The 126189-nt window shown below is 35.9% G+C and overlaps 1 protein-coding gene across 1 annotated transcript; it reads right to left on the bottom strand.

Moving 5' to 3' along the window:
* Nucleotides 1-774: 774 nt before the first annotated feature.
* On the bottom strand, nt 775-91303 carry LOC140169782 (tyrosine-protein kinase JAK2-like). The gene is made up of 20 exons (XM_072193087.1): nt 91131-91303; nt 66922-67791; nt 59701-59814; nt 40664-40821; nt 35729-35877; nt 24455-24589; nt 21092-21336; nt 18319-18531; nt 17481-17632; nt 12725-12863; nt 11481-11634; nt 9941-10084; nt 9124-9239; nt 8263-8364; nt 6999-7191; nt 5884-6020; nt 4622-4800; nt 3425-3529; nt 1898-2531; nt 775-1427 (listed from the first exon to the last, which is right to left on the bottom strand). Exons 2-19 carry the CDS (start codon nt 67717-67719, stop codon nt 2402-2404), a joined length of 3363 nt encoding a protein of 1120 aa, XP_072049188.1. The 5' UTR covers nt 67720-67791; nt 91131-91303; the 3' UTR covers nt 775-1427; nt 1898-2401.
* Between the last annotated feature and the right edge of the window lie 34886 nt (nt 91304-126189).

The following is a 126189-nucleotide window of genomic DNA, read 5'->3' on the forward strand; positions in this document are numbered from 1 at the left end:
ACTGCTTATTAGATTTCAACTGGATTCGTCCATAGCTGTTCAAATCCATATGTTTGTTTCTAATACAAATATATTATATCATTATGTTTTGATGGATCCAAGTGTGTGAAAATATTCCGAAAACATAATAATGATAACATTGGATGCTTTACGCTCAATATTTATTGGTCTTGCTATGAGTTGGACTTGACTACGTCTCGACCAATATTTTTAAACTCATAGCTCGACCAATAAATATGGGCTCAATCGGTCCAATTTTATATCGATGTAGTGGTAAAGCACCATGCAGAAGGTTCACTATTTCGGTCCCTGTGTGTGACAATCCAACATGAAAGCCCCTTCCCACATTATTACCTACACATGAGCAGTGTTGCCAAAACTTTTCAGCGCCAAGGCGCGGCACATTGACTCGCCAGGCCGCGGTAAAGGATTCTCAAGTAGCCCAATTTTAACCTTCCAAAAATAGCGCCTAATACCGGATATTTGGGCGGATTTACCCGAATTTAGAACGCAAAACACCCAATTGGGCGGAAAAGCACTTGACTTTAAAACTTCCGGTACTTACTGGGTAGTCACCGACCAATCAATAAATGGTCACAAAACCCATTGTGACTGCAATTTGGAGCTTCAGAGACTCAAAACCTTTATTAATCGCCGAAAATCGGCTAAATTGAAAGAAAAATACATCAAATTACTGCCACTGCCTGAGACTGGCAAAAGTAGCCCAATTTTAGGCAAGTAGCTGCATGCTTTTTTGAGTAGCGGCAAGTGATCGTCAAGTAGCCCAATTGTATGCCTAATGCGCGGCGTTGGCATCACTACACATGAGTCTACATACAGTTCTTCCATTGACATTCTTTGGTGACTGCCTAATCACACAATTTGATTGATAGCACCTTTGTTTAAAGTCTAATTTCTTTCTTCATAAGAGAAATCATTCCTCCTTTGTTATTTGGTCTCCGTACTACTATCATCTAAACAATTCACTGGTACCCTATACCTTGGCAGTTACTACAGGTTCACCTCAACCAATGATGCAGGTATGGACTTTTTCAAATTTGTCAATATATTCGTAGAAGCTGTGCATTAGCAATAACAATACCATCCAACTTCAGGCATAAAAGCAAGTGATGTAAGCTGTTTATATTCACCAAAAGTTTATGAATTACCTGTGGTGATTTCAGGCAATTTTACAATTTTTTTAATCATTTTTCTAAATAGCCTAGCCAACTGTGCGTTCAGGATTTAACCACTAGGCAAGGTGTGAAATACTAGGCAGTGTGTGAAATTCAGCAAAAAGCCTACAACCCTCTTGAGTTAACCAAGAGGGCCCTTCTTTGTTAATTGCCTGCTTGCTGACTTGCTACGCCTTGTGTTGGACATCCTATTGGAGATTACAGTAGCTAACAGATGCAGATACATTCTATCTTGGCCACACGGTTGTTTGATGGGATCATTTATTAGTTTTTCAAACAAAACATCATGTACAACCAAATTTTAGGCCTGAACAGCTAAATGTGATATCATGCTAATGTATACAGATGCTTTTGAGTCATTCTCAACTTTAATTTTCCCTCTTTTACAACATTATTCATTTTTATAGCATTTTTATAGCTTTTTCGGATATAAAATGTATCTATTAATGACAAAATTGGTGGCGCTATTTAGTTACTGGAAATTACTCTTTTAAGCTTTTAATACAAACAACTCCTTTTATTGTTTGCTAAAATGTGTTTATAAAATTTCCTTGTTGCTTGTTTCACCTATTCCAGCTGTTTTAATGGCAATATTAATCACCTGCCCCTTGCAAATAAAGAAATATGATTTAGGATAAATAGCGCCATCTATAGTTTGCATTTAGTTAATAATGAAGCGAATTCTATATACATCAAACAACCGTGGCCAAGGATAATGTTACAGATGTTCTCTCCAGATTATTACCAAAATGATTTGGATTTCAAAGCAATTGACATCATCATTATCAGACAGTGGCAATTCCTAATGGGTTATAATTTAAAAATCCACACTACCCCTGTGGAAGATTTTGGAAATATCTTCCACAGGGGTAGTATGTTTTTATGGTTGTACCCATATCCTCTACAACTGTAGTGAGTATTTCAAATAAAAGTTACCCAATTGTTTATTCTATTTGAAACTCATACTCCCTCTGTGGAAGACTTTAGCTAAATCTTCCACAGGGGTAGTGTGGACATTAAATGGAATAGACCATATGCCATTTGTCAGACCATACCTGTCACTGATTGGGGGAACCAATGGTAAGAGACAAAATGTACAGAGGAATCCAGCTAGTTATATGCAAGAGAGCTTTCATGATGACGGCTGCCCCATCAGTTCCCCTAGCCGTTTCTCAAGCGTCCTGAATGGTGGTCGTCCATCTTTGTCAAAACTCCAGGAGTCTTTCATGATGCCATAGATAGCAGGGGGACAGGATGTGGGCTGTTCCAGGCGGAGTCCTCCGCTGAGACGACTGTACAAAGACATCAGGGTTGATTGTGACATCTTGACCGTAGCTGTATACAGAAAAAAATTGCGACAAAGATTGTGAGATCACACATTAGTTTTTCACTAATTTGGCAAAAGTATGATATATGTGACATAATCAAGGGGAATGAGTCATATGTCGGCAATTTTCAATTAAAAATTTTTTACATCATTATCTGGCGGTTTACAAATGCTACATTTTGATGCAAACCCCATCAAAATCGGACATCTGGTTACTGAGTTATGAGCAATTTATCAATGGCCGAAAACAATATAAAACAAAAGAATTTGAACACTGTTTTCGCCAATATCTCAAAATCAATATTAGCGACATCCGACTCATTCCTCTTGATCATGTCACATATCAAGATTTTAACCCTGAACCTCAAAGACTTTCTTGGCCAGTACCTTGCAAAAAAGCAACAGCACTCCTAGATAGTATGAACCAATCAGAGCAAGCGTTAGTAAATTACTAGCCGTGCATAAATATTGTACAATTGCACGGGTGCGCACTCCGCGTAGTACGCGCGGTGCCTTCAGATGCGTTCATTTTTCTTGCGGGAGGAGGCATTTATATTTGTTTGTATTTTCCAACATTTTTAGTGACAATTTTGTTATAAAGATTACAAAAATCACAGGATTTTTTAGTCGTTTATGAAATGGATTAATAAATGCGTATCACTTGTTGCTCGAGAAATTGTACAAAATAATGCACTTGTACTGAGATGCGTCTAATTTCAACAATTGCGTACAATTTCACTCGCAACAAGTGATACGCGTTTATTAACCTATAAGTAAAGCTTTTCTTGAGAGGAATTTGTCTGTCTAATATCCTAAAAAGTGAGAACACCTGCATTACAGCGCATTTGTGGTGAATGGTCACAAATGTATAAATGAAATTGCAATCTGTTAATATACTTACTTTGGTGATTCTCCATGTGAGAACATCTCCCATAGGACCACCCCAAAGCTCCATACATCTCCTTGTACACTGAACTTTCTCTCCTTGATTGACTCAGGTGAATGCCTGTTGGCAAATACAAAAACACATTTTTATACACTCATAGATAGTAAGAACCAATCACAGCATAGGTTAGAAAAATGGTGAATGCCTGTTGGCAAATACAAAAACACATTTTTATACACTCATAGAGAACCAATCACAGCATAGGTTAGAAAAATGATAGGAGTGTATTGATTGTGTATGATTACACCGATGCACATATTCTGGAATACATGCAGTGTATAGGATGTGTTCATGTTGCATACGATCAATTTACTTTCCTTGCAGGTCGATGCATTTATATTTGCTCATACTTGTTCGTATCTCCCAGCATTAACATTTTTAGTGACAAATTTTTAATACAAATAGCAAAATTACAGGATTTGATACATCTAATGCACCCCTCCCAAATGGTGCTGCATTTGTCTGAAATCAGGAGTAGGAATTAACCTCTAAATTGGGTTATTCCATTTAAAATCTATACTACCCCTGTGCAAGATTTGGGAAATATCTTCCACAAGCGTGGGGGGGTACAAATTCAAATGGAATGAACACATAATCTTTCAGAGGGAGTTGAGTTTCAATTACAGGGGTCGCATTTAAGGAGTTTGCGCGTCCAGGGACTCCTTATTTTTTTATTTTGGCCATTTTGGTCTCCTTAAATCACAAGTTGAAAGTGACCAAAGGGTCTGATAAAAACTGTATGGACTCCTTAGTTTTACGATGCATGGAGGTGTAAATCAGTATAAGAATCGTCGATCAAAAGTAAAAAAATAAAAAGATCAGTACATCTTCCAAATCACCATAGGCCAACAACACTAATAATTTCACTGGAATATTTGACAAGCTCCAAAGTTTAGAATTTCGGACAGGTAGACTCCTTAAATTCTCATTGGACCCCTTAAATGTTGGTTTTGCAGGTACCAAAGGGTCCAAAAAAATTAAATTGGACCCGTCAATTTTTTTGTGCTCGCGCTACCCCTTTCAAATGGAGCTGCCTAATATATTAATTCCATTTGAAATTCATACCCCCCTGTGGAAGACATTTCCCAAATCTTCCACAGGGGTAGTGTAGATTTCAAATGGAATAGCCTAATTTATTTCTTGTACACTCACCATTTGATTGGTAGAATATTGTGTCTTCCCGTCATCCTGTAATAAGCTTTCTCTGGAGTGAAATCACGCGCCAGACCAAAGTCTGTGATCTTCACTTCTGTTTCCGATGCCACAAGAATATTCCTGGCTGCAAGGTCCCGATGCACTAGATGGCAGGTCTCTCCCAGATATGCCATGCCCTGTCAGGGATAATATCACCATTCAGATGTTATTATCAACAGTTAAATTGTTGTCTACACAATTCATTTATAATCTATTCTAGAATGATTTGAAGTGACCTTTAATTTTGTGCAGACTAGCTGTACTGTGTGCATGTTGCATGTTGTTAGCGTAGTGCATAATATGCCACACAGTATGTGCAACTTTGTAAACAAGTGTTGTTCATTTTAGAATAAGGGCAGTTTTCATGAGGGTAACTTATTTTCTCCAAAATGAAATTAATTTTAGTTATTAGAATAATATCTAACTGACAATAGTTTGATCAGCTTGTAATTGGTGGGCCTTATAACAAAACAAATTAATATCAACATATTTTATTTTGAGAATTGTCTTGTGACATTTCGCAAGAAGCATCAAATTATTAATTAATGTCCTATATAGTTTTGTCTACTTTCTTAAACATGCAAAATGTAGACCAGACAGGTCATATCATTCTTAATGTGGGTCTACTTTTCATCAGAGTGGTAAAAGCCTAATAATTCCCACCGATTATGAGCTGATCAAACTATAATGAAAATAAACGATAACAATTTGTCAAAATGACTTTGAATTTATAATACCCTGCAACGACCATTGCTGGTAGTATATTCCAATTTTCTTTGCTTTACCTCGGTTGTTCGGCTCAAAATTAAAAGGGACAAATCTGACAGTAAAAGCTAACATTTTATGGAAAAGAAATACTGAATCCATTTTGTATGGAAATATTACAACATGGCTTTAAGCAATTGACAATGATATTATGAAAGCTCATAACTTTGCTAAAGCCTTTTCCACCCTGATGTGGCAGTGACATCATTTATGCGGCGTCTTTAAGCGTGTGAGTGTATACGCCAGTAACTTGAGCGAACACTAGCGATTTGTATGCTGCGCCCAATGAAATGCGCACTGCCACATCAGGGAGGAAAATGCTTTAGCCTTAGGCATATATGGCAAATTGATGATAATATTAATAACTCAATATTCAAATTTGCTACCTTTGGCCTGATTGGATCAAATAGTATTACATAAGTATTAGTAATTACTTTATTATAATCAGCACTTACCTGGCAAATCTGTTGGCCAAACAGGAAGAGTGTTTGGTCACTAACCGTCTCATTTCGATCCTTCTTTCGTCTTAAGTAGTTGTTGAGGGCGCCCTCTTTGACAAACTCCATCACCATCTGTAAGTTGTTCCTTTCAGCTGTCGTGACGAAACAAAACAACATGAAATTATGAAATCAGTCATGTTGAGACTTGCCCGTAAGCCCCCTTGTGTCTCACTGTTTCATTCTTTAATGTTTCCATGTCTTCCATGGAATGTTTTAAAGGGCAGGTCTATTGCAAAAACAAGTTTATCTCTATTAATTATTACATTACAAGATGACACTTGTTGCAATTTTTTTTGCGTATTTCTCCTGAAAAAGGAGAAATTGTGTGGGTAAATTTCAGCCTCGTACGTGTTCTTCCCCCGTTTGAAGCGTACGTGTTCTTTTCCCGAGTTGTACTATTATTTACCGTAACAAATGCTGCATAACAATATGCAGACTATTGTTCTCATTTGGGGAACAAAGTGTTACACAGTATTGTTACTATGAGTTTGCTTTGTAATATTTCATCCAACTGAATAACAACAGCATACGTTCTGTGCATTGAGAATGTTTATAGTCCCTTCTCGCAGAGCAGGCAGTTATTTCATGACGTCAATTTTTTTTCTAGGCCAAATCTGTCTCGTTCGAAGGAACTCATGATCGTGAAGTTGATTTTTGCGGAATATCAATTTTAAACGTCTTATTTTCTCAACAAAAAAAAAAAGAGTAATTTTCATTGTCCTCATATTATTACCTTGCCAATGATATGATGTTGTCCGAGCAATATACCTGACCTTTAAATCAAAGAGCTCATAAAATATAATTCTCTCCAACATTCCATAATACTTTATTTGATATTCAAAACTTCCTACGCCCTTGACCATGGACAGGCGATTTGCGCGGAAAAAAATAGCAAATTGCACAGAATTGCGCAGAACTTTTTTTTCAGTGCAAATCATGTATCCCTGCCCATAGGAAAAAAAATAGCCAATTGCACGGAATTGCGCAGGAAAAAAGTTCCGCGCAAATCGCCTGTCCCTGCCCATGACAAATCCCACTCCTTGCGCTGATATCACAATACCATGACTTACTTTCTACAACACCATAGACTGGCACAATGTTCTTATGTTGACACTTGGACATATGGCGGATCTCTTCTTCAAAAGACTTCCTGTCAACCCCTGTACTACTCAGGTCTTCACCTTTCAGTAGTTTGATGGCAACTGGTACGACCCATCCTTCAGCACGCTGCCATGTACCTTTCCTGACAACGCCAAAATTGCCCTACATGAAAAACAAGTAAATTATTAGTAAGTTGGGCTATTCCATTTGAAATCCACACTACCCTGTGGATGATTTAGTTAAAGTCTTCCACAGAGGGAGTATGAGTTTCAAATAGAATAGACATTGGGGCAAATTCCATTTGAAATACTCACTCCAGTTGTGGAAGATAAAGGTAACCCATAATACATGGGGGGGGTAATGGGTTTCAAATGATTAACCCTGACCAATTACATTTGAAAAACCTACTCCCTCTAAGGAAGATATTTGCAAAAACTTCCACAGGGGTAGTGTGGATTTCAATTGGAATAGACCTTTATGCAGCAAAGTTTAAAAAAATAATAATAAAAAATAACAAAATTAAAAACATTCAGGAGAATAAAAACACAAATACCCTTTTAAGAGGCTTTTGTAGTTCTTAAAAAATTAGATGTTTGGAAAATGACCTCAACTGCCCACTAGATGGACTTTGACCTCACACCTGTTGACATCATATTTGTGAATGTACCAAAGGGTCATTGTGTTTAAGTCCCATTGAAATCCATCAAAGCATTTGGGAGAAATCATAAGATGTAGGGTTGACATTTTTGTCATATGCACCCTCACCGATTCTGTACTATTTGTGACTTACAGAAAATAGAGGACAACACTGAGTGACATTAAGATGGTTTCAAAGGAGGTTTTATTGTTAGGTCAAACAGACGTGACCAGATAGCCTCCAACCTCCAAAACTAATACAATTTCCAGAAAAACACTTTTTTCCAGATATAAATTCTTCCCCAATTGGATATGTACAGGATATCCTCTAACCTCCCAAAACTAATCAAATTTCTCATTTTCATTCTAATATGCCTGCAATTTCTTTTCACATGCTGTTGAAGGCTATAATAGTTTGTCTCAAAGCTCTACCCAAATTGAAAACCTAATGCGCTTTTATAGAATACGAAACAAAATACGCACAAATAATTTCATTGTGTTTAAGATGAAGGATTTTATTGATATTTGGTAGATTTTGGAAAATGTTTGCTACCCAATCAAATTATTATAGGTAAAGACCGGTTTACATGTACTCACCTGGCCAAGTTGTCCGGCTCTGTCCAGGTCAATCTTGACGTCACCATGGTCCAGCTCCTGTGTTCCAAACTGCCACCTCATCATTGGACCTGATGAAAACTCCTAAAAAAGAAGAGAAATTAAACAACCAAAGCTTCAATAAAACACAAGTTCTTCCTATTGTGAGCTGGAATGGAATGCCATTAAACATGTAAGCTTTTCTTTTTATGTATTGATTATAAAGAAGAGTTACTTTTATATATCCAAGGCCAACTCATTGCAGTACAAAACGAATTGCTTGACTTCACCTTGATTTACACAACTAAGTTTGGAAACCATCCATCAATGTCACCTTGTATTAGTCTTTATGGATGTGTACTTTCCCTCTCCCACAAGATCTGATTGAAGCAGGCATTCAGTTAAGAAATAACAAGCAATTAATGCTGTATCGTTTACACCCAAATAATGTGTCTGGGGGCAGTAAGAAAGGCACAATTGAACCAATTAATAATGGTTTGACATCCGAGGACACATAATTTGGGTGGGTGTAAAGGATAAGGCAGCAAGGTTTATTTCTATTCTTTTACCCCATAAATAGCGCAATTTAAAGAGAAAATACCAGTTTTTTGACTAACTATATGTATTCGGCTTAGAATATGCATGCTTAGGCCACAAAAAAATTAATTATTTGCTTGCCCAAAGGTCCTTTGCAAGTGGAAGTGTCTGTATACAAATACAACATGTTTTGAGGGGAAGTAGTCAAAACTACCAGAAATGTTGTATGATTTGGTAGTAACCCGACACGTCAGGAAAGTTACCGGCCTGCCCAAAAAGCTACAGGCCAATGGCCGGCTGACCCGCCCTATTTCAAACGCTGCTTACCTTGGCATTGATATCTCTCTCAAAGTTGTCTCTATCTTCTGAACTGATGATATTACCACCAACTGCTCCTTCAGGTGTTGGAGTAGATGGCTCCATTTGATGATCAAGGCCATTTTCTAAAGGAAATGATAACAAACAAAAATCCCTCATATTTATGTTCCATTCTTGTTCAATGGGTGTGGTTTAGCGTGTCAAAGGATAATTTTGTTTTGACCTTCTATTTGTTATAACTCGGTAACCGTAATATGGAAATATACATGTGACCAGTGGTTTCTTGACTCAATTGCGATAAAATCAATGTAAATATACCATAATTTATAGTTATTACAATAATATTTAAATGACTAAGAATGAGAATAAACGACAGGAATATTAGGAAACGAGAGGCAGGTCCAAAATTTTATCGTATTGGATGCAGGCTGTGCCGGCATCTACTACTCGAAATATAGGGTCCAGAACATATAAGTTCCCCCAATACTTTTTTAAATAAGTAGAAAAATATTTTACGAAATGTAAAATTGTTAAATAGTATGTATAGCCTTATTTGTTTTACACATGTGGACCAATTTATAGCGTCACACATCATTGCGTTCATTCACAATGGGTTAATTGTGCAAGAAAAGAGGCCATTTTAAAAGTTGCACCCGAGTCCATTATAGCAGTCAGGTTTTCTTTAATTCAATAAACATATGAATAAATCTGGCCTACTGTTTTATTTTAAAGAGTATTTAGGGGGACCCTATATTGAACACAACTATTCTATATCGCAGGATAGAGGATAGTATAAAAACAAAAAAATCTGTTAATTCTGTCTTACCTGTAACTTGGTCACTAGATTCACTCGTAGGCATGTCATCATCATCTTCTTCTGCCGACATGTCATCTTCCGAGATAGGAGCGGGGTCATCGGGGTTCTCAGGCTCAAAATACATATGCTCTAAGCCATCATCCCTGTAGGATACTGAAACAAATACAACACTTGATTTTTAACAATCAATAAAGATAACTTCTGGGTATCATATTAAGTCCACTACAATAATAAACTTTCCGGAACTAATGACTCTTTACTGCGTCAGAGCATGTTGCACAGTCTCTGACCAGTAACACCCATCTTTCACCAATCCATCGATATCAACCGGATGAACAAGGAATTGTAATGAAAGACAGAGATGAGCTAATATATCCGCTTTGAGTAACAGTTAAATTTTATTCATCATTACAATAATATATGCTTTGCTGCTCAACATTGATAAAACTCCGTCCATAGTCTTCTCAACTCGTTTAATCCCTTTTAATCTACCTCACAAATCAATGTACTGAAGTTACATTTCGAAGACTTTCCTGTGCATTTTTGGTTCTCCTCAGTGATTTTTATTTTTCCTGCATGTTTCTTCTGCTTGGCTGCATTTTTTAAAATCAAATATTAAGCTTTGTTTGGTTCTTTGTTCTTCTTCTCAATGCCTGTCACTATATTCTGGCTATCAGGACATGAATTCCTCTGATGATATAATGGGTTTTCAAAGCATGCAAGCTATAAGTTTGTAAATATGTAGACACGTCTAAATTTGTTGACATTTTGGATTGTATCTTTGCTCTTGATCAAGAAACCAAGTTTAGAGGTTTCAAACAAGACAAATGTGAGTCTTTGGATGTTTCAGAAACTTTCTCTATTAGTTTTGTTGGTACTTTAGTTCTCGGCTATGACTGGCCGACATGCTCATCCTGAATAGGCTAAATGAAAGTTGATTCCAAGTTTCCCGTCACCCGCCCACATCACCTAATCAATTTGACCAAAACTTTCATTATTTTCATAAAAAAGTCGAATTATCTAAAAATTGAGATTGAACTAATCAAAATTGAAACATCCCCTGCTGATCATAATCAGCAGTTTTTCTTAGTTGTAGGGGTAGAGGATGTAGGGTAAATAATGGAAATTTAAGGATTTCCTCATTATGTTTCTAGTGATTACAAAAATTGCAAATTTCTTTTCATTTTAATAAAAACGAATTCAAATCTTTTCTCAATCTATTGCAAAATGTCTGTAATGATTATCTAAGCATTTATACCTGTTTTGAGATGACCTTTCATCAACAATATAGGTATAGCCATATAAATTAAAGTTTTGACAATAATGAAATTTGACAAAATAATGAATAATGAAATCATGACCTCATATTTCACTGAAAAAAATCTGACAGGAGCATAATCATTTCATTTCATTAGCATTATAACTGATATTTCATGTGATACATTTAGCCTATTCAGATCCCAATACTGTGCTTACACTATACCAGGCTGTTTATGTGTTAAAATTGGTAATAAATACAAAAAAATATGCTGGTAAATGGTATACTTACTAAGGAGTATAGTATTCATGTCTCTCAGAATACATTTACACGGCGGTCTGTTTTGTGCCAAATGGAACCAACAGTGTTCCATGATCTTGTACACAGCATCCGGGCAGTTTCTCGGCCTGCCCAAACGACGCCCTTCTTTGTAGTTTACCATGACCTGTAAATAAGACCAGTACACAACCATGAGAAGGTTTCCTGGAGTACTTGGGTACTAGGTAAGCCAATCGAATGCGCAAATAAATTGCCAATCTCGTCAACATCAGATGAACAGATAATACTAGACTACTCCCTATTCCAGCAAAATACATCATTTTTTGGAATTAATAATAAAATATTATGAAACATAGCTAAACCCTAAGGTCCATATGAACAAAAGAGTTAGACCGGGTCTAAAGTTAGATCTGGTCTAAGTGGAATTTTGTTTCATCAGGAATGGTCCTTTACTCTTATTTCCTTCCTAGAGTAGTTTGCAAATTTTAAAGATTTAAATGCAAAGTTCAAAAATAATACAAAATAACTTAAGAAAATGTAAAGGAAAATGTCCTTTCTCCTGGTATTAAATTCCACATAGACCAGGTCTAACTTTAGACCCGGTCTAACTTTAGACCCGGTCTAACTTTAGACCCGGTCTAACTTTAGACCCGGTCTAACTCTTTTGTGCATATGGACCTAATCCTTTAGTTAGTGCTAACTGGCAATAATAGTTAATGTTTTATATTTTTGCAATTTGAAGGAAAATGGTCCATACAATTGTAGTCACAAAATTTGAACACTTAGCACAAGTCTAAGCATTCAAAATCTTGAGTGTAAGAGTTAGCTCATAATGCCATTTCCAAATGTTAAAATGCACAGGTTTCTGGTCCTTATTCCCAAAAATTGACCAAACATTACAATTTCGACTGCCATTGCCAGTTAGAACTAACTAAAGGATTAAGATTTAGCTATGCTTCATTTGGCAAAACAGGATAATATTTTTAGTGCTGTATTTATCTGGAATGGGGAGTAGACTAGATCAAGAGTGTCTTATCAGTCTAAATCATTCGAATCTAGAAAAAAAAAAGTGGTTGTTCACTGGACAACCAGGTGAATATATACCTTCATTGAGGTGTTATCATGGTGGATTTAGAGAATGAAAGTATCGTTTTGAGACCCAGCCGTGTATTTATCGCCTGATATAACAAAGTAGATACCATCACCTCAAGTGGAACAACAAGGCAGATATCCGGCAGTACATTTTTTATACATACCTGCTTGTCTGTGAGCCCAGCACAAGGTAGCTCCCCAAAGGCCATGATCTCCCACAGTGTGATGCCATAACTCCATTTGTCACTGGCTAGTGTGGATTCAGCATTGGTACACAGCAACTCAGGAGCTGTCCATCTCACCCTGAATGAAACAAAAGAAGATAAAAAATCAATTATTCAACAATTCTTTTCCTTTGTACACGAGCCAACTGTTGTTAAACAGTGATGACACCAAACTTTTACAGTAGCGTATATGTGACCGTGTACAGCACAAATGAGCCGTAAATGTCCTAAATTGTATTCTGAGTTACAGTGTAAAATGTGCATGAAGGTCATATTCATCGGTACCTCAAGTTGGCACAACATCTATCTCATTTGATAGTCAAACACCAATCAAAATTGACCGTGGGAGGAATTTATGGCTCATTTGTCGTGTACAGTCACTTATGTGAACACAAGTTAACGGAAGTAGGTATACGCATTACATGTGAGCGCCTAAAATTTGGCATGCCTGAAACTTGGGTATATATGCGCTTACATATTGATTTAATTTAATACTTTGGAAGAAGATTATACACATTTTATTTTGTGGTTACAGATTCCAATCAGTACATGGTCAATGATAATCTGCTATATAGACATTCTCCTGAAAATGTTTACAACTGTCATTGGGAATGAAATTGGAAAATGTTTTTGCTACCAGTGTGTTCCACATGACAGGTTCTACAAGGATAACACACAAAACTTGGAATCAGTTTCCATATTTTGGACAAATTTTGGAAATGGGAGAATTATTAAAAATATACAAAATTAAATCAGAATCCTGATTAAAATCGGCAATTCGGCATCTTTTAGTGTATGCAATGAATCATCTGGCATATAAGCGTTCCATCTAGCCTTAGTTCGAGTCGTTAGGGCGCCTAGGATAGTGGTTTTTTTTCTTTTCTTTTTTTTTTCTCCAAAATTTATTTTTATTATGATCTCTGTAAATCTTGTCCACCTACTGCTGCTGTTAGTATATCAGATCGCTAGTGGCCCTGCCGGACATGGTTTAGAAAAACAGGGATAACATGGTTTAGAAAAACAGGGATAAACCAGAGAAAATTGCTGATCCCAATTTTCATTTAGTAACTGCTCTCAACAACTACAGGTGCTCAATCTATTATAAGCTCCCTTTAGTGTTTTTCTCCGTGTGGCAGGGAGAAAGATCACTAAAGGGAGCTTATAATAGAGCAGCAAAAAAAAAAAAAAAGAAAAAAAAAAGAGAAAAAAAAACACTATCCCAGGCGCCCTAACGCATCAAACCAAGGCTCCGTTCCATCCAGACCCTATTTCTTTTAGTCATTCTACAATATCCATTATTATGATTGTAAATGTGTCAGCAGTTTCAGTCTACTCCCTATTCCAGAAAAATACAGCACTAATTTTTTTGGATTAAAAAAATATCATGTTTTGCTAAATGAAACATAGCTAAATCCTCATCCTTTATTTAGGATAAATAAAAGGAAATTTTTATATTTTTTCAATTTGAGGAAAATGGGTCAAACATATCCAATGTTGCATGTTTTCTTACAATTGTAGTTATAAAATTCCAAAACTTGGCACAAGTCTAAACATTCAATACCTTGAGTATAGGCTAAGAGTTAGCTCATAATTTTAATATTTTGTGTTATTTTGGTAATGATTAGAAAATGTGTTTTCCAAAAATTAAAATGCATAACTTGACATTAGACTTGATACAAGTCTTTGGGCTTGATTCAAGTCTTTGGGCTTGATTGTCACAGCGTACAAAAAAACACACCTCAAAAACGCATGATTTTGGCACTTATTTCCAAAAATTGACAAATAATATTAAAATTAACTAAGACTGCCAGTTAGAACTAACTAAAGGATTAGGATTTAGCAAAAACAGGATAATATTTTTTTATTCCTAAAAATTAGTGCTGTATTTTTCTGGAATAGGCAGTAAGTAGTACATGTAACACATGCACCTTATTTATCATTTTGCTTCAAATTGCACACACACATAAATCTATATGTGACCGATCACGTAGGAACTAGGACAATTGCAGTCTATTTTCGTATTCTTGGATTGCCACAAAAACACTTAACCACTTAAGGCCCATTCAGTGATCCCAGCGCAAGTGTAAAAAAAATAAATTGTTTATAAATTGTTTAAAAGTGAAGGATAAGTCATTCAAATTGTCATTTGGTATTTTTGAAATAAAAAATTTGGCAAAAAACAAAAACAAAACAAAAAAACCCAGCAGTATTGATGAAGTTGAAGCCCCATTCAAATACATGTAGCTAATTTATATACTGTCAGTATATAAAATAAAAATTTGTGTAAATTAATGGTTATCTCCCAAACTTTTTAAAGAAGATTACATAAAGGTAAAGGAGGACCCATTTTGCTGGACATTCTTTCAGAACCAAAATTGAGCCTGTAACCAGGCTGATCCACAGGACACCAACAAATAGATGCAAAAAAAAACCCTCTATCATATGTGGATGTACAATGTACAGGATTTGGGAGAAGCCACATGCAGGACAAGATGGTATGGCACAGTGGCATAGATTTCTTTTTTTGTGGGGGATTGGAAATCATTTCTTGAAGTATAGAGAATCCAGCATCTTTTATTTTGCCATATTGAATCTAAACTGATAGTGAAATATGGTGCAAAAGTATAATAAATTTGTGTGAAGTGAGCAAAAATTGGCACTTTTGGGGCTAAAATGACCAAATATGAGGTTAATTTTGGTCAGAAACCCACATACAGCATCAACATTGGGGAGATGATTGTATGGACCATTCCCCCCTGGCAAAATATTGGGGATTTATCCCTCATCATCTATGCCTATGGTATGGCACACTGTTACGGTTTTAAAAGACTCACTATAAGCAAGTAAAATTAGATTACTCAGGTACCTAAGGTGCTCATTATGTCAAATAATGCTATCACAGTCTAAATTCTGATCTAAAACATGTGGGATAAGGCTGCTATATCCGAAACTGAATCTATCAAAGCCATCATTATCTTTTTCTTTCATCTTTCATCGGTAGTCATGGTTCACCCACACACTTCAAGGTTAATAATAGTTAAAACAAAAGTAAAACCAAAACTCTCAATTCACTTCTTACATTATTTTGTTATGCTACCTTAAAAATGTCTACCTAATACAAAAAACCAAACCAAGTTATGCTAACAGTTGTAACTGGAAAAGACATAAAACACAACATGCATGCATCCTTCTCGTAGACAAAAAGAATGCAATATATGTAATATGCAAAGTGTAATTAGACAAGAGGTGGCTGTAGAGTGATATGTGTAGATGACACACTTGTTGTTCACATGAGCTGCATATGACAAATGCACTCTGCACATAACCACTTAGAGCACTTTGCTTTCATCTTTCACCTAAACCTATGGTGTGTCGGAGCAGTGAATGAGCTAGCAGTGTTTGTGCTCACAAATTAAGAAAAATAAAGCCCACACTCACAGGGAAAGGTATGGGTTCAATATGTGAGATAGCAAGGCTCAATGTAATGGGTTGTATTTTTCCCCATGTGCATGATTTTTCCTAGGAGAGGGAAATAGCAAAAAATTTTTGTTTTGGCCAATGTGTCATAACTCAATAACTGCAACACATATGGAAATATAAATTTGACAAGTGGCTTCCTTGACATTTCCTGTCAGATACAAAAACTGGAAAAATACAGCCTGAAGGCTCTGACTCGCCTTTAATTGGAATTTTCTGCCTTTTAAAAGGAAATGAAAATATATATTTCTGGTGCTTATGAATGAGGTTACTGGCTTGATATGATTGATTGCAGTTCAATTGACAAATACAAATGCATGCACCATTTGTATTATTTGTACAGTACTATACACGACCACAACATTGAATAATGCTAATTTCATTGCATTTTATTCGCATTACATTGTTATGGAAAAAATATTAACTGCAAAAGCATTGCTATTTTCTTTCAATAGCTCTTCCTATATCTTTGTACAGAAGCTAGCCATTGTTAATCTGTGATGAATCCATGCACGCCCTATTGAAGACATGAAGTCACCCACTTAGGTAACCCATTTTGTAATTCACACTCCCTATGTGGAAGATCAAGGTCATGCCTTCCACACAGGGTATGAATTTCAACTGGAATACACCATGCACCCATAAACCAAATAACAAAGCATACTTGAGTAACACACCTTTGGGGGTAATGGAATACATGATACCATAGCATTGCATCTGCAAGCACATGCCTCTAAATGAGGGGCTTTTTCTGATGAAATTAAGAGATGAAAGGCAGACACTCTCCACAGAAACATTATTTGGGGTTTGAGCAATTACTGATACAGGCAGCTGTACAAACATGTAGTATTGTAAGACCAATCTGTAGCAATGTTTTTGTGGAGGGCGTCTAGGGGGGAAAGTGAATGGGGGGGGGCAAATCAACAAATTTTGCGCAAAATTACCACAAAAAGTGGACATTTTCGTAATTTTGGTTTTTTTCTGGGGGGCAACAGGGGCATCCCCCCCCCCGTGGCCCCGCCACTGTTTGTCAATAAAACTCATTTAGAGGCATACAAGCTTGTAGATGGAATAATAAGGTAATAAAGTAAAGCTTAAAATTCCTTTTCACAAGTTTGTGTACGACTAGGCATCCAGCGCATATTGTTTTGAATGAAGTCTGTGATAGTAATAATACGTGGTGACTATGCCTAAAAAGGAAGCTTGCTTTTCAGTTTACCTCTTCATTTTGACATCAGATTCTATTGGTAAGCTGTGGTAATAAACACTCAGCATGGGGTCACCTAGTTTCACAATGAGTTGAGAAGCCGCTGGCCGCGTCACAAGGACATTGCGCGCAGATATGTTGCCGTGAACGATGTTCCTTGATTCCTGAAAAAACAAACATATTAAAATAACAGGTTTACGAGCGGACTCTTGTCTCTTTTTATCTTGTTATAAAGAGGATCCAAGGATACCCGGTACTAAATCCAGGGCATTTGCATGTAGGAATATTGCCATGAATGATAATGCTTGAATATTCCCTGAATATTGCTGTAAAAGCACTTAATTTGGACTTTATTTCACAAATTGGCAAACTGATTTACGAGCGGATTCTTGTTGTTTTTTGTCTTGTTATGAACAGATTCCAAGCATATATAAATCCTGTAGTCCTGTGAAATCGAGGGCATTGCATGCATATATAGAAATATTGCCATGAATGATATTCCTTGAATATTCCCTGAAAAACAGAGGCAACTGTTGCTGTAAAATCACTTAATTTTGAATTTATTACAAATGCAAATCGGCAGTGCTCACCATTTTCACAGATACGGTACTTAGTGTCACGAATCAAGGTTTGTCACATATTACAGTAAAAACACTGGAAGGGGTAGCCAATGTTTACGCCAACCAGAAGTAAATGCTTGGTGGAACTAGTCGGCGAAGTGCCAGAAGTAGGCTAGGTGTGGACACACGGTAGGAGTTTGGAAAATATTTGTGGAATTTTTATCAATGTTATCGTAAGTTTACACCGGTTGTGACTCAAAATGTGAACATGATTAGAGAGACAAACTCACCAGGTAGTCTAAAGCATTAATTAACTGCACAGCTGCAGTGAGTTGATGACTTAATCTCAGACTTTCTTGGTTCTTCTTCAGGTACTTATCTAGTGTACTATACTGTGCGTACTCCATGATGAGGAGGGGTGTCCTCCCGCCTCCGATACCTTGGAAACGGATGATATATGGATGCTTCCATGAGGCTATGGCGTCAACAGACTGACTGAATTTCTGGGAAACAACAAGAAATTGACAAAATTAGAAGATCCACTCTGTGAAAAATGTTTTAATAACTGCTTGATTGGGCTATACATGTATATTCCAATTAAATTCCATACGCCCCCTGCAGGATCTTAATCTCCCACACAGGGCATGTAGATTTAAATGGAGTAACCCATTTAGGTAATTTGTAATTCTCACTCCCTGTGTGGGAGATAAAGGTCATGTGTCCCCAATGACGTAGAAAAACATAGATCGCTGAGCTCGAACTGGTACGTTGCCGTTTCATTGACAATCACACACTGAATATGAAATGAAGGGACCTAACAAAATCAGCATCAAATGCAACTAAAATGGGAACTGAATTTACTCTAGCATGTATGGATTAATAAAATTAAATAAATTACTTGTTTTAGCATATTCAACTTTACTGTGTACCATTTTTTTAATCAAAAAATTGCTGAATAACAAAGGCAAGCACGCTCCTAAATCTAGCTCATTCGCCCGTTGCCATGAGGGCTCTACAGGAACGGCGACTGAAGGCGAAATTTCGAAAAGTGGTAGAGTTGTTTAGCGTGGCAACACTGGTGATATACCAGATTCAGGTGTGCTTGCCTTTATAATTCAGCAATTTTTTGATAAAAACAATGGTATACTGGGAAATTTAATGCGTTTTAATACATGATTTGTTCAACTTTGTGTATTTATACAGCACTCAAACCGGGACCCAAACCGGCTTCACAGATTCGGCGAGCAGGGCACTCTATCCTTTCTACCTCATTGTGTGTCCCATAGTGGTGTACATATTTCAACTGGAACAGCCCATAATGATCAACAAGCATAACGTCACAGTTCTGTGAAAGCTTTGTATGTGATCTTTGACTACCCAGAATTAAAAAGACTAATTTGCATCTGACGTCGTCTGTCAATGAAACTCGGACAAGGTTTGTTTACAAGTGTTGTGATGATGAGTTGCTGAAGGCGGTGGTAAAAACAGGGCACCTTATGGTTAATTTTGCACCATCAAAATATACAAACCATCTCAAAAGTTAGGTCTTCATAGTAGGAAAATTTCTTTCCAGAAGGCACCATGTCAACAATGCCTACAAAAGTTGCTATTTGCCTTGAAAAAGTATGTATTTTTGCGCCATTTTCTGCGATTCCTTTTCTCAGATCAGCACAAGATGAATCCATCTTCCTTTTACGTGCTATTAACCAATCAACGGCCGTACAGAGTTTGATTGACAGTGACGCCAGATTAAACTATAGTCTTTTTAGTTCTGTCTTTAATTATACATCATCTGCTTTTCTCGTGATTAAATGGTCACACCATATAAAAGGTTTTGATTGTACCATTACCATATAGATGTCGCTATATACTTGTGTGACAAATAAGTTATTAGAATAAGAGGCAGTTTCCCGAGTTAATAGTCAAAATCACATACAAAGTATTGACAGAACATGAACATATAAATAGGCAGATTATCATGATACCTCATGCTTATTTTATTACATATTGCAAATAAATCCTTCTTTTAGACAAGTTAGTGTTATTGGTTATGCCTTGTGTAGACTGCTTGAAAAAAAAAAAAGAATACTATCAGTTATTATTAAGGTTTGGGGGTGATACCGACTCTGAGACTAGATGTAATCCGTATCACCCCTAAACCTCACCTAATAACAACTTTATCATACAGTACAAATAATCTCACATAACGAAAAAAATTCACAGGCATAATTCTTGGCTGGAACAATTTTCTTTAAACCCGTCTACACGATAATCCTCATAAAGTAGGCCTAATTCCCCAATCAAGCTTGAGAGCCCAACCAGCACGGTCATCTTCCACACCAACTCAACTCTGCTGAGACCACTGAAACCCGCTTTTCGATGCAAATTTTGTTCAGAAAAGCTCTCTGTATTATTTGGAGTGGCAAATCCCAGTGAAATCTGTGATTCAATACGGACACACCGGCTTTGTAGCCTATTATTGGAACGCCATGATTGTTATGAAACAATCGTTGCTGTGCGAGTTGTCATTCAGAGCCACGTATATCCTTACTAACATGATACGGTGCGTCGATACGCGCATGTGACGCGCTCAGCAGGTATGATACAAGATATATCATGTCAGTAAATTTGGGCGCTTATCCAATGAAAACACTGTAAACTACTTGATGGTATGATAAAACAACATCTTTCACATTCAACAGCCTCAGTTGCAAGAGAAAAAAAGTATATCCAAATGTGCTTTAAAGACAAATGAAATCTAATATGTAACACATAAATTTGGCCAGTAGATATTGAATTTATGCTTCTAAATAGTACTTGTACCCTTAAAGTTTATTTGAATGTATTTCAGCCGTAATCATTTCATTTCTTTTCATTGTTGTGTCAATGCGACATGAACATCATTTTTCATGAGTGGATCATTTCACATCATATATTTATACTTATTTCTAAAATTTTCAAAATCTGAAGTTTTATGGATTTAAGGTTAGGCAAAACACTTAGCTGATTGTCCCTAAAAGAATCCTCAAATCAAGCAATTGAGAACCATCCAAAAAAACTCACATCTTTCACAGACTGTGCCACCTGTTCTCTTGGAGATTTCAAAGCAACAGGGAACCAAGCTTGTCCTCGTTTACGAATCTCTCCCCTGTACACAACGGTGAAGGCGCCGCGACCAAGCTTCTTCCATTCACTACGCTTGGACATGTCTGATTCGGGCACCCATTCTATACGTGGTTCTTCTTCTGCGGTGGGTAACCGTGGGACTCCCTGTCGTATGCTGTGATCCAACAACTGAAGGCACGGCTCTGTGGGGAAAATATTGGATAAACGTTATAGTAATCTGAAACCTTTAAAAGATTTCTCCGGCAATCACAACATTATGCCTATATGTTTAAAAAATTTAAAATTATCAATCATGTAGTTTCATTTGAAACAAACTCATATTAACTATACAAACGAATTAATACAGAAGTCTCTCAACACACAATATTCAAAATTCCCGGGCGCCAAAATTGTCGAAAGTGCAATGACGTCCCAGTAATTCATTCATTCATTCAATTTATTCACACATGATTTCACATATATATAGATAACAATATTTCCAAAATCATATATATATAATATGTATATAAGCATCAATAACAAAACAAATTTAATTAAGTTGGTAACATAATGAAATACAATGAAATACAATGAAATACAATGAAGGCTGGCAAAAATTGAGCACAAATAACCATGACGTCATCACACAAAACAATTTCCGCATAGGCTAAATTTTACTGGAGGAATTTGAAGAAAACATTTTCAATTCCAATTGGTAACAAGCAGAACTCAGCTTTTCTAGATCATAATTAACTTACCGTATTTCGTCAAATAAACGCCCCCGGGGGCGTTACATTTTTCCAAAGGAGGACGTTTATTCAAGGTCAATTTTAGAATAATTCCCGTTAAAATCATTAGGTAAACTTAAAACTCACGCTAAAATGACGAACTATGAACTAGAAACACTGACTTCTGGTTCACTACCGGGTTTCCAATCCAGATTTTCACCAATTATTGACGCTATTATTGACCATGTGGGCAACGTGGTAAGCTTACTACCCCGGGGGGGGTCACTCCCATTGTGGTCTGTACACCATCCGCGATAATCAACTTTTGAAAAGCACCCTAAACAAGGATTTAACCCTTGGCTAAAACAATACCCTAAACAGGGATTTTATTCCTTGCATCAAATTTCATACCCTAAATTTCATTTCACAGATAGCAATATTGCAATTTTGCTACCCTTTTTCCCAATATTTCATGTTTTTGACACCCTAAACCCTTTTTACGCATTTTCATTATCGCGGATGGTGTACATGCCACAATGGGAGTGAACCCCCGGGCTTACTACACAAGATAGCATGGAAATATCGGCATTTTTTAAACATCTTGGTTGAAAAAAGTGGTGGGGGGTGTTTATTTGAGGGGTGACTATTTGACGAAATATAGTATTCTATCAAAATATTGATATGTTACAAGGCAACAAAAAGCAACAGATGCACAAAATCAACAAAATCAAGGAAGGAATAATGAAGAAGGGGCGGCCTATATGCTTCTCCCTAGCAGGGATTAAGACAATGCGAAACACAAATATATGCGAGGATCGGAAATAAACGATGCAAGCTCGAGAAATTATGATTAAAATGGCGTGATTGGGGCTCGAGCAAACTGGCATATGAAAATATTGAGAGAGAAAAAATCAGGACTCAACAGGGATTGAACCCCAGTAGCTGGATTACCGGTCCAGAGCTTTACCGCTGTACTACCTGAGTTCACAGTCGGTACTCGGGCCATCTCAACTTAAGTCCCCAAGATAACTCTCTCATTGTGCCTCAGCGGCCAATTATATAATGAAGAAGGGGCGGCCTATATGCTTCACCCTAGCAGGGCGTAAGGAAGATACGCAGAACAAATTCAGTAAAAAAGAAGATTGATGGTTTCATGTTTTGGTTGTCAAAATTAAATAACTATCCTTTTAACATACAGGAAATAATCTACATCAAATCAATCACAATCAAGCTCTTTAAATGGACAAAAGCAAGAAATGAAAGAACCATACAAGTTAACTAAATTGTTTTATTGTCGATCCACGGATTGCATCCTTTTTCTCGGTATACTGTCATTGATGAATTGATCATCAATCTTGATACACTAAAGTGTTACATGTTACAAGATCCACTGGAGACTACGGTGGTTTATATATTTTTTTACATTATTCCTGCTGGATTGAGTAAATATCATTTTTCCACTGTTTTTCCCCAAAAATCCACAAAGATCTCACTTATGATATCATCACTTAAAAATAGTCTACAGGTAATATTAAATCTCAATTAAATTCTTTATGCATACTTATTCCCGATGTACTCTTGCTCTTCCCCTAAGGAAAAAAAAAACCCACCTAAATCAAAAATGCATTCCACATTAGGTTTTCAACTTGGGAAAGGCTTAAAAAGTTCCAACTTACACTCGCAAAAATTCAAATAAGCATCCGCCATTCACATACACAAATCAAATTGCTTATTATGATAAAATGTTTAGATTTTCACAATGCTTCCTAACAACTGAGCAACTCCTAAGGCTTTTGGTTTTTCAAAATGCTCCCTTCCTTTTTATATTTTGCTGTTTGTTTTATCTTTTGACTAGTATTAGTATGGATGACCATAGATTTGTTTTGTTTTTCCCTTTTTGACCTGGCTGGCCTTTTATACTGCACTATCTGTCTTTCTCACAGGAATTGATTTTTTCCTTGTACGTTTTTATTATTATCCTAATTTCTTTTCATTCTATGCTTGTCACTTCCTTTTGCTGTATTTCTCATTTATCTCTTGCAGTGCTAGTTACTAGTGCTACTTGTTTTTACGTTGTAAAAGGGATGTTTTTATGCTCCCGAAACGTCGGTTGTTTTGTCCTTTTAGACCTAAATTTTGGATGTTGTCGTACATATTATTATTAAACAGTTTTTAACATTTATTTTCCTTGGTTATGTACACTACTTGAATCTTTTTTTTAGATCCATTCAAAATTTCCCTGGAGTTGGTACTGTTTTAGTTTGCTTTTTTGCTCAAACAATTTTAGTTGACAGAAAATATTACCGTCCCAGTACACCCCTCATGAACAAACAATTTTGATGAAAATAGTAAAAGAAAAGTTTTCCGGTCGGAATGTGTGGGACGGTCGGTCCGACAAGGACGACAAGCAAAGAACCTTTTCTTCCCTCAAGTGTTTGTACATTCCCAGGTGGTCATCGGAGGATTGTAAAAATAACCCTGAATGAAGACGCTGTGATGGTGTTGCTTCTAAATAAAATAGACTCTGAAAAGGTCACTTTTAAGTAAATATGTCAAAATGACAACAACATCAGTCTATATGCTAACAGCTTACCTTTGTTTTTGTATTGTACTGCCTTACGTAGGGGGGTGTTGTGTAAGCACCAGGAGTTGCTAGACTCACGATAATGCTCCATAAACTGTCGTATGCTATCAAATCGCCTCTGATTGGGTAAGCCAATTTTACCATCTGGAAAAATGAAAACAAAATAGGAGAAATTTTCAATTAAATATTAATTCAACCATTTCATTAGGCTGTGCAATGGCTACGTATGTAATTACATGTACTCCCAATTCCAGAAAAACACAGCACTATTTTTTTGGAACTTTTAAATTTTATCTTGTTTTGCTAAATGAAACATAAATCCTGATCCTATAGTTAGTTCTAACTGGCAATGAAAGTCAAATTTTGCAATTTGAGGAAAAATTGGTCGAAAAAATGCAATTTTGCATCTTTTCTTGTTATTTTTGATAATTGGTTATGAAAAAGATTAGAAAATGTGTTTCCAAAATTTAGAATGCGTAACTTGAAATTAGTCTTTGCATTAAGTCTTCGGGCTAGTTTGTTACTGAAACAAAAAACACCCTAAAACATGTTTTTGCATCCTTCTGCACTTTTTTAAATCTCACCATCAATTTGTCCATATCGTTGCTGGGTGACAAAACCTTGTATCTCAAAACAGCAAAATTGTCAGAAGAGCCAAAAAAACCCCACTGCTTTCTTGACATTTTAGCACTAATATCTGCCTTCCTTTGTCAAGAATAGCGAGCGAAGCGAGCACATTGTTTCAGCCGAGCTAGTTGATCAGCTAGAAAGGGTATCAGATGGCACTGAATAATCTTGAGTCGCTACTGTGTAAAGTGTGCTGAGGCTTGTGGGTTATAAATCACTGTGTTTGTACTCCTTGGGTCTAATATCTTTGGTAGGGATACAAACTGAGTGATAGGAGCACACAACTTTACATTCTTTCACTCTCACATCTTTAACTGTTGTTTTGCAATGAAAAACTGAAAGGAAAAGTGACATGATGTGATGTGATCTGTGTAAACCTTTAAGGGGGTACTACACCCCTGCCAAATTGTGTGCCTATTTTTGCATTTTTCTCAAAAATTATAGCGCATTGGGGAAAAGTAAGATATGTATATTATAGGGGCAAGGACTACAAATACTGCACTGGAAATTTTATTTCAGCACAGACAACAGTTGTGGAGTTACAGTCAAAAATGAGGGAAAACCAATATTTGATCAATAAATCAATAACTACTTGTTTAGAGTTGCTGAATTTTCAGTGCAGTAGTTGTAGTCCTTGCCCCTATAATATACATATCTTACTTGTCACCAATGTGCTATATTTTTGAGAAAATGCAAAAATAGGCATTAAATTGGCCAGGGGTGTAGTACCCCTTAAATGCTTGTTTATTTTTATTTTTTTGAGTTTTGTAGACAAAAACCATGGACATATAGAACTCTTTTTAGAACTGTTTTCATTTTGTACTTGTGACTTCAACATCAAAAGTTATGAACAAAGAAGAATTGAAAACATAAAGAAATAGTTAAAAGAGTTTTAGCTTTTATTATCTTTATATAATGCGACATATTCATAGGGTTTTGGAAGATTACATCATATAGCGATATCGAAAGTAACTACATTGTAATTTGATGATAAATCACAATGAAATTGAATATCCTTGGCTTCTAATGTATCAACTGTAATTTTATATTCTACTCTAGTACTATTGGTTTAAATGAGTTGACTAAAAAAAAGAGTTTCATAGATCGCTGGGGTGACAAAACCTTTTGCTGTGAAAATTAGATTGTGTGCTGATTTTGTAGAGCTCTGGCAAGCCAGACTTTATACTGGCAAAACTTAGAACCAGCTCATCAGTGCCCTCCTAAATATGTATACTTTGATAATGTTGCCCCTCTACATGTAGTTGATGTACTGTTATGATACACAGAATGACACATTACAAAATTTTCAGTCAAAATGATTGAAAAATACAAGAATACTGCTTGAACTGTTTAAGACTTAAGCTTGCCCCTACCTTGCACCAGCCTGCATCAAGGTCTACTCAACTTTTATATTTAAAATTGTAAAACATTACTTTTGTATCGCATGAAGGAGACCTTTCTGGGCTTTAAAGTGAATGCAAATTTGATAGAATTGAAACAGACTAAAGTTGTTTAGTTATTACAAATAAGTCATATTTTACTTCAAAATGAAACAACACCAAACTATTGTGTACCCCAGTTCATGACGCATGGTCAAATTCTCTAGATTGACTTTCTACACTGAGAGACTTTCATAGCTGATACAAATATCTGTAAAAACTGCTATTCGGAAAAAAAAAAAGGGAAAAAAATGCGACCCTGATATTTCGGGATTTGGGGTCACAAAAACAATATTTTTGCCTAGATCATATCAACCTTGTTAACTGGTTAGACTACTGATTGAATCTTTAGAAAATACACAGAAGTATTTCAAGAATAGCTTGGAGCATTTTTATGTTCAAGCAGCTAAGCAAAATAAACTTTTGTAAAAAACAAGAAGCAAACAATAAGTACTACCTACAATTACCAAAGGAGCATTCATGGCATCCATCACGTAGGGGTGAGTGTGGGGTGTGAGGGGGGGTGTATGGGGTGCGTGCATATGGTCATGTAGAGAAAAGAAAACAATGCTAATTAACAAATGAACCTTTATTGCAGCCTTCATAATGTATGAATGGGCATGTAGGTGGGTGGGTATAAATGTGTGTGCCGGCGTGCATGTGGGGTGGAAAGTTTATGTTACACAAAATTTAGAACCAATCCTCAGCTAAAAATAAAACCTGAATATACCATTCATCTATGAATCTTGTGAAAATACAACACCAGCTAAAATTCATTTGCAATACACAAAATCTAGGGTACCAAACCCCAGTTACATCCCAGCACCACATCAATCAGTCTTTGTCTATTACATGTGGATGTCTGCTGTGTGTGCATGCGTGTGCTTTTTGATAACTAAAATTACATGAAAAACACAAACTAGAAAAAAAAGATTTTGTGAAATTATATAATGCATTGGCCAATGCACTGTTTGCAATCATCCCGTTATAATTACATATAGTGAGACTCTGTAGTGAGACAGAGGGTTTACACTTTCTAAAATAAAAAAATGCACAGAATTGTGAAATTAAATACCATCGAAATTCATGTTGTAAACATGAAATCTAGGGTCTTAGAAACTAGGTACAAAGTACTATGTGAAATTATATAATGCATTGGCCAATGCACTGTTTGCAATCATCCCGTTATAATATGTTCAAAGTGAGACAGAGGGTTTACACTTTCTAAAATAAAAAAATGCACAGAATTGTGAAATTAAATACCATCGAAATTCATGTTGTAAACATGAAATCTAGGGGCTTAGAAACTAGGTACAAAGTGCTATGGCACGTGATCAATCATTATACAACATGAGCTATGTTCAAATGGAGGTTCAAAACTTTGAGGTTATTTCAGTACATTAGAGGTTTTCAATCGTCCGGGGCTACTTGGGGGAAGGGGCTTCAGACTGTTATTAGGGATGCACCATTAGATTCTTATGGGGGTAGGAAGTTGGGGTCAGGGGAAAAAAAATTGCCACCAAGGGCGGTAAAGTTTTTGGCGGCAAGTTTTTTTGTTTTTTTAGTGTTGGTGGGGAAAGTTTTTTTGGGTTTTTTTTGTGTTGGTGGGGAAAGTTTTTTTTGCTCATGTAGTGGGTGAAGTTTTTTTTTCAAAAACATCCTACCCCCCACCTGAGAATTTAATGGTGGGTCCCTTACTATAAAAAATGTCCAATATTCATTGAAATTACATTGTGCAGAAGCAAAAGGCAGTAAGGCTTGTACCAAACATATCAAGCTATGGAATTCCACTCTCCCAGATCATGATTTAAGCTTTGGCTTTTTGCTGCAACAGTTGAGTCGCTATTACTTCTCTACATTAATATATCAGGGAAAGAAGAACCAGATTTGAACATGTTGAAGGACACTTTTCCAGCAGTGAAGCCAGCATCCAAACAGAATTATATTTTAGAGATCTTTTAGCCAAAAGAAAATATCAGCCAGAGAACAACCAGATTTGCAGGATATTGTTCAAGATCCCTGATTGTTCCAAGAGTGAGGAGCAAGCATCCAAACTGGATTATACAAACTGTAACAATAAAAATTATACAATACGCTGGCGAAGTTAATTATTTAAATACTTTACTAGTTCAGGCTCAAACGCTATGCTCAATTAACTAGCCCTTGGGGAGATACAGGGTTTCAGTGCCCAAAACTGTTGTGGATACAGCTTGTGGAATATTGCTCTCCATTAAAACCTAGAGTTCTAAAAGTCTTGGGATTTTTCCCTGTCTGAACACACCATGAACATTAATACATGCAAGGCAATAGTGCCTGGAACCTCCTTGGTAGGTCACAATACAGACATGAATTGTTAAAGTAGCATATTAATGATCAAAGCAAACCTTTCTTACTCGGTTCAACTCCACCGAGTTCTAGATTTTTTGGTAACTAGTATGATCATTATAATGCATGTGCATAGGCCTACATTTACAGGGCACTGTATAGTTGTATTCAACTATTGCGGCTATAAGCAGTAGTTGCGACTATGACTGGTGGTACATGTAGTATACAATCTACAGTAAGCCAAAGAATTTAGGTACCAGTGTAAATGGTAGGCCTAAATACTAAATTCAACAACTCTTCCTACATTGTATACCTTTGTACAGGATCCAAGCGTTGTTAATCCGTGTTGAATCCACACTTTTCCAGTAGCATAAACGCGAATAATATGTTATTAAAGTAACAACTAAATATTACCGCTTTATTCTTTAGTTTTATTGCTGATATCAACAGAGAAATCATCAATCTTCTTGTAAGGTTGAGTGGAAATGACAAACAGTTATTCTGAATGAAAGAATCATGTGAATTAGATGATCTTTAGCTTGTTTTCATTGTTGAAAGGGATTCAACCATGTTTCACCGTTGTTCATCACCGATTAACAACTCGCGTCCAGCACTTCCAGCTGCCCTCGCAAAGAAAACCACACAGACGACGCGGACGCATTGTTGTTAATCGGTGGTGAACAATGATTGAATCCCTAAGTATAGTGGATCGGAATGAATGCGAGAACGAAGAAGGTGGTTCAGCGGCTTAGATGTTCGTGACAGTTTTGTTTATTTTAAACAACGGGGATGTCCTCAAGAAATTATTTTTTATGGGGAATAAAAGCAGTATTTCTTACAAATATTATACCTAAACTGAATATAACTGAGAATAAAATATTGGCCAGCCCACAATATAGGATAGGCAAAAGACAAAATCCTTTGAAAAGTCAAAAGACAAAACATTACCAAAAATATCAACTACAATTATAGAAAGTGAGGTCTTTATGGGGAGTCAACCCACACAAGAAAGTAAAAAAAAACTTGCCTCCGCCCTCTCAAATGTAGCTCCCAATCCTTCAAATGCAAGGAAATTTTCCGTTTTATACAGCCATGACGTGTCTTTTTTCTTACAGGTTCTTTTTTCTTCTTTCTGCCGACCACTACATTTGCTCTAGCACTCACATGCTTACACCGATTTTGATCTAACTTGTGGGGTCAAAGGTCACGCAGGGATCAAAAACGTGATTTCAACTCAAAATACTTCTTCTCCCACAGATTACGTAAGACAGTGGCGCCACTTGCACACATGCATTGTTATTACCCATTGTCTATAGTCCTCACAGATTTGGGGTAAAAGGTCATTAAGGGGTAACTTCCGGTATAAAACGAAGAACCTTCAAAAAAAAAAAATTATTTGCTAAGAAAATTGACAAGATCCACCTCACCCAATGATATATATTTATATACCGTATATCCTTGAATAGTCGCCCCTTCAATTAAACGCCCCCCCCCAACACCATTTTTTTCAACCAAGATGTTTCGAAAATGCTGATATGCTATCTGTAGTAATCTTACCAAGGTGCACACTGCACACACAACCGCTAATTTTGGTGAAAGTCTGATCATAAACCCGGAAGTTAACCCGGAAGTCATCCTTCAAGTTCATAGTTTTTTATTTCAGCGAGAGTTTTAAGCTTACCTAATGATTTTAGCAGGAATTAATGACCTCTAATAAACATCCCCCCTTTTGGAAAATGCAACCCCCCAGGGGGCTACTATTCCAGGATATACTGTAGATCACACCACACAATGTGAGCTGGCTTGCATGTATGTATGCATTCCCTGACAAAGTTTGCAAACATAGCAAATTACAACCCTATGATAATCCTTCAATAAATACACAAAATATCATTGGTGCGGCTTCCAAATTGTGAAAAATTACGCCCCATCTATACAATGTGCTCTCTCTATCTATGCTATGCCAAGCATCCCTACATCATTTATTTTTATCACTAACATCAGCTGCTGTTTTCAACTCTAATTTGTCCTTTTTTTTCAATATTGACTAACAATGTCATTGTTAACGAACATTCCTATTAAATGTCTAGACACAAATAGATCAAAATGCAGCGTTTCCCAAAAGTAGATTGACCTATAAGCCTATTTTTATAATGGTACTGGTAGGATTAGGCACAAAAAAAAAGGTTTGTCTCAAAGTTCAGGAGTTGTTTGAAAACGAATACGAAATGCGATTTTTTTTTTTTTAGTTGCCGACTTGGTATTTTTATGGTATTTTGAGGAAAAATCTGATTTTCGCCTAATTTTTCTGGAAAAAACTATAAAAAAATTTTATTAATAAAAAAAATTCCGCATTTCTTTTTTTTCAAATCATGCTTTTTTACAAACGTGCGCGCAAGCTTTGAAACCTTTTTTTTGGCCTTACTAGAATTAGATCTCACATTATTTCTTATTGTTTTCAGGACTCATACTATAAATATGTATGGTCATGGTGTTGGGGTTGGGGAAATTTCAGGTTCACAAAAATTTGTAAACAAGCTGATCCAATCAGCCCAAAGTTGGTAATAATGAAATATAAGGAGTAAAAAACAATAAAAAACATAAAATAATGTATAAAAAGTTACATGCACAATTGTAGGGATTTCCACATAATTAGTAAGCTTAGGTACAGAAGAAGCTAGTAATAGCCTGAGGGGCCTCAGAATCCACATTCCTGGGCCACAGAAAAAAATTTGGGAAAAAACAAGGTGATTTTTAATTTCTTTTTTTTTGTGCAGATTTAGAGAGTCCCTGAACCTAAAAAAGCCAAGTGCTGCGATCATTCATGGTTGATTTTTTTTTTATTTGGAAAAAGTTAATCAATAATTATTTATAATTTTGTATCCAAAAGGGGCAGATTTGTAACTTGTGTTCACTTCAGAATCTATTCACGATATAGAAATGTGTACAAAACCAATGCATTTTTAGACATCTAATAGATTTACTGCTTCGCGCCACAGTGTTAGCGATGAACGCTTCGCGTGCATTAATTTAGTCACAAACTTGACAGAAGATTTAAGACCTGTCCCAGGAAAATTTATTTCTAGGCCCTGACTGGTAATATCTAAACACAAATGACCATTTGGGTATGCTCCTCCGGAAAGACCCCCCTTTTTGGATTTCGCAGCTCCGAAAGACCCCTATTTCACCAAAATAGAGCTCCGAAAGACCCTTGATTTTGATAATTTCAGCTCTGACCATGACCATATGGGTATGCTCCCCCGGAAAGACGCCCCCTTTTTGGTTTTCGAAAGACCCCCTATAATTCACCAAAATAGAGCTCCGAAAGACCCTTGATTTTGATAATTTCAGCTCTGAAAGGTTATTTCAGGTGATTTTCAACCAGAAAGCCAAGAAAGGCCCTTGATTTGGACTGTTCGCAGCTCCAAAAGTCCCCATTTTACTTGTTACCAGTTCCCTTATACGCCTTTGGAATGGAATTCCCTCTGAATTGCATCTAGCCCGACACATCATGGCCTATTGGTTCCTCCCTCGCCATAGGGCCATGACTTCTGTAGTATTGCCATAAGCGGGGCACACGGAGGCAGCCGAACCGTGAACTCATGTCACAGTTTCAAAGGTTCACCCTGCATTCATATAAATACTCACGTGTACAGTTTTGTGCTATAATCCTTAAAAATAACACTATGAAGACTTCCTGCATCTCTTTTCTTCATTAAATCTGCATTTCACGCAAAAAAAATGAAATTTCTCTGCCACCTGCCCACCGTGTTATCTCTACGAGACACTTTTTTTGTTATGGTGACGATCGCTACGGTCACAAAATTTTTAATTTTGGGGTAAAGTATGACTATAGTGTTAAAATTAATGTACTATGAATTTCTTCAATTTGTGTGATTTATATCAAGGTAGATGTCCTCACAGTGTTGACATGAAGATGACATGAGATTTGTTTTCTCTTACACCTGCCCATTTCCTGGAATCAAGACAACCTGAACATCTCATGATTGATATGCTTAATGCGGACATCATTTCCGCATGTCTCTTAAATGATGTTTACAAAAGTATAAGTTTCAGAGCTTGGTATATAGTTACATGCATTGGGCATATTTTATGTATAGGAAAGTTTGAAGGAGAGTGTTTAAGAGAATGCAACAAAGAGATTGATTATGAGAGTGTGAGAGAGCACAGGTAATAAGTTAGAGAATATGATAGCAATAGAGATAGACAGTGAGGAGAGAGAGAGAGAGAGAGAGGGTGGGAGAAGAGAGAGTGAGGAGATGCAGGTTAAGATTGAAAGATACAAAAAAGACAAGGGTGACATTAAGATTAGTAACTATTTTAACTGTTGCGATTTGGTAGATTACTGCATCTTGCGAATGATAGTGAGCTTTGGCAAAATTTGCATTGATCATTTCATAGCGAGTGTACAGAAGAATTCAAATATCACATAAATGATTTTGTAGGTCCTGTGGTTCTTGAGTTATGTTGTAAAGAGGGCTGAAAAAACAACACTTTTGTAAAACGTACTAACTCATTAACAACAATTAATTTTTTTTTTGGCTGCTTCGACCAACAATACCTCGTATACCCTTAAGAGAATAGTTTCAGTATGAGAGAGCACAGGTAATAAGTTGGAGAATATGATAGAGATAGACAGAGAGGAGAGAGAGGGGAGAAGAGAGAGTGTGTGGATACAGATTAAGATTGAAACAGATAAACAAAAAGATAAGGGTGGCATTAACAGCTTTTCTAACAGGACCCAGTTTTGGACAAAAGTGCTGGGACTTTCAAATTTAAGCAAGCGTAAGTTGTGACTTTAATGATGTGTGGAGTAACAAGAACTGAATCATTTTGCCATTTATAAGTCGAACAAAGTATAGAGAGACGGAGATGATGTTCTGCAATATGTTAGATGTCCTTTTACAGTGCAAAATGTTTGGTGCAAATATTAAATGTTCCACAAAATATTAGATATTCACCGGGGATATTCATTCTAAAGCATAGAATTTGTCAACACCCAAATAATTTATCATTTTCATTTTTAAACATGTGATACAAATGCTACACGCATCTACAAACCGTTAGATGTTCATACTCCAGCACAACATTTTTCAACCAAATCCACCATATTTTTTTTCAACCATGCAATGCAAATGAACCCATACCGGCAAATCTTATGAATTTTTCAATACATTAAGACACTCTATAAGTAGAGAATGACATTTAGATTTGAAATGTCAGCTTGATATCATCTAGGCTAGAAATATCAAAATATTCAACATCTTATCTCGATGGTAAGAATCAATGGCTAATTGTGCACAGTGTATTGTTTTAAGTTAATCATAAATCAAGTGTATAGATATCATCTCTCAGGTAAAATCCTATATCTGTGTACTTACATTAAGATAGCAGATATTGGGCTTAGATATGGGAAGTACAATTTTTTATAATCATCTGCTCCCTGAAGCAAAATTGGGCTATTCCATTTAAAATCCACCCTACCCCTGTGGAAGATTTAGCTAAAGTCATGTACAGAGGGAGTATCAATTTTGAATAGAATAGACAATTGGGTAAATTCCATTTATAATACTCACTCCAGTTGTGGAAGATATAGGTAAAGCCATAATACAGGGGGAGTATGAGTTTCAAAATGATTACCTCTGATCAATTGCATTTGAAAAACATACTCCCCCTGTGGAAGATATGTCCAAAATCTTCCACAGGGGTAGTGTGGATTTTAACTGGAATGGCCCATTGTAGCATTTTTTTTTCTGTTAATTTTTCAAATGGGGCGTTTATTCAAGGCCAACTTATGATGAAAAAAATGTGATGTAAGCTTAACCATCTGTTAAAGCTTCACTTTCTGGTTCAGAATGGCAGCCTGTGTAAACACTGTGATTATCGGACCATAGTCACATGCGAAAATGTGATTTACTTAGGTTTTTAAGGAATCAATAGCAATGTTTTCACATAGGGAATAGCAATGTTTTCACACAGTTTTTGTGTGACCTCAGAGCACGTCAGACATATCGAATTGTATTCTGAATACGAGGAATGTGTTTATGATATCAAATAATTTTGATATTTTTTCCCCAAAATACCTACATTGTTTTGGGGAAAAAATCTTTATCTTCAATAAAGGTCAAAATTTTCATATGATGGACAGCTTTTCATCCCAGCTACATACAGACATATCATTAGATTTATACATCTTACTTGAGGACTGTAAAATTAAAAATATCAATTTTAATCATTTGCCATCAAATGCATATTATATCTTGAATTTCAAAAAATCAAAATTATTTGATATCAGAAGGGCATTCCTCATATTCAAAATGCAAATCTATGATTGTCTGATGTGCTCTCAGATGCCACAAAAATATGTGAAAACATCATTATCCGAGCACTTAAATGAAAATTCTATCACAATTTGTAGATGAGGTTTACAATACATTTTGTCCATGCATGGTTGGGCACTTACTGCAGCATGGGCATTTAATGGAATTAATACGGTAATAGAGGGTATGCAATATGACATCACTCATATCAGTGTCATCCTCATTTAAATATAATTCTTCCCTCCGTAAGGTACCACAGGGAAATTTGCATGATAATACAATAAAACAGGTGTAAGATTGGTTGTGGAATTGAACTAGAGACCTGTCCCTCTGTCATTTTAGAACTGTCTCCCAACATAGCTGCCACGGCTATTCCATCTTAAATCCATACACCCCCCTATGAACGACTGAAGATTTCAAATGGAGTCACCCATTTCAGGTAACCCCGTTTGAAACTCACATTTCCTGTGTGGAAGATTCAGGTCAAGTCTTCCATAGGGGGTGTAAGGATTTCAACTGGAATTGCCTATTGCTGTATACATTGGACTGACCTTCATAGACACATATCTTGTAGTTTCTCACTCCCTGGTTCATCTGGACAGTGAGGCAGTAGCTATCGTAATCCTCTGGATTCTGACGGATGATGAAGGTGCCTTCGGGTTGAGCAGCTTCCTGTAGTTTGGCCTTAGCAACAGATAATCTGCAATGAAGATGAAATATCAATACCAAGAAACCATTAAACCTAAGTCTCACTACAGTTCACTATTAAAACCACTGCACATGCATGCATTCTTCGTGATGCGACTGCATCATGACGCAATCATCCTAAGTCATATATAGTACTCAGGGAATCTCTGAGCCAGCTTAACCCCTGTGGCTACTGGCTGCAGATCCATGATCTTCTGCGTAGCATGCAAGGGGTCTGTGGTTCGAATCTCTGGGTACCAAGTGACTTCTTTGTTTATCTTTTCTCTTTTTTTGTTTCTTCTTTACCTTTACGAAAGCAAAAAAACATGGATTGGGTTAGGGTAAGGACAGGGAAAATGTGCGATGCGCAAAAAACTACAATAATTCACTTTCAAAGTGACATAATTAATCGGATTAACTACTATAGCAATGGATGAATACAATTTTGAATAGATCACCCTGCACTACATCGTTCACGCTGTACCTATGCATTGACCCATAGATGTCAAAGAAATGCTAATCACTCGCACCTGTAAGATTAGTATCTTTGAAAAGAGCGGTATTGTATTCAATCTATGTTTGGTGACATTAGTGCAATCTGCTTGTAGTGCAGGGCGATCTATTCAAAATTGTATTCATCCATTGCTATGGTAACTAATCCGATTATTACGTCACCTTGACAGCGAATTGACAGGTCATTATTTGATCCACATTATTCTACTAACATTATTTTACCACATTATTCCCTAACATTATTCTACCACATTATTCCCTAAAGATGAACAATGTATGTAAATTTGTTTAAGTGTAACTGGTTCATTATTTCCATGTTTTTCCAAACTCATGTTAAATCACCATTTATTTTTTTATCACAAATCAAATTTTTGTCCAAAAATGCAACGGCTTGATGCAGTGTGTTATTATACAGCTGATTTCTGTGCAGTCTGTCCATTTGTGTGTATTTAACAACTCACTGCAAATGTCAAATTTGCACCTAGTATAGTGATACAGCTTACAAGACAGTGGTCTTTACATAGATTCACACCAACCTGTCTGTTCTGTGCTCATCTTACATGTGTGTGCAAGATTTATCTTCATGTCTGAGTGTGTGCATAGCTAGAGATGATATCTTACACTTCCCATAATGCATTTCTCCCATTTCAATTTTATGTACTGATTTGCTATCTGGTGCGACATGGGTTAATAGTGATGAAACAGAGCACATCCAGATCTTGCAAAACATGTTTATTTCTGGACTATCGACCCATGTTTTGCCAGTCTATTCTCAAAATTAAAACAAAAAGGAACTTATACAAAGTAATGAGAGTGTCATTTGATGAAATGAGGTGATGCATCGTGTTGCAAAGGATTCTGGGAAAGGTATTAAGGTATCTTCTCTGGTACATAGCTGCCTCATGATTTCACTTCTCCAACATGCTTGTTCATTCATAAAATTTGACATTTGAATGTAATGTGTTAGGTACAAATCCTATACATGTACTGCACAACTTGAGATCACAATAATTTCCACCAAGTTTCATAAAAATCCACTGAATGCCCATTGCATGATAACCTTGTTAAAATTTAACTGTAATTGCTGATCATTATCACCAAGTTTCATGAAGATCCAATAAACTGTACTAATTTAACCTCAAAGGACCTGAAAATGACCTTCATAGATGTGTGTACATTGTATGTTACATCACTCACTGGCCTATTAGGGCTCATATTGAAATACCCTACCATGCTTTCACACAGAAAGAAGGCAGGATTCCCCTCGCTAAGCGCGCGCCTCAGGAAAGCTCGGTCATAAAACGGATTATAAAGATGGATTATATGCATCAGTGATACACCCTGCCTTTTGAAGTGGTCCATGACGAATGGGAAGAAAACAAACTGACTATGGCTCATCGCACAACCCAGGAAAGCGCGCCCTAATTTAAGTGGCTAATTGCAGTGTTATAATCACACAGGATTTTAACAAAAGAAGGCTAGCACAGGAAAGCTGCAGGATGGCGCACACCTTCCTGTGTAAGGGAATTTCAATATGAGCCCTTACAAATGCATCATATAAAACAGCCATATTCAAATAAAACTTACAGAAGGCAGGCAAGCTTTGAATATTACATCTCAAGTCCCTATCATGAATGTTTCAAGACATATTCACATAGCACGTGCATGGAAGTGTTTGAATCGCCAGACCCATTCAAAATATTATTTTGCTGCCTACATTTTAAAACTAGGCAAGGGCAAATTTATAACAATATTGTTCCTAGTGGTGACAGAACAATGATTTTGCCCCGCTACGTCCACCCTCCGTTTCTGTAGCCCAGATCAGTGGTAGCACTATGACATTTTTTTGGGAGCAACACAATCTAGGGGTGGAGCAACAATCTGAAAATTGCCCAAAATGATGCATTTTTTGCCGAAAATTTAAAGTGAAAATTTCCTTAATTTCTTAATATTACCTGGGGTCTGAAGTAGGGAGCAAGTGGGGGACCCACCATTGGGAGGGAGGATCCCCCTGGATTCTGGCACATGTTCTAGGAATAACCTTGAAGATAGATGCCTATAACAATGTTAGATTTGGGAAACTTTTTCTTTCATCAATTAATTTCCTGTACCCATTAAACTTCACAAGCGAGTTGTGTAAGTAGCTTTAAGGTTTACACTGGTTTTTGCATGAACTGTTTATTTATGCCCTGTAAGGGCTTTACCCATTCAATCCATTACTTTATAAATGCATTGAATTAGACAAGCGTTGCTGCTAGTTTCCAATAATGAAGCGTGAGGAGGATTTGGATGCACCAAGGTACACATGTGTCTCCGGTGGCCCAAAATGTTATTGCACTTGTGCACTCAGGGATAAAAAGCACCCAATTGCCAAATTTAGTAACAGTGAAAATGCACATAAGATTAATGCAAAGTAGACCAAATTTAGGCACATTTCTGAAGCTAAAGCATGATACTGGCAAGATTTGCTCCAAAGACGACCTAATATTTTGCTACTTATAGAACAGAGATGAAATTACCATGAATGCAATATCCCTTCTGACGCTGGTCTGAAGAGCTAGGGAAAGTCCCTAGCCTGACGGGTCGGGGCATCCGCTTTCTAGGTCATGGAACTTGCCTTCTAGGATCCCTTATTTTATACTATAAAATTTGTAATTTTGCCGATTATGAACTACATTGCTTGTTTTTAATTTCGCAGTTTTCAGTTTTCTTACACAGACGTATACATTAAAAGAACATATTCATGTGTTTTTATTTTTGTGGTAGCTGTGTTGCACGTGAAAAGCATGAAAATTAATGCACCGCGAATTTCTGGGCCACTGGGGGCTAGTGCGGTCATCTATGGCTCTCCAAGGGAAAGGGATGATCCCTGGATTTTCCTGGTTACTGCGAGGGCTCTTGCAACACTGATCAGACAACTACTATATAAGGCAAAATGTTTTCATTTTCATGCTTTTCACGTTTAGTTTCAGAACCACAAATTTAAAAGCCCACAAAAGTACTTCTGACAATTGTATAGGCTTTAACCCCTGAGCACAACATGCTGATCTAACATTGCCTATGATTGGTCAATTACATGATATCTTCATTTTAATCACCAATCAGAATGGAGCTTTGCAAATAATTCACACCAATTTTTTGCAGGGTGAAATTATTCTAACAATGTTGCTGATTGGGCCAATTGATAATGAAGACTTTTTTTTTGGCCAATCGGCAGATAGTTTTAATGGGGTTAGCTCTAGCACGGCTAGGTATCACAAAATAGATCAAGGATAGCCACTGTGCATGCATTAATACCAGGTGATGCAATGATGCAATCACCCTGTAAGTACTATATGCTCAAGGAATCGCTGGCCGGGCCAGCGCAACCCCTGTGGCTACCGGTTGGTGATCGTGCGCTTGGCATGCAAGGGGTCTAAGGTTCAAATCCTGGGGATACAAAGTGACTTCTTTATTCATCTTCTCTCCTTTTTTGTTTCTTCTTCAACTTCTGATAGCATAAAGCAGTGTCTAGTGTTAGGGTTATAATGTGCTAAAATAACCAAGAAAACAATAAAAAATGTGAAACTTCTCAAAACAGTTAAAACTGTGAAAAATGAATAGCGCTAAAATATCCCACTCGCTATACAGTATTTAACTGGACATGAAGACTTACCTGGATAACTAGTACAAGACTTACATTTGTAACTGTGCATTAAGTATGAATTATTTATACTTTTCTTTATACTTTATTGAATCACTAACTAAGCACAAACCGCAAATGATGAGTAAAACCCTCTGCATTTTAGTCTTGAGATGAATTTTATATCAAGTTTGAATTACATACAAATATTTTCTGGACAAAACCTTAAAGATTCTCTAGACAATGCACAAATCTTAAATATGTTCTAGACAAATCTTAAAGATTTTCTGGACAAATCTTAAAAATTTTCTGTACAAATCTTAAAGATTTTCTGTACAAATCTTAAAGATTTTCTGGACAAATCTTAAAGATTTTCTGGACAAATCTTAAAGATTTTCAGGACAAATCTGAAAGATTTTCTGGACAAATCTAAAAGATTTTCTGGACAAATCTAAAAGATTTTCTGGACAAATCTTAAAGATTTTCAGGACAAATCTGAAAGATTTTCTGGACAAATCTAAAAGATTTTCTGGACAAATCTAAAAGATTTTCTGGACAAATCTTAAAGATTTTCTGGACAAATCTTAAAGATTTTCTGGACAAATCTTAAAGATTTTCTGGACAAATATTCTAGTCTATACCTCATTTACACACATGTACTTACGGAATGGGTCCGTGACAACGAAATCTAAGCAATGCTATGAGAGAGGGCGGTGCACAATCTGTATTCAAGTAATGGTAGTAATCTACCAGGAGACGATAGTAGCCATCTAACAGCGTGGCGATGGACTCGGCTTTGTACTGGCTATCAACTTCAAAGGTCTGAAGAAAAAAACATGTAGAAAACTTGATGTCAACATAATTTTCATTATACTCATATAAACACAACAATCGTATGAAAAAGAAGTTACTGAAAAGACAAGTAACAATATGCAACAACCTCCTCTCTGTCAATCTGTGTATTGAAATCTTAAGTCTTCACAAAAGTAACAGAGCCTACAGCTTCAGAACTATTAATCATATTCAAAACATTTTAACATGAAAGGGTAGTTTATGTATGCATAACTTGATATTTTGTTTGCCCAATTCCGTTCAATATTAACAACAGCCATATTTTTAAAGATTTAAAAGTTACACTTATAGCGATTGATGGTTATTAAACGTAGGCATTGTCAAAACCGTCACTATCTTCGCGCTGAATACAAAATCATTGCAATTTACTGCAACTCTAATAAATTCAATTCTGTTAAAAAAAATACTGAGTGTGTTGTTCATAGGCCTATTGAATGAAATTGGGCAAATGGGTGTCAAAATTTGCATACATAACCCACCATTCCCTCTATGTTTACATAATATTGTGATTCATACAATTAATATTTATGAGCTATCTATAGATGATTTTGTAACGGCTGCATTACTTTTGACTGTTTTACTGTTGTTCACCACCGTTTAACAACTCCTGTCCGGCGCATTTACGTGGTTTACTTGGAAGAAAATAATTCAGACAACAGATTAGATAGTATAAAAATTCCTTTAATTTAAAAGAGGAATGGGGCACCCAAAGGGAGCTTTGATGTGACATGCTGCCCTCCATATAGAGGGTGCCCAAAAAAGTCAGGAGGGTCAGTTGGTTGGTTGATTTTTATTTTATTCAAAGGGGGTACTACACCCCTGTGGTAAATTTGTGACTATTTTTGCATTTTTCTCAAAAAATAATAATACACTGGTAACAAATGTTATGTAGATTATTGGGGCAAGGATCCCAATTACTACACTGAAATTTCAGTGACTCAAGACAAGCGGTTCAGTATATATGATGGGAAATGGGGTACATCCTAGCGGTACCTAATTTCTTATCATAAATAACAAACCGTTTGTCTTGGGTCACTGAAATTCCAGTGTAGTAATTGGATTCCTTGCTCCTATACATAACTTTTGTTACCACTTTGTTATTAGTTTTTGAGAAAAATACAAAAATAGATACAAATTTATCGAGGGTGTAGTACCCCGGGGCACATCAAAAAATTTGGTGGGTATGCTCCCCGAATTTTGAGGTGGTGGGTCTTTGGGAGCTGACGGCGCACGGTAAAAGGGGTCTTTCGAGCTGCGAACCCGGCTGTGAACAAGTAAAATGGGGTCTTTTGGAGCTGCGAAAAGTCAAAATCAAGGGTCTTTCTTGGCTTTTTGGTTGAAAATCGCCTGAAAAAATAAGAAATATGAGGAATGAGCAATTTTTGGGTCTTTTTGAGCTGAAATTATCAAAATCAAGGGTCTTTCGGAGCTTTATTTTGGTCAAATATAGGGGTCTTTCGAGCTGCGAAACCCAAAAGGGGTCTTTCGGGGAGCATACCCGTATGGTCATTTGTGTTGAGTGCCCCCCAGGTAGTACCCCTTAACATCAATGAAGTATGATAGAGACTAACTGCATAGATCTTCCATCAAATGTTATGAGGTTGACAATTGTCAAAGCTTTAATTACTACTGTGTACATGAGAGGGGGAGTGGGAAGGGGGTATATTTAATATGTGCTAGCCACCCCACCATGGATAGATGCACATACTGGGGTAATTGCAGAAGTGCCCACAAAGCGATCCCTGACAGAATTTGTTATCTGTACAATTCTGTAAACCCAGTACCACTGCACTTTGGTGTACATGTAGGTTGAATATGCAAGAAGTAGAATATACGGTAATAAGGGTTTTCAGATCCTATCCTAATAAAAATTCCTTTAAAAAGGAACAGGGCGAGCAAATGAGGAAGTGTCAAGATAAAGATGTAGTAATTTTATTGTTTGAACTGTTTCTATAATTCGCATCGATCATAATGATCTTGCAATGAGACTCTACAGTATATGGACAGTGTAGCCTATTTAGAATCATTTTGACTTTTAATTCTGACCATTGTGATTAAAACAGGCTTTCAGATTGGTGAGCTACTGTGTACCAAGTGATAAGGCCGCCACGTATAATGAATTCTTTGGTCTGCATTGTGTGTTTTCTCTTCAATCATTTTGTTGAATGCCATAATAATTATTTAATAATCAACATGATCAAATGAAAAAAGGTGGATTCACTTTAGTCATTTTAATTTACCTATTTATAATACACTAAGCCAAAAAAGAAACTTCTAATTTTTCACAAGGTCATATCTTAAAATCCTGTCCATCAAAATGAACTAAAATTACACACAGGATTGCCTCAATACTCTACTCTAAACACATGTCAGTAAGCAATCAGTTGGTCAACTGACACAACCGCAAAATGCACTGATATGGAACAACTTCCTGAACCACGTTCACAGCCCTATTGGCACCCAGCAAAAGAAATCTGTGAGACTGGCATTTTGAATCACAGGTCACAGCCAACAATTTTAACAACATTAAGTTAAAAACATTAAAGAGAGTCAAAACAAACTTACCAGGATCATCATGTCACATGTCCAAACAAATAATGAAGTCCTTTAGTGACAGGAAGCATGGGGCAATCTTCCCCAGGATATCATCAGAAACTTGGTTGGAAGCATGAAAAGCGCACGTGGACATACCCGTTACTAAAGGACTTCATTATTTGTTTGGACATGTGACATGATGATCCTGGTAAGTTTGTGATCTGTTTGTATCTGTTGGTAAGTTTGTGACCTGTGAGTCAAGATGCCGTTCTCACAGATTTTGTTTGCTTGGTACCAATAGGGCTGTGAATGTGGTCCAGGAAGCTGTTCCATATCAGTACATTTTGCTATTATGTCAGTTGGACAACTGCTTAGTTACTGACATGTGTTTAGAGTAGAGTATTGAGGCAATCCTGTGTAATTTTGGTTAATTTGGTGGACAGGATTTTAAGATACGACCTTGTGAAAAATTATAAGTTTCTTTTTGGCTTAGTGAAATGGGGTATATTGTTCATCAATAGGCCTACATGTATAAATTATGGCCATATCGTAGATAGGCCCTGAGGCCCTGAAATTGAATCGGATTTTTCCCGTTGAAAAACAAAACTGATGTTTAAGAAATCAATTATTTCATTAATGACATTTTGAGTCATTTTTATCCATAAAACGATACAGGATATAGGATATTGTTACTTTGACTTTTACGTCCATAAAGGTTCATAGACCCTGGAAATAGGGTCTATGTTTTAATCATGTATCAATACACTCGCATCTCATGCTGTGCTGGTCTCCAGCATGTCCAGGAGGTCTGCAAATGTAAGAACGCCTGATTATAACCATAGATTTTATTCGTTGATATGCTGTGGAAATAATTATAGGCCTGGCATTAGTCTGTGTTACAGACTGGGAAACTGGTAATCGCCGCTTCGCGGCGAGCTGTCGCGGCTTCGCCGCTCCCCCCCCCTCGGCAAGGATCGTGAGTCGTCTTTAACAAAGACAAGCCTGGCATATAACTTTTAATGTCATATTTCCTTCAAACCATAACTTTTGAAATTCTCACTCGTTTTCATTCGTTGAAACGGCCAAACATAGGGCCTACTCTCGTTTTCTTACAAATCGAATATCAGGTCTTGCATATATTTTCACCGTAAAAAGTTCCGCAAAGCAATTCAAACCAATGCTAGTACCCAGTATGGGAACAAACCAAAAGATCGATGACGTCCTATAAACGTAACTAGTTTCGTTTCTCAGCCGACCCCCTCCCTCCCTACCAGAAACTTAATAATGAAATGTTGAAAGTTTTGACATAATAATGATAATGACACATTTTTCAGACCGATGTTTTTGTACAAACGTAATCGAGTATTTTTACCCCTCCCCCCTAAACGAAACTAGTTTCGTTTATAGGACGTCATCGATCTTTTGGTTTGTTCCCTTAAATCTCTTTAGCAAACAAAGACGATCTCCGAATTAGACAGCTAGCTCTTAGCTGGCGAAAAAGGACCGCATGTTGACATAAATTAATTGACTGTGAGGTTGACAAATAAATTCGGTGTGTGAATAGTTAATTCGTTGACCGACTATCAGTTGGCACGGTAAATTAATCTGTTTACGCCCCAGTGGTACAAAATGTACCTTGCGCCTAACGTTACGTAAAAACTAGCAATCATGCTTGACAAACAAAGAAATGAAAATAATCTGTTGCAACTTTCGGATTTGCATACAAGTAATTCTAGTTCTACAACAACAGGTTTTATTATTTCTTTTAATACAAACACATTGCTGCCTAAAATGACATTATAGCACTGATTAGATATCAAAATGAAGTAATAATTACAAATTTTCATGAACACTATCGCCTCTGTAATTTCCCGAGTATATAGACAGCACGATTATTTTCTGCAACGCTGTGACCAATATGTATGTCAAAACCCAGCGCAAATCCGCATTTCTCGCCCAAAAACTTGTTCATCTTCAGCGAAAAACTGCAATTTTGACCATTTCTATTTTGAAAAAACATCAGCAGACTTTAGCAAGCTTCAGGATTGGTTGCTAACACAATTGTATTTCTTTTTTTGCCTAATAAATCACTGTTCAAATGTCTTCCTGTATTTTGCAGTTTCTAAGAAAGAAATGGCAATAGGGTTGTTCTATTTACAGTTCTAAGTCAACTACACTTTGTATTTAGTCTTGGAACCTTTAACTTTGGTCAGTGGCTGCACCAAGAAATTTGGCAATGAGAAAAAGAGGGGCAACAATTGCTTAAGGGATCTAGAATGAGCGTTTATTGCGTTTCGACATTTTTTTTGTGGGACATGAGAGCACCTCAGACCTATCGAATTGCATTCTGAATCTGAAGCATGTCTTTCTGATATCAAATAATTTTCATTTTTGAAAATCACAATATAATACAAATTTTATGACAAATTATAAAAATTTGATATTTTTCAAATTTTTGATATATAACAGTCCTCGAAGTAAATTATATAAATCTAATGATATATTCTTAAAGTGTATGTAGCAGGGAGGAAAAGCCGACGGTCAATTGAAAATTTTGACCTTTCGTATTAAAGATATGGATTTTTGTCCCAAAAGACCTTATTTTTTTTGGTGTTTTGGGAAAAAAATCCATATCTTCAATACGAAAGGTCAATATTTTCAATTGATCGTCGGCTTTTCATCCCACGTACATACACTTTAAGTATAAATCATCAGATTTACAAAGTTAACTTCAAGTACTGTTAAATATCAAAAATATCAATTTTTAATGATTTGCCATAAAATGTGTATTAAATTGCTAATTTCAAAAAATCAAAATTATTTGATATCAGAATGATATTCTTCGTATTCAGAATGCAATTCGATATGTCTGATGTGCTCTAATGTCCCAAAATAAATACTGTCCAAACGTTCATACCCCAGCCCTTAAACTGTGGAATTTTTTACCCAAATAGTGGGATTTTCAATGATTTGGAACAAGAGGAACAAGTATTAATACATCATCAGTAAATCAGGCCAAGTAATTATATTTATAAATACGCACATGACCACCTCCACGCTGCCATATTGCTTGCAGACAGGAAGTCTGGAAATGACTTTCGGCACTGCAGGGGTTACTATTTAACAATGTAAAAAATAAGTGCCCAGGGTTTGCAGGACCGCATTTTTAACTGCAGTTAAACAGCTTGGCAAGAACAGTTTTTGCCAGCAAAAATGGCAAAAACTAAAAGAGTGATTTATAGTTTTTTCATCTCAAAACAAATTAAGTTTGAAAATAATTTCCTGAGTGTATATACGAGTATTTGCCATTTTGTCAGTGAAAACCAGGCAAAAACTGGCAAAACAGGTTTTTGCCACTTCAAAATTGCTTTCTTTTAAGGGTGGTCTTAACCCTGGAATTATGGAAACTTTCGGGCTTCATAACTGCTAAATTATTAGTCTAAAGAATATAAAAGTATACATTTTTAGACTGGAAATGACTTGCTGAATTCATCTGTGAGGTCAATTTGGGCCAAAATGCTCATTTTTGAGAAAATCCCAAAAAGCGGGTTTTTGGCCCAAATTTTTCAAGCGTAACGTAACAAAAAAATTGTTTGGCCAGAAATTTTTTTTTTATTAATTTTAAAAACTAGATCAAAATATCTAGGGACCGCTTTTTTTGTTTTTTGAATTTTGACCAACTTTGAGAAATTTGCACCAAAAATGGTCAAAAATGCAAAAATTTCAAAAAATCATAAAAAGCCTGATTTTCACCCAAATTTCAAATATTTTTGGTGAAGTTGGTCAAAATTTAAAAAATGAAAAACGGTCCCTAGATATTTTTATCTAGTTTTTAAAAATTAGTAAAAAACAATTTTGGCCAAACCATTTTTTTTTTAGGTTGCTGCGAAAAATTTGGGCCAAAAAGCCCGCTTTTTTGGGATTTTCTCAAAATGAGCATTTTGGCCCAAATTGACCTCACAGATGAATTCATCAAGTCATTTCCATTCTAAAATGTATACTTTTATATTCTTTAGACTAATAATTTAGCAGTTATGAACCGAAAGTTTTCATAATTCCAGGGTTCAGACCAACCTTAAGCGTCATGATGGACAGTTAATGGAATGAATATGGTAATTGGTAAGTAGAAGTTTATTTGTGAGCAGAATTTAAAAGTCTTTTGAGCTTTGAGTGTAAATGTATTTATAGGTTTGTATATAATATTGCATTTCTCGCTGTGTATCTTGCTTTTTAGTGCTTTTCTCGCTTTTAAAGATTAATTTCTACCACGAAAATTGACAACCATTACAACTAAATTTGACCTGATTTACCAGCCCGACTTCGCAAAAATGGTTAATTTTCTGGCAGACATCCAAGCAACAACACAAGTCATATTCTTTACTTATTCTCAAACCATTTAATGCCGATTTATGAGGGAAATATTAGCGTACTTTTGGTTAATCTGTGCGGCAAGTCGGCTCATGCTATGTATAGTTATTGAGTCCATTGAGGGTGCTATTATTAATTATTTTCACAAATTTTGGGCAAAAATCTTTTTTTTGTTGCATATTTGCTCAAAATCAATATTCCCAACATCCGACCCATTTTTGCTTGATCACATCACAAACGTCTTAAATTTTATCATAAAATTTGGGCACTATATTCAGATTCAGACTTCAAAAGTTATCATCAGCATACTGATAAGATTTCAATCAACACCATCTGCCAAAACCTGGTTCTTTTTGTCAACATCGATATCTGTGGCCTGTGTCGGCACCATTTTTTTAATGTTGACATGTCAATATATTTCGTATAGCGACATTGATAGTCAGGAACTCGAAATAACCAACGCCCGATGGACTAGACATCGCCGGCTGGCCTGGGTTTATTGTTCAAATTGGTTAGGGCGCCATCATTTGGTGATATTGTAATTTTATCGTCAGCTTGAAAGGCAACAGCTTTTCTTTAAAATGGCGGACTTCGTATTGTAAATGCATACAGCCGCAGCGAAATCATGTTGCTGTTGGCATAAGAGTATTAAAATAAACACATTTATAAAAAAAATATGTATTTCAAATGAATCTCCACTATAAATTGGCATTGTATGGGCGATTTAGTGGATGTGTTTGGCATTTCCAGTGCTGTTTTTCATTAAGCTTATAATTAATTTTTGTCGGGATTGTGGTAAAGATGTCGCCATGTCGGGATACATGCCAATGTCGACATAAGGCATGTCGACGTCGGCCCTAAACATCTCAAACAAATTTTATGACACCCATCTGGCAAACACATAATAGATCTCAATATCAATTTTTATGACCTAGTTCATGCATAACCACTTTAAACATTTTTTTTATTTTTCTGCTTGTTTTGTTCAAATGATTTCTTGGTATCATTAATGTTGTTTTTAATTTTGTTCATGATTTCTTGGTATCATTAATGTTCTTTGTGCCCTGGAAACCTGCTTTCCTCTGATAAAAATCCTAAAAACATGTATGTTTCCTGAAGGTGGCCCCCGGGGATGGCTCCGCTGAAAAACAAAAATTTAAAATGCATTTTTTTTCTGGAAAATCACAAATAATGTGTCATCAAATCTGTGTAGAGAAGGAAAATTGGAAGATATATGAAAATCTATTTTCGAGATGATTTTCATATGATTTATTGATTCACAACATGTATTGAGCAAAAAAGATCTTATGAAAAATGTTGTCATTCAGTTTTTGCCTTAAACTACATTTTTTCCTTGATTTCTCAAAAGTAACAACCAAAAAATGGGGTAAAATTGCTAACAATAACTAAAATGCCTGGAGCTTACAGGAAACAAACTTCTTTTGTTTTGTAGCCTAACTTTTATCAAGCTGTTTTGTGAGGGATTTCCCTTCATACTCGTACATCTTCCGCTATTCTAATTAGGTCACAATGGTGACATCTATCATGAAGGATGATGCACCATTGTGACCCGATTTCAATCTGGGAGGATGGATAACAAGTCTCTTTCTTTCAAACAATAAGCATTAAGCAATTTATGTATGTGTTGGGTATTTTCTTTGTTTTTGTTCATCATGCAACCATCTGTTACAATTACAAAGTCAATTTGGATGGTGCTTATTTTGAATATTGTTTACATAATTGCATGTAAAAAATGATTCAAAATATGGATTTGCCGAAATTGACCTGCTGGTTGGATCAGACAGGATTTGCAATGTATGATGCAAAATACCATATTCTATCTAATTAATGCCCCTGTGGGGTGTAACATTTTTGAAAAGGGATTTATAAGAAGCAAATTTTCAATGAAAAAATTCCCAAAATACATGTATGACAACTTGACAACCCTAGTAATATAGTTCATCCTAACATAGTTCATCATTACATTGTACAGTCACATTTTGCAATAAGGCCTAAAAAAAACCTGTTTGATTGGCGTAACCTGACTGACCCCAAAAAATATTCCAGCCCCTAGACTTTTTTTCTCATATTTTTGCCAAAAACAAAAATTGAAAATAAAAAAATTAAATAAAAATAAAAAAGTTCCAAGGCCCTTTTAATATATGGTCATGTTTTTTATACTGGGACCCTAAAAAAGGTGGTGCTGTCACATTTTGCTAAATCATTTTGTCTACTTATTCCTATATTTTTGCTAAAATTCATCATGAACAAATGGTTTTGGTCTTATTTTGAAGATAAATTATTAATCTAATGAATTAATAACAAATACAATTAAACAAATGTATTAATTAATTACAACAGCTTAATTAAGTTAATTAGTCAGGGGTGGTGCGGAAGTGGAGGAGCCGGAAGCGGAGGAGCTCTGTGTAATTCCAATGGGAAGTTGATGTTCATTAATAAAATGTATGCACTTTGTTGCCTAGTAAAAGTAAAAATGCATTTTGCATAATGTTAATCTTATTTTTTAACTTTCTATAACTATAATTGCCTAGTTAATCTTAATGAACTTAGTAATTAAGGATTTAACAAGCTTTTAATTAATGCAGTGGAATGTGGGTCATACAATACAATGGGCTGTAATTTTGCATGCATGCATATGAAATAAATTTCAATATTGTTTTATCTTTGAAATATGAAATAAATCTTCTAAAAGGAGATTATTACAGTCAAAGGATTTAATCTGATGACATATTGATCTCTGGTTATTGTTAAATAGTTTATTGATGTAGGCTAATTGTACATGTATTGTACATGTACCTTTGTTACTAATTATTCACTGAATATTGATTTTTGGAACACCCTATATAGGAATTGGATATTTAAATTTGATATTATAGCAATTCTGTAAACTATTTTGAATATATCTTCCAAATTTAATGGCACTTAGGGAAATTTTACATAAATTTAAAAAAAAAATTTCACACCCTGTATAACACAATGGGCTTAACAAATATAGTGCAAACTATACATTTAATGAACGGACTAACTGTGTACATTCCAAATATCAAGTTCATTTTCCAATTTAATATACTATGTAGAAATATTGGGGCGGTAAAGAAATTTAATTTTTTCGGTATTTTTCAATGGAATCACCCTGTATATTTTTTGGTACACCCTGTATATCCATTCAAACTTTACAGATTTGCAATCATGACAATATATGCTTTCTAAAAATGTATACTTTTACTAGTTTGGGTGAAAACTTTTTGAAATATAATCAGAAATACAAAAAAGGAGTTGATTTTTGACAAATTGCACGATGTGACACAATTGGGTCCCACCTCAAAAAACATGACCATATACACAATTAACAGCTTCAAAGTATGTGTAAAAAAAGAAAGAAAATGCCTACCGACCTACCCAATTTTGTATGTTATACGCCAATCAAACAATTTTGTTAGGCCTAATCAATCTTCCTGCAGATTAGTTGAATTTTGCTTCTATGTTGATAAATAATCATTACAATAATATGAAACCAATAAACAAAGTACGGTAATGCAACAGAAGATTCACACAACCAACCAATCAACCCAATCTTAGTAAACAAACCAGATGGTAAACAATATCAACAACATATTGTATTGAATCAACAGTCTGTAATGACCAATGTTCAAGTGTAATCCTGCAAGACTGTTAAGTGGAAATTTTCGCGCTACCTTTATTTTCGCACTTTTGGCATTCCAAGCTGCTACCGTGAAAATAACAACGCACAAATACATTCCTTTTGTGTTGTAGAAAAATTAAGAATCGCAATTAAAAACAAGGGAAACAGTTCAAAATTGGCAAAAGCGTAAAAAAAAATTAAAACACGAAAATTTCCACTTTTACAGTACCCTAATTTTTCATCAATTTATATTTCACTTTTGGGAAATTTTCACAATTCAATTTGATGGGCTCTTACTGAGGGTATTATGAGGGTTTCAACAGGTTTACTGTTTAAATACTTGTCGGACGATAATCCCAGCCTGTTGGGAAACCCTCAATTTGCTTCACTTCTCTTATTTTATGCATGATGTGAATATATAAGACAAACAATCTTGTTTCTAGAACCTCCACAAACTGGGCTCTCTCCATACAAAACATTTGCCTCAAAACATGGCATTGGTGCACGCAAATGGGGAGGGGGATGGATGTCCCATTCACGGTCGCTCAGTGGATACGGCCTTGAACTCATAATCTGAGAGCTTGGTCGACGTGCGTGGGTTCCTAGTCTCACCACCGTGTTGTGCCCTTGGGCAAGGCGCTTTGCCTGGCTTGCCTCACCCCACCTAGGTGCAATGGGAAGCTGTTTAATACGGGCAGTCACAGTCGTTGTACTGATGAACCCTGCGCCATTTGTAGGCTGCAAATGTGGTTCCGAAATATTCTAATGACGGCGGAATAAATGTAAAGTGCTTTGAGGCTGTTTACGGCATAAAGCGCTATTGTTGACATTCATAGGGATGTCTCATGGTATAGGGTACTACGCTTTGGTGCATGAGGTCCCAGGTTCAACTCCCAGCGGTGACAACTTGCTGTATTGACTTGGAAAGAAAGGAAAGAAATTGTTCAGTTTGAACACTGAATCATATCATTATAGTAGTGGGAGCCTCTGCCACTATAATACTGGAGGTCTGCCACTACATACTATCATTTTCTATGATACTGCACAATTTACAAAATTTTGTGGATCCGCAAAAATCATTGCTTTTAATAATAATGGTTTTATTCTTAAGAACATGCAAAAATAAAGTAGGTGTGAAAATTAAGTATTTTTGAAGATGCACAAGAGCCAAGCAGTGACAAGAGAAGTGGATAGTCCAACCTTTAATGAATTTGTTAATAATTTTTAAAATTAGCAGCAGGTAATTAAGGAGCATGTTAAATATTAATTAAAAATCACATACATGTAGATAATGAACATTACTAATTAATGTTGTTTTTTGATCCATAGCAAGTGGATAGAAATAGGGAATAAGATGATCCGACATGTAGGACTATCCAGGGGCTGCACAGGCAGAGTTCTACATGCAAATGAAAGAGAAATACAGATCCCTTGGTTATTGATGCTTTGTACGACTCTCACTGAGGCGGGAAAAATCTAGCATTTACCCTAAAATATATCAACATTTATCTCTGGCATCTTTGAATCATTTATACTTGGGATTGTTTGTCCTCATTTTGCAATTATATTCCATAAAAACTTCGGGTGTTCTGTATGTGGGATTTCTTCAAATGATTTTGGGTGATGTTCAGAAATTTTCAGTATCTGTCGACTCCATTTGTTGTCAGCATCAAAAGGGTTTGTGATGTGCTATATGCAGAACACCATCGACCATGTTGTAAAGCTTTCTGCCGGCCGGCCGGCTTGACATTAAAATGTAAGGATGTTAATTTTCAGAGTTTTTTTGTAAAATATGTAGGTCTATTTTAGTATTTTTTTTGCTAACCCAAGTTGTACCAAATAGTACACATACAATGAGGATTTATAATGTGCATCATTTGACCATGCAAACTTAATATGTTTTCTTATAAATTTTGCATTTTGGTGCAAAATCAAGTGAAATTTGCAAATCAAAATGCTTTTGTTTGTATATAACCAATTCCAGTTAGAAGAATGCCTGCAAAACTTTGTTTGTAGAGTGGGGGTGAGTTGGGGTGGGTATGCGGGGTGGAGGGAGGTGTATCCCAGGGTGTGTATGTTTGTCTAGTCTGGGTTTATGATTTTACTGGGAACTTTTCCATCAACTTGTCTCATGATTCTGATTGAGGCTCAGTTAATCAAAATTAGAATTACCAAACTCTTCCATGTGAAAATCAGTATTGCATGACTCAATTGGATTCATATACACCAGGCACAAAAAGAAACTTCGTCAGTTATATTCATCCTTGCTGTTCAATAACTTAATCATTTTGGATTATTCTGAAATATACATGTTGTTAATTGAACTTTGGTGTCTCATGTTATACCCTGTTCGTCTTTGACTAAGATATGCGACTCCAAAGCCTCAAACCCCAAAACCAAAAGTTGCATTTTCAACGTTTTTCAATGGGAACGCATCGTTGTATTTCACACAAGCACCACGGGCCAATCAATATAAGCACACAGTATAGCAGGCACAATTGAATCGTTAAAATTGCAACTTTTCATTTTGGGGTTTGAGAGTTTGAAGCGCATATCTTGGTCAATTCTTGCTCAATGTTCACGAACAGGGTGTCAAATGAGAAAGAAAAGTCCAGTTAACAAAATGTATATTTCAGAATAATCCAAAATAATCAAATGATTGAACAGCAAGGATGAATATAACTGACGAGTTTCTTTTTGTGCCTGGTGTAGGTTGCATACATTGGTCTATTGCACTTGAAATACAGACACTATCCTATGGAAGACATAACCTTAATCTTCCCAGAAAGGGAGTGTGAATTTCAAATGGAATTACCTGAATGGGTAATTCCATTTGAAACCTGCACCCCCTGTGTGGCAGATTAAGGCCACATCTTCCATTTCTATACCCACCACGGGTTAAGACACGTCCCTAACCCTCCGAGGACCAGTCTGACATTTTATCGTCATACATTTTTGATGTGAAACCGACATGAAAGTACATCATTTTTACAAAGGGTGAGAACAAGAGAATATAAGCAGGCTCGGCGCTATTTTCCCACTAGTTACCATGATATTTAGCTCTTTCTTGCCCTGGTTAGTATGCAATGTTTAAAAGACTATTTAAATGTCTGATTTAATGTGCACTCCACTGTAACCCGCATCATCTTTTATGAGCAAAAGGGTGGAACAGTTTTAAGTAGGTTTTAAGTTTAGTGGGATCAAACTTTACCTACACCTACTTCTGTGCCTACATTTGTTGTTTGTTGTCCCCCCGCATTCTGCCTGTGCTTTACTTGTTTCTCCACAGCTGGTTTACTTTGCAGCTTTTTCAGATAGGATTAGGGCTACAGCTGAGTTCAGGGTTTGGGTAAGGATCAAGAAAAATTGGCAGATGTAAGACTTTGGAATAGAAATTTGTCAATGCATAAAATGGTTGTACAATGTATGATATTGTAGTACATGTAAGAACAATTATGCTAAATTTATCCCTACATTAATTGCATAACCTGAGCATAAATATATACACATGAATGATGTATACTGCGCCAATAAAGTATCCTTACAGTTGGAAAAATAATCACAATTTCAAAACTGAACAATATTTGGGTAAATTTGTTGTCTAATCAAATGCTTGTAACTTTGCTTCTTGAAGTCACATTGGATTCAATGTGGTGTCATAATGTGCAGGATTAAATAGTGCATCTATTAAAACAACAAATTTACCCAAATATTGTTCAGTTTTGAAATTGTGATTATTTTTCCAACTGTAAGGATACTTTATTGGCGCAGTATATGTGATCCAATCATATCTTATTACTAGTATTTGTGAACACCCTAATGCAAATATAGGTCATTAATATTTCACAATTGACTGCAAAGTGTGTAAAATTTAATTGATAATAGATGATAGAAATTACTGGTACATCGGGGATACGCAAATGGGGAAGATTGTTCTTATTTTTAAATTCAACTACTAGCCCCTCACCGGTTATAAGCCCACCCCCATTTTTGAAGTGAAATTGCCCATCTAGGGGGTGGGCTTATACCCGAGTGGTTACGGTATATAAAATGTGCATTAAAAACAGGGAAAGGCAGATAAATTTTCAAAAGTCATGAAATGTGTTATCTTTATGAAGCAAATTTGTAAAATGGCAGTAATGAATGACAATAATAACTTCCGTTTATGGTCATTGGGTTTGTGTTGCGCCTCAGAATTTTTCCTTGAGAGTACAAATTACCTCGGCAGTACTGAGCCCAAACAAACCCCTCTGAATTCATACAATGACCTCAAAACAGATAGAGCGTGGTTAATATTGTCTATGTATAACCCAACATTGGTAGTTGGAGTGTGGGTGCCATGTGTGTTAACCGCCCTCGCCCCATCCCAAGTGACACACCCAGGGTTGAGATTTTGTGATACTAGGTGGGAAAAGAGCAAACTCCTTGGATAGGGACCAAGGGGTAAATTGGGAAACTGTGACATTAAAATGGGCGACAAGGAAGTTATTACAGTTACCCAATGCAGCATGTATTTATAACGGCACACAAAAGATTATTAAGGTTCTAAATCTACGAGGTTTGTTCAGATCAGAAAAGATATAAACTTCCCACAACGCATTTCTTCCCTGTACTGATTTGCTAACAGACGAGTCTTCAGTAGATAACTTCCTATAGCAGCTTGTTGAGCTAAACAAGTGTCAATCTTCAGTAGATAGCTAACCAAGAGGCAAAGTAAGTCCCATGCTTTGTAGGCAGATCATTCAATCGTGCATGTTTAGGCAAAAAAAAGAAGAAGATTGTTTGCTTGTCCTCCACAACTTTTTCAGAATTGGGTCGGTCGGGATTTTTAAAAAAAATTTTTTTTTAAAGGTCATAGCCAAAACATGACTATATGCCTTTAATTAGCTTAATAAATAGCACAAATAGTCGTGAGTTGGGATGTTTCTCTACTTTATACCACTTCATTCATGCTTTTAAAAAAGTTTAGAAGTGTGTAGAAACTGTAAAAAAAACTTTTCAGGACGTCAAAAAAGTTGAAAGAAAGTCCAGTGCCGACTTTTCTGGAATTTCCAAAATTAAGGTCGGTATTCATTTGTACAGTAAAACAAACAAACTTTTTTCAAGATTTTCCAGATTAGGGTCGGTCGATGGAGGACAAGCAAACAATCTTTTTTTTGGGGGGGGGGGGGACCTTTTTTAAACAAAACAACTGCATGATTTCGCATTTATGCCTAAGACGGTAAAAATAGCAGTCTCATTGGCCCTCATAAAACGGGTGATGCTGTACCTGTTGGTAATACTATGTATTTGCTATTCAGTGCAACATGGGTTGATAGTGACAAGAAATACCTCAATTGCAAGATCTGGATAAGCTCTGTGGTATTTCTTGTCACTATCATCCCATGTTGCACTGAATAGCAAATCAGTACAGGGATGATATGCACTGTGGGAAGGGCAAGATATCTTCTGTGTGTTACGGTATGCATGTTGGTGATCTACAACACTACCTTAACATACTGCATTTGAAACAAAATGAAGTTGTAAATAAGTAATAAAGGCTAAACATGCCTGCCATAATAAATGTCCTATGAATATAAAAAGGTAAGCTTTTTGGCCAAGGTTGGCAACTGGAATACAGGGCAGTGACTACACCAGTCGGTGCCGGACGGCAGTACCTGCCACTGGCAGCTTAATTCAATAAGCTTCCTTTTGACCGGCACAAATATATTGCATGATTATGTACGGAATTTATCAAAATTCTAGGCCGAAAGCTGCTATTTTTCACGTCCAAATGCATATAAAACTGCAATTTGCAGCGATTTATGCTGGTTTCATACTTTCCTGCGGTACCGCTCTGACGTATGAGAACAAAATACGATTTTGGAGCGGTGCTGAGCAGCAATAGTGGCGTTTAGAGTCATGCCACTGCTGTCCATGATGAATCGTCATGCCGCTCAGCGGCAAGCGATATAAAGTATGAAACCAGCAATACACCGCCGCTGTAACATTCTCTTGATCGGTCATGGCGGACATTGTTGAACTGCAGTAAGCAAAAGGTGTTGCACTAGCACTTGTACCAGACATGTTCCTGAAGATATTTCACGAAACTTGCAAATATTGCGTAAGATGTGTTAAGGAATCCGGGGAGAACATGTTTTGTAGACATTCAATGGAGAACAAGAACATTGTATGTATGTGCAACTATAAGGCAGGAAAGGTGCAAAATGTACATAAACTTCATCACCCAACAATGATCTATTCCATAGAGATTAAATCATGCTTCACCATTGTTCATCACATTTTTTACACAATGTTGACTCCGCATCGTTGACGCAGTGGGTGCAAGTTGTTAAACATTGAATACAATGGTGAAACATGACTGAATCCCTTTCAACAAGGAAAACAAGCTATTAAAAGTCTAATTGACATGATTGATCATTTCATGAGGAATATCAGTTAGCCACTGTCAGTCAACCTTACAAGATCATTAAAACTACAGAATAAGAGCGATAAGGTTTAGCCGCTACCCTCCAACTGAATTCAACATGTAAACACACACGTTCAAGGCATTTATATAACAAATTAAATTTACGCGCTCTCATGTATGCGCACACTTCCATTATAACTTGTGTTTGTGTATACGCTACTGAAAAAATACTGAATGTTTGGCTCCTGTACAAAAATATAGGCAGAATTAAGGTTGATGAAAGAATATCAGCAACAGATGACATTTACAGGTACAAGTAGTTATTTCAGGCCACATTTTTTAATATCACAAGTCACGTTGACCTGGTTATGCTGAAATATATCTTTTATATATGTAACAGAAGTCACTATATGGAGTAATACATTTTCATAAACTCTCGCAAAGAAAGTATCATAAAAACTTACTGTATCAGGCAATTCTTGTAGAAATTAAAGAGCGCTTACTGTACAATGGTATGCCACTCCCGTTCGACACCAGTCTCTAGTGAAAATTCCATTTTTTTTTATAAATAATCGATTGGGTTTTTTCTTTTAGTACCCAATGGTTTGAAAATATTGTTTGTATTGATCACAAGTATCGCTCTTCTTCCTATTTTTAATATAATTTTGCTTGCCATTGTCCAGAAAATACACATGGATCTGGAACCTGTCTTAGCATGAAACCACCTATTGACAAAACTGTTTTAATTAGAAATTTTACTTCCTGAAATAACAACAATGGCCGCCACAAACGATATCAAAATGCATGTTGTTGTGGTACATGTCATTACAAAATTGCAGTTTTATACGCATGTGATTGTGAACATGATTTTTGGAAAGTCCTTACTAAATAGAATCTATACCTTAAATTGGTGTGTTGTTAGCAAATTTTAACGGATGAGTTTCATAAATTCTAAGGGGCTGGGTAAAATTGGGGGGCAAGAAATTTTTGGCGAGCTGAAAGAGGGGGGGGGCAAGAAATTTTGGCCAGCCGAGAGGGGGGCAAGCAATTTTTGGCGGGCCATTTGGAAATTTTACCCCCCAGGGGGCTCTTAATTATTGCACAGCCCCTAAACAGAATGGATTCCCAATGAACACTGTTGTTAAAATAATTTGATTGTCTCAATTAAATTGATTCTTTTTCCATTGTGATAATTGATTGTTTTTAACAATTGCCTGACCCTATATGACACCCTTTGATTATTTTAAGAATGGTGGATCTTAAATTATTTTATTGACGGATCAATTTGTTTGGCACACACTTTGATACCTCCTTTCAATAAAATAATATGCAAATACAGTTTTTAAGTTTAAAGTCGTATGCCTACTCCGAGTATCAGACGTATAATATTGTATGTAACATATCTATGTTATTTAATCTATTGCCATTCTATTTCCAGTAATGTTTAAGTTCTAACGTATGTATGATGACGAAAAATCAATAATATGTTACATATACATTGTAATATCTACCAGAAATATATTATTGATTTTACGTCATCAAACATTCGTTAGAACTGGAAATAGAATGGCAATAGATTAAATAACGTAGATATGTTACATACAATATTTTACGTATAAGTCTGCATACTGCTTAACAAAAGTGTGAAGTGTCCCAACTTCGTATAATTTTGACTGGGATTGTAGAACAGCTGTATTGATGTCTTCTTGCTTGCTGTCACTTCCCGGCACTGACAAACGCATAGGCTGGTCAGCAAACTGAGCTAATTCTAGGTGGAATCCAAACTTTCGAAGTCTATTCTCTTTCGTTCTCCCTGGAGGGCAAAAAAGCATCACATACATAGAGACTGACAAACAAACAGACAAACACATACCTTAGGAGCTCCATTTCTTCTGTTAATGTGAACCACCCAATGTTGGCTGTTATTTCTGGAAGGGTACAATAGAACATCTATCATATCCTCAAATTCCAAGGAATCTTCATATGTCTGCAATAGAAAATCAAGAAATTAATTACATATAAACATTTAAAACAACATGAAAGGATCATGATATGGACTCTAAGATGGTGATTTTATCAAATAAACTGGACTTTATTATGTTGGTTTTTTTAAGTTTAGAAATATCTTTGAACAAAAAAGGGCAAGTCTTTATGGAAAAATAGGAATAAATTTTAAAGCCAGATTCAGACCTTTCTGCAAAGTATGTATACAGTCCAGCCTCCCTTATTTGGAAAAACATGTTTGCTTGAGAGCTTGATTTCATGCACTGGAGCATTTAGAAGGCCGTAACTATGTGGCATAAAGCACTAAAAAATATTACACCATTTTTAGTAACCTTTTGCTGTCTCAATGTTATCACTGCAGACATTCAATGTATATTACATATTATTCACAATAATCCAGATATTTCACTTCTAAGGTCATCTTAAAATTAAATTGTGTGTCTCAAAGCTTGTGAGAAATTGAAAACCTATAATGCGGAATGCAGTGTTTTTTATTGTATTTTCTTTTTTTTCTTTTTTTGTATGTGTCAGTACAGGATTTCGGACAAGCATTTTGTGCAAAAAATATCCAATATTTGAATAGCAGACAAAAAGTCTCTGCTACAAACTATTATTCTTTTATTATTTTTGTGTCCAAAGTTTGCAAAAAAAATCGAAAACTTGAAATCAAATACGAATTTTGAGTTTTATTTTCGCCTTTTTGTTAAAAAAAAATAAAGAGATAAAAAAATAGAATTTCTTGATTTTCAAAGAGGACTACGTGCACGATTTTACTAACGTGCGTGGCAGCTTTGAGACACAGGATTTAATTAAGATGGCCTTATCTGGCCAATGCTTGGTCCCATCATGGCTGGATAAGTGAGGTTAGACTGTAAAAGAAACATTTGAAAAACTTTTTTTTTTTTGGCTTTTAATGAATGGCAATAGCCTAAATATGTTTTAAAATGAAAACGGCCCTACATTTGTACATAATGCTAAGAAGGTATTCACTGGCACCCCCCTGTTCATCTTGGCCATCGGTTCATCTAAGGCTGACGGACCGTGACGGTAAACAAAGGGGGGCATTGGTGAAAAAAATTTGGGTCAACAATAGACAATTTTATGTGCTTATGCAGGGTAAAGAGATTTTGTACAAGAAGCCAAAAACTTGGATGTGACCCTTCCCTACTTGCTTGTTGACGTCGGCACATTGAATGATATTGATAAAGGTAAAAAACCCTTGAAAAATTTTGGAAAATATTTGCTCTGTAACCCCCTTTTTAGATTTATTTCTGAAAACCTGGCTATGCCACTGGTGATATTTCCGAATATAAACTACAGTCCCTTCATACGCAGTCCCTGACACTATATGTACAATGTATGCCTGAATTAAAAAGATAATTCCAAAGTCTTATTATTATGTAAACAAATATCAATATTCAGTAGGTATAATGTCAATGATAAACTACAGCATGCAATAGTTGTTGGATTTATACAAATATCAATATTCATACATAGATGTTCATATGTCAATGATCATAAACATGCAACAGTTGTTGTAAGCAAATCAGTAACATTTTTTAAAAAACAATCAAGACAATGGACATTTTTTAGAGCACTATGACCGCAATCACTCATTTTATCAATACTACTCGACCGCATGGCACATGGGTCTACATTAAAATGCCTCCATTTATTAAGATAAAATTATTAATAAACACACAAGTCCCCCAAAAAATACAGTGAATTATAGTCACATGTCCTACTTGGAATGTTCCCATGTGAAACCTACATGTAGTTAGCCTACATTGTGTATACAAAAATAGTTTTTATTGCACAATTTAAATGTATGGATTCAATGTTGTCCTTGCATTCTTTCCTATCCGGGGGTGCACACCCCAATCAAAAAAAGATTATTTGTGACGCGTCATGTCAAAAGGAGACACTTTGGGGCAGGTTATCAATTTTGAGGTTTTTACATATCTTAAATATAGAGATATTTTGCTCCACAATGCCGCTTTCCCCAATGAAATCTGACATTCCTAAGCGAAAATATTGAGTTTGTAAGTTATGGTATTATAAAATTGGAAATTGAGATATAGGCCTTTAAAAATATTATTGACAATGTTGAGAGTAGGAATTAGCTAGAAAAATGTCTCAAAAAATACAAGATGCCTGTTATATTCCGGTCTGAAACTATCAGACAATATTTTAAACATTAATAACATCACAATTTCGCAACAAACCCAAATTGTGAAAAAATCTCCCCTGGGCAGATTTTTGGCTATATCTCCATTTACGATCCTGCCCAAAAGTGTTTCCTTTTGACATGACACATTTGTTTAAGCCATGGCATTTTAATAGTTTTGTTATGATCTTAAAGCCTGGTTTTAGACACAGGTTTAGGGGTGAATGTACTTTTTCCTAGTCAACCAACTATTGATCCATCCATTGATTATTAAGTGTCACAGTCAGATGACTTCTGCCACAGCTTACTTCACATGACTGATAAGTAAGCAGTGCACATACATGTCAAGGGTTTAGGAGGCCCTATCCCCAATTAGCTGCTCCATAGACATTTAGATCATTTCTTCATTCTATAAAAAATTATACATTGACAGAGATGCCAACATTAACATCCAGAAAATAGGGAGGATTCAAACAAAAAATAGGGAGGTTTTCAAAATTACATGCAACTTTAATGACACAAAATAAATTGCCAGAAATAGGGAGGTTGCCAAATTTGGGTGCCAAAATGGAAAAAAAATTTCACAAAAATAGGGAGCCTCCCTAAATAGGGAGGTTGGCATCTCTGCATTGCGGATGACACTTGGCAGCTATTGCAGATATGGCTTTCTTGCCCCCCCATGTCTAGTGTATCTCATACATTTAACATTGACTCTTCTAGGCAGAGTATAGATCAATGCGTGCTAAACTGGTGGAGGTATACGTACAACCAGTCTTAGGCTAGTAGAAACTATACATGTTTTGTTAGCATTTTACAGCATTTTGAATTTATCCAGGCTGTATTATGAATTTATCCACCTCCTGGAGTTAGCCCACACCTTTGGGAGTGACATATATAGGAGCTCTTAAATCAGAACTGATATTATACAATGTATAACTCATACAAAGTTTCTTGTCATTTGATTGGCCAAAAATTTCTGCTATTTTTAGCGGCCAGCTGCAAAAGGACTATTGCACTCCGCGTGGACCCGTGGCTCCGTGCAAGATTTCTTTTTCAATTGCACGGACACGAAGCTACCATAGCAAGTTAGCAACGCTGACAGACTCGCGAGCGTATAACGCACAGTTTCCGCCTCGACTCGCAAATTATAGGTGCAAGTGTTGCTTCTAAAATAAGCATTTAGATATATCTGTAAATTTATTTTGTTTTCCTGGTGATTTATAAAATTTAAGTGGAAGCAAGGGAACTTATTTATAAATGAGTTTTATAAAACAAATATTGAATGTTTTTATTCATTCAATTTTTATTCATTCAATGGCAAGAATATTTTCATTCGGTGAATCCATTAAACTCGGCAAAGCCTCGTTGAATGGAACCGTCCATATTTCACCTCATGAAAATATTCTTACCATTTGTAAAAAAAACTAGTTAAAATATTGCTCACTGTTGATATTTGGGTTTTGAATCTTCAACATTTCACACTCACCCCCTTGGTCAGCATTCTAACACAAGGACCATCATTTACAGGACGTCATCAAACTTTTCATTTGTTCCCTAAATTTGACCCTACTATTACTATTTTTTACAAAATAAACAATAACAACAATAAACCACACATGCAGCTGTCACAACACAAATGCAAAAGCATTGAGTTTTGTTCTGAAATTGGTCGGGCTCTATATACAACGTGCGTGTAAAACCCAAAATGTGTATACAGTACTATACACAATACTTGCTAATTAATCACATTTTCTCCATTTTGTTTTGCATGGATGCATAAAAGGTATATTTGACATTGTATTTTTAAAGTTTTAACAAAATCCATCCTAAAATTAATCCGGTCACCAACCTTTTAATAACCTTGTATGTCACCTTAGAAAAGTACATTTGGTTGATATTACAAAGTTCAATTACATCATAAGGCTAATCCAGTTGAATCCATACAACCCTATGGAAGACATAACCTTAAATTTCTCCCACACAAGGGGTGTAGATTTCAAATTGAGCTGCTCATTCAGGTAATCCCATTTGAAATTCATACTCCCTGTGTGCAAGACTAAGGTTAAGTCTTACATATAGGGGGTGTACAGCTTTCAACTGAAATAGCCCATCAAGGATTCCAGATATAAAAGGGTTTTAATTATATGGTACACATGTTACTAGGACAGTGATCTGGACTAGCCTAAATGGCCAAGTAGTGTGAATGATCGCGGCCGGCCGTGCTGTTTTCACACACAAGCAACTTCTCATGATAAAATTTCAATTCGATCGACCTTGTATTAAAATCATGCTTCGTTTCCACGGTTTCGTCTGATTTACGACTGGTCACTACTTTCCGCGATCGCCCTTTGACCCAACTCTGACTTGCAATGAACGCTGGTGACCTTCAGCCGCATCCCACGTTGAATTGGTTAGTGAAAACCGCGGTCGCGGAAAACCAGGACGGACCAGACTGGTGATGGGATAGGAGAAGTCTAGCTAGCAAGTGGCACATAAACAACAAAACTAATAACTAAACGTTCCACATAATATCAAAACAACCCCCAGATATAAAATTATATTATGTTCTTTCTGAAGTGAATTATTTTTGGTCTTGGTTGGATGAATTATAATTCGTCATTGCAACATGTTGAAGCTTACTGTTGCACAACATCGATCTTATTGTAGACAATTGAACGGGTCATGATTTTGGTTTAAGTGTACAAGTACACATAATTTACAGCCTGTAACAATACAAAATATACAATTGAAATTTTGCTTTTTGGAAAAAATAAAAGACATCATGGTAACAAACTAACATTGTTATATGCTGTGGAATCAGTTAACATCTGGGCTAACAGGCAAACTTTAGTTGGATTCTTTATTAGTTCCGGCACAAACACTAAAACTAATTCGACCTCGTCCTGAAAAACGAGTTGGGCCACTTTTGACATTTTCACACATATAAAGTTTGCATCGTGTAAAACCGACTTTCATGGTAAATTAGCAATTGCATTTTTGCTTTTCAGAACAAAATTAAAGGGGTCATGGCGTAAATGTGATATGCAATACAATCAGTAATATCTTGGCTAATAGAAACATTTAACTTGGTGTCTTTCCTACATGTAGTTCCGGTTCAAACACTATACCCGATTTTATCTAATTATCTAAGTTGGGCCACTTTTTGCCATGTTCGTACATATATCAAGTTGTATCGTGTAAAATGATCTTTCAAGCTAATCATCAAAGATCTCAAAACAAAAACAAAGGTTCTCTTATTTTTCTTCCAATTAACATTTAGCAAATAAATGTGTTATTTATTTCAAATTTATAAATTAAAATACCGCTTCAAATGCCCCATTGTTTAAAATTACTCATCGACCAGATGGTTCATGATTCAACTCAATTCAGTCACTTTTGCTACACAAAGACACGAAAGCGGCCCAAGCTATTTTAGGACTACTTTACACAATTCGCCATATCGTCCCCTGATTTTATTTGAACAAAGCTTATAAATGTAGTAGCTTAAGGGGTGGGGTATGAACGTTTGGACAGTATTTATTGTGGGACATTAGAGCACATCAGACATATCGAATTGCATTCTGAATACGAAGACTGTCCTTCTGATATCAAATAATTTTGATATTTTGAAATTCGCAATGTAATACACATTTTATGGCAAATCATTAAAAATTGATATTTTTGATATTTAACAGTACTCAAAGTAAACTTTATAAATCTGATGATTTATTCTTGAAGTGTATGTAGGTGGGATGAAAAGCCGATGATCAATTGAAAATTTTGACCTTTCGTATTTAAGATATGGATTTTTTCCCCAAAACACCAAAACAAATTAGGTCTTTTTTGGAAAAAACCCATCCATATCTTCAATATGAAAGGTCAAAATTTTCAATTGATCGTCGGCTTTTCCTCCCAGCTACAAACACTTTTAGACTATATCATTAAATTTATAAAATTTACTTCTAGGACTGTTATATCTCCAAAATGTGAAAAATATCAAATTTTAATAATTTGTCATAAAATTTGTATTATATCGTGAATTTCATAAAATGAAAATTATTTGATATCAGAAAGACATTCTTCGTGTTTAGAATGCAATTCGATAGGTGTGATGTGCTCTCATGTCCCACAAAAAATGCTGTCGAAACGCTCATTCTAGTTCCCTTAAAAAATTACCTTGGCGACCAAGTTTAAACTCAATACAATCAATAAGTGTAATGTTTGCCTAATACTAATTTTCTAAATTGCATAAATTATTTTGTTACAACCTGTATAAAACAAGTTGATAAATTATTCTGTTATTGCCTAAGTAGCAGGTGAAAGAATATCAACTCCTCTTTGTTCAACCCCATGAGAACTGCCTGCCGATTGGCCAAAATGAATATTGTGTCCAATTTTGAACCAATCAAGCAAGGTATTAAGAAGATCATATGCAAATGCAAGTTTGACCATAAATAGTTTTTAAGCCTAGCTATAATTGGCAATTGAAATGAGCATTACAAGTTATCAACCAATCAGGAATGCTGTTAGATGACCAGTAGTGTCCAGGGGGTTAACTTTCTAGTTACATGGGGTTGTTGTTGTTAGTGGTGATGGCGGCAAAGGGTCATGCTTTTTATACTGGGCACCTAAAAAGGGTAGCTTTGTTGCATTCTTACTCATCAAGATGTGTTGGTTTTTATTTAAAATATATATGGATGAAATTACCCAGGATGGAGCTTTCTGGATTCTGGTTTTTTTCCAGGCCTGTTAGATTGGCAGATTTTAAAAACAGTTCTAAAAAGAGTTCATTAAAAATGTCCATGTTTTTTGTCTACAAAACTCAAATATTAAAAATGTAACCATGTTAAGTACTAGTACAAGTACTTGCATGCAGATTTTTTTTTTCAATCCAACCTCAAACAAGTTCACAACATTAATTACCTTTGTATCTAAGGAATATGTCTGAAGTCCTTTAGCCGCACTGACCAAATACTTATCTCCAGTGATCGTCTCAAACTCCTCGGCACCCCACCGTCGCTTCTCCTCCATCAACGACACCATAAACATCACTTTAAAGGTGATCGCCTCTCGGTTATCTTCCTGGAAAGTCTCCAAACTTTTCTGAACTTTTCTTTTCAGTTTCATTCGGTCCAGAACCGTTAGATTTGTTACTAAAGACTTTGGGAGGTGATCCCTGAACCTGATAGTCTCGCATACATGATGCAGCGGGATGTTTTTCTCGCGGCCGTATCTTACCAGATCTAAAACCATGAGACCGAGGGCTTCTTCAGTTGAAAGTCCCTGCATTTTATCATGGTGGAAGTCGTATCGAGATTGCTCGAACATGTAAGTGACGACTTTCTCTTCCAAAGCTGTGAGGTCCATCGAGGTGTGAAAACGTAATCTAAATATGAAGAAATCGTCGGCGGGGTCTATAACCCGCGCCGGCGTATACCAAACGTCTTTTCGTTTGTTGTAAAGGCCGAATAAGCTTGAAAACAGACGCGGAATTCCGCACTGTTTGGCTGCCCACTTGCACAGCTCCTCTGACTTTAAACCGGTCCGATGCGCATACGGAAGTGTTCGCCCATGGGTGAACAACAAAACGCTGATCATTCCTGGTTCTGAATTGATGTGGTCCATCTCGAATGTTGTCTCACTGTTAGTCGATACGCAGCTGAAAATGCGGCCAAACCACTTCTTGCGACGTGAATGTGGCCAATATTGGCTGTCACTCATCTCGCTGCTTTCAACGCAAGGTGCGTAGACACGACTTTAGTGATATAGTCTGCAAGACCTACATGAGAATATCTGAGAAGAAAAAGAAAGAAAAAAATGTAAGTTATTGCAAATAAATCATAAAGAGGTCAATTGTACAAACAATACAATGACAAAATGTTATACCAGGTGCAGATTTTCACTGGAAATTCATGAAGTGATTCTCGGGAAGATTCTTGAAAGAACTCAAGACCAGTAATTCTGATGTATTCTCCCTAGAATAATTGGTTAAGTGTGTTTGAGTACATTTCAGTGTTACCAAAACTTAATAGCAGTGCCTATAAATACAATTTTGATTTATTGTCTTTCATATAATTATTAGAACTGGCAACATCCATTCATTCTGCAAACACAAGGACAAGGTATCTGCTTTATAGAAATAGACCAGTCTCTGAATTAATTATTTTACCTTGGGTGCACTTTTGCACTTCAATTTTGAAAGTTGTGGTGCAATTTCATCTGACACATCACACAGTGCAATTTGAAGTGCAGTATCAGACAACACATAAAGTCAGTACAATGGGGTATCGCAATATTGCACCACACTTATAAAGTTCTATCGCAACAGGTGGATTTTGGGGTGCAAATTGCACTCCAATAGGGCTTATTTCGAACACTGGCCCAAACCCTTGTGCATAAAGATAATATATACAGCAATATGAAATGATACATTGTATTCATAATTTGGGAAAACCAAATCCAATATGCGCTATTATTTTTTTTTTAAAAGAAGTTTTAAAAGGTAATAGGGATTCTATTCTGGGTTCTATTTCTTAGAAGTGTCCGAGTCTCAAGCAGTAAAAGAGTACATCAGGTAACATGTGACTCAGGTCAAATCTATTGAAGAACAGTGCTTTTTGTTGTTTTTATAGTCTTGTTCAAGACTCTCTCTAATACTACAGCCAGCCGTTCATTCCGGCCAACAGTGTTGCATTATTGATGTCCACTACATACCAAAGTTCCAGGATATGCGTACATAGGAACGGCAGCAACCTGTTTATCTTAAAATCACATACTATATCCTCTCTGAGTGCGCAAAAAAGATGTTAATATGGCCACGTGTTTTGAACTCGCCACCCTTAGCGTTACATCACAAATATTATGAATTTTTACACCAATCAAGTTTCAAATTAGAATATCTCCACAACTATCAACCCTAAACTAGCAAAAGTATACATTTTTGGAAAGCTGAAGGCAAAAGCAATTTAAATATACACATTTCAACTCACTGTACAGGGTGACCTTGAAGTTATACAGGGTGGAATAAAAAATCCAAATAAAAATGGGTCATTTAATGCATTGCTTATTACTAACTTGCAGTTATAAACTGAAAGTAAACAACATTGATTTGGTTAGAGGTTAGGGGGAGCCTACTGACTCTGGAAGAAAAAAAATCACAGCTATTTGGTAATCTTGGAATACAGGGTGTCCCAAAATATGTTCAAATTTTTTTACAATTCAACATATTTTGAACTGAAACATTTACCCCTAACCCATACAAAAAAAGTAAGTCCATATTTAGATTCCTCATCAAATTTCCTCTCAGAAAATGTAAACTTTGACTATGATAGAATAAGTAATTAAAAATTTACAGCAACTTTTAAATTTTGAAGACATCCGCATTGCTTACTACAGTGTTTAATATGAAAAGCGGGTAGTTTTGTACATAAAAGTTTGCATTTTATAGACTAAACCAATCATAAAGAGTTAAAAATGATTAAAAACAATTAGCAGAATTAATAATCTTTCAAAAGAGCTCTTAACCATGTCTGTAGCCCATATGGATGCAAAGATATGATCAGTTGATTCAACGCACACACACACAAAATCTTTATTTCCCATAGACTTTGCACATACCGCCACCGCCTCATCCGCCACCGCCTCATCCACCACCTCGGTCATTCTGAACTCAAACAAATCTAACTCCACTATCTTAGCTGATAAACAATTCTCCTTTGGAGGTCTGTTAGGGCACTTATATAGCTACAAAATGACACCAAACACACTTCAATACCTTTTGTTTAAGCAGAGATATAACAATTTGAACGAGTCTCGATTTGGAAAAGCGTAACAACACCACCATTTGTGGGTGGCGAGTTCAAAACGCGTGGCCATATGTAAATGAGGCAATACATGGATTGGGTAAAAACTACAAACATGTGAGCCTGGTAAATCTTGGTACATGATTGGATGTTCATATAATGTTTAGCTATACTAGTAGCATCTCATTATGTTCTATATTCCCAGATATTTTTCAAAGTAAAACCTTAACAAGAATTTGTCTTTAAAAAGACAAAGTTCACAGATCTGGTGTATAGTATTCTACTTTGGTCTAACTTACAATATTATTATACTAACCATACCCACAGATACTAACCTACTCTGCACTGATTTAACAATAAATAAGTGATTTGAGGCATAAATGATAAGTACTTGCATCTTGACTCTGGAAAATAATTGTCAAAAAACCTCATTTTGCATAAATTAGGTTTTTAAGCCACCTACAGGAAACAAACTTACATCAAAATGTCCACTGTATCAGCCCATCAGATGCTATTTCCCATTCGACACCCCATTCCTTTTAAAAGGAAATTTTATTTGGAAGCAAATCGCCTAATGTGTTTCAGGAACACTGCATGTTTAATTGGTATACATCTCAAATTATTTTGTTGAATAGTTTTCTATTATCACTAAAGTAAACACATTACACTACATGGTCTTGCTAGTTTTTGTCAGCATATGAGCTTTTATGAACACCAATTATTATTTTGTAACAGAAAATATAACATTGGACAGGGTCATTGGATATACACACATTGCTTGGTTATTACAAGAGTCAATAAACAATCAATTAACCAGTGTTCAATTAACTATAGAGAATGGACTTAATTTTGTGCGCTGTAGTTATATTCTGAAGTAAATCGCCTATTGCAGGTTTCTATGCCTTATCACTAAATAAATAAAATTATAGCTAATTATACTGACCATGGTGACCTGCTTTAACCAATCAGTTATATGTATTGTCAGCATGTGATTGCTATAAGCCAATTGTAAACATGTTTAATAAAAAGGCTAAAAATTCCCTACTCTGAGCAGTCTCTCTGAAGATTAAATGTGCTAAATTGTCCTTGTCATGGGGAGCAGGATTAGATAAAGGCATACAAACGAGGGTATGAGATATTAGGAATTATTTCCTAGCCTCTTTACCATAGATTTGGTATGCTACATACCATGTGTCTTGAATAGCTATTGTAAGGGATAAACTGTGCATATGAGATGTGGGTTCAAATGGGTTTAATGTTCACTGGCGTGAACAAAAACAATGAATACAGATTCATCAAGACCATCTCTTTAGCTATAATCAATGACCAATTGATGCCCATTGCTAGAGAATCTATCACCAGTCATCGCACAGTACGTATAAATGTACATGTGGCTTGCCCTGTGGATTTGGGTAGATGCAGGCTTAAATCAAGTGTCGTTTAAAGATCATGTAACTCCTACCTTTAAGCTCCAAATTTAACCCTAATTGAACCCATGTTTTTTTGGGAAGGAAAAAAAAACAAAAACAGGAGAGAAGATGAATAAAGTTGTCACTTGGCACCCCCGGGATTTGACCCTCCAACCCCTCGCATGCCACGCACAAGATACAGGGGTTTCACTGGCCCGGCCAGTGATTCCATGGGAGCTCATGGGTATATGACTTAGGCTGATTACATCATCGCATTAGAATCCATGCATGCACAGTGTTTTCATCCATTGAGTTTTAGTTCGGTTAGAGTTAAGGAAGCCTATAGGAAAAACATGTTAATTAACCCTCACCAAACCCACATTTTTTTTTGCTATTGCATGATCGCATGGGAAAGAACAAACGAAAAAGGAGAGGAGATGAACAAAAAAGTCATTTGGCACCCCCTGGGATTCAACCCCCCCTCCCCTGACCTTTTGCATGCCACGCACAAGGTCACCGGTCTGTACCCACAGGGTTTCGCTGGTACAGCCAGCGATTTCCTGGGTATATGACTAAGAGCGTGTTTCTACGTAAGCTAAATACCGTATGGAACCGTTAACCATTCCTGTGGAAACAGTCTCCAACGCCTTTTTGCAACGCCTTTTCAACGCCAACGGAAACCTTGTTGGAATAGATTTTTGCCGTTAACGAAGCGGGTAGATTTTCTGTAGAAACAGATCGAAGCGGTAACTTGCCGTTTATTGAGCAAAATCAAACAAAATGGCTGTTCATCAACAGGTAAATTGGACGGACGACATGACAAAAACCTTCATAACAGCCCGGGGCACCATAACAAGTCCAAACTATTATGTAAAGCCACACGATTTCTCTGTGATACGGAAAAACTGAAAAATTCACGGACATTCAGGGTTTGCTCACAGAAATTTGTAAATGCCACAAAATAGTGAAAAACTGTGTAAAATGTCTTTCTGAAATGTAAAAAGTTTTCTGTTGATTTGCAAAATATAAAAAGAAAAGTGATTATTAGCAGTAATCAACCATTAAACAATCCATTCTAGCATTAATTCTAGGCCTGCGATGCAAGATTCTGGCCATACTACAGTAAGACAAAATACACTTTTAAAACATGTTTGTTGGTACGATGCAAATAACTAAAACCAATATTAGGCTTGTTAGGGTAGAGGGACATCACAAAAAATTCACATGACGTCATTCAAAAACCTGTTTTTGCCAGTTTTTGCCTGGTTTAAACCGGCAAAAATGGCAAAAAATGGCAAAAACTCACATATAGTCAGTCAAGTATTAAAAAGTAACACAGGAAGCTCATAAACAGTAACAGTAATCATTTAAAACATATTTTTTATCTTATCAAGTCTTTAAAATGAAAACATTTTGAATTTGATATGACACTTATGCACTAAGCATGCCAAGTACCCTAGTGAGCAATGAAAATCCATACATTTAATTGCTTAAAATGTTACTTATAATTACCAAATCTTGCTGTATTAAATCTAGGAGATGATTTTTGTGACTTAAAATAATTTGTTTTGAGATGAAAAAAGTGCAACATTTATCAGTTTTTAGTTTTTGCCATTTTTGCCGGCAAAAACTGTTTTTGCCAAGTGGAAAAAAACACGGTTAAAACCGTGGTTTTTTCCACCTGCGGCAAAAACCTGCGAACCCTGCCTCTGGTTGATTTAGGGTTAATGGTCATGCCAATGATTTTACAGTTGTGGGAGGACAATTGAATCAGCTATCAACTAGAGCATTTTTAAATGTAAAGTGCTATATATAAATATCTACATTTATTTATTTTATTTTTGGCTAAATACTTCATACTTTTTAATCTATTGGCATTTTTCAAACTGTTTACTTTATTTTGATACACCCTGTATCCCACTGAAATTGGAAACTTAATGTGCATAATCACTTTTTTCAATTACATATCATTGGTTTTCATTCAATGCAGATGGCAACATAATATCCATTACAAAATGTTATTTTTGTTAGCAATTTCATAGAACTGTTACATTTTTAAAATCAAAGAGGATAAGCTGGAAAAATCCTCTGAATAAACAGGACCCGCATCACATCAGAGTTGAATCATACATGTACACAATGTCCAGTCCAAACATTGATTAGGCCTAAAAAAAAGATTTGTTTTGCCCTTCTCGACCGAGAAAAATCTACAAAAACTGTCACTTTTGTGGACCATTTTGGCACTATTAATGTGTAAAATTTTAGTTTAAAAAAGCCAAAAATTTGTGAAATGATCAGTCCACAGAGTCTTTCGTGGACCGAAAATTGGTAAAATAAGCAGTCCATGGAGGCTTTCGTGGACGGCAAGTTTTCCCTATATTGGCAAGTTTTCTGTAACCATTAGGCGGCCTAGGCCCGAACCATTAGGCCACGCCATTAGGGTACTTGCCTTTAGTGCATGAGGTCCCGGGTTCGATCCCCGGCGGTGGAGATTTGCTGGGATATTGACTTGGGGAAAATATGTCTGAAATTAATTGGCAACCTCTGTAGATTAAATTAAGACTTCCGCTCTCCCCATGGTTCATTTAGAATTGGGCAAATGAATCATGAAAGTTCTCCGTCCTTCGGAGAAAGGGAAAGTGACCATTTGTTCATCAACTACGAAGGGGATGTTCACCCCTCATAACTTGGAAAATTTTGCAAAATGAAGACCTAATTGAAGCGGTTTGGTGGACCATTTTGGCACTATTACTGTGTAAAAGTTTGAACGGTCCATGAAGCTTTTTGTTGTCAGGCGTTTTTCTTTTCAAATCCTGCAATATTCGAGCGTATGCGTTTTCAAAATTTTGTACGCTGCGTTGGACTTTGGATTTGAAGGGGTCCATAAAGTGCCTGAACGTGTAAATACGTGTGTTTTGTGCGTTAAAGTAAACCCTGAGTGTCGGTCTGTCCGGCCTGATTTATTTTTTGCCAAAAAACACCAAAATCTTAAATATTTTGCAATTTGGTGAAATACCAATAAAAATTTGTTCCTGAAATTTGGTTTATTATTTTTTATGGGGGGTCTTTTTTTTGTTGCCATAAATGGGTAAAACCAATTTTTTTTTAGGTCTTGCAGTATTGTGATTTGAAAACTACCCTTTCTATGCATTTTTTATTTCCAACTCGAAATATAAACTGTCCTCCCCGGGAGAAATTTAATAAATTTTTTTTATGTATGTGTATAAAATACATAAAGAATCATATTATATACAATGTACTAGTATTCATTTATATTCATTGATTCTACAGTCTGTGTATGTCCTCTAAATGTTTTGCAATTCAATTGTTGGGTACTGAATCATACTAAATTTAGATCAAATCAAATCAAATTGACACTTAAATTGTTCCTTGTCGGATCCAAAAACCACCCAGCTACATATTATTTCAAAGATTTTACACAGACTACTAAATCCAAATTATTCTGCTTTCATCCATATCGATACTGTCTGTCTACATGTAGTCTGTGTGAGAGACTAGATCCATAAAGGGTCCCTGGAAATCCAGGGATTGTGTACATGGATGTCTATGAGCCAATCTACAATAGTTTGTGCTTTTAACTTTCAAGTTATTTTGTGCTTTACATGTAAATTATTTGTGCTTTCCAAACTTAACAAAAATCACAAGTGCTGCACAGCTCCCAAGTCTTTAACAATCTGCAGACAGAAAGTGTAAATCAAAAATTAAACTGGATTTTACAACAATAAAGTCTACGTACTTCTGTAAAACCTGACAACGCATAAGCAGTGATTGTATGAATATTATATTTAATACTAATAGTATGCAAACTATAATAGAAAATGGTCTAAATATAACCCACATGCATAAGTACATGCAGTCAGTGTTTGTTGTGTTATGGATAGCATAACCACAAGCGTAAGAAGCTCGGTTTCATTAGGGCTACATTTGTATGGTATTCACATTGACGTTTAACAAAACAGGGCAAAAGCTACATATTGTATACAAAGTCGGGTGGTTTTGCATGTGTGTATGCTATTGGGGTGTGTAGATTAAATCTTAAATGCAACAAGTCATCATGTTATGCGTAAGGCTACTGACAATCGATCAAGAGTTTCCACATCACACAAATTTTGAAAACAAGTGAAGTTAATTATTTTTTCATTATTTTGTTGACTTTCATTAAATGTGACCAAATAAGTGTTTTCAAATTGGATCAACTGAGCCCATATTTATTGGTCGAGCTATGAGTTTTTAAAATATTGGACGAGACGTAGTCCAGTCCAATATTTTAAAACTCATAAAGAGACCAATAAATATTGGGCGTAAAGTATATTCAATTTGATCATTATTATGTTGTTATCTATACCGCTCACTCACTAAAAGATGGATGTTTTTAAAAATATACTATAAAGAGGGTAGAAGGTTGGTAGCAAAATGTTTTAAAAATGTGTGGATATTCATTGGGTGGTGTTTTTTTTAAATATAACCAGTTTTTATTATTACTTTTGGAAAATCACAATAATGAATTCAAGTGAGGGTCATCAGTAAAATGAAGTGAGGGTGGGTGACAGGAAACTCAAAATCTACTTTCATCAGCCTAATGGGCCAAGCAAACTTGTCAATTTTGAGTTTCCTCCAAAAGACGTTTAGACTCGAAGGGAGAGTCCACACTTTTCAATATCATGTACACCTGGGTGTCGCACATGGAATAGGAAGTAGACATACCTCTTGCGAAATTAAAATGTACATTTTAATTTCATCATGCGATGCTGCAATGTTTTAAAAGCATGTGGGGTCTGCATCTCCTTTTATGGTCATTCTGCCTACCTTCATTTTCCAGCAGCCAATCACAAGGGTTCACGGCTGCGATATCGCAGCACGATGATACATAAAGTTGAACAAAATCCAACTCCATCGGGGACCGAAATTTCCACCGCGTGATTGGAATTTTCACCGCCGAGCTCGTAAAAAACTGGCTCAGATTAAAAAAAAATTTATACCATCGCATCGTGCTGCGATGTGGAGTCAGAATCGGTCATTATTAATTGGAAGCCAGTTTTTAGACGCCATTTAATATAACAAGTCATTTTTGTAACTTTTAAAGGGCATCAACCTTTCTTCAAGGTCAAGGTCGTTTACCTTTGACAATGACTGAGCTATAAATAGACAATTTCTAAACAAGGCACACATACATTGTACAAAAAAACTTTTAATTTCACAACTACAATGTACAAACCAACATTGGAAATCACTATTGTGACTAATACCCATATTTTGTCAAGGTGGTAGCAATGTACTTGCAATCCACAGATGAAGCTTTTCAAATAACATTATAACAAAGAAGACAATCAAAAAATTTAAACATGCGCAAAAATAACACTGTCTTGAAAAATTTTCTATAAAGCTGCAAGCTGTGCTGTGTATTGTTGAAACATTGATCGCTTACAATACAAACAAACTAAATTTTGCATGCTTTGCTGGGTTCTTTTTAACTATAAAAATACATTGAAAATTTTATTCTGTACCGTACAGAAAATAAGATGTAGGCGCTAATCGTAATAACTGTCAGGAAATGTTTCTGTCCAATTTAGGTAAAATAATGAGGTAAGTCAAGAGAAACCACTGGCAATTTTGGCCCTTTTTAAACTGTATGGACTTGATGTCCTAAATACATGACTGAATGACTTTTATGACTGTTGACAAGACACAACAAATTTAGCTGATTACATGTACTGTAAAGTTGTGACATATATGTTTGTGTCCAACATTATCCAAAAATATAGCAAAACATAAGGTTTGAAAAAATAACCTATATACACATGTTTTAAAATAAAACTAGAATTACGCGGCCACCGCACAAAGGTGTATAATAATGAAGGTCTGTAATTACATTTCATATGTGATGCCTGCGATCCAATCATATTTTGTTATCTGTAAGAACACAAATGCAAAGGAGGTCATTAATATCTCACAATTGACCGCAAAATGCGTAATTGTTCCAATGTCGCACAAAATTGAGCCGCATTTGCGTATTGTTTCTTAACACGCACACAAACACACGTAATCACAGTAGGCCTATTAAATGTGAATTAAAACAGTGAAGGGAAGATACATTTAATCATAAAAGCAAAAAAAATGTGTTATTTTTATGAAACAAATTTGTAAATTTGCAGTAATGAATGACAATAATAACTTTGCACCATTTGTTTTACAGTCATTGTGTGAAATTGTTGGGTTTGTGTTGGGCCTCGGAAAATTATCTCGGCCCAAAACAAACCCCTCCGATTTCCCGCAATGACCTCAAAATAGATAGCGCGCAATTATTATTGTCTAATATAAATAATATTGAAGTCATTACATAACAAACTATACAGCACATCAGGCCACCATATACTATCACCATACCAAGTTTGATATAAAATTGGACGGATTGAGCATGATACCTGAATTTATTGGTTGAGCTACAGTTTTCAAATATCATGCGAGACAAAGTCATTACATAACAAACTTTGATTTTTGGTCAAAAATGTGTTTTTGGTCAAAAATGTGATTTTGGGTCAAAAATGTGATTTTGGGTCAAAAATGTAATTTTGGGTCAAAAATGTAATTTTGGGTCATAGTATGGCAAAAAAATCACACCAAAAGAGACATACATGGTGACTTTTGTATATGAACTATGCACTCTATGAAGAGGTTTAACCGATACACAAATTTATCGGACAGCCGATACACAAATTTATCAGACAGCCAGGTTATGTACAAAGTATAGGATGCAAGATTCTGAAGACATAATAATGAAGTTGATCGTTTATTGTGTTTACGCTGCAGAGTGGATTAATTATTATTATTATTATTATTTATTCTTTCTTTATTGAGGGTTATACTGCTTCAGTGACAAGCACTGCTTTTCAAGCAGGCCCTCATTGATAAATGTTATATAGCAACAAAATATATTACGATACACAATATTTACAAAGTATCATACAGTATTTACAATGTATTTACAATATATTACAAATAAGTGTAATGGTATCATCAACTACAAGATAATTATAAATACCATGATTCAAAATACAGAAATACAAAAATTATATTTATATACAAAAATCAAGCAAGTAAATGAATAAAATATAGATGGAGACAGGCCTAAATTTCTTTAATTTTTGATTGAAATTGGCCTAAAGTCATATTTTCCATCTGAGCTCTTACTGTCGGTGGCAAAGAATTCCATGCATAGGCTGCCCTGACATGAAAAGTACGTTGACCTGAATTTGATTTAAATTTTGGTACAATCAATGTATTAGAAGTATGATTTCTAGTTAAATATGATTATGGTTATGAACAAAATCAAATTGAGAAGATAAGTATGATGGATATTCATTCTAAAAACATTTGAAAACAGTCATTAATAGAGTATTATGCCATCTTTGATCAAGTTTAACCCACTGCAATGTATTCATTAAATCATTAGTTGGTGTCCTTATATCTGCTGAGAGAATTATTCTAGCTAAATTATTATGAAGTACCTGAAGCCTATTATGGTACTCTACACTAAAATTTGACCAGACCATGCTTCCATAATCAAAGTGGGGAATAACAAGAGCATTGGATAACATTACAGTGGTTTTGTATGGAAGGAAATATTTTATACGTTTTATTATGCCAGTTCTTTTGGAAATAGTTTTACTAACATTATCGACATGAGCTGACCAAGACAGCTTGCTATCAAATTTCACACCTAGATATTTAAACTCATCTACTCTTTCAATATCATTGTTGTTACGACACGGATAAACATATTAAATGTACATTGTTGAACTTTTCAAGCATTTTGCTTCCGCCCGGACCAGACGGACGGACACCCCAACAAACAACCAGGCAACAGACCATTTGGATGATAACATAAGCCCTACACATGTGTGGGTGCCCAAAAATAGCAAAAATGTACTGAAATGTTGCTGAAGGGCTTGTGCATTAGATGCATCAACATTCAACATATCAGTACACATGTATGCATTATTTGTACAATTTCACTCCAGTCTCCCAACAAGTCATAATAAAATGCAAAATATACACAAGAAAAAAATCCTGTGATTTTTGCTATCTTTAGAACAAAATTATCACTAAAATTGTTGGAAATGCAAGCAAATATAAATGCATCAACCCGCAAGAAAAATGAATCAAATCTATTTTTTTTATTTTTTCGGTTTTGTAGTGTCTCTGGACCTAGACCTAAATGCCAGGATCATTCATGGTTGACCTAAAAAAAAAAATTAAAAAAAATTCAAGATATTTTGTTATTTTTAATATGAAAATTGATAATTTGTATTCATGTCATAGTCTATTAATGATTTCAAAATGTATTGAATTTGAATGCATTTTGAAATCATTAATAGACTATGACATGAATACAAATTATCAATTTTCATATTAAAAATAACAAAATATCTTGAATTTTTTTTTTTTTTTTTTTTTTTTAGGTCAACCATGAATGATCCTAGCATTTAGGTCTAGGTCCAGGGACACTACAAAACCGAAAAAAAAAAAAAACTTTAAAAAAAAAATTTTTTTTTTTTTTTTTTTTAATTTGGGTACCGGGAGGGTATTTCCTACCCGGGTAATGTTATCTCGGGCGGGTACCCGTTTACCCGACCGAAAATGCCAGCCTTAGAAATAAGGTACCGCTAGGATGTACCTTATTTCCTATCATATATACTGAACCGCTTGTCTTGAGTCACTGAAATTTCAGTGTAGTAATTGGATTCCTTGCATAATATACGGTACATAACTTTTTTTTACCAGAGTGTTATTATTTTTTGAGAAAAATGCAAAAATAGTCACAAATTTACCACAAGGGTGTAGTACCCCCTTAAAACACCACAAAATACACTACTAGCATTTTTCTAACATTTGCTCTGATCGGTTCTCGTCATCTTAAAATTTATAAAACAGATTTATATTTTCAAGCCACTTCATGATCATTTTCCAATTTGTGAGTAAACTCTCACTCCTACGTAACTGTTAATTTATGAACCATTGTTTGAAAGAGATGCGATCTTTGGGCTTTTTTAAAATTGGTTGAAATCATTATTTTAACAATCCTTAAAGGTCTGTAACTCGATCGACAACATCATTCCCCGATTTTTTCATTGTTGATGAGTTTTTGGTATCACACAATAGATTATATTTTTCTCATTACTAGCCTGAAATTTGACATTCCATGTCGATGTATTTGTAACGGAGAATTCATGTGGTATGGTGGTTACCACCTTTGGATTTCTAGGAAGGTAATTATGAACGAAATCGCAATAAATCGTAGCCTCCTCAACAGCTAGTTTGGTATCGCGTTTTTCACACAAATACTGTTTGAAATGTATTACAAGGGGAAATATATTTTCTGAATCGGTACTGCATGGGTGTGATAAAGAGCTAAAAACGCAGCTTGGAAAAATAAATTTTCCATTCAACGTACGGACATTGCAGAATATGGTCGTCAGGGCATTTCTGATTTGCTTTCGACATTGGCTAAATTGTCATATTATGAATACACAAAAATATGTGACCATCCACCACGAAGTGGTAGTAAAGTCGGCTCTAGACCATTTTCTGTTTATTGCAGATTTTGTAACAATGTACTTTCAGCTTTAGAATGACACCTCAACCAGCTTCATCTGACATCTGGAAGTGAAGTTATGGTTCATCAAAGGTCAAATTTCTTATATATTTTACATAGAAATCCATATATTGTTTTTCATTGTATCTCAAAATGGTAAATGCGGACTTTACGACCAGTTTGTGGTGGATGGGCACATATATCAAGAACAATGAGGAACATACATGTAAGAGGAAGAGAGCATGCTGCCCCTTCAAAACTGGTGGTGGGGAGTGGTATATAAACTAATGTTACAACTTAGTAATAGTATCCCCAGAATGTGTACTAGCTTTAGGGGTAAACTTGTTGTCAGTGCAACAAGGCATGCAAACCAACTTTAGATGGGGATATTGAAAATAGTGCTCTCCTTGTAAAAGTCGCAAGTTGAACAATTTGAATCAAATCTTTTTGTCCAATAAAGGCCTGCAGGTAGCCAGGAATTATTATGGGGAGGGGTGAAATTTTGAACAATGGACTTCAGCCTGTCAATGCTGCATGATGTGCTTGTGCAACACTAGAGATGTCTGAAGGGGGCGTTAAAAGTGCCCCATAAGAAATTGGCAGTTTTTTATTTTTATTTTTTTATAATGCCCCAATTTTGTACTGAGCATATAGTTTTTTACCCACTATTTTCCGGGTGCACGATTTTACGATGCACAGCATTTGTTCCTATAAACCGGAAGTAAGGAAAACAGATTTGGAAGGCGCAAGGTATTAAGGTTCTATTCTAAAATTAAATGTCCAAGCATGGCAGCTCATGGCTTAAGCACAATTTAGTGTTTTCAATTACAATCCATGGTAAGACTGCATTATTTTACCAGAGGAGAACTGTAAAGAAAGAGAGCAAGGTATACCAACTTAATGTGGGGAAACAAAATAGACGGTATGCAGAGGGGGGGGGGGACAAAAAACAACAAATGTAGGCATAGAAGTAGGTTAAGTTCGATAGCCAAAAATTACCAATTCCAAGGCCCACAGAAATGTTAAACCTGCAAAAACAACACAGATCAACAGGAATACAAAAGTGCACCGGAACAAGTGATGAAAATCACTATGCACATTTAGCAGACATAGAGAACCAAACAACCAATGTAGGTACATGCAAACTTCGATGGCCAATATTATTGCCAATTAGCCCACAGAAGTGTCAGGAAAACAGTACAAAAGTGTACTTGAGTGATGAAAATCACTGTGCACATAGCAGACCAAACAGACAACAACAACAAAAATGACGTTTCGAGCAGATAAACTGCTTCTTCAGGGACAGACAACAAAATTTAAAATCAAACAGCGGAAACTACATGCTGCAGTTTAAAAACAAATTTAAGTCAAAAACTGAAGGCAAGTTCAAATTATGATAATTAATTTACAGCCAAAATATAACCAACCCAATCAACTATGAAGAAGTACAAAAGTAAATCCATTTCATGAATGTGACTTTCTGCGAGTCACACTTGCTGCCAGCAGCAATTTACAGACTTTAAAATACCAGAAAGAAGAAACCTATGTAGTACTTCATTATAAGCCTACAACTGAGTAGAATCGAATATATAGAATTTAGCCATCACACATCAGTGACTTCGGATCCTTACCCGGCAGCCGATCACATGGATCGTTTCTACTGTGCGGATTACACGCTTTGAACAGGCTGCATGATCCACACGAAAGGTGTGTACATGATCCGGCATGACACAGCAACCGATTACCAACTAACGTTTCCACTGGGCTTGTTATCTGATAAGACACTGTGCGGTATGACAACCGACCATCAGTAGAAACATGCAGTAAATGAATTAATTTGGAAACATCAACCTTCTTTTAAAATAGGTTGAAAAAGATTTGGCTCACAATTTAAAAATAACTCCAAAGAAGGACCAAATCAAGCTCAAAGGCCCCCAAAAAATTGTTGTGTTTCTCTCAAGTGGGAAAGATGGGAAGGTTGGGTTCGTCGGTGGACTTACGTTTTTAAACCTTCAGTTTTCAAAATCCCCACAAATGCTAAATAATGCTTCTTATTAGGGACAAATTTGTCAATTTTGACTACTGGATACTTACAGTAGGCTATAATAATCAATTTAGGACTTCAATAGTAAAAAAAACTTGACTATGATTTTCCATGATTTAGGGTAGATCGCTGAGGGCAACACAACAATTTTGTTTGGGGCCCAATACTGGAATTTTGGACGTGCATATTGTAATTTAGTAGATGGATTTTCCCAATTGTTGATGTCTGTAAATTAAAGTGGGTGCACAAACATTTGCTCTTGTCCATCACAAAAAAAAAGTTCTTTCAGAAACAGATATTCCATCTGCATGTACCTCCATGCAATAAATTAAAATCAAAGTTCGTGATTTTCTCAAAGACCCCTAGGCCTCATGGAAGAACAGAGGATACCTAAAAACATCCACTGAATGAGTAACCCAGGCAAAAGAAGAAATAAAACAAAACAAAACAAAGAATCTGTAAATGCTAGTTGGATTCCTTGCATCATTTTCTTTTTAGAATATTGCAAATTTTGCTTGAAGCTCAAACTTTTTGTTCAGAATACACTTGTACTTCTTGCGACGTAACAACCGAAGCATTTGAGATTGAGAATTATTATAAACTTTTATTATAAGTTACAATCACTGACACAATCTGTGTCAAATCACACCAGTTGTCATTTAAAAATGCAAAGTGAGATGATTAACAAGTAATAACATTTTAAACATAAAATGAACGAAATCAGCAGACAGTTCTTATTTTCCCTCCCTTATTAATTTCCAATTTGCTCGAGTCCCCCGGCCCTTTCTTTATTTAAAAAAGCTGTGATGCAATCAAGCAAAATGAGTCGGATGTCAGGAATATTGATTTGGAGATATAGCTAATGATAGTATTCCACTTGTTTTGTATTTTATTCTGAGTAACACTGAAATGGCCATATCTCTGGAACTGTAAGTCCAATTATGGCGGGGTTTGCAGCAAAATAAAGCTCAGGGAATGGCTATGTAATGAAGTTAGAACTGAATTTTCATTTTGCTCGACATCAGACTCATTTAGTTTGATCGCATCACAAATTACCCTAAGGCGTAATACTGTCGAAACTTTCTCTAATATTGGAGTCCTGCTCTGCAATTGTGGTGGGATAGAATGTCATGACGGAATTTCTTTCCCACTCAAAAGACATCAAATTGATTACGGTACGGTATAAGATAAGGCTGCCGGAAAATAATTGTTTGGTTTACGATTCACACTCCGGGGAGGGGGGGGGGTCACTCCCCGTGTGGTCTGTACACCATCCGTGATAATCAACTAAAAGTGTATTTTGTCTTACGTTTTACTGTAGTGGACCTAGAATTAATGGGCTATTTCATTATAAATGACAACATTGAGTCCCAAAAGGGGTCAAAATTCAAACTCATTTATTTCATGCAAATTCATTATCATTTCAAATTTCAGATGGTGTGTCAATAATTCTCAAAATATTAGAGCGTCAAACCCTCAGGAACCATTAAAGAAATTAAATTGAATTTTTGCTGTGTAAAACATAGCTGCCGTCTGGAGGGACATTTTTTAAACAATTTAATACACAACTTTGAAAGAGTATATGTAACCAACATTGGGTTCATACTTATTCATATTTAGTCTGTAATAATTGTTGTATGTTCCTTTACACTTCAGTGTCTTAAATATGCCAGTTTCAATATAAAACAATTAGTAAATTGATACTAATCCAGATAAATGGTGCAAAATTACTACATATTTTTAAGGATAAACTTTATCTTCACATGAAAAATTCATGAAATAGTCATTTTGTCCTGCCCAATAGCTACACTGATGCATAAGTTAGTATTCTGCGTCAATCTGTTGTACTAGTCATGGAAAACCTAAAATAACAGACCCCTCCTGTGTCATTTGTTCTGGATAGGACACATTTTTAACACATAATAAAGCATACTTTAACTTTAGAAATAGCTGCATTAACAAGAAACTATCAATATTATTGCATAAAAGATCCCCAGCATTTAAAATCCACTACAAACAGGGTTAATATTCTGGTTAAATTAGGAATATTGCAATTTTTAGCTAACCGAAGTTCAATGCAGAATAATATCATATGTGTTCTCAACAACTGGACAATAATTTGAACACTAAAGTGGTTTGTAAGCATAATTTGCAATAAAATGCAAAAATTTCCTGTAGGTTTGGCTCTTTGAAATTTTTATTTTTTAGTTTGTTTACCAATTCATGGAAATGACATAATTGTGCTGGAGAGGACATTTGTTAAATTGCAAACAGAATCGTGGATACAGGCTTGCAAAAATGCAACAAATACCAAATCATGTGCCACCTTGGTAGAAGGAAGACCACTCTTCCTCTACAAATTTCACATTCTATGATATAACCCTTCTTATTTCAACAATTAGTAATTAATTTCAGTTCTGGAGAGGACAAATTTTTAACGCGGAACTGTGGTATCAAGAACAAGTGGTCTACTGTATGTAAAATAAATGAATTCCTCAATCAGTGCCCTGTCCCATCAATTGGTAATATAACACAGATTATACAGGTAGGGTAAGGGTTTATATTTCCTCTTTAATGTTAACAAAAATGGAGGCATGAATTGGAGAGGACACTCATTTTTGTATTTAACATAAAATGCCAATTTTGCAAGAATCTCTGAATTTTAACATTTTTGCACCAATTTTCACCATTCAACTTGCATGATGTTCCACACATATCATATTTTCATTGCAACAAGCACATTGCCATAGAATGTACCTAATTTTTCAAAGAATTAATACAGAATACATGGGCAAAATGAAATGGGACTCCAAAATTGGGTTAAAAATGTACCTTTTGGCAAAAAAAAAAAAAAAAATAGACAGAATTCTGTAAAAATGCTCATGTAGCTTGTAGTTTGTGGCATACTTAGAATTAAGTTAATAACACTGCATTATCACCCTAATTATATCAACCAGATATGATAAAAGCCATTTTTGTGAACGTGTCATTTATAATGAAATAGCCCTAATGTTAAAATGGATTGTTTAATGGTTGATTAGGCCTACTGCTAAATAATCACTTTTCTTTGTTTTATTTTGCAAAAAGTTAGTCATTTTACACAGTTTTTCACTTTTTTGTGGCATTTTTGAATTTCTGTGATCAAACCCCGAATTCCGTGAATTTTTCTGTTTTTCCGTATCACATAGAAATCGTGGCTTTAAAATTAAACCCAACAAGTGATTCAAGGTGGCTTTAAAATATAAATATAACTGATCAGAAGATACACAGGTAATTTCAGAGTCTGAGTTGAGCAAAGACATAGCTTGTGACGCCATCACGGCATCGTCAATCAGCGTAGTGATTACTAGTGAACATTAGTGTAATCACTACACTGAATAAAGACGGTGTGATGGCATCGCAAGCTATGTATTTGTCGCTGTGAGTGTGAGAACGATGCCCCAATGTACGGACAGGCAAAAGCCTTGATGAGAGTGCCACAGTTAGATTGGTTTCGATAATACATACAACATTAGAACTGTGTAAAAATGATGATTACGAAATAGTTTGATGACCTGTTGTTGACGTGTATTTCATCATCAGTATTCAACTCAGGAAATACCCTCTGCCGAGTGATCGAGCCACAGGCATATCAACGATTGTTGCTTGGAAATGGGATTTACAGGATTGATTTTGAGAAAAAATAGGAACTAAATGGAAGTTTATCGGCATATTGTTAGCATGATTTTTGTTGATGAATTGACTTTTTCTATGGTTGTCCATCAGACAACTGCCATCTTAACTTGTCCGTTCATTATTTTGGTTCTCCCGGACAATCGGACTTGCCACTTAATTCGAACACTGGCGATAGTGTGCGATTGTACTTGCGCACCTGACCTTTTAACTCAATCCCTGTACTACATGTGTGTGACTTGACCTTAGTACAATCTTCATCTATGCGTTGTCCTAAGTATACATGTACTACATTTTTTGTCCAACTAAGGCTGTTACTGTACGGGGAATTGTTGAAGGAATATTACACGGTACAAAATAGGACCAGTCATCAGCGGGTTGGGACAAGGCTCCCGCTGGACGCAAATTCTTGCGTCCAGATGCATTTTTGTATTGCTGGACGCAATGTTCAACAAATTTCATCAACCCGTTGCGTCCAGTCGGAACGCAAGTTGATTCAGCCCAAAAATGAGTGATTATAAGCTTACCAACTTCATCATCATAAAAATCGTGAAAATTACGTTGACTGATCACTCCAAATTCTCCTAATAAAGCTTAATTAATATTCATAACCAATGGACCAATCAGTAAATGAGTTATTGACCTTTCACATTTAACCACTCCCATTTTGCAACACTTCCGGGTCGTCACCAGTCAATGAATGAAAATTCTTACGGCAGCGTGCGAGACGTGATAAGCTTTTGCAAAAACACGAGAGCAAAAATACAACTTTCTAAACTATCGTACATTATCAGCAAGTTTGCATTCACGTAATTTGTTATTGACAATAATATTAAACATAAATCTTTAAAATCTCATCAGGAATCTGAAAGGAAATAGTCAAATATTTGCATCAAACTGTGATGTAATGCGATGCAATACCGGCAATCGGGGGCTTTGTAAAATTGTATTCCCTGTTGCCAACACATTAAAACATGTACGGACGCACAAAACAATTTTGGGACGCACATTTCCCGACCAGGTTTTACAGTTGTGCGTCCGATCGGACGCAGAGTTTTTGAAGGCTAGCGGGAGCCTTGGGTTGGGATCCCTCACAGTCTCCAAAAATATTTAAAAAAACAAAAGCGTTGCACATACATGTACATTGTACTTTACAACTCTTCAATATCATATTGCGCACACAAAATTTGGTCAACTTGCCTAGAAAGATCAAATTTAGCAAAATTTAATCTCTGTACAATCCTACATATATATATATATGCAAAATTACCATCACATCGCGATTCTGTTATTTTCTTTTTAAGTTTGACTGGTTCCCTCTAGCCTCACAAATGCGAAACAGCTCTAAAATAATCCATCCATTATTTTAACAGATTTCAAAATACAAAAATAAACTTAAATGGGGAGCAGTCCAAATTTTGAGCCATATAACTTTACGTTACGTGAACGTGAACTATACTGGGAATTTCAATTCAATGAATAGCTCTTTCACCAGCTGTATTCGACCAGGGACTGACAGTGAAATACGCATTGGCCAAATGTGCACGCCACGGGCCTACAGAAGTTGCTGCGAATCACAAAATTTGACACACGTATGGGGTCCGCCATGGGGTGCTAACAGCGCGTCCGTTAGCACCCCTGCTTCCATGGCTACGTGTGCAGTTACACATTCCCAATTGTCAATCATCGGGGGTCAATCACCTCAAGTTTCAAGACAACAATGATGATCTTGGCCCGGATTGTTGGTGGATTGGATGTAATCAATAAAAATTAGTTCATGGATGCGCTAAAAATGTCATTAAAATATTTTGAAGATAGCTGTCCAACAATTGAAAAAATACACAGGCTTGAAAAAGTCTAACCTTGGATGCAGCAAGCCGTGATATTTACGGATAATTTTAATTTATTACTTTACGGTGCACGCTGAGCACGGACGCGATGTAGCCGGTAGAAATCGTGGTAGTGTTCCAGGCCTACGCGATGGCAGGGTAATGGTGGCTTCCATAGTTTTATTACTTTTATCATAGAGTGACACTACCCAATCTTATTTATTCCCCGATTCGACAACCGCGATCGTATCAATCGTAATGATAAACGGTCTAACCAATCACCATGCCAACTAGTCCCAGTAACTGAGACGTGACGATATACATTATTTGGGTATTATCTGCTAATGAACCAGCTCATTCAAACGTCCAAATGATTTTACAGTGTTCGATCTTCCTTTTTACTAGGACTACTACATCGTACATGCCAACTCACTTTGTCCACTGGCACTGTTGGTAACCCACGCTTTATAAAGGGTGGGTTTGAGAGGTCCACAAAATGCTTAAAAGGGTGGGTTTGAAAAATTTCTGGTTAAAATGTGTGTCCAAATATAAAGGGTGGTCACTGATAAAAAGGGTGAAGTCAACAATTGCAATCTCAAAGCTTGTATTAAATTTCCGACTGAATGACACAAAATGAAACGCCAAAAACATTGAAATCCCATTCTGCTAGTGTTTGTTTGGTCATCTAAAACTTCAATGTAATTCTCTTTGGATGCAAATCTGCACCTCCTGGACCACTATACAATGTACATGTAAAATCACTTATCTATGATTAGTATCCATGCTTAGAAAGGATGGGTTTCGGAGTTTTGGTAGGGGTACATGGCCTGGGTAGAAAATAAAAAAGGTGGGTTTGACAAACCGTTTGTATCACCACTGCCAAGGCAACTACATGTATGTTGTCGGATGTACTTCCGCGTCACACACACACGTGTGTGTTCATCCATTGCATCGTACAGTGTACGCGGACGGTCATCACGCTGTTGTGCAGCTCAGATTGTGACCATTCAACAATGTTCAATTAGTATCCAGTCAGAAAGTGAAGAGGTGACTGACACAGATCGGTCACAGATCGATCACGATAGATTATTAGCTCTCACACAGTGTTCGATTTACCACCTGCATACCTGCACCAGTGCATGTAACATTCCCTCTGTGCATGCAGCTTTTCACTACCTGCCTGCACACGTGCATGTACGATTTTAGCGCTAGCGATATGACAAGGCCAAAAATATTAAGCAAGCAGTCAGTCCGATTGGGAAAAACCCAATCTATTTTTAGCGCAACATCTTCTGACTTCATTTATTAAGAAGGGCTGGCACAAATCGCACAATTGACAATTCCCGATACCCCTATCACGTGAGAACAGTCACTTTTTTCATTGACTTCCCTAGTCTTCTACACAGCCAGTTTGCATCGGTCTGATACTCGTCCATCCTAACGAACATTCGCGATAGCCACATACAGTCTGGTCCAAGACTATGACTTCCCTTAGAGGGGCTAGCGTAATGTGACATCATATGCCACCAATTCCCGATACTCTCGCACATGTAGAAGAGTGTCATTTTCATTTCATTGAAGAAAAAAAGAACCGGAATTTAAACCGTGGGAAATATTTGTCTACGTACGGAAAATAATCATAATAATGTCCAGCAAAAAAGGAAATAACTCAAAAAACACTTGCATCATTCTGGAAATCGTGCACCTCGTCGGCGACTAGTTCTAGAATAGGTATGTTCATAAAATTTTGAAGTTCAATATTGTTAGCTGAAAGTTCTTTCATTTGAAAGAGAATCAAATTACCTAAACAATAAGGGGTCAATCATGTTTCTAGTGCATATACTTTTGAAGTTACAGACAAAAATAGTGTCGCCAAATTGTCCAAAATTTTGTGTGTGAAATTGTGACAACAGGCACATGTACAATGTACACTACTGTATGTGACCCCAGATGACCTCCTATTCTTTACTGTAAGAAAGCTGTTTTGGATGGTCTTGATTTACACACAAATTGCTTTTGCGCTTTAACGAGCGTCCACTTGGTGGAACATAGATTGCACTATGTGATAGCTTATGAATCCATTAGTATGCCAGTACCAACATAAGTCAACATCACTTAGGTTTTGGTTGTCAAAATTAATTTTTAGTAATTTTTTCCATTGAGCCCCACAGTAAAGCCATTTTTGGACCGTACAGGCACATTCCACTTCCCTATGGACGAATAGCGCCACCTATAGTGTGTGATGTGAGCCTGACTATCTAGAACAAATGAAGCCACAGCATCCAGTGTTTTGGCTGAGAAATCGGCGAGTGAAGGGGCGAGTGATTGGCATAAAAATGACACTGACAGGGGAGCCGGAAATATTATTACAAGCTTAACTGACAATGATCGTGATTCAATGTGATTTTTATGTTTGCTTTAATTTTGGTGCATGCACACTTTTTGCTGTGCATGTAGAAATTTTGGGCTACATGCACCAGTGCAGGTAGGAAAAAAATTGTAAATCGGACACTGCTCTCACATTCAAGATCAAGCTCATGAGCTCAAGCTGTACATAATGTAGACCATGTACTACATATCATATCTATCCCGTTTCCTTCATGTCCTTAGGCTAAGCTGACTTACTAGGTTTATAAGTTGTATTGAGTGCATAAACATTGTTGTATGCAAGTCATGATGGTTGAAAAAAATAAGCTTACTATTTTTTGACATTCAGAATAATAAAATGTACCTACGAATAACCACTCACTTAACAATAATTACCTTGTGTCTCAAGCTCCAGGTCGCATGGTATGTCCCGAAATTTCATCGGATACATTAATATACTGGGATTACGGTACCATAACGTTGTTTTGAAGTAAAATTCGCCCACAACAAACCTGTATTTTTCACAAGGAAGTGCCCAGGACCTGATGTGTACGTAAAAGGTGGATAACCTTTTACACATGCAATTTTCCCGGTTTAGAATGACAATGATAATTGCGCACACAGAGGTGGCTTTTTGTCATGACTTTGAAAAAGACTATAATTGATTGGCGAAAGGTCACCAGCTACTGATGGCGCTATGTCACATTTCGTTGCGGGCCTCAGACTTAGAGAGGAATTAAATTTGTATTATAATTAGAAAGAGGAGAGACACAGGGCCCTATAGCTCCCTATATCAACTTTTAAAGTAACTTGCTCTTTTAAGAGGCCCCATGTCACAGGGGAAGTTGCCCAAATTCGTCCAAAATTGTCAAAAATGACCAAAGTTGCGCAAAATTGTGTAAAACTGCTCAAAGTTGTCATTTGACTTTGCAAAATTTTTGACAATTTTGTGCAACTTTGCATTAACATTGAGTAACTTTGTGCAACTTTATGCAACTTTACATTAACATTGAGGAACTTTGCGCAACTTTGTACAATTTTGTGTAGCTTTTGCAAAATTTTACGTAACTTTGAGCAACTTTGCAAAATTTTACGCAACTTTGAGCATCTTTGCAAAATGTTATGTAACTTTGCAAAACTTTGAGCAACTTTGCAAAATTTTATGCAACTTTGCGGAACTTTGTGCAACTTTGCAAAATGTTATGTAACTTTGCAAAACTTTGAGCAACTTTGCAAAATTTTATGCAACTTTGCGGAACTTTGTGCAACTTTGCAAAATGTTTAGGCATCTTTGAGGAACTGTGTGCAACTTTGCAAAATTTTACGTGACTTTGCAGAACTTTGTGCAACTTTGATATAAAATTAGATCGATTGAGCCCACATTTATTGGTCAAGCTATGAGTTTTATTATTGGACGAGGCGTACTCGAGTTAAAACTCATAGCTCGACCAATAAATATTGAGCATAAAGTATCAATTTTATCATTATTATGTTTTGGATCCAATATTAGGCCCCACGACAGGGTATTAATTCCGATTTCAGGGTCCGATATTGGAGTTATCGGAATTGCAATATTTATTTGTAGTTATTCCGAGTTATCGATATTATTTGGAACAATCCGCAGTTAGTTGAAATTAGTCAGAACAATTTGGAGTTATCAAAATTAATCGGAACAATCCGGAGATAGGGAGTGTTCATTAATACTTTGGTAGGGGGCTGGTCTTCCTTAAATTTTTCCTTAAACTTTTTGACCCCCCCCCCCATAGACCGCTAAACTTTTTTGACCCCTCTTTTGACAGACAAAACTTTTTGACCCCTTTATCAAGATTCAAGATTCTTTATGTTCAAAACCTTACTAATACAAGGTACAGAACATAAGCACTTAAAATAGAATAACAAACATACTTAATAGTGTTGTTTCCAGTGGTGTGGTATCTGGGAGGCAAATGTTTGAAACATACCCGGTTGGACAATTGCGCATGAAATACAAGCACAAGGAAATTTTCATTTTATACTTAATTTAGATTTGTCCCAAATCAGGGTGTTTATCTGATTTTACAGGGATAAATGAAATAGATAATTTGGATCCGTGGCTATGATAGTACAAATGCGCGCGAACCGCGCAAAAAATTTGGCCAAATATTGTTAAAATTTGAACTAATTAATGCAAAAAGCTAAAATGGTCAAATATGAGATTAATTTGGTCACGCAAATGTACACAGGTACAATGTGATCAGTTTTGGCCCCATTACCTGGGCCTGTGCCCACTCTGCCCTATGGTAAATCTACCCATGGGCCTTATATGTGTACAAAATAATTTTGCAATGAGAAATAGTACACTGAAATGTGCAGTTTACGTGCAAAGAAATCCCTTTAATTTTCAATATTTTCTTGATTTAGTTGTATTTTGATCAGATTGGTACATAATCATATTTGTAGCCTACTTTGAAGAGATCTAAAATTCTATGATAAAAATGCCAGTATTTCTTAGACCAACCCAAGCGCGCAAAACTTTTGGGTTTTGAAGAGCCTCACCCCACACCAAAATTTGCCAAAGTGTACAGAAAGTCCCAAAATTTCAGAATTTGCGAGCGTAGCGAGCAAAAAAAGTCATGTTTTTCGTCAAAAAAAGGTCCAAATTTTTGAAAGAAAGTCCACTTTTCACAAAATCGCCCCCCCTGTAAAAAAAAAAAAAAAAATCCTGCGTATGGGCCTGTGGTATAGGCCTATTACAAGCTACAGCTGAAGCTAGTTGCTACATGTAGTGGCCAGGATTCCAGGATCTGTGCTATGGCTGACCTAATGATGAAACTCCCAATGGGGGTAGGCGCGTGCCTCTCACAGAACAGTAGACCGACTTCAGCTTCATGATCTGTGATAGGGTCTACCCACACAAAGCACTGACCCTTCTATTACTGATCTTTGCTAGAGCATATTGTCAGCCTGCTACGCTAATAAATTACCCAAGTCATTTTTTGTAATTTTGAGAACAAAGTACAAAATACTAATGGTTCAAGCATGCATTTAAACATATTTATTCACCAATATTTGTACAAGTAGGGCCTACAAATGATAATGAAATGAAAGGGAATAATCCCAAATAATTAGGAATATTAGATAACTGATGTATGCTTGAACCACATTTTGTTCTTTGTTTTTAAAATTACAAAAATGACTTTAGGCAATTAGCGTAGCAGGCTGACGATATCACACATTATTACTTTAGGCTTTTTCTGGCTCTCACCCAAAGACCCTATTTTAAAAGAGGTCATATTCTCAGCCAGCCACTGCCCCCCTAATTTAGATCCAAACGGTTCATCTCTCACCCAATGGTGACAGATGATATATTTCATACATTTTGCTCTCACCGAATGCCAAAAATGATGCTCTCACCCAATGACCCCATATTGTTTTATATTTTGCTCTCACTGAATGCCCCTTACTGTGTGAGTGCCAGCCCTACACCTATATCCATTTCATATTGAAGCCCCTCCCGGAGCATACCCCAGCTCTACTGCTCTTCAAATGCTGAGTTCTGAGAGAATCATTTGGGGTTCAGCGTGTGCTGGGTGAGGCTAAGGTTTGGCATAAATATTACAGGATTCAATTCAGACTTCAGTGTAGCTAGGCCTCAAATAATAATGGCATAAATGTGGTCTCATATAGCCTACTCAGATTTGCAACTGGCAGTGGCGGCCCCCCGGGGGGGGGGGCATGGGGGAAAATGCCCCCATCCAGTCAGAACTCTTGCCCCCCCTGGTGCCCCCAATAAAACCCCAAAATTTTCACTTTTTGCCGTAATTTTGCACAAAATTTGTTGATTTTGCCCCCCACCCTGAAATTCACTTTGCCCCTCAATGCCCCCCCCCCCGACAAAATTAATGGCACCGCCACTGGCAACTGGCTGTATAACTGTATCACAAACTCTCAGTGTTACAGCTTCTTACCATGCAGCTATATGCTTACTGTTTAACCCCAGTATCCATTTAAAATTCTTCTTCTTTCCCCTTTAGGGAGTGTTCATAAATACTTCGGTGGGGGGATTGGAAAATATGGTGGGGGATCAAACAAAATTTGGGTCCTAAAAAGGGGATAAAAAATCAGTCCTTAATACGGGGGTATCAAAAGAATTTAAGGGTAAAAGTCAGGGGTAAAATGTTCGAGAAGGCATGTACATTCCTAACTTTTAAGTATTCAATTGTGTACTCTCAAGCTTCAAATCAACAAAATGTGTGCACTTCAAATTTGGGTGTAACACTATGACTCCAATGAGTAATAACTCCAAATGGTAATTTTTAGCTAAATGAGTTATAGGCGTAGATCCCGGGGGATGGGGGATAACCCCCCCCCCCGGAATATTATCATAGGGGATGGTGACGCCTGTATATGGGTTTCTGACCAAAATTAACCCCAACCTTTAATGACAGTGTGCACACACATTCCATTATCATGTTACCCCCTAATTGATCTTTTGTAGTAAAAAGTGGGAAATTCAAACTGGCTGTGTACTTGCTACTAGTATTAGCATGTTAGCCATACTATAGGACCTACAGTATAGTGAGTATAGCCTACACATTTACACATACACTGTAAATAATAAATTTATAATAAATTATCTGATGATGTAAATACAAAATCCGGGTACAAAATCTATATAAAGAACATAGTATGGTGGTTATAATTATTTGACTTTGAAATCATACCCTGCTTCTCCTAAAATAGCTTAAAATATATATTAGAGCCCAAACAACAAGTGCAGTATACTGTTTGGCACGCGAAAATATGTTTTGGACATGCTATATATAGGCCTATCAATGTGTATTGGGCAATAATATTTCTTGTCTGCTGACCGACATACCGTAAAACCCCGTCTACAAGCATATAGAGTGCTTCTGATGAAAGCTAATTTATTCCAGGCGCCATTATGGAGTTTGAACAAATAAATTACAGATTCAAGCATATAAAAACCCCGGGGGGGCACATCAAAAATTTTTGGTGGGTATGCTCCCCCGGAATTTTGAGGTGGTGGGTCTTTGGGAGCTGACGGCGTACCGGTAAAGGGGTCTTTCGGAGCTGCGAACCGGGCTGTGAACAAGTAAAATGGGGTCTTTTGGAGCTGCGAAAAGTCCAAATCAAGGGTCTTTCTTGGCTTTTTGGTTGACAATCGCCTGAAAAAACAAGAAATACGAGGAATGAGCAATTTTTGGGTCTTTTAGAGCTGAAATTATCAAAATCAAGGGTCTTTCGGAGCTTTATTTTGGTCAAATATAGGGAGTCTTTCGGAGCTGCGAAACCCAAAAGGGGGTCTTTCCGGGGAGCATACCCGTATGGTCATTTGTGTTGAGTGCCCCCAGGATAAAAACAAGTATTATTGTAAGACCAATATGTTGTATTGGTATATATACGCCAAATTAGTATTAGTTAAGCTTTCATAAAAAAACCCATATATGCTTGTAGACGGGGTTTTACGGTATTTAATTGAATAAATATTAAAAGCCTTTCAGACTCTATTTCTTAATATAACCGGTAGCTTCATTTTTTTTTCAAATGTTTTATAAATTACAGTATTTATAAGCATGCAGGAAGGGTCACGTATATATTGAGCAGTTTTTGAATTAGTAGTTACCAGTTACGGGCACCATCTCTTCAAAAGTAACAAAAGAGCTTTTAAGAAATGTATACATGGTATATGGAAAACAAAGATTCAACATAACAATTTGGAAAAATTATTTACTCATGCTATAGGAATAGCTTGTAATAGTGTGTAAATTTGGATAAAAGTCCCAAAAATGGGCTGAATATATATATTAAAAGTACAGACATTTTGACTTCAGACATGAGAAGGAAAGGCGGCATCTCTGATACTGGAAATTATACTGGGAAATACTTGTAAACATTGGAATTATAGTAGTAAATACCTGGACAAATACTGGTTTTGAAATAATTCATGTATAAATTTTAGAAATAGTTTTGTTCATGTTTTAACACATTTTCATTCTCATCAAATAATTTCAATACATTTTAGAAAATGCCATTCATCCAAAACAGGTATATTTAAATTTATCATGTAAGTGACGTTTCTCTGTGACAAAAAGTTACAGAGTAAAAGGCAAAACATTTATATTTCACTGCAATACCAAATAAAAACATTACCCTTCCCATCATTTTGAGTCTGCCAGTCTGCATAAAGTAAGAACCAATGTCATAACTTGATTCATCTTGATCTACAGAAGCTTACATAGATGTATAGACGGTTTTGAATTACCCGGCCCTGTGCTGAACCTGGCTAGGGGTCAAAGGCTAATAGCATTTTCAGAGCTAGGGTAACCATAACCGTAACATGTGTTATGTGTAAATACTATAAATGAAATGTAAATTTCCTTTTTGTGTGATGAACGAAATAACTTTTGAAAACAAAATATCTCACTTGCTCTTCTGGGCCAAGTTTTCAACTTGTTGACCCCCATTTTATTAACTGACTCTCATCAAATGATCCCTTCAATCAATTCATTTCGCGTCCACTCCTCAATTTCTGGGATCAGTCCATATTTTTTCCTCAATTTTCATATTAAATTTTAAGGGATCTGGTTTGAGCGTTTCGACAGTATTTTTTGTGGGATATGGGAGCACATCAGACATATCGAATCTGAAACTGAATACGAAGAATGTCTTTCTGATATCAAATAATGTTCATTTTTTAAAATTCACGATATAATACAAATTTTATGATAAACTATTAAAATTTGATATTTTTCACATTTTTGATTTATAACAGTACTCGAAGTAAATTTGATAAATCTAATGATATATTATTCTTAAAGTGTATGTAGCTGGGAGGAAAAGCCGACGATCAATTGAAAATTTTGACCTTTCATATTGAAGATATGGATTTTTTCCCCAAAAGACCTATTTTTTTGGTGTGTGTGTTTTGGGAAAAAAATCCGTATCTTCAAAACGAAAGGTCAAAATTTTAAATTGATCGTCGGCTTTTCATCCCACATACATACACTTTAAGTATAAATCATCAAGTTTACTCCGAGTACTGTTAAATATCAAAATATCAATTTTAATCATTTGCCATAAAATGTGTATTACATTGGGAATTTCACAAAATCAGAAATTTTTGATATCAGAAGAACATTCTTCGTATTCAGAATGCAATTCGATATGTCTGATGTGCTCTAATGTCCCACAATAAATACTGTCCAAACGTTCATACCCCATCCCTTAATACCGCTATATTTTCGAAAAAGCTGTAGATTGTCGGGTACCATTTTTTTGTTGAATTTTAGATTGTCCCATGCATCCATTTTATTTAGTACAATGGGCACGATTTGCTTGCAAGTGTTGCCCTGCAAAATAGCAATAATTGCAAGGAATTTGTATTGAAGCATTAATTTAATATTGTAATGCCAGGATGAACTAAGGATTTCAGAAAAATATACTAGGCCTAGTTTAGAAATACATACATACATTCTTGCTTATTTTTAATTGATTTTATTTGCTTTTTATTCTTGATCTATTATTCTTAACATTTAGGCCCTATTTAGTATATAGTTTATCTATTTATTTATTTATTTATTTATTTATTTATTTATTTATTTATTTATTTATTTATTTATTTATTTATTTATTTATTTATTCATTCATTCATTCATTCATTCATTCATTCATTTATTTATTTATTTATTTATTTATTTATTTATTTATCTATAATATTTATTAAAAAAATAAAACTGGTGTTTATAAAATAGGTAGTGTTTAAAAATGCAAACAATTAAGTTTATACAGCACTGAGGCCTGGTTAATTTTGATTGATATTGTAATTGTTTGGGGAAAATGGCTAATGCAATACCATTTAGTAAGAAATGTATAGGTGAACAAGCCTTCTCTGTTGCAGGCCCATCACTTTGGAACTCACTTCCGCAGCATGTAAGAAATGCCGGCTCAATTGCAGTTTTCAAAAACTCTTGAAAACTCATTTGTTTTAATCTGAATTTGTATTTTGCTTTGTATTATATTTCATGTGGTATTATTTGTTGTATTTTGTATGGCGCCTTGATCATAATGGATATTGCGCCTTATAAGAATTTAATGTATGTATGTATGTATGTATATGTATATTATAAATTTAGGCCTACACATTACTCATTAATTGTTATTAATTTCATTTTGCTTGTTGCAAACAAGCTATATCAAATTTTATATATAAACAAAAAGAACAGGTTATGAATGAATGGGTTACAGAAAACAATTTTTGTTACACCATGTATCTGGAATCACTTTGGAAAAGAATGGTGATATTATCAATGAAAAAATGGAACTACTAGTAGTAAGGAACCCCATATACGGAATTTTTATACAAAATAAATGCAATTCTTAGAATTGGTAGGTGATTTGGCTATGATTTATTTGGCAAAACAGGATAATGTATTCAAAAGTTATGGTCATATTTTCACTTTCTGGGATAAATACAGTGCTAAAAATAAACTACATTTTTAAAGCAATAATGTGCGATTTCAACAAAGAGTAGATTCTTAATATTTGTTTTCCACAAAATGTTAGTTTTCATTGATCACATTATGTCCCCATTTAATTAACAAAATTAACAAATGAGGTAAAGCACTTTTTACAGAGAAAATTGCTATTTCATTCCAGCGCTTATAATTATCGCAAATAGAGCTGGGGGTATGGTGGCAACAGAAAAAATGGGGACGGCAAAGAGTAATGTGTCATTAAAATGACTAAAAATGGGACAAAAATGGACAAACGGGGACAAAATTTGGCTTTGCTCTTCCACAGTAAAAGGCTGCGCCCCTGATTGAAGGCGTCGCTGTGGTGCAAATAACACATTAAGTTTTAAATTAGTATCTTTGGCCTTCGTCAAGTCCGTACAGGGGAGCGGCAGCACCACCCCCAAAAGCACGACGTGCATTCTCTAAATTCAGTAAATTTCCATCGTCAACCGTGTAATTGAATGGGATTATTTTGAAATTTTAAAACGCTTGAAATGTCACAAACAAATAGGCCTATGTTGATAAATAATATAAATACAAGCTAAAACCGTTGGGGTTCGATAATGAACCCCACAAAACTAACCGAGTATATTGGAAAATGCCATACGGCCGGGCGGTTTCACAAGTTGCCGGCTCGATCATGTCATCCGCCGCCTGCCCAAAAGGGTCCGGTTTTGCTATTTTTCCAATAAAAAGGTCCAAATGTGGGAGAACAAATTTTAACAAGAATTTGTCTTTAAAAAAGACAAGTTCACGGATCAGGTGTATAGCACATGTACTTTGAGCTACTTTGGTCTAACATTCAATATTCATATCTAACCTACTCTAGCTCTGCACTTATTCGACAATAAATAAGTGATATGATGCTTAATAATGATACATGCGTCTTGACTCTGGAAAACAATATTTTTTAAAAACCTCATTTTGCATTTAGTTTTTTAAGCCACCTCGGGAGCCACCTACAGGATCTCGTTTTGCATTTAGGTTTTTATTGTGTTGCAAAGTAGCAAAACTTTCTTTATATATGACCCAATTCGTGCCTGGAAAAGGCTATCCCCTCTTACAACCTATTGTCAGGTCTGATTTCTATATTGAGGTGTCACCGGGTTTGCCAGAGATAATAATACCAAATCTAAACACCATGAAATTTACCACATCACGACCAAGCTCACATTGGGCGCCCATTCCTTTTTGAAGGAATTTTTATTAAGTCACCTACTAGGAAACAAATTTGGCTATATTACTACGAAGAAAATTGTATCTTATCACAAGTAAACAAAATAATTACACAGCTTGCTCTTGTTAGCTTTTGTCAGGGTCAGGGATATGTATGAACACCAATATTATACAGGTTTAGGCCTATAGGCCTACACATTGGTTATTGCAGGAGTCAATAAACATTAGCTAACATTCAATTAACTATAGAGTATAGATATAGACTTAGTTTTGTGCAATATAGTAAAATTCTGAAGTAAATCGCTTGCTGCACAGTTTTCTATACAGAATGATGTTTACTTTGTAATCAGGCCTGGCCATGAACCTGCTAGTTTTGATTAATCGATCAGTTATGTGTATTGTCAGCATGTGATGGCTATAAACCAATTACAAACATGTTTCTAAAAAGGCTAAAAAATTCCTACTCCTGGACAGACTCTTTTCCGGGTTAGGGCTAATTAGTAAGTTGTCATGTGTGGCAAGATTAGATAAAGGCATACAAACAAGGGTATGAGATATTAGGAATTATTTCCTAGACTAATAACCACAGGGCTGGTGGGCTACAATACCTATTCATGACACAGGATATGTAAGGGATAAACTGTGCATATGAGATGTGGGGAAAGTGGCATCATTTCACTGCCGTGAAAAAAGGGGATAAGGCATTTACACAGACAAGGGCAATTTGTAGAGGGATTTGGGTACACAAATCTGCCCAAGTACAGTTAGGCCTATCATTTGAAAGTCCGGTTTTGGAATTCCTGCACCCTCCCAAAAAAAAATCTGTGTATGTATAATGGCCCTGGCCTTCATTAACTTTTACAGGCTCAAGCTCAACTTCAGTTCAATTACACAATATTATGGTAATTTTTGTTTGTTTGTTGGAAAATGAACCACATTTTCAGGGGCTATTCAGGCCCGCTAAGAAGGTCTAAAAGCGCTGAAAATTATTTTTTCAAACAAAAACTAGGCACATGATTTTTCCAAAATCTGATTGCATTTATCTTTGTCTTTTTAATACTATCATGACAGCTCATGCCGGTATGTTAACCTTGTTACTTTTGAAGAGATGGTGATTAATATTAATTCAAAAACTGCCCAAATAAAGTGATTCTTCCTGCATTCTGTTAAATACTAAAAAATTCTATTGAGATAAATATTAAACATGTAGGCCTAAATTGTCGCCGTAAAATTTTAGTCTGAAATGCATTTATATCCTAATTTGAATATGTCTGCAAATAAGAAAAGTTTATAGGCCACCAATATAGCCTACACTCATAATAGGCCTACCAAGATTAATACCAAAAACAACGAAAACTAAACAGCAAATGGCACTTTGCAGGAAGTCAGTCACAACACAACAACAACACTAAAGTATTAAAATTAAGGGAAGGGGTATGAACGTTTGGACAGTATTTATTGTGGGACATTAGAGCACATCAAACATATCGAATTGCATTCCGAATACGAAGAATGGCCTTCTGATATCAAATAATTTTGATTTTTTGAAATTCGCAATGTAATACACATTTTTATGGCAAATCATTAAAATTGATATTTTTGATATTTAACAGTACTCGAAGTAAACTTTATAAATCTGATGATTTCTACCTAAAGTGTATGCAGGTGGGATGAAAAGCCGACGATCAATTGAAAATTTGAAAAAATCCATATCTTCAATATGAAAGGTCAACATTTTCAATTGATCGTCGGCCTTTCCTCCCAGCTACATACACTTTAAGACTATATCATTAAATTTATAAAATTTACTTCGAGGACTGTTATATCTCCAAAATGTGAAAAATATCAAATTTTAATAATTTGTCATAAAATTAGTATTATATCGTGAATTTCATAAACTGAAAATTATTTGATATCAGAAAGACATTCTTCGTATTCCGAATGCAATTCGATAGGTCTGATGTGCTCTCATGTCCCACAAAAAATGCTGTCGAAACGCTCAAAACGCTCATTCCAGTTCCCTTAACATTAATAATTTTCTCATTAAAAAGCAACTCATTACTCATACTTTCATGTGCTAATTTGCTAAAGTGTTTGAAAAGTGTTATATAATGTACACAAATATTTTATTATAATGATGTACGTAACTACTGTCTTAGGCTTAGTTCTAATATTTTAGAAGTACATGCATGTATTTCTAATTCACTGAGTGTACCATATAGTAGTATTATATCACTAGGTTCTTTGTAGATTTGTATATTACTTTTATACTTATCAAATAAGGCCTAATTATTTCATTTATAAAATATGAGTATTTGTTATGACACTTTTATTCATGTTTAAGTTTATTTAAAATCCCGGGTTTAAAATATTCCATTCAGTAAATACGTATTTTGGTTATACTGTATAAATACCAGAGCAAATATGGCAAGTAAAGCTATTACCAATTCAAACCACAGTGAATTCAAACCTACCACTATATTATAAAGGTCAAATAGGGCGAGCTAGGGGCAAGAGGTAACATGCTTTATGGCATTTGGAGCATTCTTGTACTGTGATTAACATGATTAAAGGCTCACTGGCCTGGTTGGAGTATATTAAACACATTCTTATAGTGTTTTTGATAAGATAATAGCAGTGAATAAATATGAGTCTTAAACATAGGCCTTCTGTATGTACAATGTATTTGAATTATTTACATGATTAAAATACTAGAGTAGTCTTTAATACTATTAAAATAAATGCAACAAGTGGCAAAATCAATCATTCATAAGTTACTAGTACCAAAAAATCAGCCATAAGATCTGTTTAAACATGTTTAAAAAGGTTGTGTTCATCATCTTTTAGTTTTATATTGTTAATATATTATTCAATATTTATAATACTAGGTGTATATAGCTTATACAATGCGTATACAATTTTCCATAAAACAGTGAAAAATCCTGCTCGTTTTATAAAAGTTGATAGGACACAATTTCAAATAGTATGTTTGATGTACGAATAGCCTAAATTTCTGGTTTACGAAATTTGTCAATTTGAACATAACCTATTTCTTATTTGCAAATGTGTTTGTCTCGCAATTGTAGGCCTATAATACTAGTATACTTCCCTGATGTGTATTAAAAGGTCCAACCGTGGGCCTTATATGCCTTTTTTGCACAACACATCTTGTCGATGTTTGTTTATTTGTTTCTTGTGCAATAAACCCGGGCAATAAACATATTAAAATTAAAATTAAAATAAATTACTTTAAAATGAATTTGGAATTCCAGACTTTTCCCCCCAAAATAAGTTTGCCCTCAATAGGGGTTCTGGTGGAATATGCCCGGAATTCCATACTTTTTGCGGAGATTGGGTCTGAAATTCCAGATATTTTTTCCAAAATGAATTTGGAATTCCAGACTTTTTTTCAAAAAATAGTTTGCCCTCTATAGGGTTTTGGTGGAAGGTGCCGGGAATTCCATACTTTTTGTGGAGATTTGGTCTGGAATTCCAGATATTTTTTGCAAAAAAAATTCGGAATCCCAGATTTAAAAAAAACAAACATTTGCCCTCTATAAGGGGGGGGGGGTCTTTTATTATCTGGAATATCCCAATTGACATGAGAGTTGAGTCTCCAATAACAGTGATGCAAGTCAGGGGCCATTTATACATTTCGAGGACGCCATTTGACATATTTATATTGCATAGCCTATGTAGGCAGGTAGGGGGGTGTTTTTGGGTTGGTTTTAGGGTTTAAAATCTTCTGGGGTGAGTCAGCAAAACCAGCAGCAACTTGACGTAATTGTATGAGAAGTTTACACAACTTTGGGCAACTTTGCATAAATATGGGCAGCTTTGCGCAACTTTACAAAATGTTTAGGAAACTTAATGCAACTTTCCGCAACTTTGTAAAATGTTTCGGCAACTTAATGCAACTTTGCGCAACTTTGCAAAATGTTTAGGCAACATAATGCAATTTTGGACAACTTTGCAAAATATTTAGGCAACTTAAAGCAACTTTGCGCAACTTTGCAAAATATTTAGGCAACTTAATGCAACTTTGCAAAATATTTAAGCAACTTAAAGCGACTTTGCGCAACTTTGCAAAATATTTAGGCAACTTAAGGCAACTTTGTGCAACTTTGGTCATTTTTGACAATTTTGGACGAAGTTGAGCAACTTCCCCTGTGACATGGGGCCTTTTAAGTTTCAGCTAGTTCCTTTCTTTCGTTCTCTCTTCCTTTGTCTCAGTTATGAGTCTTATTGTGTATTTTCCAACATTTTTCAGGTTCTGTTCCCAGGGTTCTGTTTTCTTTCTAGGCCTATTTCAAATTTTTCTTTCGTGCAACTTTGCATCTATTTTTTCCAAACTTGAAATTTTCATTCAAATTATCTCTTTTTCACAATTTTTGAGCTTTTTTTTCTCCTTTCAAACTGTCTTTTGCCGTTATCTGCATCGTTCAAACTTTCCAAAATATTGTCCTAGACCTGATCATAATTATAGCCCTATCCATCATAGCCTATAACCCTTTCTCTTTTCCTTTCTTGTAGGTCTATCCATCATGAAACTTTCTTTGAAACTTCTATAGGCCTATCCTTCTTTCCTCTTACTTTGGTAGCTTTTGGTATTCTGTTTCTCTATCTTTCTTTCTCATAGGCGTAGATCCGGGGGGGATACCCCCAAAATTTTGCCAACTTTTATATAGGCCTAATCCTTTTCCTGATGCATAGTTTCTCTTTCTTTGTATACTTCTTTCTAACAATTTTCTTAGGCCTTTTATCAAACTTTTCTTCAAATATATAATATTTCTTATTTTCTTTCAGTAATTCGTTCAGTAGGCCCTAACATATTTTGTAAACTTTCTTTTTCTATGAAACTTTCACTGATTAATTCTACCAATTTCCCACTCTCACTTTTTCTTTCAAACAATGATAAACTTATAATATTATCCTCTTATATCAAGTTCTATGCTTGATGTTGATGTTAATCGTTTTTAGTTTTCCCATACCTTTTTCCTGTTGTTTTCTTCAAATGCAGTGCCGTTTCCTTTTGCATTTACTCCTGGGTTGAACCCACCCCCTTCCTCCCTATAAATTTCTTCCTCAACCTCTCCCTTTCCTTCCATCTTTCATTCTGAAACAGTGAAACTCCTTTTCAACCGTTCTCTCAAAATTAATCTTACAGTCAATTATTTCAATAATACTTTTGAATTTTGATGTAGGCCCTATGGGTGAAAATGTCATTTTTTGGTGATTTTTGTGCAGTTTTTACCAAAAAAGTAGTTTTTACATTAGAATATTTTTGAAAAATGACTTATGGAAAGTATAATTATCAAAGATGGATTTTTGGATTTAAAAAAGTTAATCACAGCATTTTTCTGTGTCATATGGTTTCAAAGTGATGACCTATAGCATATAGGCCAATGTATCATAAGTATAGACCTAAGCATAATGCACGGATTTTGGCAATTTTCCTTGGTAATTTTAGCCATAATTCACCCTTTTTACTATTTTTAGCAATTTCTTGCATTACTAAAGTTTAAATTGCACATTATAGATTATTGATAACGGTCTTCTTTAATTTTAAGCGAGTCCATGGTGTGATGTGCCCTGAGTAATTTAATTTGATGATTTATCTTTGTTTACAAAGTTACATGAGTGATGACATTTTTGGGGAATTCCCCTCTCAAATTGAGCAAAACAAGTTGAATCATATCTAATTTGGAATATTTGGAAACCCCTTCAGATTGTAAAGAGATGACATCATATATGGGATTCCCCTCAGGAAGTGATGTCATGTGAAAGGTTTATGTTATAATTAAGACTTTGGAATTTCCCAGATTGAGCATAATGTGAAGGTAGTAAATGGCCCATAATAGAATTGGGTTTTTCCCATGCTTGATATATAAGAAATGTAAACACAATTATTGTCACAGTTGATAGTGTTGATCTGGGCTATGCTTACAGTCCAATTCCTTGAAAGAAAGGAAATTACAAACCAGAAGTATTTTATGTAGTCAAAGTACTATACTATTTACCAGTGTTGTCGGAGAAGATCTAGAATACGTCAAAGAACGTTATTCTTCCAAGAAAGGAAATATATTCTTCTGTCGACTTGCTGAAGTCTGGTATTTTGATTCAACGCAACTGTCAAAATAAGTGGGGACAACTGCATCGCAGTCCTGCTTCCTGAAGATATTGTGTGAAAGGTGGAAATAGCACCAAGTTTGGAGAAAGCAGCGCAAGGAGTTAAATTTGGAGAACTGCGCAAGGAGTTTAGCATAGGAGAACGGCGCAAGGAGTTTAGCATAGGAGGACGGCGCAAGGAGTTTAGTATAGGAGAATTGCGCAAGGAGTTGTAAACGTGTTTGGAGAACACCATTTTCGTGTAAGGATTTTATACGCAAGGAGTTATCAATGCAAGTGTACAAAGGACTTCGCTGCTTGTCGCAGGACAAGTGAATAGGGATATATTACATCAGTCGTCCAGAACATTACAAGAACTTTATGATCACCAAGAAGAAGAATGCTGGCTAAGTACAAAATAGATAAAGAGTGATTATATTTGATTGATGTATATGTGCATTTGTAGTCATTATATTGTACCAAACGAAACTTGCTTTCAATTAAAGACTTAGATTTTGTTAGCTTAAACGAACAGTGTATTTGTGTTGTGCATTCGTGTGAGTTCGGGTAAAAGGTGATTTTGGCCTTGAGTCAAGTACGGCTCGTAACAATGGCAACATCCATATCAAATATCCCAGTAAAATTGGCAAAAATGAGTGCAAATGGTCATTGCCATATAGAAATGAATGGGGGGGGGGCACTCACTAAAATGATTGACGGGGATGTGGATGTTCTAAAAGGCTAAGGAAATTGTAGGGGCCTATACTAGTATGCACATTTTCCTGCTCGCTGCGCTCGCAACAGGTTTGCAAATTACGATCCCAAAAAATTTGGCATGTGCAATGGTGGGCAAAAAATGTTTGGCAGGCCATTTGGAAATTTTAACCACCGCCCGGACCCCGGCTCATAAATATTGCACAGCCCCTTATGTAATATGGATGTAACCAAACTCTTTCCCTTATGTTCTTTCTTTTAGTCATTTTAACTTCAATTCCATCATTCAAACTTTTTTTGATTTCATTTCAAACTTTTTCAATATTATAATCATTCTTTCAAAGGCTGTGTCTTTGCAACGTGTTCTCTCAAATTTTCACTTCGTAATAATGGTTCCATGCCAGGAAGCCTCAATATTCAACTTTGTACCAGGGCCGGATTTACCATTGGGTCAGATGCAAATTGCCCTGTGCATCTTTTTTTAGCCCATGTTTTGGGCTAAAATAGGGTAAAATGGTAAAATTTTGCTTGCTTCGCACATTTGCAATTCAAATAGAGAAGTCACCTTCATTTTGGGCTAAAATAGTCCAAAATTTAAATTTTTGCACGTTTTTTTCGCGCGTAACTGTCAAAGTAAAATCAGAGAAAAATATGCCCGTCCCCTTAAAGGGGCATTTCGTGATCCACAGCCTCATCCCCCCACTTTTCTCAAAAAAGTTGAGATTTTTATATCACTGGAAACCTCTGGCTACATAATGTTTATGTACAAAATATTTCTTGCAGATTAATTCGTTTTGCAAAGATATCGTGAAATTTGAATTTCGTTCTGGTGCACCAGAACGAAATTACAACGCATTGTCTATGGAGCAGTGTAACACACATAATCATGTATAACTCGCAAACGCAAAATCGGAATCAACTGAAATTTTGGGAATGGTCTTTTTTCGTGGATATGTACTGAAAAATGTCATAAAAAGAGGATGCCAGGATCACGAAACACTCCTTTAAGTGCTCTCATCACCACTGTCCGTCCCGGCGGGCCACTGTCAATCACCTGTATACCATACGGAAACCAAATCTTGGCCATGCACCTGTGTAGGCCTACACTACACATGCCTTCTTCACGGTGGGGGGCCTCCAAATTTTGGCATAGGCGTAGATCCCGGGGGGATGGGGGATTTATCCCCCAATATTTTGCCAGGGGGTGGTCCATGATCATCCCTCAATGTTGACGTCTGTGTGTGGGTTTCTGACAAAATTAACCTCATATTTGGCCATTTTAGATCATGTTATCTCAGGATAATCAGGTTATCCGGGATAATTATCCGAGATAATCATGTTATCCGGGATAATCAGATTATCCAGGATAATTATCCGAGATAATTATGTTATCAGGATAACATTAATAGGCCTATAGCTATCTTTTATAGATAGCAAATGAATATAACAATCTTCAGTAGATAGCAGATCAATATAGCTGTTGTCAGTAGATAGCAGATCAATATAACTATCGTCAGTAGATAGCAGATTAATATAGTTATCTTCAGTAGATAGCAGGTTAATATATAGCTATCTTCAGTAGATAGCAGATCAATATAACTATCGTCAGTAGATAGCAGATTAATATAGTTATCTTCAGTAGATAGCAGGTTAATAATATAGCTATCTTCAGTAGATAGCAGATCAATGTAGCTATCGCCAGTAGATTGCAGGTGAATATAAATATCTTCAGTAGATAGCAGATCAATATAGCTATTTTCAGTAGATAGCAGATCGATAAAGTAATCTTCTGAAGATAACTATATTAATCTGCTATCTACTGAAGACTACTATATCGATCTGCTATCTACCGACAATGGTTCTATTGATCTATCTACTGCCAACAGCTATATTGACCTGCTATCTACTGAAGATAGCAATATTGATCTACTATCTACTGAAGATTGCTATATATTAACCTGCTTTCTAATGAAGATAGCGATATTAATCGGCTATCTACTGAAAATAGCTATATTGATCTGCAATCTACTGGCAATTTCTTGAACTTTGAAGGCCTCTGAGGGAATAATCTTAGCGCGACTTGCATCTAAAACGCATTAAATATATTCACTAACATATAAACTATCTATTTAAATCGAAAAAACTGCAATTTAATCAAAAGCCATTTCAATTTTGGCTGAATCTCTGAAAAGCACGGTTTTAGGGCGCACACCACTAAATAATCGTCCCATTGAAATACGTGTAAAAACACCAGTTTTATTTATTCGCTTTGAGGCCTTTTCGGCGCTTTCTGAGAATTTTAATGATAACCAGTCGATTGCAAATCGATGAAAGTTTAACATATGTTTCAATGTATGGGTAGTCTTCCACCTCGTTTTCCCGGTAGGAGCCGCTAAACAGCGCCCTCACTGTTTTTGACATGCTCTCAAGACTGAAAACCTGTTTCTGCCCATTTTTAATACGCGGACCTATTTTCTCGATAATTGTAAAATGCGACTTTTTTAGTGATTCAAATTCATGCACAGGCTTTACACTTTTATTTAAGCTATAATTCGCTACTCTTTCTGATTATTAGTCCAAAGAGCAGCCCATTATACCTCAAAAACTTTCTGTATTTTACCGGAACTCAGTAGGGTTGCACAAATGGCGCATTGATTTAGTGGTGTGCTCCCTGGATGGCTCCTAAATGTAATGTTGGTTCCCGGTATTTTATATAGCGAAAAGTTTTATCGTATCGTCCTCGAAAAGTTTTATGGTGTAAATCGTCCCATCGATGCCAAATTAAAAAAAAACTAGAGCGGTTCTCGGCTTTCGCGGTTCTCGGTAGTGTGGGTTGGTCCGTATGTGACGTTTCTGTTCAGAACCTTGTGTGACCCTTCCCCCCCAGAAAAAAATCATCCGCCACCACTGGTTATAACAAGGGCCTTGTAAATGCAACTGGTGAGACAGAGCCTCGAATGACGTTTGTGTTTTCAGTCTGATTTCAGTTCCCTAACAGGTACAAAGTTTACGCATTATCATTAGGCCTACCAAGTATTGTATGTCCTATAATCTCTTATGTATGACATGGATCTTTACCATGATTGTGCAAGCCAAAAAATATCATTTCAATACCCCAAACATGCGTTAAAAAAAGATCATGTTTTACACATGCAACCTCAAGTTTAGACATTCCCTAAACCCTCATGCACGGGAAAAATCATGCCGCCACCATTGGTTATGACAAGGGCCTTTTAGGGTGCACACCAGTAAATAAGCCCCACTGACTTTCTGTACAGACAGGGGCCGGGAAAACAACTCAGTTCTTCAAAACTTCCCCCTTCTGCAAGCAGAAGGTCAGATGACGACATCCATTGTAAAAATTAATATATGGATTTCAGGATTTTTTTTCCAGAAATATTGTAAAAAGTTCAACCTATAACCCATACAGCTAACGCCACCTCACAAACAGCTTGGTGTTTCTGAAATGTAACACATTTTGAAAGTCGTCATAAAAAGTCGGATCCTGCTAAATTTACACAGACAATCTAATTTACAGGCCTAAATGATGATTAAATATGAATCAGGGCCTAATAGTTGCCTTTTAAGCCTTTTCTAATGTATTACATTAAGTCATATTGCACATTTCCTCGTTTCAAATACTGTTTTTTCCCTTCCAGGGTGTAGCTAGACTTCTCCGTACTCCACTTGCCAATTGTGCTTCTGGCTATTGCATTTAAGCTTAAAACTCTGATTATTATTTGTGCACAATTGATAGATTTTCACATCTAATCTTTTCAGTCACCGTACGCCCTCTGTTTGTTAGCTTCCCAAGTGGACTACTGACTTTGGATTGCGGATAACTTTTTAACATGGGATTCTATGGAGAGTTAGGCCAATTTCTGGCCTAACTAAAATTGGTCATGATGTAATGCATCTTTAAATGAATCTGGCTTGTGATTGGTCCCCAGATATCGTTATTGATTGAACAAATTCATCAGGATCGGTAGAGTAAACTAGTAAACCAGAGTTCGTAGTATCTGATCCAAGAAAATGCACTTACTGTGTACGTTTCAACAACCACTGTTGTCTTTGTCAACACTTGATGAGGAGTGACTGCAATCTACTGACAACCAACGCTAGAGGATATGTAAAATCAGGCGGTTTTTGGCGATTTTAGCCATTAAGCCCCCCCCACCGCATAAATCTGAAAGCCCCTCTGAGCCCCCCTCCTGGAGACGCTATTGCAAAATCAATGGAGAGAAACTATACTACCTTGTTTCTTAATAAAATGTAACGGGGTACATCAGGCAACTATGAGAGCCAAAAAGGCCTCAAATTGAGCAAAGAAAGACATTAATTTTCACGTGCATTTCAACCAAGACGCTTCATTAGTGGTGTTCGCCCTTAATGTCATATTATCATGACCGTTTTATTTTGTTTTATGTTAAGGGCTGGGGTATGAACGTTTGGACAGTATTTAATGTGGGACATTAGAGCACATCAGACATATCGAATTGCATTCTGAATACTAAGAATGTCCTGATATCAAATAATTTTGATTTTTTGAAATTCGCAATGTAATACACATTTTATGACAAATCATTAAAATTGATATTTTTGATATATAACAGTCCTCGAAGTAAATTTTATAAATTTAATGATACATTCTTTAAGTATATGTAGCTGGGAGGAAAGGCCGACGATCAATTGAAAATTTTGACCTTTCGTATTGAAGATATGGATTTCCCCCCAAAATAGGTCTTTTTGGGAAATAAAATCCATATCTTCAATATGAAAGGTCAAAATTTTCAATTGATCGTCGGCTTTTCCTCCCAGCTACATACACTTTAAGAATATGTCATTATATTTATAAAATTTACTTCGAGGACTTTTATATATCAAAAATTTGAAAAATATCAAATTTTAATAATTTGTCATAAAATTTGCATTATATCTTCGTATTCAGAATGCAATTCGATATGTCTGATGTGCTCTCATTTCCCACAAAAAATACTGTCGAAACGCTCAAAACGCTCATTCCAGATCCCTTAAGTATATGTCATATTACATGTTTCACATTTGTACGATTTTAAATAATTCTTTATCATGTTTATAGGACATGCTCTGTTATATTTTTATATCCTCTTTTCATTCTTGAAAAGATAGATCATGCTTTTATTTCACCCATTGGGTATTTCTTTATTAATTTGTGTTTATATGGCGATTTCAAGTGGGATAATAACTCCTGGATGACGTAAGCATAATGTTGATAGATTTAAATATCATTATAAATAGGCACTTAATAATAATGATATTGAAATAAATTGATAAATAGATAAATTAATAGATAAATAAATAAAAGATATATAAGCCTAGATAAATAATAAATAAATGATAAACTAGGAGTAAATTGCAAACATTAAATATCTTAGAGCAAATGAGCATTTAATAAGTTTTTGCGACAAATATTTTGCCCTTCTTGTACGTTTTATCATTATTTTATCTTTTACTAATTTTTTTGGGACATGCTCGCTTATTTATTTTTTATGTGTTCCTCTTATCATTTGTGAAGTATTTCTTTATTTTTGTTTTAGTACAAGTGATCACTGAGTATGTTTAACTGTGGAAATATCGGTAGATAAGGTGTTTTTTATTTCACCCTTGAGTATTATTTATAAGTGTATCAACATACATTTCACATGTCATGATTTTTCATTGTTTTATTTTAAAGCAATTCTTTATTGGGGTGCATGCTCTCATATATTAGGTGGTTTTTTTTTCATGTTCCTCTTGTCATTGTTGATAGATGGCTGTTTATTTATTTCGCGTGTTAAGTATTTTTTTAATTTTTGGTCGAAGTGTATAATTATCATCAGACACATGTGATATTTTTATGTATGATTTTGCATTATTTAATTTCAAATTATATAATTTTTTAAACGTACTAACGTAGTTCTTTATTTTTGTTTCTGTGAATATCATCCGAAAAGTAGGCCTCCTGCACATTATGATTTTGCCTTGCTTTATTTAACTCTTTACTGGGGTGCATGCTCTCTGCTGGTTTTTTTCATGTTCCTCTTATCATTATTGACAAGATAGCACCTGCTGTACGCTGTTTATTTATTTCGCCCTAAATTATTTCTTTACTTGTGTTTTTAGATTTTGAAGTTTATATCATGATAGCACACGCTATGTTTTTATACCAACCGCGTTTTCTTTTTGAAAACAGTTCTTGTTTCAAATCCTGGTCCGCAATGTCAACATTCAGTTCGTTCATAAAATATAGCTATTTATTTATGTCGCGTGTTAAGTAGTTCTTTATTTTTTGCTCGAAGTGTATAAATATCATCAGACACCTGTCAAATTTTTATGTATGATTGTTCATTATCTAATCTTAAAATATATAATTCTTTAAACTTATTTCTTTTTTTCTGTTTCAGTGAATATCATCCGAAAAGTAGGCCTCTACACATTATGATTTTCCTTGTTTTATTTAAACTCTTTATTGAGGTACATGCTCCTCTTATCGTTATTGACAAGTCATCACATGCTGTACGCTGTTTATTTATTTCGCCCTCATTTTCTTTACTTTTGTTTTTAGATCTTTAGTTCTTTATTTTTGTTTCTGTGAATATCATCCGAAAAGTAGGCCTTCTGCACATTATGATTTTTCCTTGCTTTATTTAACTCTTTACTGGGGTGCATGCTCTCTGCTGGTTTTTTCATGTTCCTCTTATCATTATTGACAAGATAGCACCTGCTGTACGCTGTTTATTTATTTCGCCCTAAATTATTTCTTTACTTTTGTTTTTAGATTTTGAAGTTGATATCATGATATCACACGCTATGTTTTATACCAACCGCATTGTCTGGTTAAAGACAGTTCTTGTTTTAAATCCTGAATACAATGTCAACATTCAGTTCGTTCACCTCACAATGCGGTGCGATGTTATATAACTGTATATATTGCAGGGTTGCCAAACCCGCGATGTAATAGGCCTAGGTCAATAGGATGAGTTTTGAAGATTTTCCTCGCGACAATTTCCTGTCCTATAGACACCAATTGATGGTTAAGAAAAATATTGCATGACTTCTCAACATTGGCTTACGCGACTTCTGGTAGTTTTTTATCTCATAGAAACCAACGGGTGATAAAAAAAATATTGGGCGACTTTTCAATGATTTGACCCGCGGTTTGCCCTCATTTGTTTGGCAACCGTGGTCTGTGTTAAGTGAATATATTTCGGTAAGAAAATAATTATCATAGACCATGTAGACAGAACGGACAATAGTCATAGGCGCTCTCCTCCATTTTGAGAAATATACTTTTACACACACACTACATTTATAATTAAAATGATCAGCCTTAAAGTTTTACCTTTTAGTGGGTTAAGCCAAACCTAAGTGGATGAAATATAAATCAACACTTCTGGCACTGATTGGTTTCCGTAGTTGTTATATGGAATACGAGCTGTCTGTAGCTACAAAATTGTCTGCAAATCGGCTTTTGCCGGGCCTCTTTTTCGGCGTTTTTCTCATTAAATTAGGGTCCCGTTCAAATAAAAAATAAACTGGTGTCTAGATGTAATCACAGTTAACACACCAGGAAAATTATAGAATATACAACAACCTAGTTACACCTGTAGACTGCGAACAAACATGCACCTGGCCAGACGTGGCCGTAAAACAAAGTGTTCTCCCTACGGATACCCTTAAGGGTCACACAAAAATCAACCCAAAAAAAAAAAAAAAATTCCAAAAAAAAAAATAAAAAAGCCTGAATACCACAAAAAAAAAAAATATTTACAAAAAAAAAATTCAAAATAAAAAAAAAAAAAATTCCAAACTAAAAAAAAAACTAATAAATTAAAAAAAATAAATAAATACAAAAAAAAAAAAAAATACCAAATAAAAAAAAAATATTAAAAGAAAAATTTTTCGTTTAATTTTTTTTTGGAAATTTTTTTTTTAATTTTTTTTTTAATATTTTTTTTTAATTTTTTTTTTTTTAATTTTTTTTTTTTTTTTTTTTTTTTTTTTTTTTTTTTTTTTTTTAATTTTTTTTTTTTTTTTTTAATTTTTTTTTTTTTTTTTAAATTTTTTTTTTTTTTTTTTTAAATTTTTTTTTTTTTTTTTTTTTTGTAAATTTTTTTTTTTTTTTGAAAATTTTTTTTTTTGGATTTAATTTTTTGTTTGGCATCGATGGGACACCGTAAGTTTAGCTTCTAGTATGGCAAGTGTTTCGCGCGCATTTGTACCACTACTTATTCTGTCGCTAAAAGGTGCTAGATTCACTATATAATTTTTTTTTTTTCAAACTCCATCCCCGCCCCTCCCCAAAAGGGTTTTCTTTAAGCATTTTGCTGAAGGGGTATTTCCAAATTTTTTTGACCCTTTCAATTGTGATTTTTTTCCCTCTAAATGAGTCAAAAACATTGCCCAAAGGGTATTTTTATATTATTTTTGAAGAAAATTTTAACAACATGTATGTTTTGGAGCCACAGGCGCGCGTAGATCCGGACAGGGGTGGAGGGGATCTCCCCAATATTTTGCCAGGGGGGTGGTCCATACAATCATCCCCCAGGCCTGTATTAGGGGTTCATTCATAGGATTGAGGGCATGATCGCTGTTTATGCCCGAGGCGTGAGCCGAGGGCATAAACAGCGATCATGCCCGAAATCCTATGAATGAACCCCGTTCATACATACCCAACATTCTTAGCAATTCAATACAGATGAAAATAATAAGGGTTTACAAGTTTAAATAACATTTCCATACCGTTTTCCTTCATAAATTGGAAGAAAATGAGTAGGCCTACTTGCAGGAGCAGCTCGGCTCATGAGGTCAACGGCCGGAGTCAACGCGTGATACGCGTCATCTTTTGCGCCCGCGTGAGATGGGCGCGGTGACATGCGCGTATACGCAACACTAGCAAATCGTGGATCGTGTTAATTGGGTTCCAACGCTGCGTGACGCAGCTTGTTTATGCCCTGCGTACTGGTCATAAACGGTATTTATGACCAGCAAAAAAGAGCGCAAATCCAATCAGAAACGTCGTTATATCGTGAGTATGTATGAATGCGGGTTTCTGACCAAATGAACCTCATATTTGGCCATTTTAGCCCAAAAAGTGCAAATTTTACTTTTTCTGAATCCTTGCAATGAGAGAAATAATTTGGACAGTATTTATTGTGGGACATTAGAGCACATCAGACATATCGAATTGCATTCTGAATACGAAGAATGTCCTTCTGATATCAAATAATTTTGACTTTTTGAAATTCGCAATGTAATACACATTTTATAGCAAATGATTAAAAATTTATATTTTTGATATTTAACAGTACTCGAAGTAAACTTTATAAATCTGATGATTTATACTTGAAGTGTATGTAGGTGGGATGAAAAGCCGACGATCAATTGAAAATTTTGACCTTTCGTATTGAAGATATGGATTTTTTTCCGAAAACACCAAAAAAATTAGGTCTTTTTGGGAAACAAATCCATATCTTCAATATGAAAGGTCAAATTTACTTCAAGGACTGTTATAGGCCTATATCATAAATGTGAAAAATATCAGATTTTAATCATTTGTCATAAAATTTGTATTATATCGTGAATTTCAAAAAATGAAAATTATTTGATATCAGAAAGACATTCAGAATGCAATGTAAATCCGGCCCTGCTTTGTAGGCCTACTAACCACCCTCATATAAAATCCATATTTGGCATAGGCGTAGATCCCGGGGGGATGGGGGATAAATCCCCCAATATTTTGCCAGGGGGTGGTCCATACAATCATCCCTCAATGTTGACGCCTGTGTGTGGGTTTCTGACAAAATTAACCTCATATTTGGCCATTTTAGCCCCCAAAGTGCCAATTTCGATTCGCGCGAATTTATTATTTTGCACCATGCTTATGTTACCAGTTTAGCTTCCAGTATGGCAAGTGTTTCGCGCGCATTTGTACCACTACTTATTCTGTCGCTAAAAGGTGCTAGATTCACTATACAATTTTTTTTTCAAACTCCATCCCCGCCCCCTCCCCCAAAAGGGTTTTTTTTAAGCATTTTACTGAAGGGGTATTTCCAAATTTTTTTGACCCTTTCAATTGTGATTTTTTCCCTCTGAATGAGTCAAACACATACCGTAGAAACCCGTCTATAAGGAATAGAAGCGACTGTGATGATAGCATATTTCACGCTAGCGCCCTCCACAATATTATATCATTATGGAATTTGAGCAAATCATTTACCGACACAAGCAGGTATACAATGTATTATTTTATCTTTATTTCGCATCTCACGAGCATAGCTCACTTGGCAAGGCATAAGACTTTGGTTCTCTAGATCGGAAGATGGTGAGTTCGAGCCTCATCACGGTCACACAAACTTTTATAAACAAAATATTGTTCAAACTTTTCATTTATATTTTCTTGCATTTTCTAAAGACTCCTTTCGTGATCATTTTTTTTTCATATTTAGTTTAATTTATTCTATTGTTTTTCTTTTATTGTTTCTTTTCTTTGTCTTTTTTTCTTGTTTAATTTTATTTTTTCTTTATTTTGCTTTGATTCATATAATATTGGCAGGATAAGGAGAGGAGGGAACTAAAGACCCATTCAGTGATTTGCTCATCCGGACGATCGTAAAAATCATCAAAATTCACCTTTGTCATTGTCATAGATGTGGTAACATAGCCTGCTAGTGGTTCAGCAGATAACCGTGTGACACATAATATACATTTGGCTACATTTTATTATACGATAAATACGAATTTATTAAACATGGTAACAAATATTATCTAGCAGATCGGTTATACGATGGAACTGGTAGGCATAGGCCTATTATAAATTCGGGATATTAAATATCTTCCTGACGAGACAGATCTGCGCATGTGGTCAAAGACGATTCCTTACTAGCCACAGACCGTCCGCTGGAATTAGTTGAATCGCTATGGCTGTTGGTCGGACCTCTCATCTCTCCACATCGATTGTGACCTATCCCCGACATTGCCCTTATGAACTCACATCCTCCTGTTTTATTCAATACGCTGGCGAAGTTACGTAATAATCGGATTAACTACCATAGCAATAGGTGAAAACAATTTTTGAATATACCGCGTTATACACTGATACGTTCAGGCGGTACCTCTTCATTGAACCATATCATGCTGCACCTGTAAGATCTTTGAAAAGACCAGTATTGTATTCAATCTATGATTGCAGACATACACAGTACAGGTGATGAGTGTAACCTGCTTGTAGCGCAGCGCGATATGTTCAAAATTGTTTTCACCTATTGCTATGGTAATTAATCCGATTAATTACGCAACTTCACCAGCGTATAATGGCCGAATAAATTCTGATCATCACTTGGCTTGTTGGATTCGTCTATACTACAATTCGCTGTCGAAGTGACGTAATAATCGCAATAACTACCATCAAGCAGATTGCACTAATCACCCGCGTATGTCACCAAACATAGATTGAATACCACTCTTTTCATAAATACTTATCTTACATGGCGAGTGATTAGCATTTCTTTGACAACTATGGTTTAATGCATAGGTGCCACGTGAACGATGAAGTGCAGGGCTATATATTCGAAATTGTATTCATCAATTGCTATGGTAGTTAATCCGATTAATTACGTCACATCGACAGCGAATAGCCTATAGTATGGGTTCAAGTAAAACAAAAATAGTGTATGTCCATTGCTAGCTATGGTAATTAATCATGTTAGTGTTTACATCACTACTTCGGTGAAGACAAGAGAAGTGTGCCTTCTCTACCAACGCCTGTGATATAACAGGTGCAAGCGAAACAAAATTGAATGACCAGAATAGTTTCCTTTGTCAGATGAATTGATTGAAGTTTTTGAAGACACTCTATTCCCGGGGGGGTACTCAGTACAAATGACCATACGGGGACGTGCCGCAAACATGGGTAGCATTTTCAGCCTTCTGGTATATCAATGACCCCTTTTTCAAAGCCTATTTTGGTATATGAATGGGTCCTTTTTTCAAAATTTTCTCAATTTTTTCGGAAAACAGCCCAATTTTTCCTTAATCTAGCCAAAATTTTCAAATTTTCCTAAAATTTTGGGAAAATTTGTAAAAACTACGACAATTTTGGTTAAATTTGGCCGAAAATTTTGACTTTTGGTATATAAATGGGTCCAAATTTTTTGAAAAATTGGTATATTTATGGGTCCACTTCCAAAATCTCAGCGGCACGTCCCTACCAAAACCAAACTTGAGTACCCCCCCGGGCTCTATTCTTGATGGGACAATAGATTCAAATATGGAATAATTATCATTCCTCATCTATTTTTTTTTATTTAAAAACTGCAATTGTGGCAACAGAACAATATTTATTTTGATTTCATTTCAAGTAGAAACAAAATCGTGCTTAAGCCAAAAACGCACCCTACCTCAAGAATTGGGATGGCACAAAGGTGCAACATAGGTTTTTATTGCAAAGACGAGGACAGACAAGTAGTTACAACACATCTGTCTAACCGTGGGTTTCGCTATTATTTAGAACTAGCGGGATACCCGCGCTTCGCGCGGGTCCCCGCTAGATGAGTAAATGGGAGCGATCACTAAAACTGGAGGAATTACTGAAAAGGTAGAATCATTGAAAGGGAAATTTTACTTTTCTAAACCTGTCCCTTCTTGCATTTCCATTGTGATTTTCCGTTTCCATGTTATTTATCTGTCTAGGCCTAACCCCATTCCCATTATTAATTCTAAATCTATCCTTTCTTATACGTTTCCCTTTATAGCTTCATTTTTATTAGCTGCTTAGCTTGTGATTTCCCGTTTCCTTCAGTTGTTATTTATTTTTCTTATTTTTCCTGATTAGTTTCTAATTTTAACTTCAGTTTGCTCCCGTTTCATTTAGTTACTGTAACCATAACCCGTATGATAGGCCTACCCGTACCTTTTTTGTCTTCTTCTTTTCTTTTTTTTATTCATTTAGCTCCTTTCTTTCTCTTCAGTTTCTTTTGCATATGTCTATTTTGTTCCCATGCTGCTTAGCTTGTGATTTCCGTTTCCATGTTATTCATTTATTGAGTCCCGTTCCCATGCATTATTTTATAAATCTACCATTTCTTACATTTCTCCTTTTAGTTTTGGCTTTTTTCTACATTTTATTCCCATTTTTCATATTTCCTGCTTAGCTTGTGATTTCCCGTTTGAATTTTATCTATTTAATTCTGTTCTCATTATTTTGGTTTTTTTTACATAATTTATTTATTTATTTATTTATTTATTTATTTATTTATTTATTTATTTATTTATTTATTTATTTATTTATTTATTTATTTATTTATTTATTTATTTATTTATTTATTTATTTATTCTTTCATTTTTAGCTTCCTTCTTTCCTCTCGTATCCTCACGATTTTTTATCATCTTGGCGGGTAATCTCTTAACCGAATCCAGTACCATGCATATAATCCACAACCCGACCCATGCATAGGCCTACCTTTTCAGTTTTGTCTTCCTTTCTTTTCTTTTCTATTTCTCTGGCACGGAAAGTTGGTCTGTGCATATTATGCACCCGTCCCTGATAACACAAAGAGGTCGGCCCGACTTCGGTTCGACCACCGGCCGACGTAATGCCGACTGCTTAAAAGCCGGTGCCGACCCTAACCCGACTTCAACAACGTCGGCCCGACCTTGGAACTACGTTGGACCAACCATTATCCAACGATTGGCAAGTTAGCCCAATGAGACGAAAAATCATGAAAAAAAAATCAAAAATATTATTTAGTAGCGTATACTCTGCTTACACCGAGTCTTACACTTACCTACTCTCTATTTTACAACGAACACAAATTTCCTAGCTTAATTTACACAAGTCACTTACCTTAATGGACCTACCGGGATTCGAACCAGGGACCTCCGGTTTATAAATCTGGTGCTCTACCGATTGAGCTACCTAGTTTTCTATATTTGATGAAGTGTTTTAAGTTAATATAAGCAATATTTTGATCAAATTTACTGTAAATATTGATATTAACATTTACTAAATTTGTTGATTTGTTTTCTTTATAAAGTAATATACATGTAAAAATAAAAAATTTGGTTAATGGATGGATTAATAACATTAACATTGGCCCAACACGTATAACCATATCACACGCAATTTTAAGGTCAATAAAAAAATAAGAGAACAATTCACAAGAAAAACAACAACGATAATAATTAAAAATAATAATAATTAACACTAATATAATAATAACATTAATTATTAAAGAACAATAAATAATAATAATAAATAAATATAGGCCCCTATCATCTTTGCTTCTGTCATGGACGTCGGCACGACGTCCATACAACGTTATAGGTCGGCACTCATTCACCGGAATTTCACCGACCTCAACCCTACGTCGCCCCAAAGTCAGCGAGCCGACATTCACTTAGTGACGTAGGGCCGACCTCAACCCGACGTCGCCCCAAAGTCAGCAGGCCGACGTTCACTTAGTGACGTAGGGCCGATGTCCGCCCGACTACTTCAGCAGGACCCCGACCCCTTGCCGACTTCGCCGACCAGTCGCCAACGTTGGGCCGACGGCATTGTGTTATCAGGGGTACGTTCGCGTCACATTGCTCAGTACGCCGACGTACTGACGCCAACGGGCTGCTGCCAGTTAGTTACGGTACGCGCTACCACTGAGTTTTGACAACAAAAAATCCCGGGAAAAACCCCGCTTTTAACCATATTTTCACTGATTTTGAGGCCAATTCTTGGTCTTGACCGTTTTCAACCAAATAAAGTGCAATGCGTTCCCCGTATATTCCTCAATCTCCCGTATGAATTTGGCTGTAAAACTAAACGACGATTCATAGGCCTAGAATAAATAATAAAATTCACGCGACGTAGCCTTAATCTCTTGGCTGCCAACTTCGGTGCAGTGGCGGAAAATGGGGTGCGTAGCTCTGCGTAGGGGCGAAAAGCTCATAAGATCATTCTTAAAGTACGCGATGTTGTGCATCTAGATAGCCTGAATCATTTCTTGGCCACCTCGCAGTTGGCAGAAAACAGGGCAATGTTGCTCTGCGTATGGTTTTTTAATGGAAATATTATTACGCGGTTCACACTGTCCTTATTACCCATAATGCCACTGCATGCGATTTTGCATAACAACACGACACTTTTTTATGTTATTCTCTTAGTTACCATCAATTTTTGCAAAAACGAATGTCCGATGGAAAAATGGCAATATGTACCCGATCAATATACCACTAAATCAAAGCCAAAAGTGTAGGCAATTCGGAGAACACTCGCGCACAAGATGGGCAACCTTCCTTTTATTTATATAGATAAATGCTTTTACTAGTTTCTATAAAACCACAAAATTACTAAAAAAACTATAAAAAAACTAAAAAAAAAAAAAACGCACCTAAAATTAAAAGTAGAAAGGTAGATTTGAAGAAAGATAAAAGAACATGTCAAAAGTTAAAATTAAACGAGAATGAAAAAACGGAACCGGTGCCCGGACCATGCTCTCTTCAGCATGTCTTCAGTTCCAAAGTCTGACGCTCTATCAATTGAGCTATACGATCCTGATATACGAAACAGTCGTTATTATGTCAATACAATTGATTGGTGTTACAACATACTTAGATGGAATGCATAGCCACCCAGTGCCAGTATATATTTGCTCAAACTCCAAATGCAACAAGCAACCAATTTTATTGAGGGCGTTTCTTGGGTATATCCTTGTAGACGGGGTTTTACGGTATTTGCCCAAAGGGTATTTTTATAATATTATTTTTGAAGAAAATTTTAACAACATGTATGTTTTTGGAGCCACAGGCGTAGATCCGGACAGGGGTGGAGGGGATCTCCCCAATATTTTGCCAGGGGGTGGTCCATACAATCATCCCCCAATGTTGACGCCTGTATGCGGGTTTCTGACCAAATGAACCTCATATTTGGCCATTTTAGCCCCAAAAGTGCAAATTTTTGCGCGCTTCGCGTGATTTTATTCCACTTTTACACCATATTTCAACACTTTAGCTTCAAAATGGCAAATTTCTTTGTACCATAAACGAAGGTGCTGGATTCACTATACTTCAAGACATTTTTACCCCCCCGATTCAAAAGAAATCTACGCCACTGTTTGGACCAATGGCGGATCTAGAGCAGTCAGAAGGGGATGGGGGGCAATTTTAGGCGAAAATAATAATATTTAAAAAATGCCCTCTGAGAAGTAAGAAACTTTTGCAAAATGCAGACCTAATTGAACAATTTGGTGGATCATTTTGGCAATATTAATGTGTAAAATTTCAGTTTAAAAAAGCCGAACATTATTTTGTGAAATGAGCAGTCCATGGAGTCTTTCGTGGACGGCAAGTAGTCCCTATTATAGTAGGCCTATAAATTGTGTTAAACATAAATTAGCAATTGTCGAAAAAGCAGAAGTGAAAGTGGCCATTTGTTTATCAACTACGCAGGGTGATGTTCCCCCCCCCCCTTATAACTTGGAAAATTTTGCAAAATGAAGACCTAATTGAAGCGAGTTGGTGGACCATTTTGGCACTATTACTATAAGTTTGAACAGCTGAATAGCCGAAAATTGTGAAATGACGGTCCATCACGTTTTCCCCATTAGACCTATAAATTGTGTTCAAAATGTTCTAAATTGGCAAATGTCGAAAGCAGAAAATGGTCACTTGTTTATCCACTACGCATGGGGGTGTCTGAGGGGGATGTTCCCCCCTGAGAGTGAAAATTTTGCAAAATTAAAGTCCAATTGAAGACATATTTGGTGCATCATTTAAACAGAAAAAAGACAAACCGTTCAAACCCAAGGGAACGTCCTTTATTATTATAATACTAGTTCTTTGTTATTATTTACCTAATCCTCTTACGCCGTCTTGACAATGGATGCCCCAACCCAATATGCAAGATTTCAAACTGACACTATACAATTAGAGATTCGCAACCCGGGATTCGCAATCACTAAAACAGACATGGATCGATGCTGACAAAATGTGATGGCCCTATGATATCGGGAGTAGGTCCTAAATGACAAAAGCCGAGAATAAATGCACAATATCGGGTGTTTCTCTATTCAAATCTTGCAATATCTGAACGCGTACGTTTTCAAGATTTTGTACGCATTGGACTTTGGGACTATGGATTTGAAGGAGTCAGAAAAGTGCCCGAACGCGTAAATAGGCCCGGGGTACTCAAGTTTGGTTTTGGTAGGGACGTGCCGCTGAGATTTTGGAAGTAGACCCATAAATATACCAATTTTTCAAGAAATTTGGACCCATTGATATACCGAAGTCAAAATTTTCGGCCGAATTTACCAAAATTGTCTTAGTTTTTACAAATTTTCCCAAAATTTTGGGAACATTTTGAAAATTTTGGCTAGATTAAGGAAAAATTGGGCTGTTTTCCGAAAAAATTGAGAAAATTTTGAAAAAGGACCCATTCATATACCAAAATAGGCTTTGAAAAAGGGTCATTGATATACCAGAAAGCTGAAAATGCTACCCATGTTTGCGGCACGTCCCCGTATGGTCATTTGTACTGAGTACCCCCCCGGGAAATAGGCCTACGCGTGTTTTGTGCGTTAAAGTAAACCCTGTCCCCTCACCCTGTCAAAAAGAAATCTACGCCACTGATATTTTGGGCTATTATCAGTGGCGTACCGTGGCCGCTCTCGGAGCCGCTCCTAAGATTATAAGCGCCGGCGCCCTAAAAGCAACACTTTTTGATGTAGTACAATTTTTTCACAATTTTTTTATACTTAATTTTTGCCGCCCTTTTTCTTTACTAATTCTTTTGCCGCCTTCTTCTCCTCCTCCGCCTTCGCTTGTCGCCCTCTTCTTCTTCCACTGCCCTTCGTTTTGGCCGCCCTGCTTTACCCGGGGCTGGCGCCCCAAAGCCCCCAAATATGCCCATGTGGGGCCCATGATTATGCAATTATGTAAACAATGTTAAAAGCGGGGTAAAAAGTAAGCGCCAATTCCAAAATGATTTAGTTAAGTTCTCTGGGTGGTTAATGGAACGAATACGGTACAATAAAACATCGCGCCTGCATTTCCTCTCCTCTCCCCTCCCCCATGGCCCCTGAGACAAGGTATTCTTGTCTCAGCATGGCCCCCACCTCTCTCTCCCAGACATGAAAATTAAAAACAAATACGAATGAGGTTGGATCAAGATAAATTTATTGAATGATTTTCATTCAGTATGTCTGCTAACACAAGATCATATTTTATACATAACATCATCTGAATCACATTGTAAAATGTTACCAAAATTGTTTATGTATCGGAGCCCGAGGAACTAGCACACCTTTGTATCAAACCACAAAATTATTTGGGTGCAAGAAAATTATTATTTGATAAATAATTGCTACTTGACTTGAATTTTTGTGGAATTGTTTGATAAATCAAGATAATGTAGAGTTTGGGAATTTTTAACAATCAAGCAAATCAGGGAAGATATATTACACTGTCCATAATGCAATTCTTTCATTTCAATTTTCTATACTAATTTGTTATTTGGTGCAACATATTGACAGTGATGGAATGTCTCTCAATGTACAGAGAACGATCATATCTTGCAAAATATGTTTAGGTACAGTTTATTCTCAAAATGAAAATAAAGAGAACCTCTGAAAGCAAATAAACTTTTTCAGTCTTAGAGAGTGCTCATAAATACTTCAGGTGGTGGAAAATGAGCCTTGAATGTAAATTCATTTTTGATCCCTTTTTGGTCTTGATCACCCCTTATCAAAGATCAAAGCACTGATTTGTTTTATCCCTTTTTGGCATGTACATTTTTTATTCAACACCCTCATATTTTCCACCATCTAAGGTATTTATGACACTCCCTTAGACAGAATCATCTGACCCTCCTTGAGGGGTATGCACGGTCAACTCCATAAATATAAATGAATATGTGACATGATCAAGGGGAATGAGTC

Source organism: Amphiura filiformis, chromosome 14 (assembly GCF_039555335.1).
Source record: "Amphiura filiformis chromosome 14, Afil_fr2py, whole genome shotgun sequence".
Classification (NCBI taxonomy): domain Eukaryota; kingdom Metazoa; phylum Echinodermata; class Ophiuroidea; order Amphilepidida; family Amphiuridae; genus Amphiura; species Amphiura filiformis.

Excerpts from the sequence above, each read along its gene's own strand:
- LOC140169782 (XM_072193087.1), bottom strand. The coding sequence starts at position 67,719 with ATGAGTGACAGCCAATATTGGCCACATTCACGTCGCAAGAAGTGGTTT. Across the intron at positions 11,635-12,724 it reads CTGGGCTCACAGACAAGCAG|GTCATGGTAAACTACAAAGA; the intron begins GTATGTATAAAA and ends TCTTATTTACAG. Across the intron at positions 2,532-3,424 it reads TCACATGGAGAATCACCAAA|CTACGGTCAAGATGTCACAA; the intron begins GTAAGTATATTA and ends TTCTGTATACAG.